At 34.7% G+C, this 144179-nt stretch overlaps 1 protein-coding gene across 5 annotated transcripts; it reads right to left on the reverse strand.

Annotated features, from left to right (window-relative positions):
• Window positions 1–27426: 27426 nt before the first annotated feature.
• On the reverse strand, window positions 27427–102178 carry CD47 (CD47 molecule). Of its 5 annotated transcripts, none has more exons than XM_074301113.1 (11): window positions 101813–102178; window positions 91389–91736; window positions 66613–66702; window positions 46496–46603; window positions 43609–43701; window positions 42247–42339; window positions 39291–39383; window positions 34724–34755; window positions 31986–32010; window positions 31388–31420; window positions 27427–28949 (listed from the first exon to the last, which is right to left on the reverse strand). In XM_074301113.1, the coding sequence occupies exons 1-11, from the start codon at window positions 101856–101858 to the stop codon at window positions 28945–28947; spliced, it is 966 nt and encodes a 321-aa protein (XP_074157214.1). In that variant the 5' UTR covers window positions 101859–102178; the 3' UTR covers window positions 27427–28944. The 5 variants fall into 5 exon arrangements, 3 of the variants coding, with proteins under 3 accessions (XP_074157214.1, XP_074157216.1, XP_074157215.1); XR_012488064.1 differs by lacking the exon at window positions 27427–28949 and adding an exon at window positions 36884–36930; XR_012488063.1 differs by lacking the exons at window positions 31388–31420; window positions 31986–32010 and adding an exon at window positions 36884–36930 and having other exon boundaries at window positions 27975–28949.
• Between the last annotated feature and the right edge of the window lie 42001 nt (window positions 102179–144179).

Here is a 144179-nt window from a genome sequence, read left to right on the forward strand (position 1 = left end):
CCTCTGCTTAAAGATCTGTAATAAGAAGGAATCCATTACTCCTTGAGACAGACCATTCCACTTTTGTATAAGTTAGTAAGTTGGTTTTAATAAGTTGGTAAGGTTTTTTCATATTAAGCTGAAATATGTAATATGTTTGTAGTTCCACCCAATGGGATCAGGGATAACAATTCTAAACCTTTTTTCACATATTGGATCTTCAAAAGCTTGAAGGTGGCAATCATGTTCCACTTTAGTCTTCATTTCTCCAGGTCCACTGACTCTCACATATCACGATCATCTGTCTCTTCACCACTCTAATTAATATCTAGTGTGGTACTCAAAACTGATGTGATGGCTTAGAGTAAACAACAATTATTTTCTGTTCTGGCCAGAAAATCCCTTCCAGATTAGTGGTAAATTGGGCTATCTTTTGTCTCAGTATTTTACTCAGCCCTTATTCATTGAGTGGGTGTAGCTTCAGACAAACTGAGACCCCCAAAACACCTTAATTTAGAAAGGCCAATAGTTACCCACTGTATCCTGAGCCATTGTCAGTCACATGGACTTCTGTGCTGCTTGATGACTTTACACAGCTCTGCCTCAATTAATCCAAATCCATGAGCAAGTCAAGACATCACTCTGGTGATTTCACTGATCCTCTTTGAGAATGAAAAATGATCAGCCCCAAACTGAATACTCTGATGTGATCTATTTAAGGCAGAAAATGGAATAGTAACATCCTCTGTTCTGGATATATTTTAAGTATAGTAGGCACATGCTAGAAAATGTATGACAACTGACACTCCAAAAAAAAAAGCAGGACAAACTTTTAAATTTCATGTGATTTAAAAATATTTTGTCCATAACTTTTTTAAGTCCATAAAACAAACCAAAAAAATAATCAAATCCCAATTTATAACATTTGCTGATTTTTGAAATTTAGATACTCACATTGAAAATTTAAAAATCAACTTTCTTCATTGATCTGAGCTGGCTCTAGCACACAGTTGATCCTAAGATCATATTAATGTGATTTTTTTAAATAAAGCTTTTTCTTTTAAAAACATATGTGTAGTTTTCAACATTCACCTTTGCAAAACCTGTGTTCCAATTTTTTTCTCCCTCTCTTCCCTTTACACCGTCCTCTAGATGGCAAGTAATCCAATATATGTTAAACATGTGCAATTCTTTTATACATATTTCCACAGTTATCATGCTGCATAAGAAAAATTAGATCAAAAAAGGGGAAAAGGAGAAAAAAATATAAGCAAACAACAACAAAAAAGTAAAAATAGTATGTTGTGATCCACACTCAGTCCCCACAGTCCTTTTTCTGGGTGTAGATAGCTCTCTCCATCACAAGACTATTGGAACTTGTCTGAATCATCTCATTGTTGAAGAGAGTCACATCCATCAGAATTGATCATTGTATAATCTTGTTGTTGCTGTGTACAATGATTTCCTGGTTCTGTTCATTTTAATTAGCATCAGTTCATGTAAGTCTCTCCAGGCTTCTCTGAATTCATCCTGTTGATCATTTCTTATAGAACAATAACATTCCATAACATTCATATGCCATAACTTATTCAGCCATTCTCCAACTAATAGGCATCTGCTCAATTTCCAATTACTTGCCACTACAAGAAGAGTTGCCACAAACATTTTTGCACATGTGAGTCCTTTTCCCTTTTTTATGATCTCTTTGGGATATAAGTCCAGTAGAGACACTGTTGGATCAAAGGCTTTTGAGTTTGATAGCCCCTTTGGACATAGTTCCATATTGCTATCCAGGATGGTTGGGTCAGTTCACAACTCCAACAATAGTGTATTAAGTGTCCCAATTTTCCCACATCCCCTCCAACATTCATCATTATCTTTTCCTATCATTTTAGCCTTGATGTGATTTATAAGAGCAATTTCTACTTAGTTCCAAATAATGAGATTTAGGAACCAAATGTTGGGGTTCAGTCATGCAAAGAATTCACAATGGCCATTCTTTTTGGCAAAAGGTAGATTTATTTGGGAGAAGAGGTTACAGGCAAAATGAAGAGATGCACTAAAGACCAGGAACAATAAATATGAAATAGAATTGGGAGAGCATATAACAATTAATAATGGAAACATGTTCCCTAGTGAAACTCACAATTAACCAGGAGAAAGGGAACATGAGGTTGGAGTATGCCTTTAGCTGCAGGATAAATCCAAAAAGGAATTTAGCACCCTAAAAGAGTTAGTTAGCTATATAAGGCGCCATGGTGGGGGGAATGAGAAGAAAGACATTATGAGGCAGAGTACTATGACAGGCTATAAGTCCAAAAGGGTTTCAGCAAATATGGTGTGGGCCATGAACAGATTTCTTGGGGAAATGTAACCTCAAGGATTAGACATAACTTGGATTTCTGGCTGGACAGAGCAAGTTATCCATAATTCCATAGAACGTGTGTCTATAAGGTTAAGTGATTCCCATCAGTGCCCTTCTCTGCTTGCCTCAGGCAGTAATTATATCAGTACTTCCAGCTCTCTCCACTAACCCCACGTAGTGATCTAGAACCTCATCAACTTGGTTTTCTGGTTGCCAAATTAAACTATTGACTTATCTTGAGCTTGTAGGCCTCAAAGATCTTTGTCAAACAAACCACTCTTAGAGCCTAACTTCAATCATTTTACACTTATGAAGATTAGACTCAGACATTTATATCTATTAAATTTCATCCTGTTTCAGCTCAACAATGTAGTCTATTGGGATCTTTTCTGGATCCCGTCCTTCTTCAACACAACTATTATGGCATTCAACATGATCTATCTATATAAGCATCTTTTTTAATACAAGTTTGTAGACTTGTACATGATCTTTGAATTACTACTGATGCAAAAGACTTCTCTCCTATTGAACTTCTTGTTTTTAACACAGAATTGTTGATTTCTATGGTTTCCCATAAGTGGATCTTTTGCATTATAGAGTCTTACTTGGCAACCACAAACTTGTTGCTTAATTTCCTTCAATGTTATTAAACTTTTCTTTAGACACACTAACATCCTTGTTCAGTTGCTTTCAGTTTCCACTTTAATTTTGCTTACGGAATGAATTAATTTATTGTGAACCCTACAATTCATACTGGCTTTTTTTCTTTTTTGTCCACAAAATGCTCTATTGAGGAGTGCAGAGTGTAGAGTGAGGTCTGTCTTGACCATACAAGGGACACAAATGCCTTGTGATTGGTTCTTTGCATCATTCTTTACTCCCACAAGACAGATGACGGGACTAAAATAAAACTCCTTTGTACAGACTTTGCATTTCTAAATTCCGAACACAAATAGAGAAGCTTCTTTTAATGAACTCTGACATATGGATTTGTCATACATCTCTGACCAAGCACGGAGATTCAACACCTGTGATGCTAAGGATAGGAGAATATTTCCATTTTCCCTTTTATGGAAGAGCATATCAGATGCTAAGCAGTAAAGGCTTATGGTCAAAATGTGCCTTAGGAAAAAAAAAATATGGTATTCTTCCTGTATCACCTTTTGAAATGGCTCCATTATAAAATCACATTTCCACACCCATATAGGGGCTTTCTGCCAGTTAGCCCCTTTGTTCCTGCTAGACTAGACAGAACTTTTCTTTATGTCAGAGATATCATATTCTCCTGGGTCTCATATTTCTCTAGCAACACTTTCTTTGACTCCTCAACTTCTTTCTAATTTCATCGTGTGAGTGTTCCCTGAATATCATCTTTCTAAATCCTTTCTCTTATTCATCTCATTATTCTCACAGCTTCAAATGCAATTTCTAAGTAATTAATTTAAAAATCTGTAATTTCACCCCTGACCTCTTTCCTGAGCTTCAGATCTGCATTTCCAACTGCCCAAAATATGTGATCTGCAGACATCTCAAACTCAATTTACAAACTGGAGGGAGCTTTGGTGTCTTGAGAGGAGTGGTACATTTAAAATGGAGGGACTTGTGTTCAAATCCTGCCTCTACCAGTTATTACTTATTTGATCTTGGACAATCAGTTGACCTCCTGGGGCCCTCAGGAATCCATAGTGACCTCAAGAGTCTCTGCTATTGTTAAGTCTATGATCCCATGTATTTATCTCTGCTAAAAATCCATTTCTTCTGACTTCACTATTTTTGGTAGTTATACCTTCCAGGTCTTAAATGCTTGAAATGTTGATGTTATCTGTCCCCTGGAAGGTAAACTTATCAAATAAGCTTTCTTTTTTTTTTCAGATTTTTTATTAATTTTATAATTATAATTTTTTGACAGTACATATGCATAGGTGATTTTTTACAACATTATCCCTTGTACTCTCTTCTGTTCCAAATTTTTTCCCTCCTTCCCTCCACCGCCTCTCTAGATGGCAGACATTCCCATACATATTAAATATGTTATAGTATATCCTATGTACAATATATGTGTGCAGAACCGAATTTTGTTGTTATTGTTGTTTGTTGCAAAGGAAGAATTGGATTCGGAAGGTAAAAATAACCTGGGGAGAAAAACAAAAATAATGCTAACAGTTTACACTCATTTCCCAGTGTTCCTTCTCTGGGTGTAGCTGATTCTGTCCATCGTTGATCAATTGGAATTGGATTAGCTCTTCTCTATGTTGAAGATATCCACTTCCATCAGAATACATCCTCATACAGTATCATTGCTGAAGTGTATAATGATCTCCTAGTTCTGCTCATTTCACTCAGCATCAGTTCATGTAAGTCTCTCCAAGTCTCTCTGCAGTCATCCTGCTGGTCATTTCTTACAGAACAATAATATTCCATTACATTCATATACCACAATTTACATAAACATTCTCCAACTGATGGACATCCATTCATTTTCCAGTTTCTAGCCACTACAAAAAGGGCTGCCACAAACATTTTGGCACATACAAGTCCCTTTCCCTTATTTAGTATTTCCTTGGGATATAAGCCCAGTCGTAGCAATGCTGGATCAAAGGGTATGCACAGTTTGATAACTTTTTGGACATAATTCCAGATTGCTCTCTAAAATGGCTGGATTCTTTCACAACTCCACCAACAATGTATTAGTGTCCCAGTTTTCCCACATCCCCTCCAACATTCATCATTATTTGTTCCTGTCATCTTAGCCAAACTGACACATGTGTAGTGGTATCTCAGAGTTGTCTTAATTTGCATTTCTCTGATCAAGTGATTTGGAACACTCTTTCATATGAGTGGAAATAGTTTCAATTTCTTCATCTGAGAATTGTCTGTTCATATCCTTTGACCATCAAATAAACTTTCTAGAATAGCTTGTCTTGCCATGGAGGGGTAGCAGTAACAGCACATGTAGGCCTCAGAGCCTGCCCAGACATCCCAAAACACCAGTGTTCCAAGCTCTCTGACTTCTAGGACAGATGGAATCTGTACATTCTCTCTTGGTTAAGTTCTGCCAAAAAAAAAATAATAATAAATATATATATATATGTATATATCTCACTAATCTAACTTCTGTTGTTCTGATTTCCCTATTTTGATCACTCCATTTTACTATCTTAGGTACTAGTGCATGTCTCACTACCTCATCCTAACCTCAAATACCTCTTCCAATCAATCCTCCTCTCCAAAACCATTTCTATCCAATTAGTCTATTTCCTGGACTACTTCTCAGTGTCTCATAGCACTATTCTTTGTTCAAATAGAGAATCATCTTCTCTGGAAGGCTTTCTGGGAGGCTTTTTTCTGAACCCACCTCCTCAATAGCTGCTGGTAGCTTTCTTCTAAGTTTATCTTATATTTATTTTAAAATATATTTTGTATGAGCAGTGTGGTATAGTGGGTAGAGAACTGGCCTGAGAGCTAGGAAGACCTGCCTTCAAATTCCAGCTTTAAGACATATGGTTGTGTGATCTTGGGCAAATTAATTAATCACTCAATATTCTGGGCAACTCTTTAAGATGGAAATCTTTGTATATGGGATCTGGGAAAATCTGATTCTTCTTTTGTGAAACAGGTGATATGGACATCAATAAACCTCCTTGGCCAAGATTTGGGTTGGCCAAATTAGCTATCACAAGATCTTCATTGTAATATAGCCCTCTCTCTTATTGTAATATTCTTTTTCTCATTGTTAATAAATCAGAGTTGGTTGCCACCCTCTGGAATACCTACTTACTAAAGGACATATAAACTGTGAGCCACTTACATGGATCACTGTACTGATCTGTCCCTATTGCTTATCTATATTTTGTTTAAGGCCATCTCTAATCATCCTGATCTGTATCTTACCATTGGACCCAAATGGCCTCTGGAGGAGAGAATGAGACTGGTGACTTTGCCCAGCCCTGCCTCACTGAAGTCCAATTCACTTGCAGGTCATGGCATCATTTTCCTGGTATCATTGTTTATCTTCAAGAATGAAGAACAAACAACAACAATAATATTTTGCATATATATGCTTGCTGTCCCTCCTGATAGAATGTAATCTCCAGATTGGCATTTATTTTTCTTTTTTGTATCCAAGTGTTTTACTTAAAAGTTCATATTTGATAAAAATTGTTGAATGAATCTCAAACACTTCCTTGCATTCTCAAATATTCCTAAGAGTATTCCTTCTCCTTCCTTATTAACCTAAACTTGCCTCTCTTTGAGGATCCTTTATCTCTCACAACTTTTTCAACTAAAGGTTTTGAGTTTTTCTACTACTCCTCCTGAATCATGGGATCCGAGAAATCTTAGGCATTCTTGTTCCCTACTAATTCTTTTGGACTATTCTTCTGCCACTATCCTTTAACTATTTTTTCCACTTTTGATAAATCTGTTTTTGCCACCCTCTCCTTATCTTTGTTGATATCAGCAAATAACCTCCAGATAATTCTCTTAAATATTAAATTTACTTCCCTGATCCTTCTTTCTATGTATATTGTCCTTAAAGATGGGTGTTCTCCTCAACACCTTAGCTGACAGTACTTCTAACTTTAATACTCTGGGAGAATGATTATTTTTCTCTTCCTCTTTTCTATTTTCTCAACTAAGAACCAACCAATATGGGAAATCTTTCTAAAATACTTCCCAGATAGAACAGCTGAGATCTAACCAAATACAATAAAAGAAATTCTAAGTTTGGGCTAATAGGTTTCACTAATTTCCTTAACATTCTCAACTCTGACAATTTTCTTTTTTACTCTACTTTAACCAGGCCATATAATATATATGAACATAGTTTAAACTTCATTCTTTCTTAGATTAGCACCACTTATAAGATATAGTTAATCACCTATTTTTCAGCCTTTCCCAGCTTTCATTTACAGTAAGCCTACCCTATTCTTTCATTTATTTGTGTATTCTTGACAAGTCAACCTTTTGAGGCCTTATATACAAAATGATGGGTTCAATTAAATAGCTTCTCAAGTCTCTTCTATTTTTAAATCTGTGATCTCTGATCATCCAAGTCATTGCCCTCATTATACTCTATGTCCCTTATATATAGTCTATATTGAATCATCTCATTTTTTTCCAGTACATAGCTCCAATTTTGACTTCATGCCCATAACCATCCTTGAGTTGGTACTTTAGTGTTTGAGTAGCTACTATTTAAGAATTCCTTTTCCCTTTGACCATGTATACATTCCTGAATTGCCAATCCTCATCCCTGGTCATTCTCTACCATTCAGTTTCTCTGTTCTCCTCCATGGCTACTGAATAGCTACGGAGAAAATAATGAAATCAAATTGATTTTCACCCACTGCAAATTGACAATTGTCTTCAGCTGAGCCCTTGCTGCTACTTGATAATCCTTCTTTTCTACCTTTATAGACTCCCTGCCTCATTCCGAACAACAAACTGTTCCAAACCTTTTACTCTTACCTTAATGAGATTGCCCCCGCCCTCACTTCTTATTCCATGTGCCTAACTCCAAATGGCCTAGCCTCCTACCTTACTGAAAAATTGAGCCCAATCAATGTGAATTCCTCCAATTCCACGTCTCCATTTTTTTTCTTCCATTCAATAAACATTTATTGATTTGGATGCTATGTATCAGACACAATGCTACATGAGTGTACAAAAATTGAAAAAGATACAGCCTTTAAGGAGCTTCCAATCAAGTAAGGAGAGTAAAACCAACCCAAAGATGCCTAAAACACAAGTCTGCATGTGATAAATATCACAAAGGAGGCAAAAGGACATTGCTCTATAGAGAAGCAATCACAGCAGGCCTGGAAAGTAGAAAGAGAAAATCAATAAGTTTTCATAAAGAAGGTAGCAGTTGATCTAAAGTTAATTAGCTGATGGTGGCAGCAAAGGGAGATCTCTAGTGCTCTCTCTAGGAGAGAATTTGGACTAATGAGTTCAAGGTCCACCCACCCCCTACCTGAATTTCTTGACCTACTATGTTCTTCAAAACTTCTTAGCATTATTACCCATTTGTGCCTAACTTTCTTCTAGTTATTAAAGCACAAATATCCTTCATTGAAGCTAGTCCCTCTACTTATGCCCCTGATTCTCCCCTTCAACTCAAATACTTTTTTCCTTGATAGAGTCAAGAGTCTCCATTACCTTGGGTACATTCAGTATTTTTTTGGGGGGAGGATTCTTATGGGATTAAGGAAGTGGTGCAGAAGAGCCAGGAGAATGAGAAATTCAAATCTTAGAAAGATGGCCAATGATACTTGAACCCCAGGCTTCCCCCCACAACTCCACCCATCCCTCTCCCCCAAAATTCCAGCAGCAGATGAGAATGTATCAAATGGAAAAGTAAAGGTCTTGGAGAAGTGGGAGGGATTGGACTCTTAGGAGGCCCATGCTCAAAGGTTGTAATTGCATGGTACAAAGCTGGCAGATGGCAGGGAGGTTTGGGCACAATGTGTCAGAGGACTTCCATGGGGAAGCAGTATGAATATCAGAGTCCTATGTCAATTAATGCAGTTATCTTTCCAGTTCAGTCTCATAGTCTCCCTTCTGAGGGATTGTAACAACCTCCTGGAATTCTGCTAATTTCTTTTCTCTCCAATCCATCTTTCACCTTGTTGTCAAAAGTAATATTCCTAAAAAATATCTCTGAATATACTTCTCTGCTGCTGAAGAAGCATCAATAACTTTATTGCTGCCAGATTAAAGTATACATTATAAATACAACCAGGTGGTTAACACCCTTAAAAATCTATATTTACCCTTCCTTTCTAGATGTCCTTCTAGATGTACCGAGGGAGGACCAGGCAATGACATAGCACTCCTGTAAGCATGCACAGGGCTGTTTGATGAGCCACATGATGGAAAGACAAATTCCTGATCTCATTGGATAGACCAGCATATGTATGTGGAAAATATAGCATACACTTTCCTCCCTAAAACCTTGGTCATCAGGGAGAGTGGGCTCAAATTTAAAGCAGTTGCTACAAAGTATTCACCCAACCAAGTTTGCTCTGAATCTGGCAGGGCCAGTGGACAAAGACAGTCTCTTGCTTGTAGAAAATGTCTTGTCGGTTGTAGGTTGAACTCCTAATGGTCTCGGTCATGCAGGTTGATCCTCAAACCTGTGCTGACACACTGGGTTTGACTGCAGGCAAATTCTCCTGTGGATTCTTGTCATTGGACCTCTAATCCTCTGACCTTTCAAAGTTCACATGACACTGTATATCAAAGGAAAGAAGAGACAAAGAAGAGATGTCCCCTGTTCAATACAGAGGATTGTAGAGCAGTCATTACTCATCTGCTTCCTTTGTGTGAATGTGGGAAGAAAAGGCATAAAGGTCTACTATCCCTGGCCTTTAGAGTTCAGAGAGTTGTCTTTATGCTTTATGGGCAGCAGGAGGGAAAAGTAGTGAATTTCTCCACTGGGATTCTTTTGTATGTGCTTAGTTCAAGCTCAGCAAACAACCCAACGGCCTTTTCTATATCATACAGTAATTAGGAAACAGAGAATATCTGCATATATTTTGAAGTACAAAGCTGAGCCCCTTCAAACCACATTTTCATGAACTTCTACAAACATCCATATGGGTCCTTTGTCTATGCAACCAGGATTTATTTCTGATTGGCCAGTTTCTCCCATCTCTTTCTATTAAGTAGACTTTTTTATCTTCCATGCTTTCCATTCTTCCAGCCAAACTGATCTATTTGTTGACCAATTCAGCATTCCCATCCCCTAAGCCTTGCACAGGTAATGTTCTTCATATCTGGAATACTCTCTTTCCTCATCTCCACTTCTTAGCATTCTTAGCTTCCTTCAGATATTAATTCAAGGAGCACCTCCTTTAGAATGTCTTTCCTGATCCCCTATGGTCACCCTTTCCACATTCTCAGTTCTTAGTATACTCTTCCTCTTAAAATTATTTTGTATTTATTTATTATAGTTTTCATTTAGTAAATTGCAGAAACCTTGAGAGTAGAGAGCATTTTATTCTTTAGTTTTGTATTTTGTATCTCCAACGTTTGATAGGTAGCTTTCCATCATAGAGCACTTATTAATCTTGGAGTCAGAAAGATTCAAGACCCACCTCTGACACATACTGACTGTGTAACACTGGATAAGTAGTTTAACCTCTCAGTGCTCCTAGCCAATTCCAAAGTAGGGGATCTTAACCTGTAGTCCATTAAATTAAAAAAATTAATAACTATATTTCAATAAAAGAGCAGCTAAGTGGTGCAGGGAATAGAGTGTTGGGCCTGGAGTCAGGAAGGTCTGAATTCAAATCAGGCCTCAGACCCTAGCTGTGTGACCCTGAGCTTCAATTTCCACATTTGTAAAATGAGCTGGAAAAGGAAATGGTAAACCACTCCAGTATCTTTGCCAAGAAACCCCCAAATAGGGTTGGGAAGAGTTAGGCACAACTGAAGTAAAGAACAATTTCAATAAAATCAATTTCCTTTATAATTCTATAATTTTTATTTTCTGCATTTAAAAACTTTATTCTGAGCATTCCATGGGCTTCATCATATTGCCAAAGGAATCCATGACACCAAAAAAGTTAATAACCCTTGCTCTATAGAACCAGAAGAATATTGTATAGGATAACAGCAATATTCTATGATGATCACTATGACTTGACTATTCTCATCAATTTAATATTCCAAGATAGCTCTGAAGGATGTTAGATAGAAAATGCTATCCTTCTCGTGGAGAAAGAATTGATGGAGTCTTAATGTCAATCAAAAAATGCTTCTTTCTTTATTTTTCTTGTGTTGTTTTGTTTTTTTCCCATAACTTGGCTAACATGGAAATGTTTTGTAGGACTGCACATGTATAATCCATATCAAATTGTTTATCTTCTCAGTGAGGGAAAAGGGGAGAAGGGGAGAGAATCTGGAACTTAAAATCTTTTAAAAAACAAATACTAATTGTTTTTACTTGTATTTGGGGAAAATAATTTAAAAAAACAAACAAACCATAATCCTTGCCTTAAGACTAAATTTCAGAGAGGGTACAGATCTATATTAGCTGAAAGAATTTCCCACTGGGAGTTTCCTATTCCAGTGAAATCACAGGTTGGATAAAATTGTCTCCTTCCCCCCACCTGAACATTGTACTGTCCCTACTTAATAAGGGCTTGTTGATTTGACTCAATTAGTTAGTGAACTCGACATATTCTCCCTTTAGAGCCTACACTGAAGGAAGGAAGTGTTTTAGCTAAATTTCCCACCTCCCTCAGAGCTTGGCATAACTCTCCATAGCACACAATAGACTCTTAATAACTCTTTGTTAAAGCAAATTGAGGCTGCCTGGTAGGATGGAGAGAGCACTGAATTTTAAATTCTGGCTCTGATACCAGCTGTGTGACCTTCATCCTTGTAAAATGAATGAATCAGAGTAGATAGCAGCAAAGTTTCCTCCTGTGTCCATTTGTATATGCTCTTTGTTGTCTTTCCTATTAGAATGTAAGCTTCTTGTGAGTAGGGATTGTTCCGTTCAATGTATTTTTATCCCCAGCACCTAGACCAGCTTGTGGCTCACTGTAGATGCTAATAAATACTTGAGTTTTAAATTCATACCAGCTCTAAATACTTTGAAAATAACCTTCCTAGTTCATATTGACAGGGGTGTGAAACTGTGTTCCCTTTAATCTGTAAAATTATCACTCTGAAATTATGTCCCCTTTTGCTCTGTAAAAGAAGGGAGATTCCTGGTCTCCCAGGCTCAGTAGAGTCTATGAGAAAATATATTTCTCAGACTCGGCCTTTTTAAGGCAAATCACTCCCATATTGATAGCCAGATCCCCATTCAAATTCAATCAGGCCCCAGGACATCTAGGCCTGATATTGAGTGACTAAAATTCCAAGATGAGTATCTAGGCCTGGGGGTGATGGTGGAGAGGGGGAGATGGCTTTCTTTTCAACCTGAAAACTGAGTCTCTGATTTCCTTTAAGCTCATTTCTTTGCAGAGGCCCAAAGCAGGACCATGCCTTGTCAAGGAATCTCTCTCTCCTTAGCATAGCTGCCTGTCAGGATCCCTGCCTGCTATGAAGACATTCTCTTCTCAATGTTAACAACTCTGTTTATCTCTCTTCCAGGATTTCTCTGCTAGAACCTTTATCTCTCTGCCAGGACTTTGTCACTCGGAAGTCAGTCTTCCTAGCAAAGCTGACTTCTGCAATGCCCACAATAAACTTCCTTTTTGCCAGTCTAATATTTCAGGTTCATGAATTCTTTCATATTGGACCTTTGCTGACCAAAGAAGGGTTCCCACAATTCTCTGCACTGCCACTAACCTCATCAATATCTTGTGTTTTCTCTGATTTTTCATTTTGTCCATCTAAAAGGATGTATAGACCAAGGTTTCAATATTTTGGAGTTACCTCAGATGACTTTAAAAATAAATATATGCCTTATTAATAGATATACTTTCAAATTTTGCAAGGCACTTTCCACCTAATCTCAGTCATCTACTCCTTATGAGTAGGTGATATTATTCTCCCTCTTTTACGGAGGAAACTGAGGCTGAGAGGTTAAGTGACAAGACTATTTCTCTGAGGCAGGATCCACACTCAAACCTTCTCACCCTAAGACAAGCAACTATTCACTACATCATTTAGGTGTCTCATTCTGCTTGGAGACATCAACGAATATGCCTGAGATGTAATAATTTGTGAGTTCATATTGCCAAGGTCTCAGCATTTTTGCTTATATATGTTTCTATAGAGCTTTGTCTAATGATGGTTTATTTAGCATAATTAGTGTCCAAGTAGCCCTAGGTACTCATTTTTTATCTTCCTTACTGTGATTGAAGGGTATGTCCTTTATGGATCTTCAGAATATCAGGAGATCATCACTGAAATGAATGAATCATTTATCTCAGTCATATTGGCAGAGGGGAATTCCAAAGGCTCTCTGGTTTGGGAAAAATGTCATGTTTGCATTCTAGGGTGGAGTAAATGGGATTACCTAAATTGTCTTTCTTTGATACCATTTTATTAATGGCTATGACTTTTTCCCTGTTTTCTCCTCCTAACAAAGTGTTTGAGAGGCCTTGGGAAGTCAGAGACACAACAAAAATATTGTGCATGGAGAGGATGTGATGGAATTTGACAGATCCAGTTCCATGTTAACATACTTTTTCTGGCTTTACTAACATTTTTCTGGCTAAGACCAAATAAAGAGAGCTACATTTCAGGGTGTACCTTGTACTTTTATACCTATCTCAGTTCTCTGCTTTTTTTTTTTTTCTTCCTTATCATCAACAACTGGTTCTTTTTTTTGTTTGTTTTTTTCTGAGGCTGGGGTTAAGTGACTTGCCCAGAGTCACACAGCTAGGAAGTGTTAAGTGTCTGAGAACAGATTTGAACTCAGGTCCTCCTGAATTCAAGGCTAGTGCTCTATTCACTGCGCCACCTAGCTGCCCCCAACAACTGGTTCTTAAATATATTGGCACTGCTGATGAGTAAATACTATGGTTGGCTTCTGGGAGATATGGTCCACCAGGAAATATGGCCCTTATGTGACTGTGAATTAATCACTCATATTCATGTAACATTTTCAGGTTTAAAAAATGTTTTCTTTTCAATAGCCTTGTAAAGTATGTAGTACAAGTGCTATCATATCAATTTTATAGATGAGGAATTGGGTATAGAAATTAAGTGACTTGCCTGGAGTGAGGATAAAGGGAAGGAGTGTATTCTAAAGCTAGTAAGAGAATCCCATGGCAGTATGGTTGAAGGAATGCTAGATTTGAAGCCAGGCCAGGATTCCAATCCCAGCCAACCACTGAAAGCCTGTTTGGCTTTTCTCAGGCCAGTTTATTGGTAGTTTACGTTTGATATTAGAAAGTGAGACATTAATACATCATTTTATAGTTAACAAAAGTAACCATATTTAGCTATACAAGGCTGAGAATATTCAACAAGATTAAGCAAGGGTAGACAAGTCAAACTGTCAATGAAATTCAACTTGGAATTGCCCTTTGTGTCCACTATGCCTGGATAGTGTTACTACCTTGTACACTTAAAATCCCTCACTTAAATCCAATTCACTTAGTGCCATGGCATCCTTCCCGATGTCACGGTCCTCTTGAAGAATGAAGGACAAACAACTTTCCAGTCAGGCTTAAGTGACTTGCCCAGGATCACACAGCTAGAAAGCATCAAGTCAGGATTTGAATTTGGGTCTCATTACTTCAGCGTGAATGCTCTATCTACTGTAACGCTAGCTGTCCCCATCTTCCCTACCTTTTTTTTTTTTTTTTTTTTGCTGAGACAATTAGGGTTAAGTGACTTGTCCAGGGTCACACAGCTGGGATGTGTTAAGTATCTGAGACTAGATTTGAACTCGGGTCCTCCTGACTTCAACACCACACCAACTAACTGCCCCTGTCTTCCCTATCTTTTGAAAAAAATTTAATCTAACTTCTATGGGAGCAAGGATTGGGTCATTTATTGATCCTGTGATGCTACCTCGGTTCATAATATCATGGACTTAAAGTGGGAAGAGATCCTGGGGAGTGGGGGAAGCATCTAGTTCAATCTCATTTTACAGAAAAGCCTCAGAGAGGTCAACTGACATACTCAGAATCACACAGCAAGTGTGAGAGGTGGGGTTTGAACTTGTCTCCTATCCATCATTATCCATTACAACAGGCTATATATATATATATGTGTGTGTGTGTGTGTGTGTGTGTGTGTGTGTGTGTATGATATATATATATATATATCATACACACACACATATATATATATATACACATATACACACACACATATATATATACACAAATACACACACACACACACACACACACACACACACACACACACACACATATATATATATATATATATATATATATATATAACTTTGGACAAATAACTTACCTGTGTGGATCTCATTTTAGTTATCTGTGAAAGGCTTTGTCTCCAAAATATAGCATTTGAGGCTAGCTGTTCAGACTCTATATTCAAACCTTTCTGGTAACAGATCAAGTCTTTGTGCTGTAGCTATGGGGTTAGATGAGAGAATACTAGGAAGAACCTGGGACTCATTTAGAGACTCCTCTAAAACACCAACTATTATCAGAAAATGATGCAACCTCTCTGTCCATCTTTCAAGGGCAAGAATAAATGTGCTGAACTATCCATTAAAGCCTAATGACTGGGCTGCCGTGCTTGGCTTGGCCTGTTATTGTTTTCTAGGGTGACACTTAAGGATTTTTTTTTTCCCTCTCTTCTTTACTCTCAGGCTAATAATTAAATTTAAATCCCTGACAGGACTTTAACCACACCCCAGGGGGTTCTTGATACCTTTACCATTGCTTAAAGATTTTTTATATAAAAACAAAAAAACAAAAAACAAAAAACAAAACAAAACCTTAAAAAGCCTGTGTAAGTTATAGTTAGGAAATAGGATTGTTGTTTTTCTCCTCTATGGTTTTATTAATGTTTTTGAAGAATACAGACTCCTGTCTTTTCTTTCTCGTGACCTTTTGATGTCATCATTCCCATTAAAGAGTAAAGTACCTAGGAGAGAACTAGGAAAGGGAGACTAACAAATTTTTGTTTCCATCAGCACTTGTATCCCTGGCAGATTAGGTTGGATGAGATCCAGGAATACTGATTGTCTTTTTGCAGGGGATTTTTTTTTAATCTCCAAGAATGATTTTCCCAAACACATTCTCATTTGCTCTCTTACCCCACTTCTCCTTATGACACATACATAATATAAGCATTGTTGTCATTCAGTCAGTTTTCAGTCATTTCAGGCTCTTTATGACCCTGATAGGGTGCGGCTTCTAAAAAATAGCAGTAATCCTGAGGCCCTCATGATGTGGGTTAAGATTCCTTTCTAATTTCCAATCCCCATGAATTCCAATGGGAGATATCCGGGCTCTCCCAGCCCCCATGGGATCTGAGCTAACTTGGGCTGTCCCAGCCCCCATTCTAATGATTTGCTCAGGTTTCCCAACTCCCACCCAAGCACAAACAGTTCCTTATCTAAAAACCCATTGCATTCTATTAAAATTCTAACCCTGGATGAAATCCAGTCAGGAGCTAACCTGGGACTCCACCCATGAGCCCCTTCAAGATTACCAAAAGCCCCCCCATTATAAAAGGGGGAAACTGGAGTCCACTCTTTGCAGAAGTCCCAAACATGGCATCCTTGCGCCGGCCATGTCAGGGGTTTCTGTCCACCGGTGCCAGCCCTGGCCCTGGTGTCTTTCTACCTTTCAACCTTACTTCCAAACCCCAGAATAAACCTCTTTTATCAATCTAGGTTTTTGGGTCTATAAATTCCTTTTCAAGGGGCTCTGAGCCGCTACTAGACCTCATTTAACTCTGTATCCTTGCAGCAAATCCAAAGGGGTTGCAGGGGAGCTCTATTTGACTTTCTATACCCCGAATCTGCCACTAGATCTCAATTAAACCTAGTTTCATTTAGATACTCCTTACCTAATTCTCATCACTCAGACTTTAGGAATACTATAATATAGTATAGTCTTAGAAACATTGCTGACTGCCAAATAATAATCTGTTGGTCAGTGATAATGGAGTTTCTGAGACAAATGGTGAGGTGAATGCCAGACTACTCCCCAGCCTCACCTCTAAACCATAAATTTCAATATTGAAGTGTATACCAGACTACTCCTGAGTTCTACCTCAAAGCCATAAAATTAGTCTATCAGTGACATGAACAATCTGATCTCTCTTTCTTTTCCTATAAATTTATCTCCTTGATCCTAGTTTTTGCTAAAACCTTTCTGAACTTAGAATGTTTCAATTGGTGTTACAATTATAATAAACTTTGCCCCTTAACTTGGAAACAACCCCATTTGGGGACTTTTTTTTTTTTTTTTTTTTTTTTTTTGGAGGCAGTCATAAAGCTAGTTAATGCCAAATATTTGAGGAGATTTGAACTCAGGTCCTCCTGACTCCAGGGGCCTGTACTTTATCCATTGTTACTACCTAGTTTGGGTTTTCTTGGCAGAGATACTGGAGTGGTTTGCCATTTCTTTCTCCAGCTCATTTCACAGAAGAGGAGACAGAGGCAAACTGGGTTAAATGACTCACCTGGGGTCACACAGCTATGAAATATCTAAGGCAGGATTTAAATTCAGAAAGATGAGTCTTCCTGACTCCAGACTTGGTACTTATCCACTGCACCACTTAGCTGTCCTAGTGTAAACATGTTATCCAGAATAGAGATGAACGATTCCATTAAAATACCTGTTAAAACTGTGGGAAAGGGGAACAATCTTTTTTATAGGAATGATAGTGTAGAGATAAACAGAACCAAAAAACATTTACTACCTGTGTGATTTTGGACAAAGAACTCTTTCCATCTCAATTTCCATCTTTGCCAATATCTCTGTCTCTGTCAAATTAGGGTAGGGGGAAGAGGGGAAGTCTTTCCCAATTCTAAATGCATTTTCTCATAGTTTGATATAGTAGCAAGCTCCTTTAGGACAGGGACTGTGACTGTTTCTTGTATCCCTGGAGCTTAGTCCAGTGCCTGATGGGTGATTAATAAAGGTATATTTAGGATTACTGACTATAGTAGAAATAGTACTAGATTTGGAGTCAGAACTGAGTTCAGATTTCAGCTCTGCCTTAACTTCCTGTGTGGTCTTGAGCAACTCTTTTGACCATTCTGGACTTTTGTAAATTGAGGAACTGCTAATCTAGATGGTTTCTAAAATCCCTTTCAACTCCAAATCTATAATCAAACAAAAAGGAAATTTACCATTTTGGTAGAATCACTTTCCTTTCTTCCTTCTCTTCTGAACAATATTTTCAGAATGTTTAAGCCACATTACCCCCAGGGATTTGATAATCATGTATTTGCTACATAACTGGAAAAGGAAGTTAGTGGTAGAATATGAGCTATGTATATATACCTCTGTGTGGTAGTTGGCTGTACTGTAATTGCTGAAAGGAGGAATTGTGTGTTAGAGAATGTGTATCTGTTTCCTAGAAGCAAAAATAACTATCCCAGGTGGGGACTGAACCAGCAATGCTGGCCTCATTAGCACATGCTACAACCAACTGAGTAATATCCCTCTGGGCTTAGCTGTTCAGGAAAAAATCTGTTCTGAGGCTATTCAGTCACTTCTATATTATCAGCTGTTTTGGAGTGTCCCTGTTGTTTTGAAGTAGGAGGCAGGATGCCGGTGGTAGCTGTATTAAGTCTAGTCTGAACTTGGGCTATGCTGAGAAATGTTTCTGCAGAAAAGCAGGCTGCAGGTATAAAGATGCTCCTAGAAAGCACCCTGTATGAAACATGGGGGAGTTGCTTTTAGATAAGAGGGATAATTTTTCAAGGGAAGTGTTTTCACAACTTTCAGTTGACTGTATTAGGGTTTATAACTATGGTAAATACAGGACTGAAAAATAAGTTTTTTTTTTTTCCTTTAAACTCATTTAAGTACAATTCTATTTATGTATATACATGTATATGCATGTGAAATGGAGCCCTCTGGCATTTTGGTGGAACCAATGGATTTCATGTCAGAATAATGTTGTTTAAGACTGGGTCTCCCTATGTCTCCCAAGCTGGAACTGAAGGGGGCAACCCAGGACCTGTTCCCACTCTGAACTGCACAGATGTTTTGACCTGGACTAGCTTTCCCTTCTTTAGGCAATCAGATGATCCTTCACATAGGAGAGCTTATGATATTAATGTAGAACCTAGTGCAGAGAGCATATGTGCTTAGTTCTATTGGCTTCGATCAGTGAAGTTTGGAACTCTCAAGCTCAAGACATCCACCAGACTCAGATTGCTCAGAAGTAGAAATTATGGATGTGTGCCTCCAGACAATGGCTTTTTTAAACACATAAAATATATAGGATTATAAAGAAAACCAATTATACTGAAATAATTATCAAAATAGTAAAAGTTTCAAATGCATGGATCCCCTTGAAATCTATCCATGAACTCTTAGGGTCATTGATTAATCAGATTAAGCACTATTTATTTAAGGGGAGTTTGAAAGAAAAAATGAAATTTTAGCAAGACTTTCTCAGGGAATTAAAGGATAATTCAAGTTTTTCTAAAATTCACTTTATAAAAATTCATTAATGTGTTAGGTTTACCTGTTATTAATTTGAGAATCCAGCCTATTTTTTAAAAAAGACCATATTAATCTTTTCTATACTGCACTTTGAGTGATAGATATAAACCATCTAAAAATATCTTAATTATATTGATGATTAATGATACTGGGACTTAAATTTCTTAAATTCAAATATTAAAGATAGCCATCACATAATTTGAACCAATCATAAAAAGAATCAAACACATGGTAATACTGCATTAGAAAAAAATAGTTAATGCCTCTTCAGAAAACCAAAAATAGGCATTCCTCCATGTCAAACACCTTACTAATGAATTTCTTTCTGAACGGCCAACCTGGGTATGGTTGGTTAGGCAATGAGATGAAAAGAGAGTCAAAATAGGCACAGGAGATTGGGCTGAGTTCGGCTCTCTGTCACAAACTAGATGCATTACTTAGAACACATCACAACCTCTCTGGACCTCACTTAACCTCATCTGTAACACAAAAAGGGGATAATCTTTAAGAAAATCTTCAATTCCATTTTTTTTTTTTTTTGGTTATTGTGGAAAGAGGGAGAAATTAGGATATAGTCCCTCATACTTTTCTTCCTTTCTCAGTGAGACAGGGCCAAAGACTTGCTCAATGAAAAGGAAAGGTGAGTGATATTCAAAGAGCAGATTAAGAATAGTTGGTACTAACACTGTACAATGATCAACTATGAGAGGCTTAGTTCTTCTCAGCAATACAATGATCCAAGACAATTCCAAAAGACTCATGATGGAAAATGCTATCCACTTTCAGAGAAAGATCTATGGAGTCTGAATACAGATGTTTATCATTTTCACTTTTTTTCCCCTTTTGTTCTGTTTCTTCTTTCATAACATGAGTAATGTGGAAATATGTTTAACAGATTGCACATATATTACTTATATCAAATTGCTTTCCATCTTGGAAAAAGTGCATGTGAAAAATTATCTGTATATTGCAATTGGAAAAAAATAGAATATTATTTTTAAAAAGTAGTTGCTAATGATATTTTGATGTTGATGTTGCTTGAGGGCCCTTATTCATCATTCATACAATTATCATTTATTAGGGTCATAGTTTTAGAAGTAGAAGGGAGTTCAGATGTTATTTAATTCAACACCCCCTTATTTTAAAGATGAGGTACTTGAAAGCCAGAGATTTAAGCAACTTGTCCCAGATGACGAAGGTATTATGAAACAGAGCTGGGAATAGTGCAGTTGTAGCAACAGTCTGCTATTGACAGAGGCTGAAGCTGATATCTTTTAGAGATGGGGAAATCTGGGCTGCACTGGTCTCTGCACTAACTTTGGCATTAATATAGTGACTTTCCAGGAGAGAGGGCCATCAGGTATTGAAGAATGGGTAAATCTCACACCAGGTCAGGTTGGACACAGAACAGATCAAAGTTCTAAATAGGGTGGGATTGGGCCTGTGAGTTGCCTCTGTAATAAAGGAGAAAGTGGGAAATGAGGAAATAGAAAGTACAAGAAGGATAGGAAAATATGGATCTGCATTTAGGTCTTCTCACTCAGCCCTATTGTTCTTTCTTCTATACTTCATCCACTGAATCTCTGCCCACATGGAACTTGATTTAACAGGAGAATAAAATATACATAGATTACTCTAATGCATGCTATTCAATGATAAGTATATTGGAAAGTTAGAAAACAAAAAGCTCTATGAGGTTCAAGAGAAGAAATTGTTGCTGAAGGGAGCATCAGGGAAAAGCTCTGTGGCAGAAGGTAGCATTTCAGTTTGGCTTTGAAGAGTGGGAAATAATACAACAGGTAAGCAGATGCACAGATTTTCCATACATAAAGAAAAGGGTAAGCAAAGGCCTGGAGTCAGAAGTATATGGAGGCTATTGATGAATGGAAAATAGTCCATCTTTAATGCATACATATATTATGGGGAGAAAAAAAAAAGGAAGGAAAGGTTGAGTGGTATTTGACAGATGACCTTCAATGCAAGATAAATTAAATTGTGAGCTACTTGAGAATAGGGACTGTCTTTAAAATTTTTTATATCCCTGGCTATTAGGGATGGAATCTAGTAATTGTGTTTGATAAATACTTAATCAACTGGTTGATAAATGAGTCTGAACTTAGATGGATAACTTTTTGAACAGGACTAATACCACAGAACCCATTTTCCCAACAGAAATAATGTTATGGTAGATTAAGATTAAAAAGGTGCTCCACAAAAAAAAAAAACATTCACTGAATCCATCCTAATGTTGAGCCACAGTGTTGAGTACTATAGAACTGCTTCAATTATATCATTTCTATGTGGAAACAGACTCATTCCAACTAAACCACTTTCAAATGTACTTTTCAAACACAACTTTTTATCATGAAGTTGGCTTTTTATTGAAAATTTAGAAGCTTTTTTAAATTACCTAGTTATCAGGTTATATCTGAGGAGGAAGGCCATGCTTTCCCAACTCTGAGGTGAACTTCCATCAACTCTCATGGTCCTAGTTATTTTTATATTGTGTATCCCATTAGGATGTAAACGTTTTGAGAGTAAAGACCTTGATTTTCTTTTTTTTTGGCTTTCTCTGAATTTTCTTTGCTTAAATAATTGTCTGGCAGAGTAGGTACTAGGAAAGTTCAGCAACAAAAAGTGAGATGCAAGAACCTACGACTTTTAATGGCAAGTAAGCCTTTTGAATATTTGAATATTTTGAACTTTCAACAGAAGATCCAGGGAAGTTTTTGTTTCATCCTACAAGGTCTGAACAGAAAACCTAACTCCATTACAGTGAAATTATAAGCTTTTTTCTTTTTCTTTTTAAAAAGGCTATAACAAAAGGGCAAATTTGCAGGGCTTAGGATAAAAGTGTCATAAGACTTTATTGTTTGGGCTACCAATTATTTCTGGACAAATGCTGAAGCCAAAAGAGTTTTTTTTTTTGTTTTGTTTTGTTTTTTGTTTTTTTTTTAACCTAACAAGTTCCTGGCAGTTCCTAAACTAAGACTAACTAAACTGAGTCAAGTTGAATCATTTTCAATGAGGCAATTTTTGACCGCCTTCTGATTTTGGGATAACAGTGAGCATTCAAAAGCTGTTACCTTTAAGTCAAATTGCAGTAAAATAGCAGTTTCAATTATTGACATGTTTGAATCATTTAGATTTTGTTCACTAGATATAGTTTGGAATTAGTCTTGGAAAGCAATCCAAAGAGATGTAGAAAGTCAGTCTTAGATTCAGCAGTACTTGGATCAGCATACAAGGCTTTTGCAAAGTTCCTTAATCTTTTAGTAATGTCCCTTCTTATCCCCCCCCACTCCAACAACAATTAGCAGAAATTGCTAATCTACATGAGTAGGGGGGAGTTGGTTCACCTGGGAGCTAGCAGGACCAATGAAATCACAGGCCTGCCTTACTCCCCTCCCCCCAAAAATGATCAAAAGAAACTTTTAGGTTGGAAATCATGTTTATTTTTTTCTGGCAATAAAAATGACAGGCTCTAAATGTTTTGCTGAGCAATGGGCTGATTAGCATGAGCCTAACTTAAAACAAAAACTAGAAACCAAAGTCCTAAGCCTCCTTCTTCTGACACTCAATCCACTTGTAATTTTGCTGAAATTTGTGTTTGAGTAATTGGTGAAATCATGTCTTATGTGATCAGTGTTATCACAATCTATTATTTTCTGAACCTGTCATACTTGATACCTTGAGTGTGAAAGGTGCTGCCCAAAAATCCAATTCAGCTTCATTCAAAGAGACCTGCGTCTCAGTGGGTGTTCTAATCATGTTGAGTACAGTTCTGTGGTACACATAGCAACTTTCAGGGCAGGAGGCAGACCATTAAATGCTTTCTGAGCTCCATTAGAGTCACCCCTGCTGACAGTGAAAAAAGTCCTCAGACACATAAAAATTAAATTGCCTACTAGGTAAGGAATAAGATCGTTTCTCTCCAAATATTTTTCTATTGAAATTATCTAAAAATGCACATATAGCACCAGGAATAAAGGAAGCCCGTGACTTAAAGGACTGGAACCCACATCTTCTCCCAGTATAAGGTGTTCCAAAAGTTTAAAAAGCTAGTTTAGCTTTAATAGCTTAAAATTGCCCTAAGAGTTTAGGGATATCTTGTAGAGTATCCCTTCCAATACGCCACAGAAACAGAGAATAAGTAATAAAATGAGTCAAGAATACTTTTTCTTTCCTTTTAGTAATTTGTTACTCCATTGCCATCTTTTTCCAGATTATTTATGAGGGTGAGTCAGTAACTAGGATGAATTTGATCTTCAAAATACTTTATTTTAGGAACATGATCAAAAACAGTGCCATTTTTATAATGCAGCAAATATAAGCATCACACATTCAACTATAATGAGGTAATGTAGTAATACATACATTATGTTTATGAGAAACGGAGATTCACCTTGGTTATTAACTCTCCCTCATACATTTTGAAATATCTAGAAATCAATAATCATTACTCTCCCCCTCCAATCACTGTCTCATTCTCAACATTTAAATCTTTGAAAATTCACATCCCTTCAAATTACACATGATTGCATTTTTGTAGTCCACTACAGCGGTAATATAGGCAGCTCACCAAAACAGCTTAAAATGTTTTATTAAGTATATATAATATTACAGGGTAATATTTACAAAGTTATTTTTTTAAATAAAAAAAATACCTTGGCAAAGATTGCAGATTTTCAAAGCTTCAAACAGCGACAAATTGATTTAATACATATTAAAAACAAAAAAAAAAATAAAGAAAAAGGAAAAAAAACTCTGACAGTAACAACACAGCTGTAAAACAACTTTGGTTTTTAAATCACTGTAAGAATGGCTACTGACAAATAGCACACCTTTAATTGCTATACAGAAAAGCCCCCCAAAGGGCCTTTGTACATAGCAAAACTGAAGTTTTCTTCATTTAGAATGGTTAATGGATATTTACAATACGTGGGATCCAATTTTTGACAATGGCTTTTTGTAAATGATGCTTCATTTAATTAAAAATAAAAATCTGCTTCTCGTCCTCACTAATTCCTACCACAAGACTTTAAGGTTCCATTGCTGTTGCCTTACAAGGAAGTCCATTAAAGGTGATTTTCTTTTGAAAAGTCTGAATTTGTGAGAAACATTTTAAATAAAGCCAGAGTATATAGCCATTATGATCAAAAGCTCAGGCACATGCTCCCCCATATAAGGCAGGTACTAACATTTTAGCATCAGAAAAACTTCCTGTTTATTGCTGTCTCCTTCCATGGATTAACTGGATTATATTCACTGACATATGAGAACAGCCAAACTCAGGATCTAAATGGGCTTGGGAGGAATAGTAGATGATTGCTATTTGTGATCTTTCCCTACAATATGCACATAAACACAACAGACATTGCAAAAACAACAAAAAACACTGAACAAAACACAAATAAAAATCATATAGAGCTGCCCTACAAATATTTTTTTCCTGTTTTTCACAAACAGATGAATGAATGGTGTATATATGTAGTATTTTTTTTTCACAGAGACCACAAAAAGTACCACTGTAATTCTTTTTGTTGTTGTTGTTAGAAAAGCGAAGAGAATTTGGAAAGAATGAGATGGGACTCTACCATCACTCTCTCAGACCTCAAGGGGATTATTTAAGTGCTTTGAAATTGGCCTCTTATTAAAAGAAGTTATTCATTTCCTTCACACTGACAGGAAAGCTCCCCTGTTTTTAAAAAGTTGTAATATTCTAATGAATTTTTTTCAGATTTGACCTAAATTTTCATGTTAAAAAAAAATCACTTTTTAAGATTTCCATAACACAAAACTTGTCAAAAGAAAAAAATTCTTATTTACTTTAATATGTCTAAGGGGGGGGGGAAATCTAATTATAGCCAACTCTTGATTACTAACCCAAATTACTATCTACTGTGTGCAAAGCATTGAACTAGGTACTGTGGGGAGAAAGAAATAAAGAATATGATTGTTATTCTCCTGAAACATCTATTGGGAGATAAAGGAAAAATATCTTAACATGTATGTGCATGTATGGGGGTGGGTGTGTATAATTCAACATGCTGCAGCTCTGTCTGCACCTTAAAGGTATGTCCACTAAATTAGTTTGAATTCACCAAAAAGGAACTTCTTTAGAGAGGAATAATTTCCATATTTACTTTCTGAAGTTTTATATATTGGATTTACTTAAAACGAGGTACACCCATAAATAGTTGTATAGACATACATACATAAGTACTAAGTAAATAGGGATTTTGTTAGTAAGGTAAAGAAAAGGGATGATGAATCTGTGAATCTGAAGAAGAAGGGTAGCAAGTGAGGAAGGTTAGTAAAGGAGGAAGGTATTTCATAAGTAAGGGCTTAAATGCTAGAGGTTAGAAAAGGGAGTGAAAGAACTGTACCCAAGGTTATGGTAAATCAGTACAGGAGGATAGGTTGAACAAAGAATAAAAAAGAAAATAACTAATAGGTGAAGAGAGTTGGAGAAACTATTAGATCTTCTGAAGCATTAAGGTAACTGGGAACAGATGTTTAAGAACAATTTGATCAAAATGATGAGTGAGAAACATAATTCCTATTGAGGTATATAGACCAAATAAATGGAAATAGCTAAAGATAGCCAAGAAAACTGCTGGGAAACTGAGTAAAACTATATTAGAGGTGATTAAAAAAAACTCAAAAATCATTTCAAATATTTTTAGGTACCCATACCCACCCACTCATTTTACAGATAAGCAAAAAATCTGAAGCTCAAGGAAATCACTTTCCTATAGTCACAGACTATAGTGGCAGACTAAAACTGAGATCTCATGACTCCCAGTTCAGTACTCTTTCCACTACATAATTCATCCAAGGGGTAATTGTTCTAAATAAAAATAATAAAACATGGTAAATGCTAATAACAGATACATGTTTAATACATTTTAGTAGTTCAAATGTCATATGGTTAAAACCACATGGAAATGGAGAGAGGAAAGGAAATCTAGACAATGTTATGGAGGCAGGAATAAAAAAGACTAAGTGATAAATGCAATATGGAAACCTAAGGAAGACAGAGTTCTTTTGCAAAAAATTTAATACATGGATGTTAAAAAAAAACCACAAACCTACTCTGGCTAGTGGTTTCAATGTCCTCCCCCTGGTCAAACCTCTTCCAGAACTGCTTGAAAATCAGTAAGCAAGCATTTATTAAGCACCTATGTGCTAACCATTACATCACATGCCTTAGAAAAACATGACTAATTCAATTAATTTCCTCTTCACAATCTTCTGGCTGCTACTTTCAGATGGAGTTGCTTTGGTGGCAGTGAAAAGCCCCAAAGGCAGGTAGAAATAGGGAGAATACAAAAATAAGGATACTTCCTGCATAACTGTCCCTGAAATATTGAGAATTCACTATATTAAAAAAAAAAAAAAAAAAAAAAAAAAAAAAAAAAAAGGACAATGGCAGTTTAGTGAGGAATTCATCGGAAAAATCCTCATATCTGGCTATTCTTTTAAAAAATAGAGATTTGAACTTTTGCAATTTCATCTGCTTTTAGCTATTTTTCAATTTTATCAACATGGATTCCCCCTTTATACTCCCAAAGTAGAAATAATTCAGGGGAAAGAAGAGCAGCAGGAACTGATGGACTTCCTGTAACTTAGCTCCTCTATTTAAGCCAATATTTTGAATAACACCACAAAGAGTGGGAAGGAAAAATGACAAAATATAAAAGAAAAATAGAGCTGGCTTTGTAAAAAGTGTCTTGATTTTTTTTGAGGCATCAAAAGTTCATTAAATTTTGGTTTGTCAAAGACAAACCACTTGGTCCCAACATGAAATATGAAAATTAAGTTGAGTAGTATTGAACTAGCATACAAAAGAGGCACATGGGAACATTCGGTGGACTAAGAAATAACTATCATCAATGCAACCACAGATATGACTGCTGTATTATACAAACGGGAAAAATGGCTGGTACTCAAAGGTACTGATGAGCACAAAGCTGGACAACTGACTTTTTTTTTTTTTAATATCCAAATTATTTTAATGATCAGTTCTACCTAATTAAACACCTTTGTTTTAAATAACTAATGAAAGTAGAAAATCAATTAATTGCTCTGTGTTCACCCAATTGTCCACATGAAATAAGCATGTGCCTATCAAACAAACACACAGACACACATACCCTCACAGACACATACCCTCAACTCACAGACACATGAACAAGGTAAAAACAAGTGCTAATAATCTAAAAGTACAGGCAATCACAGCTGCCATAATGGTAAACTTCAAACTAGGGCAGGAAAGGTTTTTTTGTGTGTTTTTTTTAAGATTTTAGTCTTAGAGAAGGGAGAGGTTGAGGAGGGAATACAAGAGGATGGTGTTGATGAGTTGTTTTTCCATGCAACATAGATACAACAATAGTTTTAAAAAAGGCCCTCTGGAGGAGCTGGCCTGATGGTGATGCACTAGACTGTACTGCCATGCAGGAGATCAAAGCTCAAGTCTCAATCTTGGTTTTTCATGCCCCAGACCAAAAACTATGTGAAATAACACTGGATGATACCCTTGGGATGCTGATTTTATTTTTGCCAAAAAATTAAGACTGGAAAGCAGTGCTCTGGGAACAAGATCCATTCCTTTCAGCAACTAGTGGAGTATGTCACAGAACCTGGTTCAAGGAAGAGGAAAGACTCAACATCTTGTAAGACAGAAGCAATTAACAGGAGAACAAGACAGGATTTAAAAGGTTGTGGGGACAAAGAAAAACAAAAACCAAACATCAAGAAAAAAATCACAAGGTTAAGCTGCAGGGCCTTAGTTAACACCCCAAATCTAGAGAAGGTTCTGACTATTGCATTTCCCATTTAGTGAAGATGCAAGAGTGCTAATCCCTCCAGAATGAAGGCCGCTATCCACATAGGTAAGCATATGACAGATGCTAGGTGGCAATGCAAGATGTAAGATACTTTGACTTGACTTTAAAAAATCTATTTCTCTTGACCCAGAAGTAGCAGAAATATTTTGTGACCCAAAAAACACTGCCTGTGAAATATGTTCCTGGGAATGCTATTCTTCAAAGTTAGAAGGAAACCATTGGTTTTTATGTTTCACAGGTGTCTTGGAGCAGCCACCAACTGGTACAGGGTGAATTTCACCTTTGACCAATTTTTTAAAAATTCAGCAAATTACAGGACAAGGGGTTTGATAAAGGTAACATTCTGGAAAGGTACAACTTCTACCTTAATCCCTACTGAACAATATGATTCCCCCAAAACTAGTTCTCAATTGGGCAATACAATATACATCTCCATAAATTTTAATTAATTAAATTATAGTTGTTTTGAATATAAAATTAACCATAGCAATCGTTTAAGGGTGGTGGTGGGTTCCCCCCCACCCTCAGATGCAAACCAGTGAATTTCCTTCTTTTCTTCTCTTCAGATAATGAATCCAGGCCATGGTGTCTGAGCACAAGTATATTCCATTCACATCGACTATCCTCCAAATTAGAGTTCATCATTCCTTTTCAATTACTCTGCAGAATTAAAGAGCAAACATGCAGTCAGTATTCAAGTACACTTTCATTCAGCAAGTTGATGCTTCTAAATAGCAACTCAAGAGTCTTTATTATATGCTACATGAGTTCAAGTACACTGATCACTCAGCAGCAACCTGAAACCTCCTTAGTTTCAAAAGAAGAACAATTAATAATATATACAATTTAAGAACCACTGAGTCATCAATCAAGATTTATGGAAAATTATTGCTGAAATTTTCTAAAGTATCAAATTCGAATCAGATTTTGACTTAATTAAGACTTATGTCCAGAAGAAATATGTGATTGTCATTGATCCCATTCATTAAACTTTCCCAAAAATATTGGCTAAAAAGACAGTAAATCAGAAAGCAAAAGATGAGATGTCATACTGAGGACTCAAAGTTCTCATACTTGTCTTCCAAAGTCTTAGTGTCTTTCTGAAACTGCAAGAAAATAATATGCAACAAGAAAAAAAAGCACGAAGGAAGAAAAGATAAGAAAAGATAGGTTCAGGTAATCAAGGGACTCCACACTACCATATTCCATAGAAACCAGTTCACTTTTAAATAGCTTTTTGTTTATTCCTAAATTACAACTAAGTAAAAATCAACAGAACCTTTACCATTCTTCTCCAAATAAATTAAGTGAAGCCTGTTTGTTAAAAAAAACCCCAATATAAATAATGAAATTTTTGTGATCCCTACTGTACAGAAATGAATCACTATTTTCAAAAGGCTTCCCCAACATATAACAGACTTCAGAAATTAGCTAAGTGTTGACAAATAGCATGGAGGAATTAATTGGACAAGGAGCCAAGCTCTCTTAATTCATTGTTGCCCTTTGTTTCTGGGATGGTAAAAAGGAAAAAAAAGTGATATTTATATAATACTTCAAAATTTGCAAAACACTTGATATGAATGACCTATTTGAGTCTCTTAAACAACCATGTGAGAAAAGTCCAAGACTTATTAGGATGTTCATTTTATATGTGAGGAAACTAAGGCAAAAAGGGGTAGTAAATATCAAAACAGTATTTCAAAAACCAGATCATCCTTAATCCAAGCTCATTCCTTTTTTTTTTTTTTTTTTTTAGGGCATAGCCTTCAAAGCAACATATGAAAGACTAATGATCTATAACACTGACAGAAGCTATTCATTCCATAATCTCATACTCTTTCATGCAGAACCAAGTTAACATTGTAAATATTTACCATGTAAATCTGTTAAAATATGGAAAGATCATAAACATATATGGGAAAAAATGAATCCATAAGCCATTAATATTTTAGAAAGAAAAAGCCAACAACAAGCTTATGAAAATTTAAATAATGAAAAGATATACTTGTAAACAGTCAATCAAAAAGTATTTATTAAGAGTTTATTTTCTGCTAAGCACCGTGTTAAGTGTTAGAAATACAAAGAAATGTAAAAATAGTTATGTTCTAACAGGAGAGACAGCATGTAAAGAACTAGATCCATACAAGGTATATATAGAGTGAATGGGTGATAATCATGGAAGAGAAAGCAGCTAGGAAAAACTTGGAAAAGTCTCCTGTAGAAGGAAGTATTCGAACTCAGATCTGAAGGAAGCCAAAAAAGCTAAGAGATGGAGATGAGAACAGGGGAATTTGGGGGAAGACAGGGAAGATCATAAAGATAAGAAGGAGCAAAGTTCAGAAGGGCTTTCCATGCCAAAGAGAGGACTTTACAGTTGAACCTGGAAATAATAAGAAGCCACTAGAGTTTGAGTAAGGAAGTGACATAGGAAGGCTTATGTTTTACAAAAAGATGGGGGAGGGAACTAAGTATCATTATATTGGGGTTTTTTTTTTTAATTCTTCAAAAAAATTTGAACAAAGTTCCTGCATGAAAGCATAGAGACATGTCCTCAAAGATGATACAAGGATAAAAGAGATTCTGTCAAGATAAAGATACACCTTAGATCAGAGATATCAAATACCCAGACTGCATACTTTGGAGTACATCCTGAATCACATTAAAATGTAATTGGAAGATATTTAACATTCTAAATACAATAAAATATGGATAATGTTAGTAATGTGGTTTATAAAGTCAGCATGGGCTATAAGAATACTTATGAATAGTTTAGTGTTTCTCGTTTCACTGTGAATCTAACACCAATTGTTCAGATCATTACTCTGTCTTATAAAACAAACAATATTTTTTGAAAATTTAGATGAAAGTTTTGTTGTTGCTGGTTATTTGTTTGTTTTGCAGGGAGTAGGGGATGATCTGGAACCATGACACCACAGAAAGAAAGGTTCACATCTTAAAAATTTTAGCATCTTTATGACATGACAGCATCCCTTTTTATCACAGCAATGTTACTAACATCAATGCAACAATATTGATTTTTTTAAAAAAATTCCTTGATTGAAACAAGTCTATAGTTGCAAATGAATTTTAGTACTCACCATCATTCATCATTCCTTTTGACTCTTTAAACGCTAAGAATTAGTAACAAGCCAAGCAAGCAGTTAGAAATTTGACACAATTAAGGCAAAATAAAATATATATATATATCATGCCAACTATTTAACTTCTATAAAACCTATTTAATTTTGAGGGTTATTTAAAAAAACAACTGAAAACCTATAACCAGATATGGTTGATTTTTTTGGATTCTACACTTACTCCCTCCTCCTCCTCCTCCTCCTCCTCTTCCTCCCTCTCCATCCCCCTTCCCAGTAGATTTATTCTAAAGAAAGCTCAGTTTGGAATATAAGCCCAAGGTCTAGGTTTAAGAAACTGCAAGGCTAGCAATACCCCATGATGGAATCTAAAATTTTGCCACTATATTCCAGAACTTGTAACGTTCACTCTGAACCACTGTGGCAACAAATAAGTGGAAACTTTTTCTTAAGAAAAAAAAGGTCAAGAAGAATCTCAGTTCTCCACAAAAGTTCTCTCTATACTATTGAGCCAGTCCAAGTTAGGAACTGTTTTTTATTTATTTTTTTTATTTAAAAAAAAAACAAAACCCAGTATAAACAAACTGATATGAACACCTACCATTAAGGGGTTCCTCTACAGCTTTCTGGAAAATATTTAAAATAAATTATATGAAAATTGTATTTGTTTTATGTTCTTTAATATTTAGGCTACTTAGAGCTAATATTTCATAATACTATGGAGTCTAACATCTAAGTATCCAAGAAAATAAAGGTTATAGCTAATACTGGTAACTCAGCTCATTAACATATAATAACTGAACTCTATTTACTATCAAGAGTTATTCTTTCTGGGAAAGAAGTGATTTATTATAAAAAAAAATTCAAGTCACAAAAAGCAGTAATCAATAGAACAAACATTATTTCTGCAAGAAATGGGAATGGATAGAATTCACCTTAAAAACCACACAAAATAAACCATGAAATGTAGAAGGAAAAAATTGTTAAGTTTTATGGGCCAATGGTAGGGTCATCACTAAATTATATACATGTTAAAAAGTTGACTGTTATAGATCATAGAATTAGAGCTAGAAAGTATTGTTGAAGTCATCTGGTCCAACCACTCATTTTACAGAAGACGAGACAGAGGCCCCAAAAGGCTGAGTAACACTAACTGCTGATTACAATACCTTTTGGGGATAAAGAGATGCACAAAAATGGATTCTGATAGCTTTTCAGACATATACCTTTTAACCAGTTTGTCAGATTAACAATGTGTGTTTAACCTATGAGCAGTTCTTAACTTGGATCATTTCTGGTGACATGAATATGGTCAACCTCTAATGAAGCTTTATGATGAGCTCAATGAAATAGTTGATTTCCTTATAATGTCTGGGGCTCAGCACTACTTGTGGAGGACTTAAATCAGTTTTCCTTTTATATTTCTCTGCCTAGATCACCTCTGTTCTCTTGAGAGTATTCTGAGAATATGTGATAAAATTTGATGATGGAAGGTCAGGAAAGAAAAAGTTAATGAAATGAAAGATATATCTAAATAATTCATAAAATATATTTTAAAAATTAGTCTTACAACCATCTTTTTATTTTTAAACACATTAAAACTAAGTGTTTTTTGAATGGCAGACCATCTGTCCTCATTTGTGTTTTGTTTTTTTTTTAAATCCCTTTGTGAATTTATGTATGGCTTGATTATTCTCTTTTTTCCTAAGGTTAAGTTACTTTAAGTTCTTTTGTTGTTGTTGTTATTCTGATAATTTAGATTCTCTTATTTTATGTCAATATTTGGATGTATGAATAACCATTTATATTGTCAGTTTTTTTGGCACATAATTAGGCAAAATATTTTCTAAGAATTTCCTTTGTTTCTTCTTTATTTGCTGTGATTTATTTTTTGATTTTTAAAAATTAAGTAAGCTAAAGGTTATTTTATTTTTTGGGGGAAAAAACACCTCATTTTATTTACCAATTCAATTGAGGTATTTTTGGTTTCCATTTCTTTGATGTTTGGAATTTCTATTTTGGTGGTTAGTTGTACTTTTTTGATTTGTTACTTTTAAATTTTTTTAATCCTCATTGCACATCAATCATTTGTCTTTTCAATTATATACAGAAAGTGTTCAGAGATAAGAATTTTCCCCTAAGGATTGTTCTGATCACCACCTTACCCCCATTTTTTTCACAGTCACATTGCTGCCATTTTCTTTAGTGAAATTAACTACTGTTTCTACAAGTTGATACTTGACCCATCAATTCTTGTGGAATAATTTAATCTTCAATTAATTTTTTATCTTTTCTTTGCAGACTCTTTATTGAATATCATTATTAATGTGCCATGATCAGTAAAGGATATATTTAATATATCTGCTTTTCCATACTTGTTTTTGAAGTTTTTAATACCAAAAAAACTTTTATAAAATTGCCATAAGACAGTTGAAAGATATTTCTTTCTATCCTCATTATGTCATGCCTCAAGATATATAACTTTTCCAATTACATATATATAAAATTCCATATATATAACTTATACAATTATATATAATATGATATATATGATATATATAATATATATTATATATGATATGTATACATAATATATATGTATATAATTCCATATATAACTTTTCCAATATTCTATTCAGTTCCTTGACTTCTTCCTTATTTATCTTTTTATTAGGTTTGTCTGAAAGAAGTACAGAAGTCTAACTGTCCTCAAGGTTTTGAATTTTGCAGGCTTCCAGTATCTTTGCTTCACTCCTTAACTAATCTTCAAAGTTTCTGTCTGAAGTCCAACAGATGAAGGCTATTGGTGTCCCTGACTTGTTCTTGCCTTTGTGTTCATAGAAGAAGGCTTCGACTTTTCCTGGAACATCCCTGTCCTGGGACTTATTATGGCCATAGGCTCACAATGTTCCTAACTAGCCTCTGGTTTGCACTCTTTTTTACCAGCATAATGTTCTGAGAAAAAAAATTGAAATTATCTTGGCCATGATGGGTTTTATAAATTGATCTTAGCTACTGTCATGAGTTTAGAGTTAACAGACAATATTTTTAAAAGCAAACTTCCTGGTTTGGGTAAGAGATAGCAATATGATTTTTAAAGGCTCATTCAATCCATTTCTTTGCTACTAAAATTACTAATACTAAGTTCAAGTATAGAATTATGGCTACTCATTAGATAATACAAAAACAGAAAACTGGGTAACATAAACTTCAATGGAATGATATCAGCTTTCTACCAACTTGGTAAAATTCTATATAGAGAATAAAAGGCTTAATATAGACCATTAGTGATTCCTGCATTCATCAGACTTGCAACTCCTTATCTTAATAGCAACTTACCCTAGACGGTGGTATAGTCTTCTGATTGGAAGCTGAAATCATTAAAATGTCAAAAAAAAAAAAAAAAAAAAAAAAAAAAAAAAAAAAAAAGATCAGAATTTCACAAAGAAACTTAAGATAAATGATACTTAATTTTATTAAGTTCAAACGAGAACAACTTGACAGCAAGTATCAGCTCAATACAACACAATTTATTAATATTATTTATTATTATTTTTACATCCTAGGTAGTTCATAGTCAATTGAGAATAAATTATTGTAATTTTTGTACTGCAGTTGTTTCATTTACATAGAAATGTTGCTGCCAAGTATATCTTAAGAAAAAATGTGTGTTTTTTTTTTTCATTTGTTTGTTTTTCCTTACAGTCAGTAATCTTTTATCCTCCTATATTTTGTACAACTCGCTTTTGTATAAAAGCCATGACAGCTCAGGAAAAGAATTAACAGAGTTTTGTCTCTGGGAGGAGTTATCATTTGCACAGTCCTATCTTGAAGGCAACAGTCAAGACTATCTTAAGGCCATAGAATCAGTCAGAGTCACTCATATTGGGGAAATCTATCGACTTACCTGGAAAGTAAGAATTTTGTATAAAAGGAGAAGTAACCTGAAGAACTTTTTTTTTTTTATTCTTGACAAATAAGAATTACAGACATTTATGAGACATTTATAATTCTGTAAAACTTTATGCTGACAGACAGCATGTCTTCAGTCAACTCCTATTCTTGCAGGGTCCCTTCTCAACATGCACATAATGCAATTTACACAAGAAATGAAGATTCAATCTGAAATTTTTGCTGGGGATACAAAATTTAACCTTAAGCCACTAAGCTGTATTTCTTAGCAGGGTTATGTTTTAGTGTAAGCACAACACCTACTTTTCCCTTCAAAATAACATTTAAAGACAGTATTTTGGTTTGTGATCTCATCTCCTAGGTATCTGATTCATAATATTTTTAAAGAGTTGTCTGAAAGGCAATCTTGCATGTATACATTGAGGAAACACATTTATAAACAATGGTAAACACAGGAAAATGAAATTTATATGGTACAACCATATCTGTTGATCTGATCAGATCTTTGACCCAACAAATCTAAGTACATAAAAGCCAGATGTTACCAGATGTTTTATTTCTACCTTAATTCCATTTAATAGGGTTATTGTACAAAAAAAGTACTTTGTAAATCTCTGGGCCCTATGTAAATGAACATAATTATTAATCTTTCTTAACAGACTGTTACTCCTTATATAGGGGCTTATGACAGATAAAAAGTGCAGTGTCAAGATTTTTTGAATAATAAGTTAAACTCTTACCCATATGAATAGTGTTATTTCCAATGTATCTCTGTACAGTAACCTTAGAATATCTTTCTGACTCTTAACATACTTTATAATTTACTTCCTAGTTTCAAAATATTCATGAAAAATTTTGCTTGGCTCAGCCAATGTCCTCTCTTTCCTTCACAGTCCAGAAGTAAATCTGATTATAATGTGGCTTGTATCAATCTAGATTTGTGTACATAAGAATGCAATTGAGCATTAATGTATTGAACAGTAAAAATAGCTTTTTTTTTTTTTAAAGTAGGGAGACTTTCCAAGTGATATATGGAAACCCTTTAAAAAGAAGCAAGCCTTACTTCAATGATTCTAGTTAGCTGCCTTAAATCTTCTTTCTTATTCGATTCCATTAAGTTTTTATTCTTATCTCCTGTCTCCTTTTGTGAATATCAAAACACCTCCCATTAAAAAAAAAATCCACATTCAGTTAAAAAAAAACAAACCAAACCAAAACAATAACAACAACAAAAACCCTCCAGAAAATGAATCCTAAAATTCTAAAATAATATTACAATTAAGGCTACAAATGTAAATATCAATAAAGAAAAATGCACAATTTAAAATTCTTATAACAACTCACCATGTAGGAGACAGTTCAGAGTTTGAAAACTAAGTGGTTTAATGCTTAGTAAATAATATTGGAACAAAGCCATTCTAAAGTAAAACATGGGTAATGGTGAGGACTGATGGAAACATTTAATTTTTACTTCCATATCAGTATATTCAAATTTGCAACCTTAATGTGACATTATGTATGTGAACAATTAAGATACATAAGTTTTGAGTATATAGCACCACCACCTAAATAGAAACTCCCCTGTACCTTTTTTCTTCTTGCACATCAATTGACCGGAGGAGTGCCTCTCAACTCTGGCATCAAACAAGTTTGTTTGAAAAGTTAATTTAAAATATTCTCAATAATATGTAAGACTACATTCTTAGCACATATTATAAGAAATCCAAAATTGTGTGAAGTTAAAAATAATAATAATTCTAAGTACCTGTCAGAAATTTGTTATCAGGAGAACATAAGCTCCTTGAGGGCAGGAACTGTTTTGTTACAGTGTTTTCTTGCTTTTGTGATAACAGTGCCTTGTACATGATAATGTGTAAAAAAAAAAACCAAACCAAACCAAAACAAAACAAAAACTATGCTTATTTCCAAAGTTGAAAGTTTGTAATTGCCCAGACGCCACATTCTGGATTACAGTATTCCCAGTATGGGCAAAGAAAAAAGAAGAAGAAAAAAACCACGGGGAGAAAGTTACTAAGGTAACAATTACTAAAAAATGTCAGGTTAGAACTATAGAATACAAAATTAAAGTACTAAGCCAAAAAAAACCAAAAAGTTCTCCTCACTAATGGAAACATTTCTACGCTCAGGTTACAATTGTCCTATAAACCAGATATGAAATTCAGTAGCAGCCTGCAAAACTACTCAGAACAAGAATAAAATATGATTGAGAAGTTTAACCCAACATAGATAATGCTAATCTGTAGTTTTCTATAGTCTATATGTCAATATATGTTCAACATATGTCAAAATGTTACTGTAGGGCTTTGTTTATTTTAGGTTATGAAACTGTTCGAGTGCATCTGCTAAACCAGCAGTGTCACTTTTAAGTTCCAAGAACTATATACATGATGATTACTCTCCATTCACACAAAATAGATTCATAAAAACAGAGTAAGCATCAACCCTTTGTATATGTCTAAAACAACCAAAAAAGTTGAGATTGCCTTGGGATTATCAGCTATAATTTTTCAGATATGAGAAAGGTAAGTTTAAAAAAGATTTGATTGTGAAAATGCTCACTGAAATTACAAATCAAATGAATTAGAGTAAGACTAGTTATAAGAGTTTCTTTTAAATAGTGAGAGGTGTGTGTGTGTGTGTGTGTGTGTGTGTGTGTGTGTGTGTGTGTGTGTGTGTATTTGCAAATCATACAGGTGAAAACCCAGAATGGATAACATAACTTAGTACACTTCATTTGGAGCTGCCAATTCAGACAGGAAATGATAAGGTATCACTTAAAAACTGATCTGGTTTAGAAAAAAATTCACTTATACAACTTAAAAGAAATCTATCTATTGAAGTAAATCCCAGTATAGTAAGAACTCATCAATTTTAATTCCACTAATGAAATTTAAATTAACCTAGACAATTGGTTTTGGGTTGTTGTTCTTAGTTTTGTTTTTGTTTTTTAAATCTGTTTTCACTTAAGGAAAAGATGCTGTTTAAGCAAATAACTAGTGTGAACCATAATTTTTTGGAGGGGAAAGGGAGGAGGAGCAGGCAGAGGGGAAGGTATATTAAATTCATCTAAAAGAACAAATTCTTTCCAAACCTTTTTGAAAAGTTGTTCCATAGGGAGCAAATTTTTCTCAGTACTTTGTTAAGGGTATAACAAGAGAAATGAAAAATGTAAGAAGGCTGTGTTATAGTTTAATATAAGGAAAACCTTCTTAACAACTAGAACCATGCAAAAAATGAAATCAGATTCTGATGCCAGGCATCTTCACAGCAGAGACTACATGGTCAATTGTTGAGGATCTTGTAAAGGAAAAGCTTATTTTGGGTGAAAGTTGGTATGCCTAGAACATAGCAAGACTTAGTAAATGTTATCTCTGATGTGCTGTTCTATCCATTTTATCACTTGGAAATGTCCATTTATAAGTTAAAAATCATTTGCAGAAATTAGGTTTTCTACAAATTGATAGATAGGATTAGGCTTAAATGCCAACTTCATGCTTTGAAATTCACTGCTTTTTAATGTGAATGGTAATAATTTTGTTGTTGGTATTTTTTAAAAGTTTTTAAAGTTATCTATTATTCTCTGCCTGATTTGCAAATGGTTAGGATTCTGCAAGTATATTTTAACATACACAAATTAATACTCTGCTTCAAAATTATTCATTAAAACATTTATTGACCCACCTCTAATTTGAATTTAACTAAGTGGACTCTTCTTTAAAAGGAGAATCTGATATAAGCTTCCTATTAATTCCAACTCTCTCCTCTCTCCAAATGGTTTGAAATAACTGAAATTAGTTGTTGTAAAAAGAACTTCCCTCTCCCCCCCAATTATTATTCTCTACAAATCCTTATTTTTAAATTCAAAGCTTTTTGTAATCCTTTCTGTACCTAAAATGAATAAATCAGGCAAAAATTTTAAATTCCATAATCCAAATTTTCAGAATAAAGTGACAGAAAATAAAGTGTTACTTACCCACAAATTTCATGTAAACTAGACCAAGCAATTCTGCAAGGGCAACGATACCCAAGCCTGAAATCATGAGAGGGCCCTGCATAGGAGAACACTCTGCCAAAAATAAATATTACTTTATGTTAAAAGCTTACATGAAACAATTTCATTTCATATAGAAATATAATAACAGTAGTAGCTAGGTAGTACAGTAAATAGAGTGCTGAACTTGAGGTCAAGAGACTTGAATTTGTGCATGTGAATAAGTCATTTACATTCTCTTGTCTTCAGTTTCCCTAGATATAAAAATGGAGAATAATAGGACATACTTTGAAGAATTGTGGTGAGGATCAAATGAAATGATATAGGTAAAATACTTTGCAAGCCATAGAATAATATATAAATGTTTTTGTTATTATGATTGTTGTTATTATTATTATTAGCAGAATTAACAGTTCACTCTATGACTATTTCTGTTATCCAGAAAAAAGAAAGACTTATTTGATCTCATTTAGAGGGGAAATGCTTTTTAAAAATGCCACAAAAGCTTTGATAAAATGACAATTTTATCTTTATTTTTATAACTTTAAGAAAGTTATACACCCTGAATAATGTCATGCTAGATAAGCCCCTAGATTTCTGTAGTCAGTTGTTTCACAAAATCAGTTGCAATGATTAAATCTGTTCCTTTAGACAGAAGCTCAATATCAAATGTTCTTAATTCCTCTATGTGTAACAATCAAGTTTTTCAAGGCAACTTCATTCTTGTCCTTAATTTAATAAAATCCATTAGTAGGATGTTCAGTAGAATTCAATATATCAAGATCTTAGCATAAAGCAAAGACTCAGATAACTGTGCTAGAAAACATTATTATTCATTATTTGTGTACCATCTTCCTCTATATAAATAAGCACTTGCTTATTCTTGATATAGAGATGAGACAGACAGATATGTATAAAAAATGGGGTTAGGCAGGTAGTTATTGCTTGATAAGGCAAGGGTGAAGAATTGTTTGAGGTTTATTGTAAGTACTTTTGATTTGTGAAGAAATTTCCAAAAAGATCTTTTCTCCATATATATGGCATGTCCATCAACTACGAGGAAGATAGTCTTAAAGACACCAAAATGGCTCCAGCAGAACCAGGCTAACTAACCCTGAAAAAGCTGAGTAGAGCCTGAGTTGGAATATTTAAAAGTTATTAGAGAATATCTGTTTTTCTGTTTTTGGGAAAAACAAACAAACAAACAAACAAACAAACAGATACCATTCCTCTAGAACTCTAACCAAATTAGATTCCACTGAAAAAATACTACTGAGATAGTGGGTGATTTTGAAAATTAAGAATTTGAATTATAGTAAAATCTAATGAATTAGGTTTAGGGAAAGTGAATGAATATGCAATTATTGGTAATTTTTATCAGAAGTATCATAAAAGTCTAAGATTCTGAGAGATGATTAAAGTTGAGAAGATCAAGAAAGAACTGGATACTAAAAACAGATAATCACAAAGTAAATAATCATAGGGCTTTATAATCCCTAAATATTTCACTGTTATAACAGAAGACCAATGGAAGTTATGTGTTTGAACTTCTCATCCTAGAGCTACATACAAATCTCTGGGTCTTTAAGTCTTCAAAATGGATAGTCTTTTTTTTTTTTTTAAGTGTTGTTGAATTAATTCTCAGAAAACTATTAGAGGCATCTAAAATCAATAGTTCAAACTAGAAACAAGTGAACTTACAGATTACCTGTTAACAAATTTACTGTCAAAATTTAAGAGGACAATGCCATTTTTATATATCTATGATTATCAGCCTCTAAGTCCTAAAAGGGCAGGAATTATTATATAAAAACTTATGTTATACCCAGGACCCAGCACAATGTTCTGTTTAGAGAAGTCTCTATTGGAATAAAGGAACTGAGTAATATATTTTGTTTTGTCTATTTGCTTTGGTCTGCCTTTTCATTCAAGAAGGAAAATTCCTAGAGAATAAGGGGCACTTGAATTTTTATAAGCTGAATGATATGCCTAGCTAACTATGATTGCTTAAGTGCTAAATAATAAGAATACTGCTAAATGTTATATAGACTTTAAGAGGTAAAAAAAAAAAATTGTGCATGATGAATTTGTAATACTTGTAAACATCCTCGGAATGGTATAAAAATGTGAGACAACACTGTTATAATAATCTTAGCTCCTTTGATGAAATGATGAGAAAGCATAAGAGGGAAAAATACCTTGACCATATAACAAATGTCTCATTACACTAAGAAGACATCATTTCTATTTGGCTTCAACAAAAACCATTTCCTTTTCTTTCAAGCAATCCTCCCCCAAACTGGATACTAACTACAGTTTTGCTTCTAACCAATGATCATATAAGTCATCTATAAAAAACATTTTCATAACAATCAAGAAAGAATTTGTTCTTGTTGGGTGGAAATGAGTTTGTTTTTTTTTTAAAGAATCCCAGTTGTAAAGAAGATCCAACTCACTTCCAGTTGATCAATGATGGACAGAGGTAGCTGCACCCAGAGAAGAAACACTGGGAGGGGAATGAAAATTGTTAGCACTAATATCTGTCTGCCCAGGTTGCATGTACCTTCGGATTCTAATGTTTATTGTGCAACAAGAAAGTGATATTCGCACACATGTATTGTATCTAGACTATATTGTAACACATGTAGAATGTATGGTATTGCCTGTCGTCGGGGGGAGGGAATAGAGGGAGGGGGGGTAAATTGGAAAAATGAATACAAGGGATAATATTATAAAATATATATATATATATATATATATATATATATATATATATATATATATATATATAATAAAAAAAAAATTTTGCAAATTAAAAAAAAAAAAAAAAAAAAAAAGAATCCCAGTTGGAACAAGAGAAATTGTTTTCAATAGTACAGTACTATTAATGCAAAAGAAAGAAAATAAAAATTCCATATAGAAAAAAATTATTTCTTACTTGTGATACACAGGCTTAGTCCAATGACAGCAAATATGTAACCCAGTAATTGCAGAATCAATATACCAATGGCAAAGAGGGTCATCCCAAAAGCTGGAAAAAAATCATATAAACTAAATTTTTGAAAGAGAAACCTTTAAAAGCTTTTATTTCTCTTTAGGCATTTAAGATCAAAGAATTGAAGACTAATTCTCTGGTTTCTTATTTTTAGAAGTTACAGGCAAAAATCATTAGGAAAATAATAGCCTTCTTGTGGAAACCTAATAGTCTTTAGAACTATAAAACCTAAGAACTAGTCCTCTGTTCTAAATTTATCCCAACAAACAGGAGGCTAGCCCAACATTTTTTAAACATGTAATATCTTAAAAATGACACTTTTATAATTCCTCTGTATTTTATATATTTTTCTTTCCATATGGCTTTTTCATGCTCATACAAAATTGCTCTGGTGAAGAATTTCATTATGCAAATGTGTTCGTTCTTATAAACACTGCAATGTCTACCAAATTACCTGGCCACCTAATGAGGTTTTTGAAGTTATAACAAATGAACCCCTGTTCTCAAAATGCACTAGACTCCATTTACATGACCAAAAGACTAAAAGATACCAGAAAGATTAGAGTATTTATTAATAAAAAATATCTTTGTAATTTATCTTCAAGGAAAAATAAATCATTTTATTACAGTGTGAATTTTCATAAAGCACACTTTTAAAAAATTGAAATATTAAAGATTGATGTACATATAGTCCATCCATCTCACTTCCTGTTAAATTATAAAATTCAAAGTTTACCAAAAACAGATCAAAGAACATTTTCTGCTTTATGAACTAAAGCACTATTCTGAAGAAGTCTTTTTAGAATAATGCAAATAATGAAGAAAGAAATGGGAAAGAGATTAGTTTAGCATATACATCATAATATTTTTTTTGAAAGAAGGCCATTAGAAAGAAAGTGTTGACCACATTATTTTTATTTCTTATATAAATGTAAGATGTAGAAATCCTTTGTAGAAAAGGTTTTACTTTGCTTTTTTCTTTTATGATGACCAAACTGTGGTAAGAATAAAAAGAAATATCAAGCCATTACACAGCATGATTTCAAATCGACTGAGTGACATCAAATATATATGAAAATAGTTCATGAAATAAAATTGCTTTTTACAGAAGTTTTGAATGCCTCCAAAACCTAAAGCAGCTTAAAAATTATATCACAGTTTAAAGGTTATAATACCAAGAATAACTCGAAAAATATTTGAAGTTATTTTTGTTTAAAATTTTAAAAATTATTTCCAGCAAAGATAAAAGTAAATAAATGCCAAATGGGCAAAACATGTGCTATATAACAAGAAATGAATCTTTACCTGTCATAAATACGCAATATTGGAGTAGCACTAATGTCACAGTAGGGATTACAATTAAACCAAGACCAGCAGCATTCTTTACTGAATATTCACCTGTTAACAGCAAAATTAATTTTAATTTTTATGTATATTAAATTACAACTACAATGAAAATAAAATATTTTATGTCTTTAAAAATACTTTTAACTTTTTTTAGTGAATAGAACACAGATACTACTATTCTCATGTAAAAAAAAAGGAAATAAGCATTTTAAAGTGGCAAGATCAGTAATTAAGTCTCTATCAAAACCTGCTTCACCTCAGATTCATCTCTTCTAAAACTGAATTCAACATCTTTCTTGCCCCCAAACTGATTTTCTACTTTGTAACCACTGCATTTCTGCCTGTAACTTACATTCTTCCATTATTCTTGTCTTAATTCACTTTACCTTATCTATTCCTAAGTTCTACCATGTCTTCAATTGAAGAGTTTCTCATATTCACCCTTTCTTTAACATTCTGATTATTACTATACTAAATCTAAGTCCCTTATCATGTCATGCCTAGATGACTACAATAAATACCAATGTGTTCTAATTCCAATTTTTCCCTCATTTAATCCAAACTGTATGCTTCTATGAGATTAATTTCTCCTACAATTTTGTAATATTATTTTTCAATTCAAGAATCTGTGCCGATTTCCTATTATATCAAATCCAAATTTCCCATTATATCAAATCTAAAATCTCACTGTTTTTCAAAGTTCTCCATAATTTATCTCCATATTAATTACCAACGTTATTTCTGACTACTTTCCAAACATGTAAAATGCTTCAGGTTTGTCTCTATCGTAAACATGCTCAGATATTCACTTAAAAAAACAAACCAAACAGAATCATAGAATTTGATAGGAATTCCAAAATAGCCATTGACATTATTCCATACACAAAAGGAATCCTTGATATAACAACATACTCACCAACTGATCATTCAGCCTCTATCCGAAGACTTCCCAGTAGGGAGAACCCACTACTCTCAAAGCAACCCATTCCTCTTCTGGACACTCTAATTACTATGAGATTTCCTGACATCAAGCTAGCTGCCTGACAATTAAGTTGTTGCCACTTTGCAACTTTCACTCGTTGTCTTCAGGGGCCAAACAGAACAAATCTATTTCTTTTCCACATGACAGGCCTTCAAATACTTGCCCCTAAGCCTTTTCTGTTCTAAGTTAAACATGACCAGTTCCTTTAATCAATCTTCATGTGGCTTAAACTCAAAGGCCCTTCACCATCCTGATTTCTCCCTTCTAGAAACACTCCAAACTTCTAAAAACACAGCAACTAGAACAGAGCACAATAATCCAGAAGTAGAGTACACTGGAACTATGACCTTATTCCTGGAAGTCATATTCCTCTTAATGCAGTCCAAGATCATGGGAGGATTTTTACTAACTAAAAAAACAAAACAAAAAAACCCCCCAAAACCCAAAAAACAACGCTGACATTTGTTACAATTAGCTTTCAATCTATTTTTCAAGCCTTATCTCACAGTACTCCTCTCTACTCTCTACATTTCAGTGAAAATGAAGTATTCACAGCCCATCAAGCTCTGAATTTTCTTTTTTTCACAGCAGCATTTTTCCAAATACATGTAAAGATAATTTTCAACATTCATTCTTCTAAGATTTTGTGTTCCAAATTTTTTCTCCCTCCCGAAGGGAACAAGAAATCCAATATAGTTTATACATGCACAATCCTTTAAAACATATTTCCATATTTGTCATGTTGTGCAAGAAAAGTCAGAGCAAAAGCAAAAAAACAAACAAACAAACAAAAAACAAAGCTCTGAATTTTCTATCACATAACTACCTACCTATTCCTAGGATGCCTTCTCACTGCCCTTTTACCTATTCAATTCTTTTCAATACTTTGATATCAGTTAATCCATTGAAGCCTTCCCTCAGATTTCCTATTAAGGAAAGACCTTTTCCCCTCCTCCAATCTATTAAACTTTTATTAAGCACTGTATGCCAAGCACAGTGCTACTCAAAATCTCTCAGTACTTTGCTTATATCTCTCTGCACTTTTGTTTTGTTATATTTGCATGTGATATACTGCCTTTCTAAACTTTTTAGGTTTTCAAGAAGCTTACAATTTAGATGAGAGCATGCTAAATTTTTTGTCTCTCTTCCCTCCCCTCATTCATTTTTTTTTTTTTTTTTTTTTGGCTGAGGTGATTGGGATTAAGTGATTTGCCCAGGGTCACACAGCTAGAAGTGTTAAGTGTCTGAGACGATCTGAACTCAGGTCCTCCTGACTTTTAGGGCTGTGCCACTTAGCTGTCTCCTCCTTCCCCCATCCCTAATACAGCATTCTGCTGACAATTCGGTTAATGTCCAGATAAATGTACTTCACACCCAAATCATGTTTATTCCTATGCCTGTGTTTGTATAAATATGTATGTAGTACAGCAACACAGGGATAGGAATAAGCAAACACAGGCACGCACACACGCACACACACACACACATATATAAATTTATATACTTTAATACATATATATATAAATAGGAAAAATGTATATAAACTTATATATGTGTATATCCATATACATATATTTCCTTTTATTTATCTAAACTAAGGTTCTTATGAGAAAATAATCAGGCAATAGGTCTTATAATACTTTTCTTCTCCCAAAACACCCAGCATATTGCTGGGAACATAACAGATGCTCAATATTTATTGGTAGACTATTAAGCCTCATGTGGTCAGTATATCCCAGGGTCCAGAGGTACCTGAGTTGACCCACTTTAAAATAATACACTGTACTGAACTAATGCAATAAAGATAATTAGTCATAACTCTATATCCTGAGATTCAGCCTTTTGTTACCCAGTATAACTTACCTGGTACAAAGAGAACGGCCCCAACAATAACTACCACGGTAAGGGCTAATCCAGCAATAATTAATCCAATAGTTTTCTCACTTGTACAGTTGGATTTATATTTAAGTGCTTAAAAGAAAAAAAAAAAGAGAGAGAGTTACTTGAACTCAATCTTAAACAAAGAAACATTTTTCTTCTACAACTTCTTGTAACTAAATACAATAATGGTAACTAACTTTAACACTACATACAATAATAGTAACTTATCACTTTAGGTAAAGCTATGCCACTTTATTGGACAGTTTCATTCCCTTAGACTTTTAATATAGATAGAAAATTACAGTTAAAATGTTGACCCTTTGAGGTTATAAAGGAGTTCCAATTTCTCTGGTCACTCCCTTATCAGCAGAGACAATCATACTACCATATCCTTCTTGGCTAAATTATCCCATGAATACTCCACAGGAAGCTAAGAGGATAGTGAGTTAAAAAAAAAAAAAAAAAAAAAAAGGAACCATACAAATTCTAGAAGATCAGGCTCTATGTTACATTAAATGAAATGATCAAGTAAACCATTGGTTTTCATAACAAAATAGGAGATAAAATATATACAATTGGAGTTTTCATACCCAAAAGAAAATTAAAGAAAACATTTTTATATTATATATATATATACATACATATATATTATATTCATTCATCACTTCTATTAAAAGCATCAAAAGTTATCCCAATTTTTCCCCTGATAATAACTTTGCTATCAATTCAAAAATAGCAAATGTTATGGGTACTTTACAAAACTACATTAAAGATTTACTTTCTAATCGTGTTTTAGTTTGTTAAAATTACTTTATGAGAAGCAGCACAGCAATAGTAAAAGGGGATTGACCCTGGAATCCAGAAGACCTGTATTCAAGCTCTGCCTCTGCACTTAATGGTAATTCTGGAACAAGTGATCCAAATGATAGAGGAGTAGACATTTTATTTTCTCTAGGCTTGGTGAACTCTCAAAAACTTCCCAAAACAGTAATTATGTGCAAGAGGTAAAGCAATTGAAATTATCTCCACAAGTCAAGATACTAAGAAGCCTAACAATATTAGGACCTGATGAATTGATAGTAGAGAAGACTAAGATCATTCAACACTTCCTTTCCCAACAATCTACCAAACTGACTTATGTGCTGGGATAAACTCAGTATTTCCTTCTTGCTGCTGTAGCCTCTGCTAGTGCATCATTTCTCTATTCTCTCACCTATGTTCTGTGATGACAATCAGCAGACACCAAAACTCTGCCCATCCCCTCAGGGAGGAAGAAAAAGCATAGGAAAGTGGAAACTACAGGATACAGGAAAATGGAATAGGATGCTAGCATGTGGGGGTGAGGAAAAGGTTTAGAAAACTACATGAGGTCTTTAGGAAAAGGCCCTGGAATTCAGCTGTGCCCATTTTTGCACCTCCCCCCCTCTCCTGAACATACTTGAGAATGAAATTGGCAAAAATGAATTTACCAATGTGGGAGGAAACTGAGAAAGCTGTGACAGTCTGAACAGGATCTGCCATCAAAGTGGGAAAGAGTCAGAAAATGTACAACAGGGAAATAAAAAAAAGCAAAATCACTAAGGATTTTAGGGGGAAGAAATTTGCTGAAACAAAACAAAAAACCTTGAAGCTCAAGAGAAAAAATCAAGAAGTAAAACATTAAAGCATAAGGATAAGTAACCACCAAGACATTTAAATGATTAAAATTTTCTAAATAAATATTTTAAGACAAAAGAAATTGAATCAATACTTGACACAGCAAAGAAACCTAATTATTCCCTAAAGAATATATAATCACAGTGGAATGTTGATTAATAGTTCAAAACAGAAATAAAAATCCTAAAAGTAAAAATTAAAAGGGAAAGAAAAGTCATAGAATTTATGGCTTGCATAGCAAAAACAATTAACTGAATAGGAAAACTTGAATCCATGGTGGTAAAGTTTTCTCTGCAGAAATAAAAGGGAAAACAAGTGATAGGGAATAAAACTATTAGAGGCAGCATTTATATATCATTTTAAGGTTTGCAAACTGTTGTATATTTATTATTATTTAATCATCACAACACCATGCAGTAAATGTTGCTATCATCTCCATGTTACAGATGAGGAAATGAGAGAAATCAGGTTACTTGCCTGAGATCACATTGCTATCAAGTGCCAAAGGATAGAATTTGAACTTAGGTCTTCCTGATTCCAAATCTAGGACTCTTAGCTACTGCAACACTAATCTGTCTAAATATAAATTTATTTAAGTGAAGAACAATTTAGAATAAAAGAAGCAAAATGTAAAATGTTAAATGACATTATCTCTAGGTAAACAAAACATACTAGTCTCAAAGACAGGACACTTAGAGACATATCACCTTGAAGGAAATTTGTATCTCCTTGAAAAATGAAAAAAAAAATATATGAACATCATAATATAAGAAATAGTAAGAAAGTTGACAGAACTTCTGAAAGAGAAAAGAAAATGCCAATCAAAAGAATCCATAGATTGCCCCCAGGCGAAAAACAAAAACCTACACTGCCAACTCCAAGATGCAGTTCAATTTAACAATTCCAATGATAAATAAGAATTTCTGGTGGAACAAGGTTGGTGGAAAAAAGCTAGGAAGTTGATAGAGTTTTCCCCCAGTTTTCTTTAAGAACAACTTTAAGTCAAGTCTCTAAATAAATTCTAGACCAAGAGAACCCACAAAAAGATAAGGGAAAACAACTTTCCAGTTTCAGATAACTTAGAAGAACTTCAGAACTTCACTTGAGTTAAGGGGAGCACAACCCAGCACAACAGACATCAACATCTGAGGCACCTCAGTCCTGACACGGCATGTGAACTGTGAGGCCTTCAGTTTCAGAACAGAAGGGAAATTGTGAGCACTGGAATTAAGGCACAACAGATGCATCTAGACTGAGCCAACCTAATATAGTAGGCAAGTCACTAGAACCTCTGGACGCAGCATGGAAAGCCAGTGATGAAACCCTGTTTCCCAGCAAAAGAAGTTTAGGACAATATCCCCTACTTCCAGGAGCAGAGCTCAATTTTAAAAGCCAAAAATAAGCTTAAAAATGAGCAAGAAACAAAAGACCATGATTAAAGAAAGCTACATAACAACATGAAAGATCAAAATACAAACTTGGACAAAGAAAACAGTCAAAATTCTTATAAGCAAAACCTCAAAGGGAAATGCATATAAATTGGTCCCAAGCCTAAAAGCATTCTTGAAAGAGCTCAAAAAGGACTTTTAAAACAAGAGAAGTAAAAGAAAATTGGGAAAAGAAATAAGAAAGGTACAGGAGAGATTCAAGAGTATGGAGAAGGAAAGGCAGGGCATCTATATATGAACAGAACACCCACTTTGAAGTCAGGAGAACCTGAGTTCAAATCCAACTTCAGACACCTGACACTTGCTAGCTGTCTGGCCCTGAGAGGAATTCACTTAAGTCCAATTTCCGGGACAAAAATAAACAAACCAAACCAAACCATCCGCCTCCCCAAAAAAGACAAAAGTTGACTAAAGAAAACAATTCCTAAAACATATATATATATATATATATATATATATATATATATATATATATATATATATATAATTGGCCAAATGAAAAAAAAAATCCACTGAAGAAAACAATTCCAACAAAACCAAACAGAATTAAGGAAATGGAAAAAAGGAGGTGCAAAAGCTAACTAAAAGAAATAATTTCTTAAAAATTAGAATTGGGCAAGTGGAAACTAACTAATGATTCTATGAGACATCAAAAATCAGTCAAACAAAATAACAAAATAGAAAAAAATGCAAAATACCTCATTGGAAAAACAAATAACCTGGAAAACAGATCCAGGAGAGAGAATTTAAGAATTATTGGACTATCAGAAAGCCTTGATTAGAAAACAAAACAAAACAAAAAAAGCTGGGACAGCATTGTTCAAGAATTTATCAAGGAAAACTGCCCTGATATTCTCGAAGCAGAGGGTAAAATAATCATTGAAAAAAAATCCAACAAACACTTCTTGAAAGAGATTCCAAAATGAAAACTCCAAGGAATATTGTACCCAAATTCCAGAATTAGCAAGTTAAGGAGAAAATACTGCAGACAGCCAGAAAGAAAAAAATGAAATATTGAGGAAGCAGAGAATTATAGGACTTACCAGCTTCTACATTAAAGGATCAGAGGGCTTGGAATATGATACTCCAGAAAGCAAAGGAGTGTGGATTACAACTAAGAATCAACTACTCAGCAAAAATGAACATAATCTTTCAGAGGAAAAGATAGACACATTCAATGAAATAGGGAACTTTCAAACTCTACTGGTGAAAAGACCAAAACTAGATAGGAAATTTGATCTTCAAAAACAAGACTCAAGAGAAGCATAAATGGTAAATAGGAAAGAAAAAAAAATGTTATTTAATAAGATTAAACTGTTTACTATCCCTACATAAGAAGATGATATTTGTAACTCTTGGGAACTATACTTTATTAGGTTACTTAGAAAGATTTTATATATATAGACAAAGGATGTGGGTAAAAGCTGATATTGAAGTGATGATACAGAAAAAAAAAAAATAAGGGGTAAGAAAAAGGATTGTACCAGGAGAAAAGAAACAGAGGCAAAAATAAGGTAAATTACATCACATGATGAGGTGAAAATTGAAGACAATTATTACAGTTGAAAAAAAGAAGTGAGGTGGGGTAAGCACTGTCTGAATCTTACTCTCATTAGATTTGGCTCAAAGAAGGAATAACATACACAGTCAGATATAGAAATGGGGAAAATAAGATGGAGGGAAATGCACAATTAGTAAATATAACTGTGAATGTGAATGGGATAAACTCTCCTATGTAATGAAAGCAGACAACAGACTGGATTAAAAACCCAAATCTTCTAATATGTTGTTTACAAGAAACACATTTGAAATAGAAACACATATATATTATGCTTCTACTGAAATAAAAAAAAAAAAAGCAGGCGCAGTTATCCTTGTCTCAAAGCAAAAGGAAAAAATGGATCTAATTTTAAAAGATAAAGAAGGAAACTATATCTTGCCAAAAGATGCATAGACAAAGAAGTCATATCAATACTAAACATATGCACCAAGTGGTATAGCACTCAAATTCTTAGAGATTCTTGAGTTATAGAAAGAAATAGACAGCAAAATTAAAGTAGTGGGGAACCTCAACCTCCCTCTCTGAATTAGATTAAATCTAACCACAAAATAAACAAGAAAGAAGTTAAGGAGATGATTAGAATTATAGAAGAGTTAGATATGAGACCTCTGGAGAAAACTAAATGAGGTTAGAAAGAATAGGAAGAATACATATATCTTTTTTCAGTACTCCTATCCCAAACTGATATTGTATTAGTGCATAAAAATCTCACAATCAAACACAGAAGAAAGGTAGAAATATGAATTGTCCCCTTTTTAGATCATGATGAAATAAAAATGATGTATAAAATGGGCCATGGAAAAATAGATTAATAATCTAATCCTAAATAGTAATAATCAATAATTTCATCAAAAAGAATGACAATAATGAGATAATATTCCAAAACTTATGGGATAAAGCTAAAACAGTACTTAGGGGAAATTTTATGCCTATAAATAGAGAAAAAGATCGATGAATTGAGTTATGTAACTATAAAAATCTATTAAAAGAATAAATGAAAAATCACTAATTAAATGTCAAATGACAAAATCAAAGATCAATGAACTGAAAACAAGAAACCTATTGAGCCAATAATTTTTGATTTTATGAAGAAAAAAATCCACCAATATGATAAAGTCTTTAGTTAATTTGATTTAAAAAGAAAGAAGAAAAACAAATTACCAGTATCAAGAACAAAAAGGGTAAATTCACCACTAATGAAGAGGAAATTAAAGCAAGAATTAGGAGCTATTTTTTCCCAACTGTATGCCAATAAATCTGAAAAGCTAAGTGAAATGGATAAATACTTATAAAAATATAGATTTTCCAGATTAACAGAAGAGGAAATAAAATATTTAAGTAATCCTATTTAAAAAAAAGGATTTGAACATGCCATCAATGAACTGCCTAAGAAAAAGTCTCCAAGGCCACATGTTTTGACAAGTAAAGTCTACCAAAAGGTCAAAGAAAAAAACAATTCTAATACTAAATAAATTATTTTAAAAATAGCTGAAGTCCTATCAGCTTCTTTTTATGACACAAATATGTTGCTTATAACTAAACCAGGAAGAGCCAAAAACAGACAAATAAAATTATAGACTAATTTCATGAATATTGATGCAAAAGTTTTAAATAAAATATTTGTAAAGAGATTATAATATATCATGAAGGTGATACACTATGACCACGTAGTACTTATATTAGGAATGCAAGGTTCATTCAATATTAGTAAAACTATCAACAATATATTAAATAACAAAACTAACAGAAACTATATGATCATCTCAACAGATACAGAAAAAGCTTTTGATAAAATATAGTACTGGTTCATATTAAAAATATTAGTGAGCACAGGAATAAATAGTTTTCCTTAAAATGATAAGCAGCATCTACCTAAAACCATCAAAAAAAGATGACAGATAAAGATAATAACAAACATTGGAGGGGATGTGGGAAAACTGGGACATAAATGCATTGTTGGTGGAGTTATGAATTGATCCAACCATTCTGAAGAACAATTTAGAACTATGCCCATTTGGCTATAAAACTGTGTATACCCTTTCATTTAGCAATTAAAACTGGGGATATGTGGGGAAGAGACCCACATACACAAAAATATTTGTAGCAGCTTTTCTGTAGTGGCAAGGAATTGGAAAACTGAGTGGATGTCCATCAGTTGGAGAATGGCTGAAGAAGTATGATATGTGAATGTAGTGAAATATCATTGTTTTGTAAGAAATGATGAGCAGGCTGAATTCAGAAAAGACTGAAAAGACTTACATGAACTGATGCTGAGTGAAGTGAACAGAATCCAAAGAACACTGTACACAATAACAGCAAGATTATGTGACAATCAACTTTGATGATCTTGGCTCTTCACAGCAATTCAGTGATTCAAGACAATTCCAATAGACTCAGGATGCAAAAAGTCATCCACATCCAGAGAGAGAACTAGGGAGACTAAATGTGAATCAAAGCATAGTATTTTCACCTTTTTTGTTTGTGATTTGCTTTTTCTGTCTGCTTTTGATCTGATTTTTCTTATACATGACAAACATAAATAAAACCAGCAGGAAGCATTATTTGCAATGGAGATAAGATAGAAGTTTTCTAAGGAATGAAAAAAGGTTGCCTATTATCACCAGTATTGTTCAATATAGTACTAGATATGTTAGCATTAACAATAAGAGATGAAAAAGAAATTGAAGGAACTAAAATAGGCAATGAGGAAACAAAACTATGACTCTTTGCAAATGATTTAATGGAAAATTTAGAAAATCCTAGAGAATCAACTAAAAACTATTTCAAATTATTAAAGTTTACAATTTATAATTAGAATGCATAATAATATTATATTATAATTAATAATTAATGACTAATTAGTGATGTTGCAGGATACAAAATAAACCCATTTCTGTATATTTTTAACAAAGCCCAATAGCAAGAGACAAAAAGAAAAGTCATGCATAAAATAATTGTGGACAATAAAATATTTGGCACTTTGCCTGTCAAGAAAAACCCAGGAATTATATAAACACAATTACAAAATGCTTTTGACACAAAGTCAAATCTAAATATCTGGGAAAATATCAATTGCTCATGGTAGGCTGAACTCATATAAAAAAATTAAAATTCTACCTAAATTAATTTACTTACTATACTAATCAAACTACCAAAAAGGATTTTAAAGAGCTAGAAAAAATAAAAGTTCATCTGGAAGAACAAAAGGTCAGGGATATCAAGATTAATGAAAAAAAAAATGCAAAGTAAGGTGGCCTAATAATACCAGATCTAAAAGTTATATTATAAAGCAGCTTTCTCAAAACTAAGAAATAGAGTAGTGGATCAGTGGCAAAGAATTAGAAATTGAGAGGATACCCATGAATTGGGGAATGGCTGAACATGTTATAATATATGAATATAATGGTTCTATAAGAAATGATGAACAGGCAGATTAAAAAAAAAAAAAAACCTGGAAAAACTTGATATGAACTGATGCTGAGTGAAGAAAGCAGAACCAGAACATTAAATAGGAGCCATATTGACAGAGAATGAGGCCTATGGATTAAATTTCTGTATACATACATTTACATACATATATATAGCACATGTGCATCCACATTCTCCTCCCTGCAGATAATCAGTTTTTTGTTTTGTTCTGATGGAAGTAATAGGAAGTAGTAGTAGTTGTTGTTATTTCTTTGTTCACAAAGAGGATCAAAGATATTAGGAAGGTGATGTCTTGATTTGCAAGTTAATTGAAGTGAGGCAGGGTTGTGCAAAGTCCACCAGTCTTAATTCCTCCAGAGCCATCTCAAAGTAAACTACAGAATGGGCACTGCATAAAAGGAAAGAATAAAGGTGGGAGATGGAAGAAAATGGTAACTAATTGAGTCAATAAAAAGCAATTAAAAGAAAAGAATCCCTGTGAAGAGGAGTTATGGATGGGGTATCAAATGGAAGAAATCTGAATTTAGAGATGGAAAGGAACTCCCTAATGATGAGCTTTCCCATGGAATGTGGCTGGAGTAATGGGCAAAGAGATGTTATATAATAGAATCCAGAGACCTTAAAATACTTATAATCTGAAAGAATTTGGTGCTTAGAGACTACAACCTCTGAGGGAATATTATGTCTCCATGGACAACACCCTACATCAAGAAAAAGGGAATCACATCAGAGATGTTGGGGAAAACCTGAATCATGAAGATTAAGATAATATGGACTTACATATCATGGGAAAGAAAATCACCAATCAGAGAGAAAGGGATGGAAATCAACTAAATGATCAAGGATACAGAGAAATGCAAATTTTGACCATGAGGTAATACTTCCACTTTCCTCTCAGTTTCCCACAGGAATTGATATTTCTAAGAATGAGGCATACAATTGAAAAAACTAGGTAAAGGGGAAACATTTACTAGGCAATAACACAGAAACTATTGAGAAGGGAACTCAAAATATGTAATTAATAAGCTGAGAACAAATAAATATTAAGACTATGAATCAAAAAATAAAAGTGAAGAACAGAAAGAGAAAAGAATTAATGAAGAGGAAGACAAAATAAAATTATTTTTTTGAAAAGGGTACAGAATTTTTAAAAAATCCTAAAACAACAAAAGAAGTTGAAGGGGAAAAAAGGATAGAGTAGATTTTATTTAAATATTTAACTGTTTTTTTCCCCCAAAAAAAAGAGAAGAGAGAAAAATTAGATGAAGACCTGAGTTCAAATGTGACCTTAGACACTTAACTACACCTAACTATATGACTCTGGGCAAGTCACTTAATCTCAATTGCCTTGGGCCCCATACCAAAAATGAAACAAAACAAAACAAAAACCAAAAAATAAAATAAAAAGAGAAAAAAGAAAAATGGATAGAAGGAAGAAAGAAAAATGAATAAATATGAATAGAATTATAAAACTAGGGAAAGGAGTGCCAAATGAAAGGAAGCAGGTTTTGAGGATAACAGAATAGAACCTAATGGAAGATCATGGCAGGTAGATTAAGCAAAAATAGCTAAAAGGAGAAAGTGTTATCTAAAAACAGGTAGAATATATATATTTTTAAAAATTCTAATTCAGAAAAAAAGTAATATGAATCTAACATAACTTTAAATGAGAATGGATTAAATAACTAAATAAAGTAAACATGACAAATTGGATAAGAAAATATAATTCCACAATTCATTGCTTACAAGCACCCTGAAAATGCAAAAATATTCACAGAACAGAGGCTAGAATAAAATTTACTATGCACCAAGCAAATTCCAAAAAACAAAAGTTGCAATCATGCTATCACACAAAGCAAAATCAAAAGTTAATATTATTTTAAAATGATGAATTAGATTAAACTGAAAGGAATGCTAGACAACCAATATCAGTATTAAACTCTTATGTTCCAAATGCTACCTAAAAAGTCATAAAAGAAAAATTAACTGAAACACCAAAAAAAAAAAAAAAAAATCAGCAAAATACTAGGAGACTATTACCCTTCTCTAGATCTGCACAAATCTAAAATATAAACAAAAGGGAAATATAGATATGAACAAACTCCTGAAGAAACAAGATATGAAATAGCTAACGAATTATAAAAACACAAGTGAATCTGAAGCATGTATCAAGACAAAAAAATTGCAAATAAACTTAGAAAGGCAGAAGTAGTAAAACACATTATTTATAGAACACAACGCAATAAAAATAGTAATCAGTTCAAGAAATGTAACCAAGAGGTAGAGATCCAAATGGAGACTTAATAATGAGACCTTAAATGATTAAGTCAAAGAATCTATCATAAGAATAATTAATAATTATGAGAAAGAAAACAATAATGATGAAACATACCAAAATTTCCAGAATAAAGCTAAAGAAGTCCTCAGTGCATAAATTATAACTCTAAGAATATACATTAACACACAGAAAAGGAGAGGATTATTGAACAGAATAAATGTACTTTCCAAAATTAGAACCACAACAAACCCAAAATAAACACCAAAGAAGTGACTTAAGATTAAATATAGAGATAAGTTAGAAAACAAAGACTATAGAAATGATCAAACAAACAAAAAAAAAATTAAAAAACAAAACAAAAAACAACCTATTCTTTGAAAAGTCAAATATTGGCTATATGACCACAGCAAGTCATTTAATCTCTTAGTGTCTCCAAGCAACTCTTGGACTCCGTATGCAGAAAACGTGCCACTCTCCTCCATCAGAGAGAGGGAATTCCCACAGTGAGAAGTTCCTGAACTGTTGAAATCAAAGTAGGTCCAAATCATTACATACTCTTCCCCACACATATACACTTCAAAACTTGTTTTGCATAGGATATCCAGCACATGTTATAAGACAGAAATAAGGAGATAGTCTAACAGCTTGCTGGATGTTAGATGAAAGGAGTAAGAATTTTCTGTGCATTTTTCATAAGTGGATAATCTACATGCCAGTAATTGATAGATAATTAATGTTAAAACATTTTTATATTTATGCTATAATATGATTACTATGGGAAAAGATATCAAAAAACATGGGGGAAAATAAGCTTGAAGGAACTTTGGGGGGAAAGTCATAAATTAGCCACCTAAAACAATCACCTCTCCGTGTTTTAAAGATGCTATCTAGCATAGCAAATGGCTGGACTTGGAAGCACAAAGATCCTGGTAACTATCTCTTCTGACACAAAAAGAGGGGAGAGAACACTGGGCAAATGCCCTTAACCTCTCAGTCCTTTGGGCAACTCTCTTAAGATGAGAAAAAAGTTTTAAAAAGAAGGAATTTGGTCATCAGGAATTCCCTACACTAATTAAATCACAAGTCTGGTCCCTATGTCCTATGTCTTAGAAATCATGGAAATTTTAAAAGGGTTCAGATGACATTTTGAAAGCTATTTTAAGACCAGAAAGAATCTAAATCAATCAATAAACATCTGTAAGCATCTATTCTGGGTTAGGCAACATATGAAATGCTAGGCATACAAAAAGAGGAGAAATTTAATGTCTAGGAGCTTACAATTTAATGGGGGAAATAGCACATAAATAAATGTATACAAAACATATGCAGGATAAATAGGAAATAACAGAGGAAAGGCATTAGAATCAAGATAAAGTGTTCTTTCTTTGTGCAAAATATTCTATAGCACTTTGGATTTTATCTTTGCCTCTATCATAGGTCTTGGAACACAATTGTACATGTACATACTGTACCCTTCCCAGTCAATAATAAACTTACTGAAAGAAGGAACTATTGTTTTTCATCTTCATATTCCCAGTACCTAGTGGTATCTGGCATAAAGAATGCATTTAACACATGATTTTTGAATTGAATGTGGAAAATTTTCATAGTCTTTCTCCTTGCTTCTCTGCCCACACTCCCTTGGAACTTGTGTGATTACTCCTCAATTTTTTTTTTTTTTGCCAGGGAAGATACCACAAGAAGAAATCTCACAACTCCTGCTCTCTTAGAACTGCCAATTTCATCTGGGAGGGGAACTAAGTGGAAGGGACCCAAAAGCAAAGAAAATAGCATCTTCTCTGTATACAAGGGAACTATACCATGTATTTCTATAAGACTATTTCAAGCATAATTGGCCATTGTTAAAGTATTAATTTTTTAAAAAATTTATTTGAAATTCAAATTCCCTAGATTTACAAAATATGGGGGAGGGATATTTATTATGTGCCAAACATGATCATAAATACTTTAAAAATATTAACTTGTTTGATTTTCCCAACAGCCCCATAAAAGTAGGTGCTACTCTTATCCCCATTTTATAGATGAAGATCCAGAAACATAGAGGATAAATGAAATATAGAGGTTAAGTGACTTGGCAGGTTACACAGCTACAAGTTTCTAAGGCTGGATTAGAAATCAGGTTTTCCTGATTCCAGCCCAGTGCTTTAACCCCAAAGTTATTTCTAAAAATAAAATCCATAATCTAATTTTCCATATAATACCATCCAACATGTTAGATAATTGTTATAGCTATAACTAAGTTTCTATCACAAAATCTTTGCTTCTAAGATTTAATTATTATATTTTTGCTCATTAAATAAAAATCTCTAACATGCTTTAGCATGATCTTCCTGATTCTCTGAAAATCACTATCTTTGAAAAGCAAGTTCAATTTTTTTTCTCAGTTCACCTGACAAAAATTTCCTTAGTCAACCTTGCAAAGTATTGCTTTCCTTTTTAAATATTATATGGTGTCCTGTTAACTAGCCTATTCATAAATTCCTGCAGTATAGAAGGTGGGAAAAAAAAAAAAAAAAAAAAACAACTGTGGTTTTGATACACAGTAAAACCTCTAGGGCCCTTTTATCTGTGACCTTTTATGTTAGATAAATCAATCTAACTGATTAAAAAGTGCTCTATAAGTTAAAGGGGGCAACTGTAACAATGTAAGCTACCTCCAAACATTTTGGACCCAAGCAAGACTTAGACCTTACTGTACTAGGCTGGCACAAAGAACATTATTTAATTTGTTGGTACTACATTCTAGTTGCTTGGTAGCAGAATCTACTTCTTAATTTATAAAACCTGCTGCTTTTATAAGACTTCAGAAAGTGAAGAAAAATCACTGTATTAAAGTAAATCATTGTAGAAAATAAAAGCTGTAATTTTTTTAAAATAAGCTTTTAATTTTAAATTGTTCCACCATTGTTTTGAGAAGACAAACAAAACAAAACAACAGTCAACAATGCATTTGTTAAGCAAATTTAAGCTAGTCACTACGCTTAGTACTGGCAGTACTGACAGTAAGAAAGGCAAAAACACTTTCCCTGCCACACTGGAAAAAGTCCTGACATTCTGGTGGAAAAGATAATATGCAAATAATTATGCACATATAAAATATATATTGAGCAGATGGAAGGTAATCACAACAAGGAAGGCACTGGTGGGAGGAGGGACAGATGAAGAGGAAGGAAAGAGATTGGGAGTCTTTCAGAAGCTAAGAGGCAAAGAGGAGGGGGAAGAGTTTTCTAAAGATTTAGGACAAAGAGGAGAAGGCAACTGAGCTGAAAAATGGAGTGTAGTTTGAAAGGAAGAACAAGTAGATTGTTGTTAATGGATGTTTAGAGAGCATGGAAAAGAGTCAATTGTAAGAAATAAAGAAGAATCATGGTTGTAAATGTCTTTGAAGATCAAACACTGTTTTAGATTTGATTCTAGAGTTAACAGAAAGCCACTCAGTTTACTGAGTAGGGAGTCGGTAACATGGTCAGATCTGTACTGTATTGTAATGAAATAAATGTAAATAAAATAAATGTAAATAAAATGCTATTTCATTTATATAACTAAAATATAAATGAAATATGGCTACTTTATCTCAACAATCCTTGGGAAGAAAGTATTATTATTTTCCCATTATTCCCAAATGGTCTGTCCAAGTGAGAGGATGAGTTGAACTCAGGTCTTCCTTACTCCAGTCTAATACTCTATCCAGTGTACCACCTAGCTGCTTTGTTGAACTGATCTCTAATTCTGTCTCAGACATTTAATGCTAAGTGAACTTGGGTAAATTACCTCTCTCAACCTATTTCTTGATCTGTAAATTGGAGAAAATAACAACATTTACTTCACAAGGTTGTGGAGAGGATCAAATGAGTTAACATATTCCAAGAACTTTGTATACCTTAAAAGAGGTATATAAATGTTAGCTATTAAATCTAGCAGCTGTCTGCACAGGAATGAAATGAGCAAATTATGGACTTCACCCTTTTGTCACTAAAGTTAATTACTAAGAGGAAGCAAACACTTTCGTGATTTCTTCACTAAAAGAAAGTGGTCTAGAAAGCCCTTCCACAAATAACATTTCCAGAATCATATAATTTGAGAGTTGGAAGGGACCTCAACGGACTTCTACTCTAATCTATACAAGACATGAATCTTTATTGTTAGAACATATTTAATAAGCTTCTGCTATAAGATATCCAAAGAGGAAGAATTCACTTCTACTCAAAGCAGACCACTCCACTTGGGTACAGCTTTAAGCATTAATGAGTTTTCCCTATTGTCAAGCTTAAATTTAACTCTATACAATCCCTGAATCATGAAAGAGAAGCACCAAAAGACATTTAATATCTCTGCCACTGAGGAGAAAGATAAGGAGATATAAAGACTGATTCGTAGAAAAAAGAATGATGATTTTATTCGAATTTAGGAAGATGAAAGAGATCCATTGAAAAGATCTGGGGAAAAGAAGTGAGAGAATAAACTACTATTGTCTCAAACAAGGTCTTGTGAACTTCTTTCTGAATGTCTTAATCACTAACTGCTCATTCAAAACTGTCAACACCTGAACTCACAATCATAGGATCATAGATCTGGAGTTGGAAAAGACTTCATTGGCCATCTAATTTAACTCCTTAATTTTACAGATGAGTATACAGAGCCCAGAAAGATTAATTAATTTCTCCCACCTCACACAGGTAGTATGAGAAATGGGATTTAGTCACTGTTATTTTTTTCTCCTAGTACTATGCTGCTTCCCATCTACAACTTTCTGCTATATTCTCTATAATGTCTTCACTGTCACTACCATTTTGAATGTCCTTGAATAAGTCATTTTCCATTTCCCTAGTCCTCAGCTTCCTAAACTCTTACATGAGGAGGTCAGACTGAGTGACCTCTCTCTAAAGCCTTTCCTAACTGTACAATTTTATGGTTTTATGACTGGATAATTGAAAGCAATGATCTAGCTAAAGAGAAAAAATAGGTCAAATCTGAGGTTAGAAAATAGACTGACAATAGTAATTATAATAATGACAATGTGGAGATGGTATTCTTGATAGATTATCAGTAGGGCATGCCCCTAGAGTACTCTTTTGGTTGTTGTGATAGATTTGCATTACTCCAGCCATACTCTCTCACCTCCTTGCAACTGTTAAGTGTTGGGGAGGCAACTGGTAAAATCTAGGATCTAAACTGTGGGATGAATAAAATCTAAGTGGTGAGCTAGGGGATCAAGCCTATGCCCTTGGCCTAACATAGTTCTTTAAACAACTGAACTATGCAGCCACAGCAATATATACATGATTTATTCAAAATATTTAATAGGCTCAGAATTTAATTTTGAACTGTAGTGCATGCTATAAAAAATAAGAAGTTTAGAATAATTTAGTAATGGAAAAAATGTAAGGTGGGTTCAAGGAAAAAAACATATTTAGATTACTAGATGATCTTTAAGGTCCTTTCCATGACTAATAAATGTATAGAAGGTCTAAGAAGATGAGAAGGAGGAGTTTAATTTGGTGATAAAACATGAGGGAAATGTTTTATTTTTATTTTCTGACAGGGACTTCAAATAAATAAACAAACAAAAGGTGAAAATACAATGCTTCAATCCACATTCAGTCTCTATAGCTCTCTCCCTGAATGCAGAAGGCTCTTTTCATCATAAGTCTATTGGAATTGCCTTGAATAACCTCACTGTAGTAAAGAACCATATTCACCAATTGATCACCACATAATCTTCTTGTTGCTGTGTACAATATTCTCCATTGAGCAGCAATTAATGTCTTTCCAGTGTTTTCTGAAATCAGGCTGCTCATCATTTCTTTTAGAATGAATAATATTTCTTTACATTCATATACTATAAGTTATTTAGTTCTCCAACTGATGTGCATCCAATTTCCAGTTCCTTGCCACCACAAAATTTTTACACATGTGGGTCCTTTTCCCTCTTTTATAATCTCTTTGGGACACAGACCCAGTAGTGAGAGTGCTGGATCAAATAGTATGCACAGTTTTTATTTCTTCTTATTCCTCTCTGTTAGCCAACAAGAGAATGATCTGCAAGTACTACAATGACAATTTCTTTCTTTTCTCTTCCATATTACCATGAAAAAGTAGGTAAGTCTGACCTTCCTTTCTACAATAGCTCCTAGAGTTGAGCCAAGGAGTGGAAGTTAGATGTTACAGTCACATTCTCTAATTTTTTTTTCTCACCCAGGAGCTGTGGATTTTGTAGTCTTTTGTTTAGGTACAACAATTGGGACTGCAAGAAGTAATCTAGGGCCATCCCCTTTCTAAGGATAATTGTATACCTTAAACTTTTTTGATTATTGTTCAAGATTCTATTTTTATTATAAAGAATCATTTTCAAATAGTGCTCATAGAAATCAGAAATTCCCATTAACTCATCATCAGGAAAAACTGTGTTTCTTTTGTTTAGTTCTCCTTTGTTAGACTTCTATGTCCAAACCCTAAAAGTTCCATTTTTAGAGCCATTATCCCTAATAGATTTGGAGTATAGCAGACTAATTAAGATGTGTAAAAGTATAAGTGCACATAGAAATAATATTTCTTGACTTGTTGAAAGGGGATTTAAATTGCAAAGAAGGAAAAGAAAACTACCTTTAGGGATGTCCAGATAGAGATATATACCAAACTAATTAGCATAGAGAACTACAAAGGAAGAATATCAGTAAGACACTTAGAAGTAACAGAATACAAAATCCAAGGAAACAAGAAAAACAAACAAAAAATCCATGGCCTCAGACAGCTATAAACAAATGCACCAAGTATGGAATATAAACAAGACTAAGTAGAAAGTGCTGCAATACAAGGACGCATATTGACCTCAAAATTATCACTAAAATCTAAGGATGTTTGGCCCTTTTGTATCTTCTAGTTCATGGTTCCTGATTTTGACCTCTGGAATCAAGGAAAATAAATCTAATCACTCTCCCATTTGACAATCCTTCAAATACTTGAAGGGTTATCATTGAATCATATGGAATTTATGTAGCATTTTAGATAGTATAACTGTGAATTGCCCAGGGTCACACATGACCTGAACAAGTAAGATATGAACTCAGTTCTTTTTTACTCCAGCCCTCTATCCACTCTGCCAAATGATTTAGAGCCGAAAGGGACCTCAGAGGCCTAAAGAGGTGAAGTCAAAATTCAATCATAGACAATAAGCATCAGAGGGAGTATACGAACCTGCTGGGTATTTCTTCTCTTCTTCAGATCCCCAATTCTTTCAAATGATCCTTATGGGATATAGACTCAAAGCCTCCCTAATATCCCAATTACTCTCTTCTGGGTACTCTCCAACATGCCAAAATTCTCCCTAAATTAATGGCAGCCAAAACTAAACTTGATACTTTATATCCCCTCTTAATACAGCTTAAAATTGCATTAGCCATTTTAGCTGCCAAATCTCATTGCTGATTTACACAGAGTTGAAAGTCGACTAAAAATCCCAGATCTTTTCCAAATAACCTGCTGCCTAAGCATGTTTCTTCCATCTTGTACTTATAAAGTTGATTTTTTTTTTTTGGACCACAAAAGTTAAACTGTCCATTAAGAATGTCATCTTATTAGATTCAGCCTGTCAATATCCTTTTGGATGCTATAATCCTGTACTAGTTTTCCATCCCAGCTCTGTGTCATCTGTAAAGCTGACAGATTTATAATCTGTTGTTTTATCCACATCATTAATTAAAAACAAAACCAAACAAACAAAAAACCCAATGAACTGCATATAGTCAAAGACAATTTTATAAAATGCTCCAAGGGAAGACAAATGCTTGAGTTCTATCTTTTCCAAAAAACAGAGCACTTGGTAATCTGAGTTGCCCTAATAATAATTTAATTTTTCAAAATACATAAGAACCAACAAGGGGAAATTAGATTTTGGAACTGATTCTCACCAACTGGTAGAATCTGGCTGAAGATGTGAAAATGATTCTGACCTGAAGGGAAGTGGCTACTTCACCTTGCACTTTGGAATACAGGAGATGAAAAACACTACAATCTGATATGCATACTTGACTTTGGGAGAGAGGGGATTCAAAAGATTCAATTGAAAAGATAGGTAAATTCTGATGGATAATTTGCATAGGAGAAGTCAGCCAATAAGATGGATACCTCTAAATTATGAAATTTTGAAGATGGAAAGAGAAAGAATTATGATGACAAGAAATAAAGAACTCACTAACCAAATTATGAAAAATACATGAACAAGGAATGGAACTACGAGCAGGTCACTGAGAAACAATGCAGAAAGCTTGGCAAGAATAGTGTCAGGATGTTTACCATGAGCAGAGAGTCTAGTGAAAAAAAACTAAAGATAACAAAAAATGATTTTTTAAAAAGTCATATTGGGAAAAACAGGAAGGTCAGAGAATGGAAAAGATAACTATTTTGGAAAAACAGGATAATAACCAATTTTAGAAAGAAGATAGAGCTGCCTAATTTTTTTTTTCCCCCTTCAGGGAAAAGCAGTTGGTTGGATTAGAACAGCTGTACACAGAAGAGATAAGTGCCAGAGATAATATAAGTGTGAGGGCACTGAAGAATCATTTCACATATCTGAAGGAGGCAAAAATACCAAAAATCTGAAATCTTTATTCATCTCAATAAGTAGCAACTTAATATCCAATATGTACAAATATATATAGCACATATTTTTTAAAATTGATCCTACCAATACTTCCAGATAAAAGATTTGTTACAACTACAACTTTGGAAATTCTCATTTCTATCATTAATATGTAAAAACTCAATTAATAGAATTATTTTAAAAAATAATTGTGTAAACACAAAGAAATTTTCCCTAATCCTAACAAATTCAACAAATATTTACTAAGACTTCACTAAGCACAAAGCAGCATGGCTAGGTGTTACAGAGATAAACAAAGCAAAACAAAACAAAAAAACAGAAGCTAACATGGAGAATATCTAATATACCTTCAGTAAAAATGATTACTAATAGTCAGTGCTAAATGTGAAGCAGAAGGTTAGTATTCAGTATGAACCATCCCCTGACTAAACAATCAAATGATTAAGGATTAAATGATTAGCATTTTCAATGACCTTTGATTTGATCAGTATAGAGAAGTTCTGTTAGGGAAAATGGCTTACACTAATACATACCAAACCTCACTTATAGTCTTGAGCGTTAAGAGTGTAGCCTGATGCTCACATAGATTAAATGACTTTCTCATTACATACCTTGCAAGTGTCAGAATTGGAATTTGAACTCAGGCCTTTCCTGCCTCCAAATAAACATTCTATTCAGTATAGTACAGTGCTTCTTAGCAGTAAAAATTCCTAATACTGTATTTTCTCAGGATTCACTTGTTATATTGGGAAGTTTAATTATGGGTAAACAACTCATTAGACTCAATACTATTGTGATCCAAAACCATTAATACACATGGTGCTGTCTCTTTAGATTTAAAAAGGTAGAGGAAAATACTTTTGGAACCTGAAAATGTGGTAGGAAAGGAAGTGAGTGAGTGAGCCTATTCAAAAGATTAAGTAAAGCACAAACAACTGCAAAATATTTTTATTTTATTTTATCACACTGGCGCTGTTTCAGAACCGCATATCATTAGCAAAATGGTTTCATTGAATATTTCTCTACCACAGTATCCAAAGAACAAAGCAAGTTTACTACTAAAATGTACATAAATAAGGAAAGGAATTGACTTATTTTGGTACTTACTCACAATACCGAATTGACCCCAGGAAAGCAGTATAGCCAAAATCGGGAAGATAACGATGAGAATGTTTTCTTTTGGATAAAACCATGAAACTTTGAAGAAAAAAAGAGAAATATGCATTAAGTCTCATATTCAATTTAAGTACTTTAAATTAATTTAATACAATCAAATTTTACTGTGATGAAGAAAAAATGACAGTAGATTCTTAATATATGTAAGCCTAAAAATGTGGTATAGTACATTTCTAACTAATTATATAAATTACTTAGTTTCACAGGATCATACATAGCTCTTGAACTTAAAGGACCATAGGTATAAACTGTTTCCTTATTTATCAGATGATTTAAAAGGTCCAACATTCTATAATTCTATGAAAATGTCTTAATTACTTAAAAAAAAAAAAAAAACAAACAAAAAGCAAAAAAAAACAGATTTCAGCATATTTTCCATAATTTGTACAAGAAGAATTGTTAGCTCTTAAACATTTGCATTAATAAGCGGAATAAACAGATTATTCACAAAGTCAGACATGAAAAGCAACTACATTTGATGATCAAATGTTTTTGTCTTTGTTTTTGCATATTTTATTTATAAAAATGTTTTTGAATTTGCTTTACAAAGCCATACAGATATGGCTGATATTATAGCAAGTCACAATGTAATCAAACTACACTGTGAAAATCTGACTTGGGAAGAACTAGGAAACAAAACACTTTCCTCCCACTAAGTGTAAATCCTCTGCAATTTATTACATGCAAGAAATAGATCTAATGCAAAATGATGCTAGGAATATGAAAAAAAGATTTTTTTAACAGATAAAGTATATAGAGGGAGAAGGAATGTCAAAATTTAAATTAAGTATATGAATAAATATTTTCTTCCATCTTTCTAAATGAAGCACAAATCAAAAATGTTAATGGAAAAGTATTTCAACACATTAGAAATAGCACATAGAATTTTTAAAGACACTGAAAATCAATTTGGATGGTATCTGGTAAACTATACTTTATTATTAAATATGCCCATTGTGAAATTAATTCTTCTAGCAGTTGAGCATAAATAATAATAACAATAACCATAACCACAAGAAAAACTACATAATGAATTAAGGTTTTTAGGTAAGTTAAGTGTTATCTCATTGAGCCTCTCAAAAGACTATAGAGATAAGTAATATAATGCCCATTTTATAAATGTGGACAGTGAGATTCAAGAGAAGTTGTATCTTGCACATGGTCAAGCAACTAGTAAAAATCTGAGATTTAAAACCCAAGTCTTCCTGATTCCACATTCATGCTACTAATACAATCTACAATGTTCTCCCAAATTCTGTTTCCACTTGGAAGAATCTGGTATTTTCCAAAAATTCCCCCTAGAAATGCTCAATGCTCAATGAAATTCACTCTGCTCCCTTTATCACTTCATTGTCCTCCATTATCAATATATGCCAGTAAAAATTCCACACCTACAAATAAGCAAGAAGCTAAACAAGTAACCCTTAATTCTTAAACAACATATAATAAACCTTATCTTTTAACATAAAAGTTACAAAATTAAAAACCAATGAAATGTTCATATTGATCAATAAATAGCAAACATGCTGCCATTAGAAATTCCAATACAGAAATTGCTTAGTTACTTTTTTAAAGCAGTACCTACTTATATTTTTCTTAACTTAAGAAGGTATTCAATAATTGTTTGTAATGTTGATCATGAGTACTGTCCAATAAAAGTTTAATGAATAAAAGAAAATAATGCTGCAAAATTGTCTGACTTTATACTGAATACCTGCACACTAAGAAAAATGTTCTAGCATACCAGAACTGCTTAATGCCTTGACTTTTCTATTTGGTATAACTTTATATATATATATATATATATATATATGTGTGTGTGTGTGTGTGTGTGTGTGTGTGTGTGTGTGTGTATAATTTATATATTTATATATAAATAATAGACATAATTTTGTATAATTTTATATTTCCACTTTATATAACTGAGGTGAATGCTGCCTCAGTTAAAATCCTACCAAGAAAGGAATTATGCATCTATTTATACTTGTCTTCCCACAAGTAAACTGAATTTTTAAAGGTCTTGTGCCATGATTATTACATTTAATAGGAATATTAACTATTCCAGAGTGGTAAATTATGAATAAAAGAGATTAGTTAAGTTCTAATACTTTCATTGTCTGATATACAAAACTGGGCTAGGAAACAATAAAGCCTTGTCCCAAATTATTAGTTTTATATAAGTAATAAAGTAATCATAATATTTTTAAAGTTTTGTATCATAATGGGATAAGTTGGACTGACAAATGGGAAGAAAAGATCAGGGAGTCAAGAATTCTGAATTAGTGTCAGGGTCTCAATGGGGATGAAAAAGAAAGATGGTTCTAAACCTGATTCATTAGAAAAGTAAATAGGTAAAGAATCCCCATCCTCTTTGGTTATCCTGTCCATAATTAGTCATAGTAAGCATTAAGTCGCAGATTTGTGCTAAGCTGGAAAAAATAAAAACAGTCCTCGTTTCTTAAGAAGCTGTGGTTTAACAGGAGAGACAACATTCAAACAATTATGTACAGACAAACTATAAAGTGGATATATTAAAGATTTTCACAGAGAAGAACTAAGGAGGGAAAGTCTTCATGCAGAAGGAACTTTAGCTGAGTCTTAATGTATAAGCCAAGAAGCGCAGATGATTAGAAAGTAGTAAAGGCAGCAATTACCTACAGACTTCTCAAGGAATTTAGCAACAAAAGGAAGAGAGACGTGAGACAATAGCTAATAGAAAAAGGATAGGGGAAATATGGGCATGTTTATAGTTAACAGTGAAATAGTGAGTAGACAGGGAAAGCCTGAAGATTAGTGACAATAGGTATGATATATGGAATAGAAGGAATCATTTGTTCTTATATCCTTCTATAAGAAGTTGCTTTGGTAAAGAGAAATGAAATATTTTCATGTGATAAAGGAGAAAATGACAAAAAATATCTTAAGAGAGATGACATAAAAAGGAAGGGAGAAGACGGAGTGCGCAGTAAATGGCCTTAATCTTTTCAGTAAAATATGAAACAAGGTTCTCAGGTAAGAGGGTGGGAATACAGAGAGCAATGGAAGGGTTGAGAAAGGATAAAAAGATTTATAAAAATTACTATGGTAGGTAGGATACTAAATAATTAGGGAAGTTTTAAAGGTTTGCCTTGCTGCAGTGAGGATCCAGTGAGGATTATGTAACAAAAATTTGTAGTGAATCTTGTCCAATAGGCATTATGATCATAATTTTATGATTTTTCTCCAGCTTTCAAAAGTTTGCAAGAAAGAACAAAGGTGTATTATAGGTTTCTCAAAGCCGAGATTTGGCAAGGCAAGATCGTCAATACGACAAAAAGCCAAGAGACATGAGAAAAGGCAGTACAAAGCTGAGCTTATTTATCAAGTATCAAACTCAAGAGCTGTAGGGATTGGAGGTCCAGATGGCTTAAGTTTGGAGTTATCATTCAGAAAGAGAGGTGGAATGACAACAGATTATGATCAAATCAAGGCATTTCAGAGTTCATGAACATGAAAGTGGGACATTTGTGGAACATAACAAAATCACAGGAATAATCATCTTCATGAATAGTTGTAGTGAGGTGGAAGAATAAGTCATAAGAAATTAGGGTGTTAAGGTATTTGAAGACTTATTTTTATGTTGAAGTTCCCTAGTATGAGGACAGGTATTGGAGAGGTAAAAGTAATTGTGGGCCAGGCACTGAACTCACTGAGGGAAGAAGGGGATGATCTGGAAATCCACAGATAACAACTACCAATTTTTAGGTGGGTGATAAATATTGATTGAATGTCCCTCAAAGGAAAAAAGGTTACTGAGTGATGGCAGTAAGAGTGCCTGGAAATTGTAGTGGGTAGCAAGAAGGATTCTAACTTCCTACCAGCACCAGTGAATTGGAGGATATGAGTATTTCCAATACTAGAAAGGGTAGTCAAGGAAGCTGTGTCATCAGAAAGAAGCCAAGTCTCAGTGAATAGAAGATGGAGGAAGCAAGGAAGGAAAAGGTTCAAGATAAAGCCAGCTGGTGACCTATGGAGCAGTCATTTTAGAGAGCACAGTAAAAATTTCTTCAGTGTGCACATTAGTAAGGAGAGGGGCATGGTCTGCAGGGGATAAGAATAAGGAAGGAATAAGTGAAGGATGGAGAATATGTTTCGAACAATAACAAGGAGGGTTTCAGAATCATTGGGAAGGGGAGGGTCTGACATGGTGGAAGTAAATTCATCACTGAAGAATGACTTTAAGCAGATAATCCCTAAAGTATGTTAAGTCCCTAAAGGTTAGTACTGGGAGTAGAGTTTTCCCAGGTGACAGGCAGCTGTGAGTAAGTAACAGGAAAGGGAACAAGGAGATGTCACAGAGATGTAGGTGAGAGTGGAGAGAGTATGTACATACACACACAAAATGTGTGTGGGTGTATACGTCTTTAATCAATCTACAATTACATACAATACACACACAGTCACACACAAAATGTTGTTCAATTGTGTCTGATTCTGTGACTCCACTTGAGGCTTTTGGGGCAAAGATACTGGAGTAGTTTGCCATTTCCTTCTCTAGCTCATTTTACAGATGAGAAAACTGAGGTAAAGAGTTAAGTGATTTACCCAGGGTCACACAGCTAGTATCTCAGACCAAATTTGAACTTAGGACTTCCTGATTCCAAGGTCAGTGCTCTATCCACTGTGCCACCAAGCTTCCCTAAAAATATTTTCACTAATTGTATATATATGTCATCTTCTCCATAAGATCAAGCATTTCTTAAAAATAAGGACTGCTTTTCTTTACTCTTTGTAACCCAGTGCTTAGAACAGTTCTTGGCATATAGTAAATGCTTAATAAATCCATATTAATCAGTTGATCTTCCTGGATAGGAAGCCAGTGACAAGAGTGCAGGGCTGGAGAAGAAACAGCTAACAAAAAGCTCTTTTGCCCTTGGAGATTATGTTCTCAGGCAGTTTGACGTTGAGTGTGGCAAGGACTGTGTCATCCCATGGAAGCAATGGACTACTCTGGCTCTCTGTGCCTACCTCAAACTTCTCTCCTCCCTTCCATCCATACCCAATTCTGCCTGTGAGGAACATAATAAACATGCCCCATTTACATAGCACACAGCACATTCTACAATCCTGGGAGTTTAAGTATTATAGTCCCCATTTTATAGATGAAAAAACCGAGTAGCAGAAAAATTAAGTGATTTACTGAATATATACAGATAGCAAGCAGAAGATCTGGAAACAAAAACCAGGTTTTTCTGACATCAAGTCTAGTGCTCTTTCCTTTATATTATAATATAGAAATTACAGACATAATTTGTATATTTCTCTTTGGTGCTCCTGAATTTTTTTTTTTTGCAAGCACACATGCACATGCACACCCACCCACACACCCACCCACCCACCCACACACATTCCTCAAGACAACATCTTAAAGCAGTGAGGCAAAACCAGTCTGTGTAAGCATTTCTGACTGGTTTGAATTTGTGTATCATGAAAAATAGAAAATGAACCAGGAAATGAAGCAAATAGTAAAGGAAAAATCTCTATGAATCAATGTCAAATGAGCAAAGTAGAAAAATATGATGTACAGGAAAATGCCTACATATGCCTGTGTGCATATATATGTATACAGATAAATGCAAGGTCTAACTAATTCTGATGATAAGTAGGAGTCTTCAAACAGAAATTAATTCAGTCTTATTTCTTTAGTTACAGTATCAGCACTAGAACTAGAAGACAACTTAAAGACTATGTAATTTAAACACCTGGTTTTTAACTGTAAAGATAAGAAAACTGAGGTTCTGAGGCATGAGGTTACAAAGCCAATTAATGGAAAATCTAAAACCAGAAACTGCTACTGCAGATTGAGCATAGGACTTAAAGATAGAAAGAGTGTACTGCTTTTGGTACTGACTGAATAATCTTAATTGATTTATGTCAGGTGGTATAGTGGAAAGAGCATGAGTCCTGAAATCCGAGAATATAGGTTCAAATCCTGCCTATAATGCTTATTACCAGTATAACCCTGAACAAGTTTTAACAGAGCTGGGACTCAATTCTTTTTTGTTGTTGTTGTTTTATAGTTTTTATTTACCAGATATATGCATGGGTAATTTTACAGCATTGACAACTGCCAAGCCTTTTGTTCTAATTTTTCCCCTCCCCCTTCCCAGATGGCAGGTTGACAATACATGTTAAATATGTTAAATTATAAATTAAATACAATATATGTATACATGTCCAAACAGTTGTTTTGCTGTACAAAAAGAATCGGACATTGAAATAGTGTACAATTAGCCTGAGAAGGAAATAAAAAACGCAGAAGGACAAAAATAGAGGGATTGGGAATTCTATGTAGTGGTTCATAGTCATCTCCCAGAGTTCTCCCGCTGGGTGTATCTGGTTCAGTTCATTACTGCTCTATTGGAACTGATTTGGTTCATCTCATTGTTGAAGAGGGCCACATCCATCAGAGTTGATCATCATACAGTATTGTTGTTGAAGTCTATAATGATCTCCTGGTCCTGCTCATTTCACTCAGCATCAGTTCACGTAAGTCTCTCCAGGCCTTTCTGAAATCATCCTGTTGGTCATTTCTTTCAGAACAATAATATTCCATAATATTCATATACCACAATTTATTCAGCCATTCTCCAATTGATGGGCAGTCACGTAATTTCCAGTTTCTGGCCACTACAAAGAGGGCCGCCACAAACACTTTTGCACATGTGGGTCCCTTTCCCTTCTTTAAGATCTCTTTGGGATATAAGCCCACTAGTAGCACTGCTGGGTCAAAGGATATGCACAGTTTAACTTTTTGAGCATAGTGGAACGCAATTCTTAATCTGGAAATCAAGAGGGCTGGGTAAGATGACTTCTAGGTCAATCATCTATGGTCTAAAAACCAGACAGTAGGTGTGAATGGCACTGCTAGATTGAATTCCCCCAAGCTGATGGATGGAATCACAGATAACTACCTCCTGACCTATCAAGGCAATGCTACCGACACTATTCACTTTTGGTGCAGCAAAGTCTGTGACAAAATCTCATAACATCATTGTGGGTAAGATGGAATACTGGCAAGAGGAGTTAACAACTTATAACTATACTCAAAGAATGCTGATTAGCACATAGATTAAAAAAAATCTTGAGTACCAGATCGCCATGGCACTTAATTATTTTTGACAATTATTTGATGTAAAACAAGAACACTACGGGTATAAGCTTCAATAATAAACAATGAGCAACCAAATTCTTATTAAATATTTGAGGCATTATAAAGGGACCAACTTCTTCAGGTACAGGAGGAAGTATCCAGAAGTTTTTGGCTGTACATAATCCTTGCTTTTTACAGAGATTGAGAAGTATAATTCTACCCATTATAGGGCCATTAAGCCCCAGTGAAAATTTCACTAGAACAAAGGTTGTGTCTGGGAGCTTGGATAAATTCTTATCATGTTTTCATTCTACTGTTGCCCACTTTAAGTCTACTTAAAATCTTTATCTCTCTTCAAAAAATTACCTTTCCCATCAAAAAACTAATATGCCTTTTAAAATAGATGCCCCAATTCTGACTATCCCTCATCCTCTAAACTTTTTAGTTGACCAATTACTGCTCCTGTTACTGTGTTTTGTACTTTTAAGGAAGAAGGAATTCTATCCCAAGTTGAGAACATTTTAATCTATTGACAGGTTGCTGCATTGCCTAGAAGCTTCTTGCTCCCTCCAACAAATTCCTAGGGAGTGGGAAAACAAGAAGAAATCAAAGTCCATTTGATTATTTGAAAGTGTTTTTATGGATAACTTATTGAATGTACTTCACACCTAAAGTGTCAAAGTATATTTGTCAAGACCTCTACTAGATTAATGTCAACATGAACTGAAAAGAGATCTAGGTAGACTAGAAAAATGGCATGAAACCAATTAAAACAGAATACAATACAAATAAAATCATGTAGTCAGTTTCCAAAAAAAATAAAATAAAAATTTTCATTTATTCAGGACAAGGGACAATCTTGACTTGGTAAACCTTCATGTGAAAATCCTTAAGGGACGAAGTAAAACATAAGCACAAAGTACCATCTTACAGTTAAAGGCTGCCAAAGACAAGTGATAAAATGCTGAAAGTATAATATTTATCTTTTTAACAATATGAATCCAGTCATTTGAACATCTGAGTCGAGGAATATCTGTCTCCAAAAAAATTAATGTGAAGAGTTATCCAAAAGACAATGGAAAAGTGCATAGGAAATAGAAATAGGTTGTAACAGATCACCAATACAGAGGCATGCAGGAGAAGTAACATCAAGGATGGTATCCTGAGAGACAGAATTTTTAAAAATTATGGTCTTTTAATCCAAACATTGATTTTTGTCATGTGTAGGAACTCATGCTGTGGCAATTCCTTTCAATAACACAAATAGCAAGCCATCCATACCTGATAGATAGCCTTAGTGAGCTAGCTGCCTGGATTACAATGGTAGTATCAGAGGCAGGACCTGAACCGTGACTCCAGGTTAGTGCCCTATACTTCCTTCTCCAGAGATGTACGACAGAAGGAAAAAGTGGACTGGTCAAATAGTGAGGGTTAACTAACAAACAGCTTAAATAAGTATTAGTATTCTTATAATTTCCTTTAAAAAATAAGGACCCTAGCAGTCCTTCAAATGAGGACATTTGGACAAGAGTCACATAGGCTAGAGAAGCATGGAAGACTTATGATGGAGAGAATATCCAGGTAAATGAAATCACAAATCTCTCCAAGTACTTCTAAGGAGAAATGTGAATTCCACATTCTGCAGTGGCCAAATTACATCTGGAATAGTGCATTTAGAATACTATATTTTATTTGCAGAAAATTTCTCTGATTAAGGCCTCATTTCTCAAACAGAAAACTGAGCCAAATTTATTAAAGTAAGAGCCATTCCCAATGGATAGTCAAATTATTGAACAGGTGATTTTCAGAAGAAAAAAAAAAAAAATCAAAGCCAGAAATAGTTATATGAAAAAATGGTCTAAACAATTAATAATTTTGTGGTTGTTCAGTTGCATTCAGCTCTTTGTAATCCTGAGTACCACCACAGCATGCCAATACTGCCCATAGGATTTTCTTGGCCAGAATATTGGAAATGATTGCCATGCCCTTATCCATTGGATTATGGCAAAGAGAGATCAAATGACTTGGCCAAGATCACATTAGTTAGTAAATACCCAAGGCCAGATTTAAACTCAGATCATCCTGACTCCAGGCCCATCACTCTATATACTGAGCATCTAGTTACCTCCATTAATAATTTAAAAAGTAAATTAAAACAATTCTGAGGTTATCACCTCATCTCCATCAGATTGGCTAAAATGACAGAAAATGAAAACGATAATGACAAATGCTGGAGGAGATATGGGAAAATAGATTCTCTAAGGCATTTTGGGTAGAGCTGTGGACTGGACTAACCACTCTGGAAAATCATTTGGAACCATGCCCAAAGGGCTATAAAACTGTGTATATCCCTTGCACCAAAATGCTGCCCAGGGAGATCAAAAAAAAAGAAAAAAGAAAAGGACATATATGTACAAAAATATTTAAAGCAGCTCTTTTTGTGGTAGAAAAGAAGTGGAAACAAGAAATGACCATAAAGTGAAGAGAGATTAGAAAACTATGGTAAATGATGAGGGGATAGTTTCAGAAAAACCTGTTTGACATATGAACTGATGCGATATGACATGACCAATCTACAAAATAACAGCAATACTTCAAAAATAATCAACTATGAAAGACTTGGTAATTATGATCAATAAAATGATCCACCAAAACTCCAAAGGACTCATGATGTACAATACAATTCACCTTCAAAGTGAGAACTGAGTATAGATTGAAGTATCTCTTTTTCCTGCCTGGAATATGACTAGTGCAGAAAAGTATTTTAGCTACCTCAAATGCATAACTGTTATTGTATTTCTTGCGTTCTCACTGGCCAAGAGAGGGATGAAAAAGAGAGGGAAGAATTTGGGACAGAAAAGAAAACCAAAGAGAAAAAGAAGAAAATATTATTCTTTATTAGGTATCTAATAAAATGCCTACATTAGGTATTTAACAAAACTATGATGTTTACAAGGAATGCTGATCAACCTGGTGAAAAGTCTGAAATTCAATATGTATTAAGAATGGCCGAATAAATTATTGAGGTTTAAATTCAAGAAAAAGACTTAAGAAAAAAGCAGTTTGGGAATGGATAGCAAGTGGAAAAGGAAAGAGATATTCTATATATCACATTTCAAGAAGAGCTAGGAATAATGGGTAAAAGTTATATATTGCCCATTTTGGATGCAATATAAAGAAATACTTTCTGGCAATTTTATCTGTGCACCAAGCAAATTAATACACACACAATGACAAAACTGTAATTCTGGGAAGGCTGTTAAGCTTCTAATCTCCTCAGAAAATGACAGTTATAACATTACTGAAGCTGGTGTTACAAATGTAAATAAAAAGAACAATAAACCAAATCAAATGCTATTTAATTATCCTAAATAAGGTTGACCCTGGAGAAGAGTTGAAAAAATGTACCTGCCCTCCATCTTTGTAAAGGTGGTGGACTACATATGTGGAATATTGTGTAAACTGTCAGCCCCAAAGTATTGGTTGATTTTGTCAGACTGATTTTCTTTTTTTTTCCTCTTAAAAAAAAAAAAAAAAAAAAGTTTGGCACAAGGTTTTAATCACTGGATAGGGTCAGGGGACAGATTATATTAGAAATGAAGGCAATGTAAATGAAATAAGATAAAAATTATATCTTCAATAAAGCAATGGAATATACCATTAAATAATGAACTCTTCATTAAGAGAATTATTTCAGTAGAGTCTAAGTGAACATCTGTTAGGAAGACAAAAATGCATGGAAGATCAAACTATTTCTGCTTCATTGACTACACTAAAGCCTTTGAATATTGTGGATCACAGCAAAATGTGGCAAGTCCTCAAAGAAATGGAAGTAATCAGATCATCTTACCTGTTTCTTGTGGATTTTACATGTGGGTCAAGATACAAGAGTTAAAACTGATTATGGAATAACTGAATAGTTTAAGATTGGAAAAGGAATACAACAAAGTTTTATACTGTCACTTTATTTAACTTATATGCAGAATACATCATATGAAATTAAGGCTGGATAAATAAAAGTTGTTGGAAAAATATCAACAATATCAGATATTCAGATATCATCACTTAGCAGAAAATTAAGAGAAATTAGAAAGCCACTTGATAAGGATAAAAGAGAAAAGATTGAAGCTCAACATTACAAAAACTAAGATATTGACAAATGGTTCCATCACTTCCTAGCACACAAAGGGAGGAGAAATGGAAGCAGTGTCAGATTTTATATTCTTGGGCTCAAAGATACTGCAAATGGCAACTCTAACCATGAAATTAAAAGATGCTTACTCCTTGGAATGGGAAAAATAAGAGCAAATATGGACAGCCGAATAAAAAGCAGAGATATCACCTTGCTAACAAAGGTACATATAGTCAAAGCTATGATTTTTCCTGTAGCAATGTATGGCTATGAGAGATGGACTATAAAGAAAGCTGAACAATGCAGAATTGATACTTTCAAATTCTGGTGCTGGAGAAGACTTGTTCTTTGGATGATCAAATCAAGCAATACTTAAATATATTGAGTCTAATCACTGAAAAGATAAATAGTGAAGCTGAAGTTTAAATATTGTAGCCATATAATAAGAAGCCGAGACTCAATGGAAAAGACCTTGATGTTGGGAAAGACTGAAGGCAAAAGGAAAAGGGAATGGCAGAGAATGAGATGATTAGAGAGTGTCATGGAAACAATGACCATAAACTTGGACCGACATCAAGAGCCAGTAGAGGATAGAAGGCCCAGCAGGCTATGGTTCATAGGATCATGAAGAGTTGGACAAGACTGCCCCGCTACAAAGCTCCCTAAATCTCAATCAACAAGTTCTCCAAATGGTTGCTTATATTTAAGAACAGTTCAATCTCCTCTATCTTCTATTAATCTTCTTGTCTCTTCTTCTCTGCCTTATACCAAAGATAAGAATTCCCCAAGATCAGAGGTAGGTAATCTTTTTTCTGCCAAAAACTATTTGGATATTTATAATATTTGCATGTCATGCAAAATTATCAACTATTAGAACTCAAACAGTAGGCAATTATTGTGCCTACCTTTCAGTTTATCATTGTTCATGGTTGCCTTAAGCAAATAATTTTCCCCTGCCTTACATGGCATGCAGGTAAGATGATCCACACCCCTACCTAAAATTATCATTCTTTTACTCTCTTTCTCTCAGCAATCTCTTCCACTCCATAACTTCACCTGTCACTTTTTTGTGGACTATTCCAAAATGTCTATCTCTAGTTATGATCTCTTTTTAGAGTTCCAGATCTCCCATCTCCATTTACCTAAAAGAAATCTCCCTCTGGCATTGTGGAGAAGTCCAAATGGTTTGGTCATTATAGATTTCTGTGTCCTACAAAACACATTTTTGGATAACCAAACCTATTACCAAAGAAGGTATAAGAAAATATATTCTAGTAACTTTCCTTCCTCCTTTTTTTAAACAGAGGCAGAAGACTATGGTGTACAGTTTATAGACTCTTAGACTTACATAATATCTTGCAATTGCTCTTTTTCCAGTGCTTTTATTTCCTACTTAGTGCAGATAAGATATCCTCCCCAACATGAACACCAAGTAGGTAACACTTAATATTATGATTGCCTTAACTGTGAGTGATTATGATTCTGTAACCTATTTGAGTAATAGCTTTAAAAAATGATTGGCTTATCTGTAACAAAATCACAAATAGGCACCCTAGTTTAAAAACCTTAAAAAAAATTCTGCAGAATTTTCACAGGATGACTATTTATAATGCTAAAAGGCTTTATACTGTTATGCTAAAAGTTCACTAGGTCAAGACTAACTTTTATTGACTTTTTCCCCAAGAAAAACGATATAAAAATCTGATCATTCTGCAAGACATTCTATCCTCAAAACTTGGACAGTGAGTTATATAATAAGTTCTAAGAAAGAAACCTGATAATGATAATCAGACCAATATATACCTTCACCTATACCTTTTCCTAAAACTAGACTGTTATTATTACTAAGATCTAAGGGGACAGATGTGACAAAAAAGATGACACATGTCCTCTTTGAATATCTTTGTCATTTAACAGTCAATAATCTTGATCAACCATTTGATCAAGTGGTAAGCTTGAACTCAAACCTGAATCTATTGTAAAAGTGTGACTTGAGAGGTATAACTCTTACTTTGTGACCTGACTGGCTGGAATACACCATTCAATTTAAGAAGTCCAATGTTGAGTTATCTTTCCAACAAAAGTTGTCCTTTTCTTAATTTACCTATTTGCTGCAAATTGAAAGAGACAGATTTAGAGCTGCTATTAAGAAAATCTTCCCAAATAATATCCAAAAATAGAATGAAGCTTTGGAAAATAATGTATATCTCCCCTTGAGATCTTCAAATGAGGCATCTTTCTTTAGATGGCACCTGAGGTTTTTACCAATGCTGAAATACTGTGACTTTGAGAAATAAGAAATGATTTTTGCTCCAAATACCTATGCTCAAATCTCAGAGCCGTCTTCGAGTCCTACTCATCCCCAAAGCCTCAATATAGTACCAGTTCTCTAAAAGTCTCTTGACTTTTAGAATAGATGCTTGAGCATCTATTCATCCCTTTCCACTGAAACTTTCAAAACCCCTTTTTAACTGTCACCTGAAATACTTATAAGAATTCCCTCACCTCGTTTCTTTTCTTACAATTCAACATTTATTAAGCATATATTCTATAGGAAACACCACTAGGCCTTATATCCCATCCTATATTCAAGATTACTATTTCTCACATATAAATCTTACTATATAGCTATACTACTTAAAAATCTTCACCACAATCACCAAGAAACCAAAACTTCTCAAAGATTTCTACAATCTGGCTCCAAACCACTTTTCCCTGTTTTATCCTATTTTTCTTCATGACTTTTTATGTTCAAGGAAAATTATACTCAAGACTATTCAAAGAATGTCATTTGCCTTTTGTACACTCCAAATGCCATCTCCTGTAGAGAGCTGGAACTCTGGAGAAGTATACTTGAAACAAAGTTAACTCAGTGAAAGCAATGAGATAATGGTTCTCTAGTTCACATATATACTTAGTACTTAGTATGATGATGTAATTGTTCTCTAGTTCATACATATTCAGTATGCTGTAATGATGTAATTATAATAGGGTATTTAAATTGGGGACAAAATCAGACTCAGAGGGAGACTGGTTGAGATTGGCAGACTGCTGGAAGAGACTGAATCAGACTATGACAGACACAGATAATGAAGGAGACAGATTGTAAAGACTTTAGACTCTATTTTTCAATCTCCTCGTGTCGATCCTGCCAAGACTAGGGCCCGTTCGAAAGGAACTTCAGGAAGCTAGCCCAAACATTATATTTTGTTGCTGGAATGTGGATGTAAGGACCTACACTCAGCATGCTGTTTGACTGATGTGATCATGAGCTTAGTGGAGAAGTCCCTGTGACCTGGAAATAGGGTGAGTATAAAAATAGACAAGCAGGAAACTTTGGTAAGGACTAGTCATTTTCATTTTTTAGCTTAAATGGGGCAAATAAGAAAAGAGTCTCCCCCAATCCAAGGGAAGTATGTAGAATGCATAGTTAGGTTAATAAAGAAGCAAGGTTTGTTGGTAACATGGAAGCAGATCAATGGACTCTTAAATATATTAGTGCACATTTCCTTGGTTTTCTAAGAAAGAAAAATTAGAGCCAGAGATGTGGGAACTAGTAGGAGAGCAAGTAATTGTTTATTACAAAGCTATGGGTCCTGATTCAATTTTTGAAGAAATGTTCCTTATGTACAATATAATAAAATTGGCTTTAAGGAGCCCACAAGTCCTAACAAAGCAGCTGAAAAGCATGGAGAATTGGGAAAAAACAGCACTAAAGAACTTAAGGGGTGTGGTGCTTCTCACTTTCACAGCTCAGTTACACTCTATCAGGTCCCTTAGTGCAATCCCCATGTCTTGACCATCCTCCCTTAATTTCACCCTCCTGGGTGGAGGGAGAAGGAAGGGGGGAGGGGGAGGGCAGTGACACCATCAGCACCACCCATACAGCAGTTTTGTCCACCCCCTATGACACAATTATAAAGGACACTAATTAAAGCTAAAGAGGAAGGGCAAGATACATCTGATTTAAAAAATTTGTATACCCTATGATGGAAGAGTTTGACTCTTCAAGTTAAGAAAAAAGAAAATACACTTTGTTTAATCTAGAAATTATCAAAGATCTGAAAAAAGGCTTACACTCTTTATGGGTCTACATTGTCTTATGTTAAGATGTTATTAAGAGAATTTGGCTTTTGAAGTTTTAACCCCTAATGATTGGAAATCTATAGCAAGGATATGTTTAGAATCTGTACAAAACTTGTTGTAGCTTTCTGAATATAGTGAACTCTATAGAATACAAGCCCAACAAAATAGGCAAGCTGAAGTTAATATACCAGTCATCTTTGAACAACTAGCAGGTTTAGGTGTCTAGACAGACACTTTAGTATAGATTAATTACTCTAAAGCAGAAAATGAGCAAATTGCTGCTGCTGCTATCAAAGCATGGGGCACCTTCACAAAAATAGCCCAAGGTTCAAATGATCCTTTTGTTGATTTTATGGGACATTTGGGGACAGCTGTCACACAAACTATTGGTGAAAATGTAGCAACAGAAATTAAAAGACAACTTGCTAAGGAAAATGCTAATGAGCCTTGTAGAAGAATTATACTAAGACTACACAAGTATGCTCCTTTAGAGGAGATCATAAGACACTGTGCCACAGTAGGCACAAATGCCTTTTATACCCAGGCTATGATGCAGACTTTTCAAGATTGGAACATAGGAAGACAGGGTCCCTTTTGGCAACAAACTTCCAGAGAGACTCATCAATGCTTTTAATGTGGTAAAGTAGGGTATCTGAAAGCTCAATGTTAGCATAAAGATAGAGTGAAAAAACAGAATGGGAGAACAAGACCCAAAACCCCATGTCCAAAATGCAACAGAGGCTTCCATTGGGCATCAGAATGTAGAATGACTCAGGGAAACAGAAAGCCAGGCCCAGCTCCAGAACCCTAGGCAAAAACACTTGGAGCATGATGGCAGCCAATGTTATACCCAGAAAGTCTTTAGAAGTTCAGTACTCTGACGTGATCAATCAGCCAAGAAGCAATCTGATGGGAAAAAGGGATTACAATTGGGGAGAATAGAGAACTAGAACAACTGAGATACCCCCTGGAGCAGTGAAATCTGTTCCTCTCCAGCCTATGGATCCCTTGTATCAATGCACAGTAGGCTTGACCATTTCACCTCCTGAGAGTATTTACAAAACAGTGTTTATCCATACACCGATGTGGGAAACTGGGGAATGTGTAGCTAATATCCCAGTCACTAATACAGGTAGACAATGTGTTACATCACCCAGGAGAAGTAGTAGTATCAGATTTACTGATACAGATTCCTAATAGGCAATCTAGTGATAGTTGCCCAGATTCTGACTCCTAACAACAGAATCCAGGAATATTCTGGACAGTAGCTGTGATAGCTGACCATCCAATGCTCACTATTTATGTAAATGGCATACCATTGGAAGGGTTGGTAGAACAGGTGCAGATTGTACAGTCAATTAGAGATACAAATTACTCTAAAGCAGAAAATGAGCAAATTGCTGCTGCTGCTGCTGCTATCAAAGCATGGGGCACCCTCCCAGGAAGACAAGATAGAGGGGAAGCCTTCACAAAAATAGCCCAAGGTTCTACAAAGATTAAAGCACATACCTATATGTTGTGCATGGGAAGATCAATAGCAATTGAAGTTAGTGCCACCCCTTTGAGATGGATATTTAAAGGTAAAACAGGAGTTTTTACTCCTTTTGTGGTTGAAAAAAATCAATCTGTGGGTATGAGACATCTTATAACAGTTAGGATTGTAATGAGTACTTTGGCTTTTTAGATAGGGCTGCTGTTGAAGGCCTGCCTGCACTCTTACCTGTCCCTATTCAATGAAAAACTGATACACCAGTGTGGGTAGAATAGTGGCTCGGGGCTAGTGAAAAAAAAAAAAAATTTAGGCCTTATTAGCTATAGTACAGGAACAACTTGACCAAGGACACCTACAACCTTCTTGGAATTCCCCGGTATTTGTTGTAAGAAAGAAATCTGGAAAATGGAGGATATTGACTGATTTAAGAAAAATAAATGAACAGATGGAAATGATGGGAACTCTTCAGCCTGGACTTCCATATCATACTCAATTGCCTAGAGAATGGCCTCTGTGGGTTATAGATATTAAGGATTGTTTCTATTCTATCCCTCTAAATAAAGAGGATATGAAAAGATTTGCCTTTTCAGTGCCCAACATTAACTTAGCTGAGCCTTCTAAAAGATATGAATGGATAGTTTTGCCACAGGGAATGAAAAAGAACGATACTATGTGTCAAATGTATATTGCTGCTGCTTTTACTCCAGTAAGAAAAGCATTTCCAAAAGTTATGTTGTTAGACTACATGGATGATATATTGGGATATGCACTGAGGAGCAAATGTTAGAAGCATGTCTACAAAAGACCATGGAAACACTAAGGAACTACAAATTGCATATAGCTCCATAAAATATTCAAAGACATGCTCCTTTTCAATATGTAGGATATGAAGTATACCCAAAGGTGCTTACAGTACAAAAACTTTCCATAAGAATAGAGAAACTGAACACCTTAAGTGACTCTCAGAAATGGATTGGAGATATCCAATGGTATCCAGTATTAGGTTTAACTACCTATCAATTACAACCATTGTATGACATTTTAAGGGGAGAGTGCTTTAAACTCATCATTCCAGCTTACAAAAGAAGCTGGCATACCCTTATGGCCATGTGTAATTCCTCATTTTGATTTATGTTTGTTACATCACTAATAGCCTGTGTTATATTACTAAGTACTTGTGTAATACCTCCCATGCTGAAGGATTTATGTGTACCCGTTTCAAGTAAGACCCTTCAGTCCAGAGGAAACCTGCTAACAACAGCTGTTTGGTGTTCTCACCTCCCTGAGAAGTCAGGGAGGGCGTGATCACCTCTTCTTTTGGTGTTTTCACCTCTCTTCCTGAGAAGTCAGGGAGAGTGTAACCACCAGTGTTCTAAGACAAAAGAAAGTGGGAGAAGAAGAGGGCGGAACTCTGGAGATGTATACTTGAAACAAGGTGTTAAATTCAGTGGAATGGATGAAATAATGATTCTCTAGTTCACATATATACTTAGTACTTAGTATGGTGATGTAATGATTCTCTAGTTCACACATATTAAGTACACTGTAATGATGCAATTATAATAAGGTATTTAGCCTTAAAGTCAGCCTCAGAGGGAGATTGGTTGAGACTGGCAGAATGCTGAAAGAGACTGGGTCAGACTGAGACTGGGCCAGACTATGATAAACACAAACAATGAAGGAGACAGACCTGAAGGAAACAATAAAGGCTTTAAACTATTCTTGTCCATTCTCATGGTGTTTATCTTGCTGAGACCAAGGCCCGTCTAAAGAACCTCCAGAAAGCTAGCCTGAACATTACAATCTCCTCTATCAAACTTAACCTTAATCTGTCTCCACCCTGACCTCCCTGTCAGACATCATCATCTCTGCTACCTCTCTACTAGTTTAAGCATTTCATATTGCTCTTATTTGTTTATATTCTATACTACAGGATGTTATCCCAAAATTCTTTAAGGACTCTCTTGAAAAGAATGTCTTCTTTTCTTTATGTGCTCTTTGCATCTAGCATGGGGCTCTGCATATAGCAGGAACTTATATGTCAAACTAATTCCTAATCCTGCAGAGGGTCTATGTATCCCAACAGCAAAACTTTACTCCAATTCAAGACTCATATCAATACTACTATCTATTTCTGATAAAGACTAGAGGCTAAAAAGAAGTTGTTATAAGTAGAAAGAGAAGAAGGTTGGCTTTGAAGGACAAAGACTATGACAGAAAGAGGTTTTATAAATTATTTTTGTGCTTAGACATCAGTATAACCTGGCATAATAACTATCTACTATATCCTTGACTACCATCACTCCCTCAGATTCTGATGGAAATAACCCAGGATCCTGAATAAGAGCCTTGGGAATAGCAGTGTCTCCTCCAGCCCAACCATAAAAGCCCTCATTAATGAGAGCATTCATTATGGCACCAACAACAATGGCTAACCAACTGCCGGCAACCAATGGGAAGACAAGAATAAGAACCCTTGGAGGAAGAGCAGAACTCAGATTATAGATCCTGCTTCTAGTCCAGTCCTCATGTCCACTATCAGAAATGATACTTTTAGAGAAGGAGTCAGCCATCCCCATCAATTGTGGCACACATGGCAGGCAAGCTAGTCTAGCTGAAGCAGTAACACACCACAATAGAAGAAGGAGGCAACAAGTGTGAGGAAATAAAACTACCACCACCATTTTGAATATCATCTCCTTTAGATCCTAATGGAGTTAGTTAGGCCCAAGACCATGAATTCAAGAACCTTAAGAACAGCAATGTTTCTAGTGTAGTACTTTCAACCATTATCCTGAGATATTACCTCTGTGAACAATGTAATCTGGAAATGCAGGAGCTGCTGTCACATGAACCGAAGCCCCAGGGGGAAAAATTCTTTTTATCAATGTCCCTGGTTTTGTCAAATGGTTTAATATAAGAGTGATATGATTTTACCAATGAAAATAACATTAAAGAAAAGACATTACCATCTGTTTTGACACTGTCCTCTAGGGACCATGAAAACTTTCTCTTTTCCTCATAGCAAAAAACTTCCAAGTATTATCTCATATATTACAATGTGAACTCTTTGAAAACAGGGATTTTCTTAATTTTCTTTCTCTATCTCTAGTACTCACACAGTCCTTTAGTTAAGTGCTTAATAAATGTTTCATCCATTCACCCATATAAATTTTTTCCAGAATAGATGAGGTATGAGTTTATCTGATTAATTTTTCTTAGCATATGCCCAAATAGATGACCAATTTCAAACAATGAGATATGTTGTATATATTTTTATTTTTTTAAATTGTTTGATGTCTTAAAAATTATATTCAACATAATTTAGTATTTGATGATTCAGAAGGCACTGCTTATTACTTCAAAGTAATCACAAATAATTATGTAGTTTTATATGTGTGTGTGTGGGTATGTGTGTGTGTGGAGAGAGAAAAAAGAAAAAGAATATTTTTCATGAAAGAAAATAATGTAATCACTTTTTAAAAGCTATTTTAGATTTTCCTTTTTGGTTTCCAAATGTTTGTATTTTAGAGAAAAACAATTCACCATAACTGTTCCATTTAGTCACCACACTAACATAAGTGATAACAAAAATAACTAAATTTAATGTATGCACAAATTAGGTCACATTTCAGAGAAAAGGAATTTACTATATATGCTTCCTCTAGATATTACATTAAAATAAGTAATAATAAAAGACCTAAATATAATGTATTGTTTTCAACATTTCATTGAATTTTTCCATATTAGTATTTCTCTGCCAAATGAAGTAAAACTACAAACTATTATATATAAGTTTATCAGCTAAATTCTCTTAACCATATAACTTCTACTCTCATTTGTATCCTTAGTTATAGTTATGCAAGATGCAAAATAATTTTATCTATAATATCCCCAAAGCTCCCAAAGCTCACAATTGGAATTATTTCTTCCTCAATAAGTTTTTCATGCTTCAACGTGAGATACCATCTTACTACATCATTAAAAGCAAAAAGTTATATTCTTTCATGAAGCTACCACAACATCTTAAGTTTAAGGAGAAAATATATCCAATGGATTTCAGAAATAATTTTGGGCAACCTTTTTATTTTATGAATAAGAAAAAAAGATCAAAAGTGAAATGATTTGAACCTAATCCCTTTGAAACCAAATTCAATGTTCCTTCCACCATACCACACTGTTTTAGCAACACAAAGTGAAGGGGACTCAAAACTATTAATCTTGTAGTCAGAATATCTGAATTCAGTTTTGTAACTTACTACCTGGATGATTATGGAAAAGTATTTCATCTCCTTGAGCCTCAGTTTCTTCATTTGTTTTATGTGCCTAATGGTCCTCCTAACACCCACCTAACCCAGTTATTTAAAGTTTTTGTGAATCTTAAGGTAATACAGAAATGTTATTATTCATATATTCACTTAATGAGTTAAAAAAGGAAACATAAGAAACGTTTTTATTATCTAAACTTTGTATGTTATCCATTTTTATTATTTAAATATTTAAACTTCCTCTCAAATTACAAGCACAGTTAAAGTAACTTTTCACAGTTCATCCATAAATCAAAGAAATATTAAATTGTTAAAAACAGTTTAATGAATTCTAATTCTTGAAAAACTATCTGAAGTCCCAAGGAAATACTAAAGAAGGGAAAGGGACCTGTATGTGCCAAAATGTTTGTGGCAGCCCTTTTTGTACTGGCTAGAAACTGGAAAATGAATGGATGTCCATCAATTGGAGAATGGTTGGGTAAATTATGGTATATGAATGTTATGGAATATTTTGTTCTGTAAGAAATGACCAACAAGAGGAATACAGAGAGGCTTGGAGAGACTTACATGAACTGATGCTGAGTGAAATGAGCAGAACCAGGAGATCATTATACACTTCAACAATGATACTGTATGAGGATGTATTCTGATGGAAGTGGATATCTTCAACACAGAGGAAGAGCTAATCCAATTCCAATTGATCAATGATGGACAGAATCAGCTACACCCAGAAAAGGAACACTGGGAAATGAGTGTAAACTGTGAGCATTTTTGTTTGTTTGTTTTTCTTCCCAGATTTATTTTTACCTTCTGAATACAATTCTTCCTTTGAAACAACAACAATAAAATTCGGTTCTGCACATATATATTGTACCTAGGATATGCTATAAGATATTTGATATGTATGGGAATGCCTGCCATCTAGGGGAGGGGGTGGAGAGGAGGGGAAAAATTCAGAACAGAAGGGAGTACAAGGGATAATGTTGTTTAAAAAAAAAAAACCAAAACCTATGCATATGTACTGTCAAAAAAAGTTATAATTATAAAATTAATTTTTAAAAAAGGGAAAAAAAGGAAACTATCTGAAGCATGTACATATATATTTGTACATTTAAGTTATAATATAAATTACACACACACACACACACACACACACACATATATATATTCACACATATTATATAAAATTATATACTTGTAAATAAATGTATACATAATATGGAAGGGATTTGGGGGTGCATAATGACACTTACATTATTTACTTCAACGATCTGTGAGGAAATCTCTTTGGAAATGTTTATTAATGTGAACTACTCTGACTTTGTCTTGAATCCTATGCAAAATTGTATTTAGCATTTCCTACTCCTTTTACTTTCTATATTTTGTGTATAATTCTAAATCCACAAAAAAGCAATCAGTAACCTCATGCTTCTCATACTCAAATCCTACCCCTACCCAAGTTTATATTCCCTGAAATGACTGGTACTTCAAAATGTAGCTTTCTTCTTTCCAGCACCTTTCTCACACATTAAACTCCCTTAATCTTCAGGCCACATACTTCAAAGTAATTTACATTAAAATGTAGATGGCTTATGGATTTTAGCTCCTGGGGTATATTGCTATCCAGTTGTTTTTAATCATGACCAACTCTTCACGATTTCATTTGGAGTTTTGTTGGCAAAGACAATGATGTAGTTTGCAATTTCTTTCTCCAGCTCATTTTTTTACAGATGAGGAAAACAGGGATAAGTGACTTACCCAGGGTCGCATTCTAAATAGTAAAAAATAATAATAATAATAAAAACATTAGCAGTAGTCCTCTAAGTACTATTTGCTGCCTGCCTCATCAGATACTTCCTCCATTCCCCAAATAGATAAACATCACTTGTTTAATTAACTAGACTATCCCATGTCATATAATAAAATTTACTATGACAAAGTATAGAAATAGAAATAGAAATAGAAATAAAAATAAAATTACTGTTACTGAATAATCTAGTTCTCATGTCTAATAATAATGGTTCTCAAAATGCAACAGAGTGACTTTCTGATTTAAAAGCTTATCCAAAATATAATGATGACATGAAATGACCAAGTATGACTGCAGAATACTGATGATAAAGCATGCTCCCCACCTCCTGACAAAGAAGTGATGGGCTATGGGCATAGAATAAAATACATTCTTTGACATGACTAATGTGGAAATTTACTTTGCTTAACTATGTACAACTGTTATATGGGTTTTCCTTTTCTTTTATGTATTTTTCAGTCTGGGAGTAGATAAAAAGGAGAGTGAATTATAGATAAAGTAGCCAAGAAAAAAAAAAATGAAAAAAACAAAAAAAGAAAGAAAAGTAAAGATCATGAGGATTTTCAAATGTATAGAAGGAAACAGAAATAATTAGAAACAAGATAGATTTGAAAGTTGGTTGTTACGTTTATTATATATTTTAAAGAGAAAAGCTGAACAGATGTGCAGTTTCATGCACAATCTATTTTTTGTTCTACTACTTATATGGGAACATTCATTTCATTTAGCATTAAGTTTAGAATACATCTTTAAAAAAGAAAACCCATCCCAAAATGAAATACAATGTCAGGATATATTCATACTTGGTTTAGTTAGCCATATAGTAAAAAAAGGAATCAGAAGGCATGAGGATAGGGCCTTCTGCTTCTTTTTGTATCCTCCGTAGTTCACCTAGTGCACACTGCATAGTAGATTACTTAATAAATGCTTGTTGAATAAATGATTAAGCTGTAAGAAACTCAGTTATCATAACAGGGACTATTAGCAGTGTGAAAGAGGGGACAAAAAGGGAAGTAGTGTGGCTGTAGTCATTGTCTCAGCACTGGTTCACAAGAAATAAGACACTTATCTTGGTTAACATTTATAAGAATTTGCATGCAGAAGCATATATGAAGAGGAGGCAAGAAGAGGAGAGTGTTGACAATGAAGTCATGGCACATCACCCTTTCTCCATCAAAGGGCAGTTTGTAAAAGATTAAGTAACTGAAAGTAGCATGAGGTCCATAGACAACTGTTCCTTTTTTGTTGATGACAAACAGAAGTGGATAAAGCAGGTAGATTTTCTACCATGTTAAAAAATTAATTCCTGACCAGAAGTTTGAGGATCATTTGTCCAAAGAACATAGTCTTCAAAATTCAAATTTTGTTTAACAAATAAACACAAACAACAAAACCTGACAGTCAGACATCAAGTGTGCTTCAGTATAAAATGCCTAACAGGAAATAAAGCAAGTCTCCTAACCCTTAATGCTGTAAAACATTATATCAACATATATATTTTTCCTTTTTTAAAAATTAATTAATTATTGCAAAGATTTTATGCATAGGTAATTTTCCATCATTGACAATTGCAAAACCTTTTATTTCAACTTTTCCCCTCCTTGTCCCCATCCCTTCCCTCAGATGGCAGGTTGACCAATACATGTTAAATATGTTAAATCAACATATATCATTAATAGCTCTCTTTGATTTCGAGTTTTATTTCAGATTCATTCAATACTTTTCCTTATTCTATGAGATTTGATTTGTTGCACTATGAGTAAAGTAGAAGATTTTAGATAACTTACCCACATGATACCTTAGTTCCACTGTTGTTTCTCCTTCTCTGTTCGATTCTGTAACTTCACAGCTATAATTCCCAGAGATAGCATCACTCTTTTTCATTAGCAAAGAAGCATTTCCTTCCACTAAGAGTGAAAATGGAATTGTTGCACTTTTAAAAGTATCACTGGCATTGTGCTTATTTTGCTCTCCACTGAAGGTAAAAATTTCTTTTCCTTTGTGTTTCCATTTTACATACATGACTTCAATTTTCCTTATTTCTAGATTATTAACAATGCAGGGAAGCACAACAGTCTCATTGCAAATAGTTTTTTCTACAAATCTGGTTGAATTAAATGTCAGCTGTGCAGAACCTAGAAAGAAAAAAAAAAGCAACCGTTTTATTTAACTTCTAGAATTGTGGCATGTATAATGCTGCATATGCTAGGAATGCTTATGATTAACATTTTAATTGTTGACAAAACTAAACAATGAGATAATGCAGCATGAGGGAAGACGAGCAAAACCAATTATTTTTTTTAACAGCAGCACACACTGTTGATGTTTCAAAGTATCAATTTTTCCATACTGTCTCCCAGTAAGAAAGTGTATACATTTGGGGTGGGGTGGGAGCCACAGAAGAGAATCAACTATTGTCCCAGGTCGTGCACATTTAAAATATAATTCTGAAAGCCATGGAGCAATGTGTGCTGCTGCCTGCTGATGACAAATAAGTGTCATGTCCTCACCACGAACAAATTCTGAACAGAAAAGCAGGCCAAGTATTATATTCAGCCTCAATTTCTATACAGTTTCTCTAAATAGAACCTGCTAAACTGACATGAAGTTTATCTCTACCCTTATGCTACATTTCCAGGAAAGTGGCTGATCCTACTTTAATATACAAAATAAATCGGATGAATCACATCACATCTTTCCACTAGGTTGGAAAGTCTTAGAATGCTAACAAGAAAAACTGATTCTATGTGGCTGTTTTTCACACTGCTAAATACAGAGTGCAGTAGACATTTTATATGCAAGGGTTATATACAATTGAATGGCATTTTCCACCCCCACACTTCACTGAAAACTATTCAGCAATGGATTTCCAAAATCACTGTTATAGGTATTCCTTCCTCCAAGATACAGATTTAAAAAAAAAAAAAAAAAAAATTAAATCAAGAGCCCATTCACTCTACTGAGTGAGATATATGGTTTCCAATGTTCCAATATAACAAATTGCCAGTTGACTCCTTCCAATACAAGTTGGGAGGGAAAATAATAATCAGCCACTTGCTAGCCAAGTTATATAACTATGTTAACAAAGTAATAGTGGCCCACCAAGTTTCTCATGTTTTAAAGAGTTTTTAGTTTGGACCAGAATATCTCAAACCATTTGGTTTCAGAATCCCTTTACACTTAAAAATTACTGAAGACCTGAAAGAGAGAGGATATGTTAAATGAATAATGCTTACTGTATTAGAAGTTATAATGTCCTAGTATTGTTATAGCAATTCTGACCTTACAGATCTCCTAAAAGGATCTCTGGGAATCACTGGGCTCCTCAGATCAAACTTTAAGAACCAATAGTCACAATAACAATGATTAGAAATAGAATTTATTTTTTTAAAAAGTAAGTGTAGTAATCTTTGATGTCAAAGTCAAAATTTGATCAAAAGAGAGAAACCTACTTATATGTTAACCATATTAATATTGTTTTAGATGTATATGTATACGCATGTGTGTATGTATGCAGGGAGATACATTTATACACATTTATTAAAAAATTAAAAATGCACATCAGAGAACAAAAGAAAACCTACAAGAAAGCAATGATGGATGGTTTTGAATACAATGCCTTCTATTATTATATATGCTTTTTTGAAATGGAAATTTATTTATAACAATAAACAATATTTTGAATATTCTATTATGTTTTGTTGTATACATGACTGCTTTTTCCCCTCTTTTTTATTTTTTCTATTCTAAATAAATAGTACAAAAATTAAAAACAAAAAAGAACCAACAATGTAGATTATTTATCTAGGTGAAGAACTACGTAACTGTTAAATGAAAAACAAAACCTCAATATAATCAGTCACATAAATATAACACATTTTTCTTACAGCATTCTTGAAAAATAGTATATCTATTTTATAGACAGAAAATAACAACTGAGGCCTAGAGTATTTAAATGATTTGATTAAGGTTGAATAGCTGGCAGGCAGAACCTGAATTTATTTGAGGATCAGTTCTCAAGAGTACAGTTGTTTCATTGCGATTAACAAAAAAATAATCAATAAGAACTTGATGAATTATTGGATTACATATTTAAAGCTAGAAGTCACCTTAAAGGTTATCTACTCCAATTTTTGAATTATGGGAATAGTGGTGGGGGTGGGAATTGGTTCTTTCATGGATTGGAAGGCAGCAGTCACTACTGATTGTCACAGGACTTTGATCTGCTCCATTTTGCCCCTTCTTACACAGCCTCGTAGCATTATCTTTTCCTTTCTGGGGACTTACCATACTGCTGACAGACTTAGTGTGGACACAATTACCTTTAGTCTACTGCAGCCAACTCCCAAGGTCAATTAATTTGCCTCAAGTTCTAACTTACCAACAAGGTCCTTCAACTTCAGCCTCCTGGAACAGGAAGGCTGACAGAGATGTGCACCATATCTGGCTAACCAGATTCTCTACAAATGAGCAAATTCAGGCCCAGAAAGGTTAAGTAGTTTGACAAAGAACATATAAGCAGTAACAAAGCAAAGGGCCAAACCTGAGTTCAATGTCTCCAAATCCAGCAGTTTTTCACTGAGATTTCCTGTTGCTATTCTAGCACTTGTAGGCATGAACTAAATACTTGTTAGAAAAGTATAAAAAGCCACAAGACAAAGATGATGGGAGTATCCCCTGCCACTCTGGGTGTAACCACAATGATGCTAAATATAAGGGGGGGGGGGTGAAGAGAACTATTGAGGAAGTTGGATAGTAGTACTTTTCTTTCACTCAAAAGGTCTGCCTTCAGTATTTTAAAGAGAAATGCTCTTCTATGTTGTCTTATGCTCCCTGCTTAATTGTCCTTTTATAAGACTATTTATCCTATGTAATTCTCCTTTTCTCCATGGTTTTGTGAGTCAGACATCAAAGATCTATATTGGCTCCTTGTATTTTTTAAAATTGCAATAAGGTGAATTTTTCTGTATCACTACTACTGACTTTGGAATCCCTTTTTTCTGATTTCCTTATCAACTCAGAATTATGTTTCCTAGTCAAGCTTTTGTAAAATTGTAATAAGGACTGAAAGTTTGAAGACTTATGTTCTATTCTCAACTTTGCCATTTGCTAGCAATATAATCTTGGCTAGATTATTTAACCTGAACCCCATTTTACTCATCTTTGAGAAAAATGGAACAATGCCTGTTTTGAATTCCTCATAGGATATTAAGATAACCAATAGAGACTCTATGTAGAAGCTTATGAATCTTAATAATGAATTACTTGAAGGGTCTTCTTTGGTTCAAAGACCTATTTGGTAGCTCTGGAGCTTTTGGCTCCATAGTTCAGCTCTAATTTACCAGGTGTTCCTTCAAGCATATGCACATTCTTAAAGTCTTAGACCAGTATATCTTAAATCCTTCCTCAATTTCAACTTTTTGGCCTGGCTACTTCCCCCAAGCTACAGGGTTTGAAAGAGAAGTTGTAATTCATTCAAAAAATACTTAAGTATCTATTATGTGACTCAAACACAGTCTGCCAGTACCACAGAATCTAGTATTTTTTCTTTAACTGATTTACAGGGGGTAAGAGAAAGTAGTTTTAATTATATTGGATTATTTATCATAATCAGATAAATTATTATCACTAAAGCAATTGAGCAGAACAAATGCCAATAAATTGAAAGCAAGACTGACCTGGGTAAATAATTTGGGTAATCCACCAACTAATAACTTGAATCTCATCATTAATAACTTTTCATTTCCGTCTTCTCCATTACCTAGCAGTAGAACGTAGTAAGCACCTAATAAATATGTGTGCTGAATTAATTATATTAGTGCTCTAGTTGAGTTACTAAGTAGCCAAAGAGCCTGATTAAGCTTTCCTTATTTGTGCCTTCTTTAGTAAATCTTCAGATACAGAAACAATAAAAGAGAAAATCTTTGGGGAAAAAAAAATCAAAGGAGACATGGATAATCACCAAATTATTAACTAGTTTCTGAATATTCAATATTTGGCAGCAGCAGTCAAAATCAGCATCACCTAATCAGGCAGAAGTATACAAATGTAACTGACAATGATGTCAGAATGACATAGGAGTATTCAGATGAAATAGGAAAGAATTTTTAGAGCCAACTAATAAGCATTTGGGTTCTAAGACCTCTGTGAAGGTCCAAGTATGCACCCTAAGAACAATTCAAACCTCTCCCTAATACCAGGAGCCTAAAAGTTACCCTGGAGTATCAAATGAATTATCAGTGATTAGGCTTACAGTTGAAACACCTTATTTATAGTTTCCATTTCTTACTCCTTAACTTTAAGATCAAGTGTAATAATAATTACTAAGTACTACTCAAATGCATTATTAGTCTCATTATTACTATTGACAGAGATCTCTGTTGGCTCTAGTCTCCTCAAACCTTATGGATTAAAATCCAATTGTCAGGAATCATTTAAAAAAAAAAAAAATCATTCAAGGTTTTTGGTAAGCCTTGATCAAAAGCTTTTTTAAAAATTATTCTGCCCTGAAATTAAAAACCCCTCAGAGCAATTATAACAAATGGACAAACCTTTATTTTCTGAAAATCCAGAGATGAGTCAGCTATATCTAGTTTCAATAGCGCAAGAGCTCCCCAAGGCCAGACTTCCATAGTATTGTAATTATGAGTTAAATGCTTATCACAAAGGTATGGGAGGAGTTGGTAGAGGTTCCCAATTTCTACTCTACCTTAGTTCTCTCTTTGCCCTTCTTATATCACCTAATAATTTAAGTATTTAATGAAGGTCAGTGACATAGAATCACCTAAATCCTTCTGATCTGGAATAGGATCATGCAACTGGAAAGATTTTCTAAAGTGGGACAGCCTTGTGTTGATATGCAAGTCATAGAATGTCAACTCCAACTTAACAAAAAAAGGATGAAGTGGGGAGTGGTAAAAGCAGATGAGAGATAAATTCTAAGGTTAATAATGTTTCTCCTAATAGTTTTAGCTGCTGTCTTCTTGGAAATCAAGATATAGGAGCCTAGGAAGGGTGGAGTGACACCTTCATTTCCTTTTTGTATTGGACATTTAAGTGCCTCCTATTTCCTTAGATTTAAAATGCCTCGGACCTTTTGAATTCTCACTCATTTTTTAAAAAGGTTAACTCAGTTGGTACCTTTTTCATGATGCATTATGTGCCCTTACTCCCACTAGTAATTTACTCTTAGCATCTTCTGATTACAACAGCTCTCTGAATTCATATCTAATCCATCTATCACATATGATACAGCATTATAATTACCAACATATGGGGTATAGCTTTTATGAGACTATAAGTTCCATGAGGATAGGAACCTTTTCTTAATTTAAAACATCTCTTCATATACCTTCAATGAACATTTTAAAATTTTGATTTTTTTAAATAAATCTAATCAAAAGTTAAGCCATACATAAGTAATTATAAATTAGAATGTAATGAGGTCATAGAAGAGATGCACCATTACCACCACCATCATCATCATTGGTATTTACATAGTGTTTTAAGGTTTGCAAAGCAAAATTAAAATATTATCTCATTTGATCCTCACAGATAAGTGCTATTATTATACTCATATTGCAGATGAGGAAACAGAAAGTATTTGGAGATTGAGAAGGAAGAAATTATTTATAAAGGAGAGATGTTAAACAAACAACACACAACACAGGAAAACAGAGAGCACTTAAACTGGATTTAAATAAGTGGTGATTTTCATTAATGTTTCTATCAGATCTTTAAGATATCTCCTTTCCATAAGAAAATTATTGGGTAGTGGGGAGAATACTACATTTATAACCAGAAGACCTAGCTTAGAATCTCATCTCTGCTTTTTGTTCTATATGTGACCTTGGGCAAGTGATTTTCCAGTTAGGGGCCTCAGTTCCTCCATCAACAAAATAAGGGAACTTGACTTTATGATATTTAAAGTCTTTTCTAACTAAATCCTGTGACCCTATGAACTTAACTTAAGGTGGCACAATAACACAGTTGTAAATGAAATACCTGTCAAAATTTACCCAAAATAAATGGTACCAAATTGAAATCCCAACATTTGTGTTACAGTCTAAGTTCTAGGTTCAAGTTATTTTCTGGCTCCCATATGAGGCCAACAAAAATGCTGAGTATATAGTAGGTACTTATTGTTTGTTTATTGATGACTGAAATGGAAAAAATAATGAGACACAATCCAACATGGATTAAATTGTTGCCTTTCTTCCCTATACTCATTCCATCTTCCCAAAAGAAGATCTGATTACATTCAAGAATGCACAATGGTCCCCTTTACAAACAATTTTTGTGTTTCTCTCAAGTCTTTGAAACTCCTAAGAGAGTTCTAAGGGTTCAAGTCATATCTACTAGTGAGCCTTAATAAGAGACTTTGCTGTACTTTACATAAATCTTCATTTTATATATATCCTGACAATAACTCTTCTGAATTAAGTAGTAACCCCCATTTTATCAGAAAATTAAACAAAGCTCAGAAAAGCTAAGAGACTTGTCCAAGTCCATATAGTTACTAAGTGAGATAGTAGAGACTTGAATCAAGGTCCCTTAACTCCACATGCAATGCTTCTTCCTCAATATCAAGCTACCTTTCATTTTGACATGTTGCTGAAAAGGCAGAATTCCATTTACTTTTCTTCCATTATACTAAACTCCACTTATAAGAAGCAACATAAAATAGTGGGTAGATTTTTTTTTTGAAGGGGGGAGGAATCCTGAGTTAAAGACCTGCCCTTAGCTAAGTATAAGGCTGCAAATTGAGAAGTTGCACAGATGGATTAGTAGAGGGAGTTTCATCTGCACAAGGTGTCTAAGGCAATGAAAACCAAAACAAAATCTCTTTCCATAAGCCTATAAAGAAAAAAAATCCAAGTCATGTTATTAGAGAGAATGGAATGTTTCTCTATATGGAATAATTCCTTTAACCTATTTTACAAAGTTATTATCAGGCTCAAATTAGGCAACATATATAAAGTACTTTGCCAACTTTAAAAGATTACATATAAAATATAATTATAAACTTGTTTTTGTTAAAAAAAATTGCTAGTCAGTTATAATAGTCTTGTTTTTAACAACATAGAAGAAATGACTGCAATAATTCATCAAGTGTTAAATATCCATTACATTATAATAAGAAAAATGCTTATACCAATATTGCAAAGATCTGTGATTTCACTGGTATGGGCAAAGTCTTACCCAACACAGATCACTAACCCTCTAGGTATAGTAGATGGTTTTAGAGAGTTACTATGGCTGAAAAATTCATCACCCTAAGGTCAAGCTCAGAATTAAATAGGCTGGGTCCTTGGAAGACAGATAGTCCATGAACAAACTTATCACACTCAAAACCTTTCCAGTAAGGTTAGAGAGCTTGTGTTCTATTTGAATAGCTTTTGAAAACTTGCAGTCAATTCCATATCATGATTAAGACATTACTGAAGGGCAAGAGACATGAACTGAAAATAATATGGAAAAGTTAGCTTTAGGGACTCTCCATGGAAATAAAATACTAAAAAGAGTGATAAAACACTTAAAAATACCATTACCAAAATAATTTATATTAAAAAAAAAAAGAAAGACTTAGCACTGTAATAGCATCATTACCACTGAGGAACTAGAATGGATGCTTTGTGTGTGAATGATTTTGGAGCCTACAGATTACTTATCAGTTTGAGGGGAAACATCCATCTCTCATAACCTATCCTCTCAAATTTCCATTTCCAATTCAGTGGCAAAGATAAAACATCTGCCAAAACAGGCGGCAGCATGAGCAAGTGCCTAATGGTACACTATCTACAGACCACTAGGTCATTCTTAGAAATATACTTTTAAATAGTCATTTACTTCTTTAAAATGGCAAGTCATGTTTAAAAATATATTTCTTAGAGAAAAAACAAAGCCATTTGTTTTGAACAAAACAAGTTACCATTTTGCTCAGGCAGTAAAAAATTTTTTTGAAAGCTCACAACAAAAAAAAACTCCTGAAAGTGGCAGTTTATATACCTGTCATTATCTTTTTGAGGATTGTTTGGCTTATTTATCAATTTTGCATTAAATAAACGTTTGACAACAAGAGTAATGATGCCCTTTTAGAGGAAGTGCAATAGATCATTGGTAGGCTGAGAAATAAGGAAGAATAAAAACACATTTGCTCAGAGAAAATAACTCATTATCAGAGATGTGTCTTGTAATGAAATGCCACAAGGTATAATGCTGCTATGTTGTAATTGGAAAGAATTTTTAAGATCAGAATTTGCTTTACTATGAAAGATACTGATATTGTAGAAAAGTTGCTATACTACAGGAAAAAACATTACCTACCCATTAGAAATGAAACCGGAAGCAAGCATACTGAAGTGTTAAGCTTGAGTTTACTTTGAATCAATGTAGATCTTCTTTGTTACATATTTGAACCAAATTTTAGAGGTGCATTATCTATTAAAAACTCAACTTAAAACTTTCCAAAATAAATGTTTTCCCTCCCCCACAAATTCATTATTACATAATAAATTAAAATATAGATGAATGTGGCTAATTACAAATGAGTCTTATCTATTCTTTAAACTAGGTCCACAAGGAACACCTGGGAGCTACTTTTATAATACTGGTTTCTAACAACATGCTCTGCAGTAAGAACACTATTTTTAAAATATATTTTTTTAATTCAACCCTTTTACTAACTCAAACTAGAGTTGATTGAATTAAATCTGAATGAACAATTAGTCTGAAATGTTGATACTTGTACATCATAACCATTTTCTTTAAAAAACGAACTGCTTTTTGAAATAGCAGAATTATTATTATTATTACTATTTAAATCCAAAAGCATTGCTTTTTGAAATGAAACCAATGCAGAATTATTATTACAGGTATGATGATTTTAAAAACTAGTATCTCTTGCATTATTTCTAAAATGAAGCATTTGGCTATTAGGACTCTGAATAATCTAACTACTGCACATTGCAGTATATTCAGGGAAAGGAAAGTGAAAGAGATCTACTGGAATCTTAATAAGTCTAAAGTCATAAACCATTATCAACAAGACTTCAAGGGCAGTAACAAATCAACTTCATTGCTGCTATTATTGTATGCTACTCAGAGCAGAAATGTGTATTACAGTAAGAGTTTACAAAAAGCTCATGATAAAGAAAAAAAAAAACAAAATAGACCTTGGATGTTGAATGTAATAGGAGCTACATAACTGCTGACATTTTCCAAAGTGTGGTGTATCCCTAAAGCTTTGGTCCAGAAAGTCTAAAAAACGGGCTTGTCTGGAACGATACAATATATCCCAGGAAATTTTTTTATTTTTTTTTACTACTGGATATTATGTTTCATATTTGGAGCATAAGATATGGTTACTTTACGAAAGAATTTTCCAAATAAAGTAAGTGAGCTTGAGTGCAGAATATATTATAAAAATGGTTAATTGGGAGATTATCTGGGCCTCATGTCAAAGCCAGAAGATTTCTCCCCTAAGGTTAGCTGGGAAATGAAACTTGATTGTGTCCTTTATGTCCTCTTCCGTACTAAGAACATGTGAGAGGGTAAACTACAGACCTGGTCTTCCTCACTTCACCAGAATGCGTACTCCTCTGGTAAGAGAGAGGCCCATGTTTTCCTACTCTTCCCCCCAAATACATCTAAAGCACCGAGACCTGGATGAGGGGGGAGAGAAAAGCGGGGAAGAAGGGGAAGAAGAGTGGAGGAGGGTAAATGCAACTGTCCCCGCCCCCATCTCATTCTTTTTGGGGGGAGGAGTGGGAAATGAATGTTTTGACGTCTCTCGGGTGTCTGCATTTTGGAGGTGGAAGGGGGAGTTAAGACCTGCGTCTGCACTAGGAAGGGAGAAGGGGGAGAGAAGGGAAACAGGGTAAGGGGATCCCTCATAAGACGTAGCAAAGTAGGGGGTGGGGAAGAGATGGTCGCTCCCACGTTCTCATTTTGGACGTGAAAGTAAAGGGGACGAGTGTGTATATGTGTTTGTGTGGGGCACAGACGCCCGCCTGGCTCGCTCCTTCCTCCGGCCACGGCCACACCACGGCCAGCACGGGGAGGACACAGCCGCCGCCCAGCAGCCCTCCCTCGGGGGCGCAGTTCCCCAGGGGCCGCTGGCAAAATGAGAGGTGCCTGGGGAGTGGGGCTCCGCCAGACGCGGGTGGGGGCGGGAGGAAGCTGGGTCCCGGGGAGCCGGAGGGACACTTACCACCGCACACGGTGCCAAGCAGGAGCGTTGCCACCAAGGGCCACATCTTCGCGCAGAGCTGCGACCACTGCAGCCTCCCCAGCGCCTCCTGCTCTCCTCCTGCTCCTGTTTCTGCTTTTCCTCCTCCTCCTTCTTATCTCCTTCCTCCCCCCTCCTTCTTTTTTTCTTTCTCTTCTTCCTCCTCCTCCTTTTCCTCCTCTCTCTCTCTCCTCCTCCTCCTCCTCAGGTGTCTGGAAAAACACGCCGCCGCCCGTCACGGACAGGACCCCGCGCTGCCCCAGCCGCCCCTGCCGCCGCCGCCGCCGCTGCTGCTCGTGCTGCCGCGCGCGCGCGCGCTCCCTCGCTCTCCGCTTCCCTCCCGCAGCTGGAGCCCTAGCGGCGCGCACGCGCTGCACCCCCAATTCTCCCCACCCCCCCGCCCCCTTCCTCCAGCCCTGGCCGCGGCAGTCGCTGCTGACGCGGCGTACTCTGCTGCTCTCCACCTCCTTCCCTCTCTGCTTCCTTTCCTCGGATCCCCGCGCCGCCTCCTCGCGCCTTCCCTGGCCCCCGGGGGTACGGAGTGCGCACGGCTGCGGCGGCGAGGAAAGGGAGAGTGCAGCGAGACGGCTGGAGGATGCAGACGCAGCAGCTTCTGGGGCTCTGCTGAGCTGGCCGAGATGCTAAGTGCTCCTACCTCCCACCGTCTCCGAACTCGGCCCCTAACCCCCCTAAATAAAATAACTAGTGGGGGGAATCACATCCATACAAAAATCACCCCACTCCGATCGTCTTCTCCGCACTTTCCATTCCCCTTGGGGTATTGTGTGTATGTTCACATGGCTGCTTTTGCACTTGTGTCTTATTTTCCTCCAGCTTACGAAACCTTATGCTCTCTTCTTTTTTCTTCATCCGGTCTACTAACCGTATCCCCCCCCCCCATTGTCTTGTGACTCCACCCATGCTCCAGCTCTCCTCTTCTCCGTCCTACCCCACTCCACCCCTCGCTTTTTTCTCTTTCTGACCCACGATTCCACGGCACCCTTTACTTTCACCTCACTGTGCTTCCTTCTTTGTATTTAACCATTCCCTTCTTCATCTTGACCCTAGTCCACTTCTGGTTTCCCTTTTCTGGATTCTTCCCTTGCCTCCTCCTCCTCTGCTCTAGTACACAGGTCTCTCCCAGATAACTTACAACACATACTTCTCTCTTTCCCATCTCCCCGGTCCTTTTATCTTTTATTTTTGTCCTACAAGAAATCTTTTCCGATGCCACTTAATGCTGATGCCTTCTCTCTGCTAATTATCTCCCATCTTGTATATCAATGTATGTTTATACATTGTTGTTTTCTTATTGTCTACCCTAGACTATTTGAGATCAGGGACTGTCCTTTATCTTTCTTTGTAAGCAATTAATAAATGCTCGATGACTGATTTCTCTTTTTGCTTTTCTATGTTTCATCCCTTCCCCTATTCCCTTGGTTTTATCCATTTTCATACACTGTTTCTTCTCAACTTGTTTTTCCTGAAGAAGGTCTATTAGAAAAGTTCTTTTCCACTATTTTAACTGGATTTTTCCAATGTGATTAAAGCTGACAATCCAGTGGAGACTAAGTCTGGTCACAAACAAATGTGTTAGCAAAGTATAGTGGCAACTCATTCCCTCAAGCACTGTTATTGAACATAGTTTATGACTGTGCTGTATTTGGGTTTAGCCATGATTGAAAAATAGGTTTAAGTATGGCTCCAAGCAGTAATGTGGACAAGACCTTTGAATATGTCATTGAATCATATGGTACAAAATCAGTCATCCAGAAGCAAATACCCTTTTAAGATATCTTTAGTTTATCCAAAAATGATGAACTCTTCTCGATGAAGTGAGGTTTGGTGGGTTATTATAATAATGTTCATATGATTTTGCTCACCAGCTTAATTATATTTCTTTTTCCTACCTGCTTTTCAGAAAGGGACTAATGCCCCCTTTTGTTCAGCTTTTCAACCTCCTCAATCCCCATGTCACCATGATAAAAATAAAACTAAAAAATCCACACTATAAAACTTATAGAGTAGCTATCACTTCATTTCCTGTTGCTCCTCCTGTTACTTTTACTATACAATAAATAAACAATTAACAGTTTATTATACATTATATGTAAAAATCCATTTCATCAGATTCCTCACCATAGATACTATATTTTCTTTAAAGGCAGAGATAGTATCATGCTGAATTATGCCTAGATCTTTGGAATTGGAAGGGATGTGACCTGTCTCTCACTTCCAACTCCTATCAGTTTCAAATTTGGAAACTGTTGTAGTGATAAAAGTAACTTGCTTATGGTCAAAGAGTTAGTGACAAAGGCAGGACTGGACTTCAGGTCTTTTACTACTCTACTGCATTTCTTTAGTACCCTTCATAGGTGAACACAGTTTCAGGGGCATAGGAGTACTGAACAGATCATTACTGACAATTCTAATGCATTGAAAAGAATGTTGGATCAGAGGTCCTTAGTTTGAATCCTTGTTTAGCTGCTGCCTATGTGACCTTGAACTATTCTCTGTGGGCCTCAATTCCTCACATATAAACTTTAGGACCCTGAGAAGAGTGAATTGATGGCATCTGAGATCCTTTCTAATTGTATGATTCTAGTGAAGACTGATTTCAATCAAATGAATACTCAATCATTATTTATTAAATACCTACTATGTGTAAGGAATTTGCTAAATGCTGGGATTACCAAAAAAAAAAAAAAAAAAAAAAAAAAGGCAAAAGATAGTTCCTGCTTTCAAGGAGCTCATAAACTAATGATTTAGTTTTTCTTTAAAGGGCAGAAAAGAATTAATGTTCTCAATATTCTATTGCAAATCACACATATTCACACACGTAAAATAGTGTCACTACTGACTCAGCACTGTGTCCCTTTTCCCAACGTACAGAGACAGCTGTCGCATGGGTTAAAATCCAGCAAAGGGGATTCCAAAAGACTTAGTAAAATATTTGAGTCAACCACCAGGTGGCACTCTGACTGAACTTTCTCTACCAAGAAAACTAGTCATTTTGCCTTTTGAGGGGGGGGGGAGGGTGAGGGGGCGGAGGTGGGTTGAAAGTCAGGAAATCATAGGGGGCTGAAAATTGCTTCTTTCTTACCCCCACACTGTAGCTTCCCAAAATTAAGCCTGGTAATGATCATTAGTATTAATTAGCATTCGACTGGTAATTGATTTAATTATATTGGCTCAGCCCTCAACCTTAGAATAATTCTCTAAATTTCTTTTCCCTGTGCCAAACAAATTCAGCAAAGCAACATATAAGCTACTGCAGTTCAATATTAGTGAAAGTAAAATTGGCACACTTTTCTAAACCTACCCAACTACTTCTCTCACCCCTCCCAGTTTGCTATTCTGGGCTGAGGATTTCCACATCCTTCTGTGATTTCTACACACTCCTCAGGCTTCATGACAAATGGGGGAAGAGGAGGATGGAGGCAATTTTTCCCAATGACAAAGAAGGATGGAAGAACAAAGCCCCAGTAAGATCCTATTGCTAAATAGAATTTTCCCAATTCTTTTGGATTTAGGTATGAAAGCTTTTTTTCTTGACTCCACTATAACCTCTCCTAATCCCACTAGTGTCACCTCCTCCCAACCATTCTGTTGTCAGCTTTCCTAACCAGGAAGTATTGATAGTTCAGATAATCCCAATGGTTGCAAATCACTTCCATTCTCATTGTATAAATTCTTTGGCAGATTAGGGATGGGGGTAGTATATTAGCTTGATTTCTAGGACAGTTCTTTAAAGTAGAAATATTCTAGAATCTCATTTTGCATCTTTCCTCTCAGAATAATCAGAGGTATTTGGGACATCCAGAGAGACAGAAAATAAAATAAAACAATCCTAGTTACAAAAGCAATAGTGTTAATAAGAATGGTAGCAATGGCTCCAAGCCACTACCAAAAAAAATTCATTAATTCAATTTCAACTATAGTGTATTTGCATACAACAGAGTGATCCAGAGACTTTTGTATATCTCTTTTATTGATAACTCAGAACAGTTGGTTGCCTAAAAATGATACTGTCTATAAGATCTATCTCAAAGTAGGAGTATGAAAGTCAAGAAGTGAACCTATGAAAAGACTAATCTTCTACTACGTTCTTCACAACATAGATTAGGCACATTCCTCTTCCCCCCCCCCCCCCCCTGTAATAGGACTTATTTTATCTCTAAAAGGCGGCAAAGTAATCCCAGGACCCGACTGGCTCTTTTCCCTGATTCAGCCTTTTTACTATGAGGTGAGCTCAGGCTTCTTCCCCTTCCCTTTTAAGAGGAATTGTTTTTCCCTTAAAAGAACACAAAGCTGTCCCAGGACCAAGTTAGTCCAGAGTACAACTTCCTGGTCACCTAAAATGATCAAAAGTCTTAACCATTTTGGAGTCTAAGCCACTCCATTTTGGTGGAGTTCTGAAGACCACATGAGTCACCACGCTTTTGCCATGTTCTTCCCTGGTGACTAGACTGATTTCCATAAGGAACCAAGGGTAGCCCCTTCAGAGAAGTTAAAGTACCATGGTATCTTTGTTGTGCATCCTTTCTTTTTTAGAGCAAAGTAAATTTCCTTTTGTTTGATAACATACAAATTCCTTATTTTATCCCAATATTAAATATGAACTAAGAAATTACTGATAAGAGGCTTGCATGGAATAGCCTTCAGCCTTAAAAGGTAAGATATTGGGATTGAGAACAATAATGGTCTTTCTGGGTCATTCTGTAGTTAATTTGAATTTGTTTGATGGTGAGCAGGAAGGAATATATCTGTATTGTCATTTCCTGTAGAGCCCTATTTGGCTGTATTATTTCTATCTCTAATAAAATAACAAAATTAGGCAAATAGATGCAATGGATATAACACAAAACTTGGAATAAAAAAAAAAAAAAAACTGAGTTCAAATTCAGCCTCAGAAGCTTTTTAACTGCAAGACCCTGGGCAAATCCCTTAAATCTGTTTGCCTCAATTTCTTCATCTATAAAGTGAGCTGGAGAAGGAAATGGCAAACCATTCCAGTATCTTTGCCAAGAAAACCCCAAATAGGGTTGAACACAACAATGACAATTTTTTTTTTTCCATTTGTAAGGGACTTAAAACCCCCCCAGCTTTTTCCAGTCTCTTTCATCTGTATTTGTGAATTTATCCTCACAACTAGGTAAGGGAAGCAAGGTAGTGAGAAATGAATCAGTGACACAACTATTTGGAGACCCAAGTTTAAAAAATGATTCCCAACAACAGGCTCTTTTTTTTTCTTTATATTCCCTCTGATTACTTATACGGTAAAACTTAGCTATATATTAAGAAAGTTTTTCCCATTGTACTCATAGCTATTTCTTATTATTCAGGTTGGTCCTGAAAGCCTATCTCCCCCAAAAGCCTTTCTGGATTGATTAGATGAGAGCTGATGGCCCCTGGCTGAATTTAGAATTTCCATAGTTTATTCCTGCCCTCATATTCTGCTCCAATAATAGAATCATTACTGATCAACTTCAATTGCTTCTACTCCTGATGTGTACTCATGACAAATATGTATTATCTAGTCTACTTATGTATTGAGCTATTGCTTTTTTTGGTCATGTTTATATTCCTATATGCTTGGTATTCTGTTTTCTGACAGGTCATGCTGTGGCTCAACAAAATTTGTGCTATATAATTCCCATTGTGCAATATCTAATATAACACCATACACAATTAGATGAATTTTGATTGTTCTTTCATGAATATTAAAAGGCTCTTATGGTGGACCAGAATTCCCCCCCCCCAAATATAAACAATTATCAGAAGGGACTATTAGGGCCTACCCTGTGAGTGAATGAATGAATTAATGAAGGCATTTAACTGTTTTATTATGTGCCAGGCACTATTCTAAAATCTGAGCATATAAATACTTAAATAAAAATTTCCCTACTCTCTAGAAGCTTACATTCTAAATGATAAAGATAATCCATATAGGAGAATAGTGATTAGGGTTAGTCTGAGAAGTTCCTGAGATGGCAAGTAGAACAACAGATCAGTTTGAAATGCACTTTCTAGAACTTATGGTAGTATTGATTTGATTATAATTCCTGGATCAAGAGGCAGTCAGTTTGAGGGGAGGAGGTCATATATATCACATGTATGGATGTCATATGTGTTAGATTGCTGATGACTAGAATGAAAAAACATAGTCCTAGAATGGTTATTGGAAAATAAAGGAAGGAAAGAAAGGAAGGAAGAGAAGAAAAAAGAGGAGGAAAGGAGGGAGAGATAGATAAAGAGGGAGGAAAGGATGGATGAAGGAAAGAAGGGAGGAAGGAAGGGAGAGAAGAAAGGGAGGGAGGAAACAAAAGGGAGGAAATGAGGTATTTATTACATGCTGAATATGTGCTAAAATTATACTAATTATACTATTATACAGATATTGCATTTGAATCTCAAACAACCCTGAAAAATAAGTGCTGTTAATATCCCCATTTTATAGTTAAGGAAACTTAGGAGACAGGTAGATAACCCAGTAGGTAAAGCATTATCTATTAACTATATAGTGAATAAACTTATTCTAATTAGTTCAAATCTGGTCTCAGATATTTGTAAGGATGTGGTTCCTGCAAAACAAGAGAAGGGAATTGTAAGGGCCCTTTAAATGGGTGGTACCACAGCGCAACAGGAGATTGAGTGGCCCAGAAGTAATCTCTGTGGATATAGGATTGCCCTGTGGGTGGGATCCTGGACATATTGAGAGAGCTTCATAATGGGTGACTACTCTCACTGGTTGGCTGTGTGTGTGTCCTCACAGGCCCTTTATAAGCCCACTGCAGACAGCAGTCACTCTCTTTAACCTGGCTTCCTAGCCTGGGGTAGCCAAGCCAAGCCAGATGGATAGCCGAGAAGTAAGGAGTTTGGTAGTGAACACGTGGGTCTTCAGACCAGGTGTTCACTAGAGAACTAACAAGTCAGGGCATTATGTGAGTGGGTATAATAAAGGCTTTTAAGATTACATGTGGCTGTTCTTGAGCGCTACTGGTTATTAAACTATAGACTCAAGAGATTGTGGCCAGAGACCTTTGAAGGCCTCAGAGGAGGCGAGCCGGGTAGAGTTGACACTGCAAAGGTCAGTGGTCAAAGGTACTCTGTTGGGCCTAGGGCAGACTAGTAATTGTAACTGCCAGGAGGGCATGTTACAGATATTTACTAGCTGTGTGACCCTGGACAAGTCATTTAACCCCATTTGTCTCAGTTTCCCCATCTGGAGAAGAAAATGGCAAACCATTCCAATATCTTTGCCAAGAAAAGCCCAAGTGGGATCACAAAGAATCAGATATTACTAAAACAACTGAAGGACATAGGCAATTCGAGATTAAGTGACCTGTTAAAGGTCACATAGTTAATAAATGTCTGAAGTTATATTTAAACTTATCTAATTGATTATAGATCCAGTGATCTATCTATTTGCTATGACATCTAGTTGAATGACTTAGTCCATCCCAAGGATGAACTCTCTGACTAGTGTGGCACAGTAAGGAAAAGATGGGTTTTATAATCAGTAAGATCTAGTTTCAGTTTTTCTTTCTATTATATGACTAAGACACACAATGCCTTCAAGTTGCTCTTTAAGATTGTATTAGAGAGGACTCTGATCTGCTTTAGTGAAAGAAGTCTCAGCACCAGATGTTCCCTAAGCAGGTAAAATCCTTAAGCAGGTATCCCTGTTCTCCCAGAACTTCCCAATATGCTCTAGACTCAATGATCTGTTATTGATACAGCAGGTGAACCAATTATAATTATGATCTTTTAAAAAATTGTTATATAACTTTGGTTACTATTTTAAGATAAGAAAAATACTATCTTATAAATTAGCTATCCTTGTAGCCATGAACACACACATTAGTGATATACATATGTTGTGATATTATATATATGCATATATATATATATATTTATATGTCTTTAGATGCTCCTCTATCTGCTGCCAAGCATATTTTTAGCCATTTTGAAAAATAAAACTGTATGATAGGATATTGGACAAGTCACTTTACCTCTTGTAGGTCTCAACATCTTCATATGAAAAGTAAAAGGTTTGAACTGGATTAAAATAATTTTAAAGTCCCTTATAATCTTAACTTTTTTTATCATTTAATGAAGAACCCAGACTTCAGCCATTTGACTGGAGGATTAGGATGCCTGAGGGAATTTCCCCCCAAACCTCTGCAGTATGAGAACCTCCAGTTTAGAATTTTATTTAGCAATGAGTGACAGATAATGTGGTCTGGGTTGAAGGATATGTCTGGGCTGTGATCAATGGAGAGATGGATTTGTGCAATAGAAATAAACAAAAGAGGTATGAGTGAGAGAAGAGGTCTCATCCTCTCAGTTTGTCAGGACTAAATACAAGGACAGATAGTCTCAAAGGCAAGCAGTTTGTGAGCCTGAGGAATTTACATGGTTAATATTCTTCCACAGAGATGTGGAATCTGATATATATTGGGAACATAGAGGTACAGCTAGAAGAAGAAACCTCAGAGCTTATCTAGTAGAATATGTTCATTTTTTCAACAAGATACCAAGGACTAGAAAAGTTGAGTGACTTAATAATTATCTCATAGATTTTAAGTGTCAGGCTGAAGATTCAAACCCAGATCCTCAGTTCCCAATCCAGAATTTTTCCTAGATATTACATGGACTGCTTCTGATTTCCTTCCCAAGTGTTAATGAAAACACAAGTCTTGGTGTGCAGCTCAGGAATCTTAGCACCTTATTGTAGCCTGGGTGCCAAGATGGCATCACTTCTTGCTGCTCCTAGGATCTGTTTATATAGGACACCCACATCCTGTGAGCTCTGGTAGAGAGCATCAGAGTAAAAAAAAAGCTTTGCTTCTGGATACCATGAAATTGCAGGAAGCTTATTTTCTGCAACTACAAATAGTATGCATGAATTTCAGAGAGGCAGCTTGGTACCTAGCTTTATTCTATGTTCTTTGCAAGAGAATACTGCCAGCCAAGGTGAAATTTTTATGTTACTTATGACTCTTGCTGCTACCACCATGTCTGAAACTGCTTCAGAATAATTTATAATGTCATAGCCAAGCCTTTCAGGGTCCCAAAAGTCTCTAAAAAGAAGCAACTTTTTATTTCAACTAACAACTTTCCCCTTTATTTTATTAGTTATTATTAAAATATGTTATTATTATGTTATTAATAATAACATATTTACATAACAGCAAAACATTCCTATAAACACTACTGGCATGTAAGCCCAAAGCCCCAGGAATATCAGTCTCTCTAGACCACACATCCTGTTTCATACCCATATGTCACATTCACCCAACACCACCTCCATCACACAAATCACTGTTACTATCACCATCCAAGCTATCATCCAGGACAGCAATTCTTGTGGAGGTGGGACCACACAACTGCCTCTGAATGAACTACTGTCATCCCTACCTCCTCAGTAGACATCGAAAACCCATAAAATAAGGTCCTTGCCTATAAATATCCTTTAAAGTTTCAGTGTCTGTTGGTGAAGTTGTGAACTGATCCAACCATTCTGGAGAGCAATTTTTGGAACAATGCCCAAAGAGCTATAAAATTATGTATACCCTTTGATCCTGCAGTGTTTTTACTAGGTCTTTATCCCAAAAAGATCATAAAATGGGGAAAACAAACCACATGTGCAAAAATGTTTGTAGCAGCCTTTTTTTTTTCAGTGGCAAGAAACTGGAAATTGAGTAGAGCCCATCAGTTGGGGAATGGCTGACTAAATTATGGTATTTGAATGTAATAGAATATTGTTGTCCTATAAGAAATGCTGAGCATTGGCTCTTTTCAACAATGAGATGATTCAAGGCAATTCCAATAGACTTGTGATGGAAAAAGCCATCCATAATCCTTAGAAAAAAACTATAGAGACAATATGAATCACAGCACAGTATTTTCACTTTTGTTATTGTTGTTTGCTGGGGGTTTATTCTCATTTTTCCCCTTTTGATCTGATTATTGTTGTTCTTCATGATATATGTGGAAATATGTGAGAAGAACTTGACATGTTTAACCTATATTGGATTACTTGCTTTTCAGGAGAAGAATGAGGTGGGAAGGGAGAAAGAAAAATTTGGAACACAAGATTTTGCAAAGGTGAATGCTGAAAATTATCTTTGCATGCATTTTGAAAAATAAAAAGCTATTATTTTTTAAAATAATGTTTTAATGTGAGAAACAGGTGTGATTTTATTAATGGGTATGACATTAAAAAGGAGACATTGCTACCTGCTTTGCTGCAGCACTTTTGGAAACATGGTATTTTTTCATGTGATGGGGTAAAATCTCCTATATGTGAGAGGTTTTAGAAATATTTTGAAAGTAGGAATTGTCTTTTTTTTTTTTTTAAGCTGTATCCCTATCATTTAGCTTAAGTTTTTAATAAATACTTTTAAAATCATTTAAATCATCACTCTGTAGTTCATAAGATACTATCCACATAATAGCTGATAAATAAATAGAACAAGTGAACAGAACATCAGAGAAATTTAAGTGATTTTCCCATGTCTCCATAGCATAAGGGAGTAGATGGCACAGTAAAAAGTATGGGAGTCTAAACTCTGGAAGACTCATCCTCCTGAGTTCAAACCTAGCCTCAGGCACTTACTACCTGGATGACCCCGGGCAAGACACTTAATTCTGTTTGATTCGGTTTCCTCTTTGGAAAATGAGCTGGAGAAGGAAATGGCAAACCACGGCAGTATTTTTGCCAACAAAACCCCAAATAGGGTCATGAGGAGTCGGACACAACTGAACAACAACACAGTAGTCATGACTGAATCTAGGTCTTCCCAGAGTGCTTTCCACTAATACTATCCTGCCTTTCATTTGTAACATATGACTCCTTTGTCTCTGTTCTTTAAAAATACTCTTGGATAGCCACATTACTCAAATGCACATCTGGATAGTTTACATGGACAGCTCCAAATGGAACAGTGACTCACACATGGGAACCGACGCATGGGGAGAGAGAAAAATTTCACAAAAACTACGCCACTCCAGAAAAGAGGAACTTTGAGAGAAAAGAGAAGTTAGAGCTCATTGGCAATTAACCAGGGTATTCATCAGGCAGAGTGGGCTCAGTGACTACAGCAGAGTACGGAGTACTCCTACTCTCCGTCTGGGTGTCCTGCTCTACTCACTAGACTCAGAAAAGCAACCTTAGCTACTTCTCTCACCCCAAATAATAGGCATAGAGCTCCTAATTTCTTTTGCTTTCTGAATTTCTGAATCAAGAATTCAGGTTCAATATGGCTGTTCCTCTTAAGTAATGACATTACAGGTAAATCAGAAACAACTTTTCTCTTGCCAGGAGAATTCTGGATCTGTATGGGTTTCCAAGCAGTTTGCAAACTATTCTTAAAGATTGATTTACTAAAGATTATTTGGAAGGGTAAAAAAATGTGATTCACACAAATCCTAGTTCAAAATTGTGAATTCTCCTAGAACAATAATAGGGCCCAAATATGACAATTTTTAACTCACATTCAATTTATAAATGACTGTGACAATCAAATACTTGCCACACCTTCTCACTCCTACTTCTTTCAGATGGATTTCTCACCACTACTACTAAAGGAGCCCTATTAAAGTGGAGAAATATATCTTTTAATGTTATGAGCAGATAAACTTAGAAACGCAATCTTGCCTGTAACATGTACTTCCTGACCAAATATTATTTTTTTCCACACTGAAATTATTCCTCCTTTTTAAAAAAAGTTATATTGCCTAACATTCTACCAATCACAGACCTATTTGAGTAAGTAATTTAGTACTTTGGAAAAAGCAAAAATCAGGTCAGCTAGGTGACACAGTAGATAGAGTACCAGACCTGAATTCAGGAGGACCTGAGTTCAAATTTGGTCTTAGACACTTAGCACTTCCTAGCTGCTGTGTGACACTGGGCAAGTCACTTAACCCCAATTGGCTCAGCAAAAAAAAAGAAAAAAAAAAGTGCAAAAATCTCTGTGAGAATTAAGGGGCTATTAATGTCATATACTGTTATAAATTGTTACCCTAAAATCTGGATATGCTTACATTAATGATGGAAATTTTAATTATTGGGACATGGCAAGCTTGGTTGGAGTGAAGGGCTTGATAGGGGACAACTAATGCCCCTAAGGAGATGGGAAAGTAAAAATATAAACAGCTTATTTCAAAATCTTCTCTGAGTCTAGAAATGCAAATTAAGACCACTCTGAGATACCACTACACACCTGTCAGATTGGCTAAGATGACAGGAACAAATAATGACAAATGTTGGAGGGGATGTGGGGAAATTGGGACACTAATACATTGCTGGTGGAGTTGTGAAAGAATCCAGCCATTCTGGAGAGCAATCTGGAATTATGCCCAAAAAGTTATCAAACTGTGCATACCCTTTGACCCAGCAGCGCTACTACTGGGATTATATCCCAAAGAAATACTAAAGAGCGGAAAGAGACATATATGTGCCAAAATGTTTGTGGCAGCTCTTTTTGTTGTAGCTAGAAACTGGAAGATGAATGGATGTCCATCAGTTGGAGAATGGTTGGGTAAATTGTGGTATATGAAGGTTATGGAATATTATTGCTCTGTAAGAAATGACCAGCAGGAGGAATATAGAGAGGCCTGGAGAGACTTAAATCAACTGATGCTGAGTGAAATGAGCAGAACCAGAAGATCACTGTACACTTCAACAACAATACTGTATGAGGATGTATTCTGATGGAAGTGGAAATCTTCAACATAAAGAAGATCCAACTCACTTCCAGTTGATCAATGATGGACAGAGGTAGCTACACCCAGAGAAGAAACACTGGGAGGGGAATGAAAATTGTTAGCACTAATATCTATCTGCCCAGGTTGCATATACCTTCGGATTCTAATGTTTATTGTGCAACAAGAAAATGATATTCGCACACATGTATTGTACCTAGACTATATTGTAACACATGTAAAATGTATGGTATTGCCTGTTGTCGGGGGGAGGGAATAGAGGGAGGGGAGGTAATTTGGAAAAATGAATACAAGGGATAATATTATAAAAAAAAAATATATATATATATATATATATATATATATATATATATATATATATATATATATATATATATATATATAATAAAAAAAAAATCTTCTCTGAGTCTGATCCCATTCCACCTAGAATTTAGAAGAATAATAATAAAAGTTTTCAAAGCATTTTACATAGATTATTGCATTTCATCATCACAACCACCTTGAGAAATAGGTATATGATTATCAACATTTTACAGATTAGTAAATTGAGAGTCAGAGAGAGTAAGTGACTCCCCAGAATCACATAGCTATTAAGTATTTTAGGAGAGATGAAAACCCAGCAACTCTTAATTCCAAGTATATATAGCACTCTTTCTTCTAGGCCAGCTCAGCTTCATCATATCTTTAAAAGTTTTGTGGTCTAATATGGAAGTCTATGCAAATTATAGCATTGGTTCCACCCAATATATTTCAATTTACAAAACAGTTGGGTAGAAAGTGAACTTTGGGAGGATAGAAAACTGAATTGGGAAACTCCCATGATTGTCTCATTGAGCACAGGGAATTTATTTACTTTAGTCACTGATTTGTGATGTTTAACCCTAAGTCTTCATGTTAAATCAACAAGCATTTTTAAAAAAATAACATTTTATTTTCTAATTCTGTGTAAAATTTTGTTAACAATTTTTTTTAAAGTTTTGAGTCCAGATTCTCTTTCTCCCTCCCCCCTTCCTGAGATGGTAAGCCATCTGATATAGTTAAACAAGTACAGTCATATAAAACATTATTATAAACAAAATTGTAATGTATTGTACATTGTACAATACATTTACAATATTGTAAATATCAATGTAAAACATAAAGTAGTAGTCATTTTCCACAAGCATGTATTTAAAACTACTATGTGTTTTATACTATGCTAAGAGCTAGAATCTTTAAGGCTGATAGATATTTGTTTTCATTTTTAGTTTGAGGTAATTTTTAATTTAGAGGAAATCACCTTCTTCCTCTTGTCGCACCATTTTTTCAGTGTCCTTTTGGAACATTGTATTTTTAACCCATCATTTTTAGTGAATCTAGAGGTAGCATAAAGAACTAATTGAATATAGTTTGCTGTTCTCAAATTTCATGCTTGAAAGGTTTTTAAATATGTTTTGAGTTTCTATATGTAGAGGGGCTTTCTGATGAGCTGGACATCTTTGTTGAGAAAGTAAATTAAATGACAAGTGTAAGAATTTCCCAACTCCCTTTTTAAAATCTCTTTGGAAGTGTAACTGTACAAAAAGCTTATTATCAATTTAGTAGCCTAAAAATTTTGGGGTTGTAATATTCTCTGTACAGGATAGACTCAGCCACATTCTAGCAATATCCAAAATAAATTGAATTATTCCAGTCTATGAAGGACTAAGGCATACTGAATTGTTTTATTTTTTCCCCCTAAACAAATCTTCCTTACACTGCCTCTTATTTCTCTACAATGTTGCATAACCTCCTTGAGAGAAAACAAGGACCCTTGTCAAAGATTTAGAGGCATGGATCCATTCTATAAGAATGACAAGAGGGGCCACTGGTTGAAATCAGTTGGACTGGCCAATGACTTTATTGTTTTCTGATTTGATCAGCTGACTTTTCTATGTTAGTACCTCATTTACCTGGGAGATTCCAGTGATTTCCAAGGAAAAAAAAAATTCTTTCAGGGCTCCCCAACTAGGAATGCTCATCTTCTTTGTCAGTAATAAGCAGAACAGTAGCTCAGCCTTCTTTCTCTTTTCCACCCTCAGAACTGCTGCACATTAAAATAACTCTGCCCTCCACAGTCACATTGGCAGTTAGATACTCACTGCCTTGTGATATGTCAACCCTGGGAGTCTGTGGCATATAGACCCTGAATTTTGTCATTAGTTTCTTCAGTTAATTTTGTCTTCCTTTCATCTTTCTGGACTAGACTATGAACTCTTTTTATATCTGGCATTTCTCCTCCACCCAAGAAGGAGTTTTGTGCCAGGGGGATCAGTATTCTATGTGATGAGCCTTCAAAGCACTGAGGGAATGAATTGATACTGTTATGCATAAGATGGGAATGTTTATTGTAATCAGCTGGTTCATTTTTATAGCAGAATTTTACTCAATTCCTCCTTTTCAGACATCTGTAAGGATGCATTCCTACTCCTACCCCCACTCTGGTTGTTTGGTACAGGGCTGGTCTTACCCAGAGGCAGAACAGGCAGAAAACTATGTATTGTGATTTGAGGGGCACAAGAAACACCCCTTCTTCCCCCTCATCTCTTCTACTTCCCCCAATGGCCTAGATACAGTGCCTAGAAATTCCCCATTACTTATTTATTTTGCTGAATCATTGAAGGTGCTATTAAAATACAGATGTTTTCTGAAAGGTAGAATACCTCCAAATCCCTTGCCTCTTTGACCTCTTGCCATTTTTCTTCTGCTAATCCTCAAACTGAGTAATTCCTAGTATCTACCTGGTCTGCTCCTATTCCCCTAACAAGTAATTAGCCAAACACTACTGGAAAAAATCAAGGAACTGGGATAAGTGAGTTCCCAAATTATAATTGGGACTTTACCCTAGGGCACCAATATTTTGAGGGTACAAAATGTTAACATATTATTGTTTAAAGATTTTTCAAATTAAAATGTGATGCATGTACATTTTGACAACATTTTTGTTCATTTTGTAATGTGGAAACTAGTTAGTGAAAATAAATAATTTAATAAGAATCAGGCTTCCTTCTGGCCTTGGGCCAAATGCTAATTGAGTCTCTTCCAGAATGACAGCTTCCTTACAAGTGGTCTAGAGGTGACCAGGGGTCTCCCTTTATTGAGGTTGTATCAATCCATTCCTATCTCCTATTCCACATAGTTGATTTAAAGAATCTTTCCATGATTGTTGTCATGGGTCCCAAAATTATTGGTTATGACTTTACTGGGTCCTTACAAAGTTATCTAATTTCAATTGAGCTCTCTCTTATAATTTTTTTTTATTCATCTCTCATTGACTAATGAATGCCTCATGCCATTCCTAATATCTGTCCCATACCTTGTCTTCTCTCCACAAATTTCTAATTCTATCTCCCATACTTTCACTTTAAGCAGATATATTGGTTTCTTCTTTTACTGAGGTTAGCACTTTACTGAAAAAGCTATCCTCTTTCCTCTTCATTATTAAAATTCTTAACAGAAGGTCACTCTTTGCCTTCATTTCATCCTTACCCACATATCTTCTTGCAACTCAGCTTTCATTGTAACCACTGTATTTAAACGGTTCTTCCCAACGTTACTAATCACTTCTTTGTTAGCCTTTCTACATCTGTTACCAATGACCATTTGCTCTTCTCTTTAAATTAAAAAAAAATTATTACTTATTTATTTTTTAACATTCTTTTCTTATTAAATGTGGAGTTTCAAATTCTTTCCTTCCCATCCTGCCCCTCTCACTCAGAAGGCAAGTAATATATATTAGTTATACATGTGATAGCATACACATCTGCCTTTCTTGATAAACTATTCTCTGTTGGTTTATTTCACCCTCTTCTTGCCCCTTAAATATGGGTGTTTCTCAAAGATTTGTCCCTGGTATTTTTCTCTTCTCTGTGTATACTAAATATCATCCACTCCCAAATCAAATTACTCAGATGTCCATTTTCTTTTTCCTACTTCTCTTTCAAGACCCAACTTCTCTTTTCTAATTATCTGGTGAGTAATTCTTCCTAGATGATGTTCAAACTTCTCACAGTCAACATGCCCCAACTAACTCATTATATTTCTCATCCCCACCATTAATTCTATTTCTATCCATTTTGATGGCTTCACTGTCCTAGCAGGTCCCAAACTTCTATCTTTGAAATATCTCTTTCCTTTACTTTACCCATCTATTCAACTGCTTTGTCTTATTGATTCCACAATTATCTTATCCATACTCTCCTTTCCATACCCTAATTATAATTAGGTCTAATCGAGGCCTTTATCACAGCTTGACTGGGCTATTTGTAATAACCTCCTAACTAACTTTTTGTAATTTGTAATTTGTAATTACTCCTAACTTACCTTCTTGCTTTTAATGCCTTGATTCTTTAATTTGTGGGTTTCACTGCTGACCAAGGAAACTTACTAATGCAATATCCTAGTTATGAAAATTTTTGTTGCAGTCACTTTTAGTTTTTTGGTGTGCCATTCTTTTCCTTACATTGTTGTGATTAACATATATATATATATATATATATATATATATATATTAGTTCTGCTTCTGCATCATTTCATTTGCATCATTTATATCAGTTCATATAGATCTTTCTATGATTCTCTGTATTCATCGCAAATTTTATTTCTCATATCACTCTGCTCTCATTGATTGGACAACAATAGGTCCCAGGCCAAGCTCCACTTGGTCAGAGTTTGGACCCTATTGGCACATAAAACTAACAAATTTCCCACATTATGTAAGAACACAATTAAACTTGCCTTTTTGACTAGCCTCATCCCACTTACCCTCTTCATCTACTCAGGACAAGAAGCCACAATCACCAACTGGCAATGATTCTCAATGAACACCTTTAATCTAACTATAAACCCTAAAAGTCTTCTCCTCCCAGATATCTTTTAAGTGAATAAACGAGGCCATTCTCTGCCTCATTTCTTACCTACTCTTAATCACTGATTGGGCCTTACCTCAAACTATTAAAGATCTTAACTTAAAAAGGCCAAGGTATCCCACTGCATCTAGACTATCTCTAGCTACATCTTGCCACTGGACTCAAAAAATAGCTGTGGAGGAGAAAATTTGGTGACTTTACATAGTTATGTCTCATTTAAATCTAATTCACTTGTATGTCATGGTATCATCTCCCTGATTTTATGGTCCTCTTTGAGAAAGAAGAACAAACCCCCCCCCCCAACAAAAACAACAACATTCATGTACCATAATTTTCTTAGCCATATTCCAAATGATGGGCATCTACTTTGTTTCCAGTTCCTAGCTAGTAGAAAAAGTGCTGCTATAAATATTTTGGTATCTATGGGGACTTTTTTTTTTTCTATTTAATGACATTCTAGTAGTGGAATCTCTGATTAACAGGATATGGATATTTTGGCCACTTATTTACATAATTTCAAATTGCTTTCCAAGGTGGTTGCACCATTTCACCACTCTATCAACAATGTATTAGCATACCTATCTTTTCACAACCCTTTTAACATAGAGCTATTTCTAATCATTTTTGTTTACCAGGTGTGAGAAAAACGTCAGGGTTATTTTCTCTTTTGCTTTGATTATTACTAATGATTAGGAACATTTTTTCTTGTGTTAGTGAATATTTTGCAATTCTTCTTTTGAGAACTATTTGTTCTTATTCTTTGATCATTTATATATGAGGGAATAGCTATTAGTCTTACTTATATTTAGTGACAATAAATTTATAAAAGATAAAGAATGATAAAACTTTTTTGATCCCACTAATTCATAACATTTTCACAAAGGACTTTGTTTAAATCTTTCTTTTGTTCTACCATTCACTAGCTTGTATCAATCTTTTTCATGTATATGACATCCCTTTAGTAGATTTTAAGTTGCTGGAAGCATTTTTATTCTTATATTCTTATCTATATATAGAGGTACTTAATAAATGTTTGTTTGTTGACATTATACAATGGAATGACAGGTAATTAAGATGCTTAGAAGTATTTGATCTGTATTTGACTAAGTGGTTCTAATACTTCCAAACTCTGGTATCAATCCCCTTTCTCTTAATGTTCTACTGTTACTAGCTATCTTCTAACCAGAATTCCCAGTTCTGAGCTATTGATGCCTACTTTCTTATGTTCCCTTCAGTCATAATAGTATTTCTCTCTCACTAAGCCTATGTGGGAATCTAGCTTTGTTGTTTCTGACTCTCTGGGTTTAGACCAAGGGTGTATTATTATCACCATTCTCTATACCTCAGCTAAAGTAAAAACACCCTAACCAAGATTTGACTTAGTACTCTTAGTACTATCTACCTTAGTAATAGTTGCCATCTGTATTATATTTTGGAGTTTCAAAATGCTTCATATAAATTATCCCATTTGGTCCTCAAAACTCTGTAAAGTTGATGCCATTATTATCCAAATATGAAGTTCACAGAGGTTAATAAACTAACCCACTATCAAGTAGTTAATAAGTATTTGAGATAGGATTCTGACCCAGGTTTTCCTAATTTTATATTTAGCATTCTACATACTATGTCACACTTCCTCTTTGTAATTAATGAAATCATTTCTACTATCATTTCATACAAACAAGAAAGATTTAATGTAGCTTATCCTGTAGAGTGTTAGACCACCATAAAAAACATCACCCACCCATTTCTTCACATTATCATGGGGTAGAGTGTGGGCTTTCAATATCTTGGGAGGAATGATCAATTGATCATAGATCTGGAGCTGAAAAATATATTAAAGCAATGGTCTCCAAGATGAATCTTATGGGTTTCCAAGTGGGAATTGCCCTAATGGGACTGTGGCCCAATCCCAATAGAGGATGCAAAGCAGGTCACACCCCACCTTTGTTGAGTCAGCCAGTCAGGGGGATTGTCTGTAACACAACCATCCTAAGCTTATCAGGGTGAAGTGAGTTGCTTAAATTCACACAGTTATTAAGTGTCCAAAGACAGATTTGAATTCATAAGGATGTATTCGTGGTTACAAGGCCAGTGCTCTATCCACTATATCATCTAGCTTTCCCAGGGCAGTTGGAGTCTGGAGCTATTATCACTGTAGCTAGGCAGTGGGAAAATGGCATCTCTTACCACTGCTTCCCAGATAGTGGTCCTTGAGGGAAGGGCTTTGAAAATGGGATCAATGAGCAAGAGCCTTGCCTTCCCCTTTTCATTTTGAGTGTAACAATGAATCATACATCATTATTCATGGAATGATCCTGGCAATATCATTGATCTCATTACATTATTTTTCTCCTTAGAAATACCTCACTTTCCTATTATTATCAAGGATCCTACTATGCATCTAGGTTTTTACAACCTTGTTATCATCTTTGACATATCACCCCATATCCATATATCTGGGCTGTTAAAAAGTTTTGTTGTTTCTTACCTCTATGTCTTTCACATGTATTCCCTTCTTTCTAGTCACATAATTACCATCCTAATTAAAGCCTTTGTCTACCTCTTTTTCTGGACTATTGCAACTAGTCTCCCTTCTTTAAACTTTTTGCTACTCCAAATCATCCACCCAGCTGCAAAGAAATTATTATTTTTTTAAAGGAAAGCTCTATTCTCTTATGCTCAATATACTCCCTGCTGACTGGGATAAAATTTTGCTGGATATGATTTCTTTGGCCACAAGGCTTAGTGCTTTTGATTGTTAACATATGATATTCAGGACCTGTGGTCCAGCTGGGTTCTAAGGGAGCCTCAGTCCAAACCATAGGAACTTCGACCTCTCTGACAGTGTAAAGAGTAAGGAGTCTGAGTCCAGAAAGATTGAAGGAACTTTGGCTAATTAGGAACTCCAAACCCAGCTGTGCTGCAGAGATGTAACTCTGGGGGATTTGGAACCAGTGAATGTAGAAGCAGTGGAACAGGGAAGCTACTGGCTACAGATACCTGCAGGAGGGTAGGGTTTTTGGTTTGTGGTTTCAGATTATAGGGAAGAACTGAGGTGAAGCTAGAGACACCATCTCCCAAAAACCTAGGATTACAGGAAACTACACTAATAAGTTCTCATTTTTAAAAATGAGAAGGCAAAGAAGAAAGAACCCACCATAGAAATATACTGTAGGAATAGGAAAGAAGGGAAGTCAGGGTTCTTCTTCAGAGGAATACATTGAAATAAAAAAAGATTCTCCTTTCCCAAAGAGTAATGTTAAATTTCTACCTAACCCAGAAAGAAATTATAGACTTTGAAAATTAAATGAGAAAAGACTAAAGAGAAAAAAAGAATCATTCAAGGAAAATAAAGTTATAAAAAGAAAGTCAACCAACTAGAAAAGAAGATCCAGAGTTTTAAAGAAGAAAATAATTCTTTGAAAATTAGCATTGGACAAGGGGAAGCCAGTGAAGCTATGAGACCAAGAAATAACAAAACAAAATATAAAGAATGAAAAGTATAAGAAAAAGTGAAACATCTTATAAGAAAAACATCAGATCTAGAGAACAGATCAAGAAGAGAAAACATAAGAATAATTGGATTAACTGAAAACTGTGACCAAAAAAGAATCCTGACATAAAAATACAAAAAAAAAAAAAAAAATAGTCAAAGAAAATTGTCCTAAAGTGATAGAACACAAGGGAATAGTAGAAATAGAAAAAAAAACCCACTCATCATCATCTCAAAGAGCAATCCTACAAAGGAAACCCACAGGAACATTATTGCTAAATTTAGAAACTCCTAGATCAAGGGGAAAATTTTATAATTAAAAAAACAACAACAACAACAACAAAAAACCTCACATGCTTCAGATATACCAGAGCTAAAATTAGAATTGTACAATTTTTATCAGCAGCTACAAAAAAGACCTGGAATATCATATATCAACAATCAAAAGAACTAGGCCTGTGACCAATAATATCATATCCAGCAAAACTAACTATAATATTTGAGTGGGAAAAAAGACATAAAATGAAATCACAGATTTTCAGGATTCTGTCTCAATCAAACCTGAACTCAATAAAAAAAAAATGTGATATTTGACCCTTAAGATACCAAAATTAAAGACTAATTTCAAGGGACTCAATAAGGACAAAGTGTTCATGCTTTATATGTGCAAATGTAAACTATATGTCTAAGACTGACATTAGCAATTGGGAAGTTCAAAAGAAACATTGGGACAGAGCTGAGTATGATCTGATTCTAAAAAGAAAAACCATCTAGGAAAAGGTAAAAATAGTAATTATGCTGTACGAATGAGATACAGAGGAAGAACCAAAACAGAGGCATTAGTTCTGAAAACTTATTCACTTTGGGAATAATACATACATACAAACATATATACATATACATAAATGCCTATATATACATATACATACACACATACACAAATGTATACATTTGTGGCACCCTCCAAAATCTATAAAGAAATAAATGAGGAGGAAATAAGCACAGCAGTGGGACAAGAGGTGCAGATTATTGGGAATGAGATAAGAAGGGGAGAAAAGGTGGGAGGAGAAGATAAGGGAGGGAATCCATGGATGGATGGATGTTAAATAATAGCAAGGAGTAGAACTAAAGTAGAAGAGTTAGCAAGGATAAAAAATAAGAGATATACACAAATATAATAACAATGATCAGGAATAGAATTTATTAGAAAAAAAAGTAGTAGTAGTAATCATTGATCTCACACAAAGTCAAATGGAAAGATTCAATCAAAAGAGAAATTATATTATATGTTAGCCATATTAATATTGTTTTAGGTATATGTCTATATATGTGCAAATGTATATATGTATATATGTATGTGTGTGTGTGTGTGTATATACACACACACATACATATATATGGGGCTTAGGTATGCATGTGTGGGTATATATGTGTGTATATAGATTTATGTTTGTATATAGATGTATGTGTGTGGGGACATATATATGCATATATCTGTGCTTAATTGTAGTCTGCTTTGAGGAGGTGGGAGGATAAAAGGGAGGGAAAAAATAAAGTGAAAAGTACACACCACTGAACAAAAGAATAACCTATAAGAAAACAAAAAAGAGATAATCATGAATATAATCCTTTCTTACTTATTATGTATGCTTTCTTGAAATGGAAATTTACTATTCCATATTTTGAATCCTCCCTGATGTTCTGCTGGGCACATGATGATATTTTTTCCTTTTTCAGTTTTTCTTTCTTTTTCTATTTATTTTTCTTTCTTATTTTGTATTTAATTTTAAATAAATAAAAATTTAAAAATAAAATATCCCCACCCCAAAATATTTAGAGGTCATCTAGTCTCTTCCCTTTACTTTACAGATGAGAGAATTTAAATAACTACTATCCAGATAGTATGTGATAGAGTTGAATTTGAAACCAAGTCCTGCAATTCTAAGTCAACCTTCTTTCCATTGAACCATAATGCCTCCCATATGTTAAATAAGTGATTTCTGGAAGTACTTTAGATGAATGCTGCCTATTTAACCATTTTGTCTAGTAGCAAAAGTAATGTGTGAATTTAGGTCAATTCTGCTAGGGGTATTTGGTGTTCCCCATTATTTGCTAATTTAATGACACTTTTTATAATCTGCTGTTATCTCTGACCCTTCAGTATCACATTTCCTAGAAAGGAAAGGTTTAGGCAAAAAAGATTTCTAAGATTCTTTCCATTTCAGATTTAATGTTCTATGTCACTGTGGCTGTGAAAGAATAGCCATGCATGGTAACACACCAGTCATTTTGGCTGATGCTGTAATGATGTTTAGTAGGGAGACTTCTCTCAAAACATGGATCTATCTTTCCCAAATGCAATTGGAGATGATGCTGGAGAGGAACACTGAAAAGGAAGCCAGCTGCCAGCTGAACCTAGCAGGGAAATTCAGAAGACTGGCATAGATGGCATGTGTGCCTAAAGGGCCTTTGAGGGCTAGAAGCAAATTCCTATGTAATGCAGTTTCCTAGAGGTTCCTCATAATAGAATGTTGTCAGGCTACCAGATTTGGAATGCTCATCTCCTTTTTCAGCAGAAAGCAAAGCAACATCTCAGTCTTCTCCTCTTCCCCTCACAAATGCTACACATATTAAGTGAGCTCCAGCCTCTATTGTAATACACACAGTGTTACACTACCTTGTGATGTGCACAGCCCCAGGAGGCCTATGGCACACAGTTCACAATTTTTGTCATTAGCTCCTTCAGGCAATTTTCTTTTCCTTCCCTTCCTACTGGGCTCTGAGTCCTTTATACGTCTGGCTTCCATCCTCCACCCAAGGACTGGCTCTATGCCAGTGGAGCTGCATGCTGTGTGAAGAGCCATCAAAGCACTAGGGGAATGAATCGATAGTAATATACGTAAAACGTGATTGTTTATCATAAGCGGCAGATGGAGGCAGCAGAGTTGAGCTCACAGCACTGTGGGCTGTGAATGTTTCAGTCAAGTGTAAAGCATGCACCATCCAGACCCAGCTGATGCCAATGCATCAAGCCAAGACTAAGGAGTGACCTTTACACAGCAGGTTAAAACATTTCCTCTGAGTCCTAAGGTATTCAAAGATCTACTTTGTACAGGAGGGAGAGGGAGAAACAGAAGAGGGAGAATCCAACATAAATTAGGAAGTTAGGGGGGCATAATGGAGAGAGTCCAAGTGAATTTGACTTCATGGTTCTGAGTTTGAATCCTAGCTTTGCTGCAATTCATTGGACTTTGATAAATCACAATCTCTCAGCTTTCTCATGTGTAAAATGAGAAGGCTACACTAGATAATCTCATAGTTATTGTCTAGCTTTTTATTCTGTGGCTTCCTTGCTCAACATTTTAATTCTCTGAAATCTTAGTGATTTAAATAAGATTTGTGAGAATCAGACCATTGGATTAAAGAGTCAGGAAAATCTGAGTGTATGTCTTACCTCATATTTACAAATTATGTGACTTGGTGAGTCATGTAACCTTTCTTTTTCTCATTTTCTTCATGTGACCTTAAAGATCTATTTCAGCTCTTGATCTGATAATAAGAATGGTAAGTTCTATTGATTTAATAGCACATATTTTAGAGCTCTGGTTTTGCTTAAGTTATTTTACTTTTCAAATACAAGCAAACTGGAGACTTCCAGGGACAGAACCCAGATGTTGGAACAGAGAAGAACTCAACTGAGCTCTCCCAGTATTCTCCTCCAAACAACTTTAAAACCTCCAATTGAATTCTGGAATATAAGAGTAAACAAAAAATCAGAGTGAGGCATTCTTCCAGTCCAAGACAACTTAGGAAACCAGAAAGAGAGATCTTTGCCATAGGGATGAAGGCTAGCCCAGAGTTCATATGGATGATGAATACTAAATGGTAGTGATAGAAGCAACAGCAAGTTCCAGAATTCTCAAGACACAGATAGTAATGGAACCTGGCAACTAGTCATAAATATTTTGCAAGGGACTCCAGTGCCAGTACACATTGCCAGAACCCACAGTTCAAGGAAACCATTTTCAGTCAAGAGGGAGTGGAAGTCCCAAGGAGCAGCATAACTTCTTGTCTAAGGTTTGGAGAACCTAAGAAAAAATAGCATTTCTAATCACAAGCATAGAGGGCCCCTGAGAAGTGATATTCATTACAATCTCAAAAGATCATGGGCCATAGCTGGGTAAAGAACATAGTGCAAACCAAGAGAGTAGGGATAACATCTTTCCCCAGATCATGCTACTTGGGAAACATCAAAAACTTCCAAACCCCCAGACCTATCTCTGATACAGGATACAAAAAAACCCCCCTTATATTGAGGCAGTACCCCTAATCTCCTCACACCAGAAATAGAGCTCATCTGCTAAATCAAGAAATAATTTGGAAAAACAAGTAAATCACCACAACAAAAACAATGATCACAAAAAGCTAATAGGATGACAAGTAAGATCAAGAAACAAACTCAGAAGAAGACAATGAAGTCAAAACACTATAAGCAAAGCCTTAAAGGAAAAATAAATTAGTGAATTGAACACAAGTCCAACAAAAGTTCCTGGAAGAACTAAAAAATTAGTTTCAAAATCAAATAGGAGTGGTAGAGAAAAAATTAGCTAAGAAAATTAAAACAAAGGAAGAAAATTATGAAAAAATAATTAACAGCTTGGTAAAAGAGGCATAAAAAAGAAAAGAAAAGAAAACTACAAAAACAAAGAATTATCCAAAAGGAAAAAAAATAAGAAAATAATTTGAGAAAATAATACCTTTAAAATTAGAATCGGGCAAGTGGAATTTAGTGATTCTATGAGGCAGCAAGAAACAATAAAAGTCCAAGGAATGAAAAAAAAATAGAAGAAGATGTGAAATATCTCATTGGAACAACAACTGACCCAAAAAATAAATTGAGAAGAGATAACTTTAAAATTATTAGATTACTTGAAAATCATGATTAAAAAAAAAAAAAAAAACCTAAACATCATATTTCAAGAAACTATCATGGAAAAGTGCTCCACTATTTTAGAATATGAGAGTAAAACAGAAATTGCAAGAATCCACTGATCACTACCTGAAAGAGATTCCAAGATAAAAACACTGGGGAATATTATAGCCAAATTTCAGATCAATAAGAAAATTCTTTAAACACCAAGGGGAAAACAAACAAACAAACATTTAAATACCATGGAGCCACAGCCAGGACCATGCAAGATTTAGGAGATAACACATAAAAAAAGCAGAGGGTTTAAAATATTATATTCTGGAAGGCAAAAGAGATGGGATTACAACCAACAATAGCCTATCATCAAAACTGAGTGTAATCCTTAAAGGGAAAAGTTGTATATTTAATGAAATAGAGAACTTTCAAGCATTCTTGGTGAAAAGATAAGAGGTGAATAGAAAGTCTGACTTTCAAATATAAGTCTCAAGAGAAACATAAAAAAGTAAATATAAAAGAGAAATCATAAGGAACTCAAAATTGTTAAACTGCTTATCTTTCTATATAGGAAGAAGATAAATGTGTGTTCTAAGAATTTTATCATTATTAAGGAAGTTAAGAGTCTACTCTTAAGGTAGAGGACATGGAAGTCTATTTTATTGGAATGCTATAAGAGAAATGGATAATTGAGAAAGAGGAATGACTGGGAAAAAGGAAAGGGAGGAGAATGGGGGAAATGATCTCATATAAAAGTACAGAAAAAAAATCACATTTACAGTGAAGAGGAAAATGCCAGAGATTAGTTAGATAAACCTTAAATTTCACTCATATTTAAAAAGACAGAGGTAGCAATCATGGTCTCTGGCAAAGCAAAAGTAAAATAAACCTTATTAAAAGGGATAAGCAGGGAAACTATACATTGCTCAAAATGAACCACAACGATTCTAATATCAACTGTAAGCACCAAATGGCATAGCAATACAATTAGTATACTAGTAAGGAACCTCAATTTTCTTCTCTCAGAGCTAGATAAATGAAACCATAATATAAATGAGAAAGATGCCAAAGAGATGACTAAAATCTTAGAAAAATTAGATATGTAGATTTTTGGAAAAAACTGAATGAAAATAGGAAGGCATATATCTTTTTTTCTCAGCTATACATGGCACATTCACAAAAACTGAACATGAATAGGAACATAAAAACTGCAGAAAAGCAGAAATATTAAATGCACCCTTTTCAGACTAGAATGCAATAAAAAATCCATTTAATAAAGGATCTTGGAAGCAATTAATAGCTCTTTGGAAATTGTTTGAGCCAATCCTAAAGAATGAATGAGTCAAAGAACCAATCAGAGAATCAATAATTTCATTAAACAGAATGACACCAATGAGAAAATATTCCAAAATTTGTTGGAATTAGCCAAAGCAGTAATTAGGGGAAATTTCATTTTCTAAATGTATACATCAATAAAGGAGAAAAAGATCAAATTATAAATTGGGCATGCAACTAAAAAATAAATAAATAAATAAAACAGCAAAAAGAGCAAATTTAAAACTTCCAATTAAAAACCAAAATGGAAATTCTAAAAAGCAAAGAACAGATTAATAAAATTTAAAATTAAAAAAAAAAAAAAGAACATATCAATAAACCAGAAGCTTGTTTTATGGGGGAAACACAAAGATCAACTATGTATTAATTTGATTTTAAAAAGAAGAAAATCAAATTGCTATTATCAAAAAGGGGTGAATTAACTGCTAATGAAGATGAAATTAAAGCAATTATTATGAATTATTTTGTCTAATTATATGCCAATAAAACTAAGTGAAATGGATGAATATTTACAGAAAATAAACATTGCATAAATTAATAGAAAACTATGAGATCCTGGGTATCCAGAGGGGCAATATTAGAGAAAACTTGAAGCATTGATAGGATTATAATATTCCCTGAGACAAGTGGGGAAGAGTACTGAAAGGATCATCTTAGCCTTAAGTGGGCCTTTTGATTATAATCCCATCCCAGATGGAGATCTCTAGAAATCTCATCTTTACTATATTTAGTCAGAAAGTGACTCTGGCTAGTTTCACTCCACCTCCTAGTCCCTCCCACAATTCTCTGTATACACCAAACAATTGGGCCAGGATAGTAGGAAGGGCCATTTTCCAAGCATATTCTTATAGAGTATTGTCCAATTGGTAATTAGCCTCTAGTGCTCCATTGTCCCACCTCAGTGCATTAACTCAAGAGTTTCAGTCCTTTACATCAACAATTAACAATTTTAACAAAGTTTCAGAATACAAAATGAATCCATATAAATCATCAGTATTTATATACGTTACAAACAAATCCCAGTAGGAAGAAATCCATCAAAAATGGATAAATGGTTTGGACAAAAAAAAATGATATAATTAATAAATTAGGGGAGCATGAAAAAATTTACATGTTAAATCTATGAATAAAGAAAGAGCTTATGACCAAACAAAAGACAGAAGGGATTGTGAGAAGTAAAATAGATCATTTTGATCACATGAAATTAAAAAGCTTTGGCACGAACAAAACTAGTACAGCCAAAATTATAAGGAAAGCAGGAAATCCTGGGGGGAAATTTTCACAAAAAGTTTCTCTGATAAAGGTCTTATTTCTCAAATATATAGGGAACTGAATCAAATTTATAAAAATAAAAGTCATTTCTTAATTGATAAATGGTCAAAGGATATGAATAAGCAGTTTTTCAGAAGAAATTAAAAGCATTGATAATGAGATGAAAAATGCCCTAAATCACTAGTGATTAGAGAAATGCAAATTAAAAAAAAAAAATAACACTTGCACCTAACAGATTGGCTAACATTGCATAAAATAAAAATGATACAGGGAGGGATGTGGAAAAAATAGGACATTAATGAACTTTTGGTGTAGTTCCAAACTAATTTAACCTTTCTGAGAACAATTTGAACCATGCACAAAGAACTTTAAAACTGGGCCTACCCTTTTACCCAACAATACTACCATTAGGTCTGCACCCCAACTGGGTTAAAAAAAAGAGGAAAAGATTTATTTGTACAAAAACATTTATAGCATTTCTTTTTGTGATGACAACAAATTGGAAATCGAGTGGGAATGTCCTCAATATATGACTAAACAAGTTATATGATTATAATGGAATATTATCTGTTATATAGTTATGTGATATCCATATAAGATATATAGATATAAGAAACTCTTATAAAATAAGAAATTACAAGTGGAATGTTCTTAGAAAAGCTTGGGAAGACATATAAATAGATGCATAGTGAAGTGAGCAAAATCAGAACATTGTACACAAAAATAGCAACTTTGTAAGGATGATTTAACTGTGGAAGGCTTAGTTACTCTGATCAAGAAAAAGATCAAAGACAATTTCAAAGAACTCATGAAGGAAAAAATGCCATCCATCTACAGAGAGAGAATTGATAAATTCTGAATGTAGATTAAAATATACTATTTAAAAACTTTTAAAACATTGTTTTATTTTGTTTCTGTTTTCTTTTGTAACATGGCTAATATAGAAATCTGTTTTGCAAGACTTCACATGTATAATCAAAGTCAAATTTCTTGCTTTTTCAAGTAGAGGAGAATAATAAGAGACAGAAAGAGAATGTGGAGCTCAAATTAAAAAAATACAAAGATTTTAAAAATGTTTACATGTAACTGGAAAATATTTAATAAAATAAAAATTATTTTTTAAAATTAAAAAAAATACAAACAAGCCATCTTATTTACTTCTTGAATTCAAGATATGTATTCTATATGGGTCATTTTATTCAAAGCACATATTCATTTCAATATGTAAAGCAATCAAATTGCTTCTTTGAAAAAGAAATAAACTACAAATTTTTTTAGAAAAAAAAATCAATTTTGGCAATTCCTCTGAGGGTTAGTCAATGTCAAAGGGGGTAGGAAGTAGAGCAGCAGGTAATGTCCATAACAAGGATGGGTTCTGCAGGATATCTCTCCTCTGGTTTCCTTTAATATTAACTTTGGGAACTAGTGGCTGTGAGTAAGCTAGCCAATTTATATTTCTGCTTTTTTTCAAGAAAGTAGGGATCTATCCATTTAGATATTTGAAACATATATTTCTGAAACATATAGACAAGGCAGCATATAAAGACTACATTTGGGTTAACATGATAGACACTGCAAGTATGTAGAGACATTAATAGCTACCATTTACATACATATATATTTTAGATTTGCAAAACATTTTACTAATATTTTATTTTATTCTCATTCAAATCCTGATCACCATGTAAATAGTAGCTATTGCTATTTTTGCACATTTTAGGTGGATATCATGTTATCTCAAACATACAATCTTTACAGAAAGTGATTTCTGTGCAGTTAGTTAAAAAACAAAGTTTGAAAGATCTCAGTGGATGGAACACTAATTTTCTTTCCTTTTTTTTTTTTTTTTTTTTTTTCTGAGGCAATTGGTATGGCAAATAATGTAGCATTGGCTAATATATTTTTTTGTTTGTTTGTTTGTCTCTGGGTAGATTATAATGTAAGTCTGAACTCCAAGCCAATGGGAAGAAATGGGGGGGGGGGTGCTTCCCATTAGGATCTATATAATCCTGTGTTTTGCAGCTTGTACTTTGCACTCCTATATGATGACACCTTGTCCGTTGGAAGTTGTCTTTTTCTTGGGAGATCATGAAATTATAATAAAACATTTTTGCTTTTTACCTTGAGAGTCTCTGATTTTAATTTGGGTAAGGATTGCTGTACCACACATAACCTACTTTTAATGTTGAGGTGTAGGGAGAGAAGGAGAGAGGAGAGGAAAGAGAGAGAAGGAAAGGAAGAGAGAGACAAAGAGACAGAGACAAAAATAGAGACAGAGACAGAGAGAAGGCAAGAAGGAGAGAAGGAAAGAAAGATTTAGCTTTGGTGTGTCACTATATCTAATATATATCTCAGACTATTGATTAATGCTATTATACTCTTTTGGGGGAGGGAGTTCAATTTTGTAATACTCAATTCCTAAAACAATATTGTGAAGAATTTGTTTTCCACATAAAAATGAATTAAAATTTTGTTTTGAGAATTTGTTTTAAGAATCATAGTAGGAGAACCAGCTACATGGTTTCCTAAAGCTTTGTCATGTCAAGGAGAAATGGCCCACAGGTCATGAATAGCATAGATGTGAGCCTTTCTGTGGTACCCAAATTGCCTAGACTAAGAGATGAATTGGGAAGAGTATAAAAGGACTCATATACTCTTCATGACTACTGAGAAGGATGTGAAATGTTATCCATTGTTAAGATAATTTGTTGTCATGTTAAATAATTTACTGGCATATATTAAGCTCCTGAGTTTATAAGATGATCTTCAGGATTTCTTAATCTTTCTGTTGAGCTGTAGTTTCTTATTACCAACTGTCTTTTGGATATTTTAAATGTATATGCCTATACTGGTGCTTTCTCTCTGAGATTGCTTTCCTTTGACTCTTTCTACTAATTATATACATATATAAGTAGTTGTTTATATGTTGTCTCTCCCACTGGAATATAAGCTCCTTCAGAGTAGGGACTCTGTTTGCATTTCTTTGTATGCCCAGAGGGTAGAATGCTTGGTATATAGTAAGACCTTTATAAATACTTTATAAATTGATACAAATCTTCCCATGTTTCTCTGAATCCCTCATATTTTTCATTTATTATGTTACAATAATATTTCATTACATGCAAATAAAAAAAAACATTTCCTAGTTATGTAAGCCTAATTGTTTTTAGTTTTTTGTTACCACAAAAAGTTTCACGATGAATATTCTGTTGTATATGTGCTCTTTCTATTTTTTCCTCCTTTGAAGCATATACTCAGTATCTCATTGATATCACTAGTTAAAGGATAAACAAAGAAGTGACCTTTTGGAAATGAGTATAAATGTTTTATTTCTCAGAACCATTGTAACAGTTCATCACTCTACCAACAATGTATCATTGGACCTGTTTTGCCCAGCCCCTCCAATACTGACAATTTTTATCTTTTATTGATAAAGTTAATTCTCAGGGTTGTTTCACTTATTATGAGGTTGGTTTGGGTTTTTTTTTTTTTTTGTTTGTTTGTTTGTTTGTTTTTGTTTTTTCTAGCATACTACATTGGCTTCACTATGCTACCCTTCAAAGGGCAGATGGCAACATCAGAGGCCTGGTCAAGATTTCACCAACCTCTGTCTCTGTCACTGAAGCATCATGGAGTGCAATTAAGCCACTTTAATTCTTTGATCCATCTGCAAAGCAGGTTTAGTAGAACTGATTCTCCCCTCTCTTTTCTTCCCCTTCCTTTTCCTATCTATGAAACCCTTTGAAATCATGGGATGAAATATGTTGTAGAATTAAGTGCCAAGGATGATTTTGACCAGTGCCAGCAATGCATCACGTAGAGATAGCTTAAAAATCAGAAGCAAAGGAAATTTTCTTCCAAAAAAAAAAATCTAAGAAAAATCATCTAGTCAGAAGGTCTTACTTTCTGTTGAACTTCATAAAGACTTCTATTTTTATGAAAGAGGTTCTACTTTTACAGCTTTGCCAATTCCAAATAACTTTGTTATTATTTCTTTACCTTTCTGGATGAGGCACAGATTTAGAATAAAAATGTATCCTAGTTAAAAAAAAAAAGAATATTTGAAAATATTACTTTATAATAATGATGACCACCTTTTTCCTTACCCCTCAGTGATGCTATAGAGGTGAATAGTGTTGAAGTAAGACTTGATGAATGACTCACATAGAGAGATTCATGTCTTAAAAATTCAATGTCCCCCACTGTTTTGGGGTGAGCAGGGGATTAAGAGGGATAAGGGGTCTTGATTTGTAATTTCATCAGTGTAAGGAACTCCTGGTGTGGAAATTTCTTCTACCATTCTAGGAAGACAACTCATCTATAACTCGGAGAATTGCTTAGGGAACTGAGAGTCAGTGCCACTGGCCTTGGCTACATAGCCAGTATGCATCAGAGTCAGGACTTGAACCCAAGGTTCTTGATTTCAAGGTCATCCCTCTCTCCTCCATACCATGTTGCCTCTCTCTCTCTGAATGTAGCTAGTGCTTAGTAGGTACTTATTGAAATGAATAATCAAAATAGGTCTGTTTGAAAGGAAATCAAAAAGTTGCTCATATGGGCAAGACCACTGATAGAGCTTCATCAATCCTAAGCTCCAAGCATCAATAATTTAAATTAAAAAGCAAATATTTAAAACTCATAGGGCAGCTATGGAATTGCCTTCAATATATTCAGCAGTAAGTCTTATTAATATTAAGATTGATTCAAAAAGATGGCCTGATCATAATTTAGATATCTAAATTATCCCATTTCCAGTATAATGATCTTATAGTTTCTAAGTGCAATCATGATGGAATGCAATCACCTTTACTTACAAATTAGATGGGATGTAGAGACATTTTCAAACCAGAAATAAGATATTTCAAGCATAAGGTTGCCTGCCTTCTGAACTATACTTGCAAAATTTAGAATAAGAGATTTGAATTCTTTTGCAACATTTTACCTAGCTTCTGCATATTAATTTTGTGTTTTTTAAAAAGTCAATACCCTACAAGGTGCTTTGGTCTTTTTCCCTACTGAGAAAAAGAAAAAGTAAAAGGTTAAAGGTGTAGCCATGGGCGTAAAGGGAGAAGTGAGTGACATAAGTCCACCCACATTAACTGCTTCATAAGGTTATGAATCATGTACTCAACTCCTAATTTCCACCCATCAAGGGAAGGAGACACAGCCACTGCTAAAAACCTTTACTTGGAAGTTTCTAAGAGTTAGGTTCTCATAGTGTATAATGGGATGATTCCAATCATGGTTGGTGCAAAATAAATGCTTACTATGTAAGGGTTATAATATAATTCATAATGGCAGGATAATTTCCCATTAGGAAATATAAATAGAAACCCAATCACATAACAGTAAACTTCAATGACTTCTTATTACATATATAAAACAAATATCATTTTTTAGTATTCAAAAATCCTCCATAGTCTGTCATTCTGCTTCCTTTTAGACTCATTACACATTACTCTTTTCCATGCATATCAAAATCTAGCTGTACTGATTTCCTTGCCATTCCTCTTGACTTTCTGCTTTAAAATTTTTTTAAACTTAAATACACAATAGAAAAATAAAAATAAAATATTGTCATGCATACAACAGAACATGAAATATAAAAACAATATATAATAAAATATAAAGCAATAAATTTCCATTTCAAGAAAGCCTATATTATAAATACCACACATTGTGTTCTTAGCTGTTTATCTTAGACTTTCTGCTTTTGTTCTGTGTTCCATCCTTGACATATGTTCCCTCCTACCCCTTTTCATCTTAGCTGCTCCAGTGTCTTCTTCCTAAAATCACTTTGTATTTATTTTTGTATACCATATATAAACATGTTATCTTCCTAACTAGAGTGTAAGTTCCTTGAAGACAGAGGGTGTTTCACACTGGATTTGAAGCCAGAAGAACTTAGTTTCAATTTAGTCTCTGCCTCTTATTAGCTGTAAGATCACAAATATATCATAAGCTCTTGGAACTTAAGCTTCTTTATCCATAAAATGGAATAATTTTACTTATATTTACCACACTTAATTGTTTTAAAGCTCAAATAAGATAATGTATATGCAGTACTTTATAATTATAATGCCTATATAATTTTGAATTATTATTCCCTATTTTATTCTCTCCACTATTTAACCAGAATAACTAAATAATAAATGAAGAATTCAGTCCAATAGCAACTACTTTGTTGACATTACATATAACAATTAATTGGGCTGTTTTGTTGTTTTTTTTTTCTTCTTCAGTGAATAAGTTTTCTGACTCAATGTCTGGCATTGCAGTTCTATTGAACAGCAGGCAGAACTGTCCATAGACAAGAATATAATAACAACTTTAAAATATTAGTAAGTGGTATTTTGAGAATTCTGGTAGACTAAGTCTGAAATTTGAAACCATGTGTTAAAATTCTTTTTAGATTTGAGCAAGACCATCTATGAACTCTGGGACCATTCAAAAGTTGGATAAACGAAATGACATACATTGATGTTGTATCTTCCCTCCTTTCCCCCCTCACACACACTCCCATTATTTCTTTACTATTTCTACTAATAGTGAAGAACTCCCAATTTTTAACAGTATGTGTTGGATGACCTGAAGTGCAAAATACTCATTTCACTTGGAAGTTCTATTTGGTCTCATTGAGGAACAGTGGCTGGGAACTTAAAAAAAAAAAAAAAAAAGCCTCTTTAGGCTTGATTTAGGAAGAAAAAAATTTAAGAATTTGAGATGTCAGAAAGTTAAATGTCTTGCCTGAGGAGGCAGTGGGTTCCCTTCATCTTCTGACCTACCTTCTGGTGAAAGTTTTCAAGGAGGTGATGGATGAGTACTTATTGTATACATTGTCATGAGATTGCCTTTTGGGGTATGGATTTTACTAGAGAATCTATGAAATCACTTTTAACTGATCATTTTAAGATTTTGATTGTCAAAAATAAGAATAGCTCAGGGAAAACTGTTCAAGTTATATAGGCTTATAGCCAGGGCCTTCAATAAACAATCTACATGAATGGCTTTGCTCTTTTAATTAACTCTAATATAACCATAGACATGTGATTTTTGTTGTTATTGTTGTCACTTAGTCAAGTCAAACTGTTTATGATCCCATGTACTATAGCATGCCAGGTCCTTCAATTCTCCTGAAATATATAAAGGTTCATGATACTACCTATCTATCTCATCCTCTACCATCCCCTTCTCCTTTTGCTTTCAATCTTTCCAGCATTAACTGCTTCATAAGGTTATGAATCATATACTCAATTCCTAATTTCTTTTCCAATATGTCCCATTTTCTCATTATGTGACTGTGTGGAATGGTGCTAGAGCTCTTTCCCCAAATCAACTAATCAGAGACATGTTTAGGTACAAAGAGAAAGCATTTATTTAGTCTCTGCAGAGAGAGGCCCAGACACACCTGGGAGACATCTCAGTTCCTAACATGTGCCCAACCAGACAAGCCAGAAATAGTAAAGCTGGTTAAATAGCAAAAGACCCAAGCCTTTTCACTGGATAGACTAAATGCAAGGAACCATCACTGAACAATGGTCACCAATGTAGTCTGTTTCCTGTGGGTCAAGTCACTTCCTGTCATTTCCTGTAGCTGATTTAGGGTCTGACCTTTAGAGACATTCAGGCCTAGAGATCATGTGACTTCCTGCAACCTGAGCCCAAGACCTGATCTTCCAGCTCTGCAGATCTCTGGGAATAGGGATCATGTGACTTAGATCTAGTTTTTTTTTTTTTTTTTTGGAAAAAACTTCATGGCCAATGTATTTAAGCTTAATGTTCACTATTTGACCTTCCAGTGAATAGCTTGAGTTAATTTAAGTACTGACTGATTTGATCTCCTTGCTGTCATAGGGACTCTCAAAAGTCTAAACCTCAATTCAAAAGCATTGATTCTGCAACATTCAACTTTCCTTATAGTACAGTTCTCAAAGCCATACACTGCTATTGCAAAAAGCCAAAGCTTTGACTGTATGAACCTTTGTCAGCAATGTATTGTGACTTGTGATATGTGATGTTTCTATAAACAGTTACTATGTGGAAGAGTGGTAGTAATTCAGTCAACTGAGATTTATCAATAAAAGCATAAGCTATAAAAGACATTGTTAAAGAATTTAGGAATTTCTTGTGTTCTGTTAGCAATAAATATTCTCAGAGGAAAATTACACTTTCCTCCCTACCAGGACTTCAACCTGAGCCTAATACTCTAATAATATTCCACTGTCACCTCTCATTGCTGCTTTACTTTCTCCTCCCATTCGACTTACTGCAAAACTAATTGCCCAATTAATTGCTAGACTAATTGCTGTGACATTCATTGTTAATCTGCTCCCTTCCTTGGGTTCAGTTTAGGCAGGTGGCTCCATGGAATCAGTGATGCAATTATCCCTGAGTTTCTATGGGGACAGGGCATCCCAGTCAGTCATTCTTCAAGCCAAGGTGGGCTATTACTCCCTTTCTCATTAGAGGGAAGGTAGCGGTACCCTGTTAAGGATTTTCTTTTCTTGACCTAAGATGCAGTTTGATTGAATAATTTTAAATCAAATCAATTTTCTATTTTGGAGAGACTAGACCCCTAATTTTGAATTTTACTGCCATTTTTATAGAAAGACAAACCAGACCAGGTTAACTTGAGCCACAAGATGAAGCTAACCCATGGGACCATTCCTTCCACCATGATCAGTTAGTCTACTGAGAGGTAAAAAACACAGGACCTTGGTTGTGTGCTATAGCATATGGTGGGAAGGACAATAATCTCTCAGTGTGATCCCATGGAAAAAGAACTCTATAGGATGTAAAAAATGACAAAGAAATAAATAGAAAGCCCATTTAATGGAAATTGGTTCTTATGGGACTCCTGATAAACCTCCCAGAAGCTAAAAATCTGTGATAAGCTAATAATCTGGTTGTAGAGACAGAAATAGAAACCAAGAGCATAGAATTATCTGTTTTAATGTCTAGGGTCCAATGAATCTGTGCTTTCCTCATAGGAAGCAACAACAACAAAAATCCAGTTGAATGAAGGGATTTATTTAATAGCTCTGTAGTTGGAAGGATGGATAGCTCCAGTATGAACAAATAATATGGGAACTCATGTTTTTTTAAGCTAGGAACTTCAGGAATGCTTTTTTTAGAGTTCTCCAGTTCAGATCTGGGAAGGATTGTGGTCATTTATAAAGACCTAGGACTCATTGAAATCTAAAGGTAAAATCAATGGCTTTAATCCTGCCTAGAGTTTAATTTCTGTCTGGGTAACTCTTACAGAATCAAGTACCCAGAAGTTGTTCAGAGAGAAACTCCAAAGTCCTTTCAAGGCTGAATTTAGTTAGACAGACACATTTCAGGAAATTAATATCTAAGGTAGGCTGAGGTTTGTTCAGGCAGATAGGTGTTCGGTTATTTCCATCATCTGTAAGTCATCATGACAAAGATACTGGAATGTTTTGTTCCTTCTTCCACCTCCTTTTATAGGTAAGGAAACTAAAGCAAACAGGGTTAAGTGACCTGCCAGGGATCACCTAGATAAGTATCTGAAGCCAGATTTGAACTCCTCTTCTTGACTCCAGACTTGCTGTTCTATCCACTGTACTACCTAGCAGACAGGTATAAAATCATTTAATCAAAGCAGAGATTGAGCTAGTGCTTGAGCAGGGGGAAATAACCCCAGCTGAGAAACCTAGGCAGAACCTCACCAAAAGGGTGGGGTGGAGAAGGGATAGGGCCATGGAATAGTGTATGTGCTGATACATGAGTGATTATTTGAATTATTTGCTGCTCTACTTACATTTTTCTCTTTTTAAAAAAATGTTTTTCCTCTAAGGGATGACTTACAGAAGAGAGAAATATATTTTTAACTGAATATGACGTGAAAAAGCAAAAGATATACATGATAATGATTAAAAACAATCAGGAAGTTAAAAAAAAAAAACCATGTATTAGAGTAAGGCTAATTAAAAGTCTGGGGCATGAGCACTGGCATGAGTTTTTTTTTATTTCTTTCAGCTGTAGAATTAGAGGTAGAGATAAGACAAACATGTCTAGAAAAAATAATCAATGTTTGATGCCTCTACTTTTCCACTCACTCACTACTCAACCCTATACAACCCTATACAACTAGATTTCTGACCATACCCCTGCCTACATGGGTTCTGCCTCCCACAATCCTTTAGTTTCTCTTCCTAGTTGGGATATCTATCATCACTCTTCTTGCCTATAAGGAGTACATATGGTATACATATGCACACTTGAACATACATGTGAGCATGTAGATTGAATAGTCTGATTTGTATCCTCACCAATCTATTGAATACTTTTCTTTCCAAAGTTACCAATGACTGTTTAATTGACAAACCCAGTGTTCTTTCTTGATCTTTGTGAAAGATTCGATGCTGACTATCTCTTCATCTTTCTATGCTTTCTTCCCTTGGTTTCTAAGACATTTCTTTAATTTTTGTCTGATCATTGTCAGGGAAGAGTTTCCTTCCTTGGATGACTTTGTTCTCTTGCTTCTTAAGTATGTGTTAAAGTTTAATCTTTAACTTCTCCATTCCCCTGTTCCCATAGGGAATCTCATCCATTTCTAAAGTTTTTATGACTACTCTATGCAAAAATTTAATAAATCAATGTAAATAGTGCAAAGGAATAAGAGAAAGAGAGAGATCATAAGAAAGAGAGACAGAGGGTGAGACAAAGACAGAAAGAGCTTCAATATAGGTTTGCAGTTAAGTCTAGGGATATTGGTTCATGGCTGGCCTTTTGTCCTTCTTCTCTCCCGTAGCATATTCTATTTATTTATCTGAAGATATACGCCATTAAAGAGTACCAACAACCAATAAACAAAAAGTAGAAAATTCCAGAATATAAGTAATGTCAGTTTACCTGGAGATAAATAAATTGGAGGAACATGGGATGGTTTACCTCTCAGACTTGTGGAGGAGGAAGGAGTTTGTGTCCAAGGGAGAACTAGAGACCATTATTGATCACAAAATAGAACATTTTGATTACACCAAATTAAAAAGTTTCTGCACAAACAAAACTAATGCAAACAAGATTAGAAGGGAAGTAACAAATTGGGAAAACATTTTTACAGTTAAAGGTTCTGATAAAGACCTCATCTCCAAAATATACAGAGAATTGACTTTAATTTATAAGAAATCAAGCCATTCTCCAATTGATAAATGGTCAAAGGATATGAACAGACAATTTTCAGATGATGAAATTAAAACTATTTCCACTCATATGAAAGAGTGTTCCAAATCACTATTGATAAGAGAAATGCAAATTAAGACAACTCTGAGGTATCATTACACACCTGTCAGATTGGCTAAGATGACAGGAACAAATAACGATGAATGTTGGAGGGGCTGTGGGAAAACTGGGACACTGATGCATTGTTGGTGGAGTTGTGAAAGAATCCAACCATTCTGGAGAGCAATCTGGAATTATGCCCAAAAAGTTATCAAAATGTGCATACCCTTTGACCCAGCCATACTACTACTGGGCTTATACCCCAAGGAACTACTAGAGAAGGGAAAGGGTCCTGTATGTGCCAAAATGTTTGTGGCAGCCCTTTTCATAGTGTACTATGGTGGCTACAGATTCATTCCATTTTCTACCTTTCTGCTGGCTAGAGGCTTTGGATTCAGAGGGAGCTGGAAGCAAAAGCTGGAAGAGACAAAGGACTAGCAGCAAGAGCTCTCAGAACCAAGGAAAGATTTGGGCCTCTAAGAAAGTTAACTAGGCTATTTTGAAGGAGACAATAAAGGATCTGAACTTTTACCTCCTAGCTGCATTTGGGGTTATTATTGAACTTAACTGAAACTAAGATTGCTCCCAGAAACTCCTCAAGAAATCTGCTCCCAGCGAACATTATATTTTAGAGAAGAACATTACATTTTGGAGCCTGAATGTGGGACCAAGAACCTTCATCTGTGATCCAGAAATTAGGGTGAGTACAACAAGGAAACTTTGTTAAAGAGCTAAAGTAGAATTTTAGCTGAAATGGGACAGATGTTTAGAAAACAGCCTTCTTTTCCTCTACAAGGAAAATGTGTAGAGAGCATTGTCAGGGTTATGAAAAGCCAGGGTTTTATTATAATTTGGGAGCAGATCATTGAACTTTTAGAAACTGTACAGTACATATCTCCTTGGTTCTCTATGGAAAAATAATTGGATCTGGAGGAGTGGAAATAAGTAGGAGAGCAACGATGTCAATTCTACAGTGAAAATGGACCTGACTCAATTTCCAAAGACACATGATACATATAATTTAATACAACTTGCTTTAGGAAATTATATAAGTTATAAGAAGAAAGAGCAGGAAGGGGAGGAACCAAATAAACTAGGTGAAAAGGATGAAGAATCAGATAAGAATGGAGTTAAGTATAATTCTGAGTGTGGCACTTCACAGCAGGAAGCATTAGGGCATTCCCTATCCCCTGACCTATCTACCTCAATTAACCCTTCATGAGTGGAGGGAGAAGAAGGAGGGGAAGGGGCAGTAACACATTCAGCACCACCCTGAAGCAGCCTATGCCAAGATTACAAATGGTTAAGGCAAAAAATGAAGGAGAGGATGTATCTGATTTCATCAATGTATATCCTGTGATCAAAGAGCTTGATTCTTCAGGTAAAAAAAAGGAAAAGATACACTCCTTTTGATCTGGAAAAAAATAAGGATTTAAAAAAAGGTTGCACTCTTTATGGGGCTACATCGTCTTATGTTAAGATGTTACTAGATAGTTTGGCTTATGAAATCCTAACCCCCAGTGATTGGAAATCCATAGCAAGAACATGTTTAGAACCTGGACGAAACTTGTTGTGGCTTTTGGAGTATCATGAATTATGTAGGATTCAAGCTAGATGTAATAGGCAAACAGGAGTTAATGTACAAATCACTTTTGACCACCTAGCCAGTGAAGGTCACTATGGAGAGAATTCAGAACAGATTAATTACCCCACAACAACTTATGAACAAATCACTACTGCTGCTATAAAACCTTGGGGTTCCCTCCCAGGAAAAGATGAAAGCCTTCACAAAAATAAAGCAAGGTCCCAATGAACCCTTTGCAGATTTTGTGGGACATTTGCAAATAGCTGTCACAAGAGCTATTGGAGAAAATGCAGCTACAGAAATAATGACCAAACATCTGGCTAAGGAAAATGCCAATGAGATTTGCAAAATAATTATATGGGGACTACACAAAGATACTCCTTTAGAGGAGATCATAAGATGCTGGGCCACAGTGGGCACAAGTGCTTATCATACCCAGACTATGATGAACATGGGAAGGCAAGGTCCTTCTTGGCAAGGGACTTTTAGAAAAAATCATTGATGTTTTCAGTTTGGAAAACTAGGACATCTTAGAGCTCAGTGTAGATATAGAGATAGAGTGAGAAGACAGGGAGAGAATAAAACCTAAAACCCTATGTCCAAAATGCCTCAAGGGCTTCCACTGGGCCTCAGAATGTAGAATGACCCAGGGAAATGAGAGTCAGGGCCCAGCCCTGAGATATGATACAAAAGACAGGTGGAGCATTATGGCAGCTGAGTTTACACCCAGAGAGTCTTTAGAAGTTCAGGACTCTGCTATGATCTATCAGCCAAAAAGCAATCACATCACAGAAAGGGATTATATAATCAACCAACAGAAAAGCAACCAGATAGCAGAAAGGGATTACAACTGGGGAGAATACAGGCCT

This window comes from Sminthopsis crassicaudata, chromosome 3, assembly GCF_048593235.1.
Source record: "Sminthopsis crassicaudata isolate SCR6 chromosome 3, ASM4859323v1, whole genome shotgun sequence".
Taxonomy (NCBI): Eukaryota; Metazoa; Chordata; class Mammalia; order Dasyuromorphia; family Dasyuridae; genus Sminthopsis; species Sminthopsis crassicaudata.

What these genes read in the sequence shown, in the direction of transcription:
- CD47 (XM_074301113.1), bottom strand. Translation starts at nt 101,858, where the DNA reads ATGTGGCCCTTGGTGGCAACGCTCCTGCTTGGCACCGTGTGCGGTG. An exon ending in GGAACTAAGGTATCATGTGG is followed by an intron (nt 66,703 to 91,388) that starts GTAAGTTATCTA and finishes TTTTCTTCAAAG; the next exon opens with TTTCATGGTTTTATCCAAAA. An exon ending in ATATTGCGTATTTATGACAG is followed by an intron (nt 42,340 to 43,608) that starts GTAAAGATTCAT and finishes ATTTTTTTCCAG; the next exon opens with CTTTTGGGATGACCCTCTTT.